The sequence below is a fragment of the Equus asinus genome, chromosome 1 (assembly GCF_041296235.1).
Source record: "Equus asinus isolate D_3611 breed Donkey chromosome 1, EquAss-T2T_v2, whole genome shotgun sequence".
Classification (NCBI taxonomy): Eukaryota; Metazoa; Chordata; class Mammalia; order Perissodactyla; family Equidae; genus Equus; species Equus asinus.
In genome coordinates this window covers 174,722,718-174,866,896 of record NC_091790.1, presented here as the reverse complement: position 1 = coordinate 174,866,896, position 144,179 = coordinate 174,722,718, and the positions used below count along the sequence as shown (strand labels likewise).

The 144,179-nt window shown below is 38.3% G+C and overlaps 2 protein-coding genes and 1 long non-coding RNA gene across 4 annotated transcripts; 1 reads left to right on the top strand and 2 right to left on the bottom strand.

Moving 5' to 3' along the window:
- Positions 1-16,803: 16,803 nt before the first annotated feature.
- Positions 16,804-24,943, bottom strand: ANKRD7 (ankyrin repeat domain 7). Its single transcript, XM_044775039.2, is given in 5 exon segments — positions 16,804-16,920; positions 17,808-17,983; positions 18,139-18,257; positions 24,717-24,863; positions 24,906-24,943. Coding segments are annotated over 5 exon segments (597 nt in total).
- A 30,260-nt stretch (positions 24,944-55,203) lies between these two features.
- On the bottom strand, positions 55,204-62,986 carry LSM8 (LSM8 homolog, U6 small nuclear RNA associated). The gene is made up of 4 exons (XM_014838483.3): positions 62,757-62,986; positions 61,549-61,589; positions 58,412-58,539; positions 55,204-55,458 (listed from the first exon to the last, which is right to left on the bottom strand). Exons 1-4 carry the CDS (start codon positions 62,959-62,961, stop codon positions 55,368-55,370), a joined length of 465 nt encoding a protein of 154 aa, XP_014693969.2. The 5' UTR covers positions 62,962-62,986; the 3' UTR covers positions 55,204-55,367.
- LOC106829405 (uncharacterized) lies at positions 62,983-102,028 on the top strand. 2 transcript variants are annotated; one of them, XR_011504126.1, is made up of 3 exons: positions 62,983-63,082; positions 63,997-64,099; positions 99,933-102,028. It is a non-coding gene; the product is annotated as an uncharacterized lncRNA (long non-coding RNA). The 2 variants fall into 2 exon arrangements; XR_006521652.2 differs by having other exon boundaries at positions 63,031-63,259; positions 99,933-100,588.
- The last annotated feature ends 42,151 nt before the right edge of the window (positions 102,029-144,179 follow it).

The window sequence follows — 144,179 nt, the reverse complement described above, 5'->3', positions numbered from 1 at the left end:
TTTTCCTAAAAGTTTTATAGTTTTACATCTTATATTTAAATCCATGATCCATTTTGAGTTCTTTTTCATATAAGGTGTGATACTTAGATCAAGGTTCATTTTTTTGCCTATGGATATCCAATTGCTCCAGAACTATTTTTTGAAAAGGTTATCTTTCCTCCACTGAATTGCTTTTATACCTTTGTCAAAAGTCAACATTGGGGCTGGCTTGGTGGTGCAGCGATTAAATGCGTACGTTCCACTTCAGTGGTCCGGAGTTCACCAGTTCAGATCCCGGGTGCCGACACGGCACCGCTTGGCAAAAAGCCATGCTGTGGTAGGCGTCCCACATATAAAGTAGAGGAAGATGGGCATGGATGTTAGCTCAGGGCCAGTCTTCCTCAGCAAAAAGAGGAGGATTGGTGACAGTTAGCTCAGGGCTAATCTTCCTCAAAAACAAAAAAATGTCAAGCATACTTGTGAGGGTCTATTTCTGTGTTCTATCTTTTATTCCATTCATCTATATGTCTATTCCTTCAGCAATTCCACAGTCTTGATTTCTGTAGCTCTATAAGTCTTTCAATCAGGTAGAATGATTCTTTCTACATTTTTCTTTTTCAAAATTGTTTTAGCTATTCTAGTTCCTTTGCCTTTCCATGTAAATTTTAGAATCTTGTCTATATCTACAACAAATCTTGCTGGGATGTTGATAAGATTGCATTAAACCTGCATCTACTTCAAGAGAACTGTCATCTTTACTATGTTGAGTCCTCTAATCTACAAACAGGTTATGTCTCTTCATTTATTGAGATTTTCTGCAATTTATCTCATTAGCATTTTGTAGTTTTCAGTATACAATTTGTGTATACCTTTTGTTAAGTATTTCATTTATGAAATAGTACTTTCAATTTTGATGTCCACATGTTCATTGCTAATATATAGAAATACTGTTAATTTTTGTCTGTTTATCTTGCATGTTGTAAACTTACTTATTAGTTCTAGTAGTTTTTTGTAGATTTCTTCAGATTTTATAGGTAGACAATCATGTCATCTGCAAGTAGGGGCAATTTTATTTTTTCCTTTCCAATCTTTATGTCTTTATTTCCTTTTCTTGCCTTTGCTACACTGGCTAGAACTTTCATCACTGTGTTGAATAAGTGAAGCCGTCTGAATCTAGAATTTTCTTTGTGCAAAGGTGTTTAGCTACATATTTTTAATAGATAGACATCTAGTCATGTTATGTATTTCTTCTTGAGTGAGCTTTAATAGTTTACATCTTTTAAGGAGTTTGTACATTTTATCTATACAATTAAATTTATTGCTACAAAGTTGTTGATATTCCCTTATAATCCATTTAATGTCTATATGATCTCTAATGTTGGCTCCTTATTCATTTTTGATATTTGTAATTTGCATCTTCTATTTTCTTGATCATTGTGACTATAGGTTTAGCAATTTTAGTTTCATTGATTTTTGTTGCTATTTCATTGATTTCTGCTCTTCATTTCTTTCTTTCTTCATGCTTTCCTTGTGCTTTATTTCTAGTTTGTTAAGGTGGAATTTTAAATCATTTGAGACAATTCTTTTAATATAAGCATTGATAGCTATAACTTTCCCTCTAAGCCCTATTTTAGCTGAACTGCTAAACCTGCTTGAGAAGTATTTCACAAATTTTGATAGGCTCTCACTTCATTTCCTTTTAATTCAATATATTTTCTAATCTACCATGTGATTGTGTTGTTTCATTTCCAAATATTGAGGGATTTTCCAGATATATTTTTATTGATTTCAAGTTTCATTGTTGTCATTAAACATACTCGTAATATTTTAATCTTTGTAAATCTGTTAAGATTTGCATTTTGGCCCAGAATATGATCTATCTTGGTGAATGCTCTATGTACACTTGATTAAAAAAGTGTATTCTGCTATTGCATATGGAGTGTTCTATAAATGTCAATTATATCAAATTAGGTGATGGTATTTGTGTATCCTTGCTGATATTTTTGTCAACTTGTTCTATAAATTATTAAAGGAAGAGTGTTGAAGTTTGAAACTGTAATTGTAGATTTGTCTCTCTCTCTCCTTTTAGCTGTTTCAGTTTTACTTAAAGTATTTTGAAGCTTTACTACAATATGCATACATGTTTGGGATTGGATGTCTTCTTCAATTCATGAACTGTATGTAATTATGTAATGTCCTTCTTTATCCTTGGTGATATTTCTTGTTCTGAATCTACTTCATGTGATATTAATATAGCTAGTCTAATTTTCTATTGATTAGCATTTATATGATGTATCATTTTCTTGTTTTATTTTTAATCCCTCTTTGTCCTTGTTTTAAAGTTGGTGTTTTATAGATAGTATAGAATAGGATCTTGCTTTTTTATCTGATATTAACAGTCCCTGCCTTTTAATTGGGATGTTTAGATTATTTACATTTAAAGAGTTATTAATATGTTTGAAGTTAAATCTACCATGTGTTATTTGTTTTCTATTTATCCCCATTTTTTGGCCTTTTTTCTCTTTTCTTACCTTCTTTTGGTATAATTGAATATGTATTTTTTTTAAAGATTTATTTTTTCCTTTTTCTCCCCAAAGCCCCCCAGTACATAGTTGTATATTCTTCATTGTGGATCCTTCTAGTTGTGGCATGTGGGACGCTGCCTCAGCGTGGTCTGATGAGCAGTGCCATGTCCGTGCCCAGGATTCGAACCAACGAAACACTGGGCCGCCTGCAGCGGAGCACGCGAACTTAACCACTCGACCACGGGGCCAGCCCCTTGAATATGTATTTTTAATGGTTCCATTTCATCTCCACCATTGACATTGGTTACATCTATTTATTTTTATTTTGTAGTTGCTCTTGGATTTAACACACACATACACACACACACACACCCCTTATCACAATCTATCGTCCAATAATATTATACCCCTTCACATGTAGTGTAAGAACCTTACAACAGTTTATTTCTATATCCTCTCTATTCTGGATCTCAAATGAAGATATCCACAAGCTGCATTACTATCTGGAATCTCTTGTAAGCTCATATAGGTGCTGAAAAAATTCAGTGGTTTGTATCTGCAAGACTAAAGTCTCTTTTTTCTTGCTGGCTCTTGGTTAGGGGATGATCTCAGCTCCTAGAGGTCACTCTCATGTTCTTGCCACAACACTCCCTTCATCTTCAAAGCCAGTAGGAGAATTCCCGTCTCTTCAAATCTCTCTCATACATACACCTCTGACTTCTGTGTCTGACCTCTAAATCTAGATTTAAAGAACTCATGTGATTAGATCAGGCCCAAACAGGATAATCTCCCTTTTGTCATTTAAGGCAATATAATCACAGGAATTATATCTCATCATATTCATAGGTTCCATCCACGCTCAAGGCATGGGTCACTGGGGGTCATCTTATAATTCTGCCTATCACACAAGGCACGGAGACTTGTATAAGCTAAAATATAATTTCATAAAGAAGGATAAGAGATTTTCAATTTGCAACTTCTTTAGTTAACTAAGAAATCTTACTGGACTGTAAGATGTTTTTCATCTTATGCTGCCATGTCTAGTATATGCCTAACATATAATGGGAACTCAAGAAATATTTGTTGAATGGAACACTTGACTTCTCAATGTGAATAACAGACTTCTAAAGTGTGCATTGAGTCACCTTATTCTCCAGCACAAGGCAGTCATCAAGTGTCCTAGACTCTGTTTGTAGGTCTCTGGTTGAATACTCCAATAAAATCCTAAGGGACATAATAGTTTCAAGTAAAAGAAGCACAATTTCACACACTATTTCCCTGCATTATGCAAACTCTAAATTTGAAAAATGAAAAATGAAAAAATCAGTATACCTCTTCGCCCCAAATAGTAGTGGCTATTTTAAACAATTATTTCTTACTTTATATAAATTAGTTTTTCATCGCAGTTCCTGAATACTGTCTGTAATAAGAACAATATGTTTTATTTATGATAAGGATGCACATCTCTAATATCAGCCTATAAGGACAAAACAAAATAAAGATTAAGTATTTTTATCCTATATAATTTGAACTGGCACACACTAATGGAAAACACACATTGCCCCGGAATGTCTCTGATCAGTTTCAATCGCTATGTCTATATAGGCTACAAAGAACTCTGTTTTACAAAGTTGAGCAGTACTTACATTGTCCACTAGATGGCAAAGAATTCCACAAAGAGACTCACAACAGAAAAAAGATTTAATAGAATTACAGATTTTGTGATAAAGAAAAGGCAGATTTTTTTTTAACAAATGAAGGAAGTGCCAAATAAAATATCCTAAAAGCACCTTAAACCTTTATCTAAGACAAAATCCAAAATTTCTGTTACCTTATAGTTACTTATGAATCAGAAATGAAGCAAAAATAAATAAATAGAAGAAAGGTCATGTAGAGGAAATGTTTCTTAACTATAGGGACTAAACAAAAGCCTCACAATTATTCATCATTGAAATAGGTATAAATAGAATGAAAATGTACCATAAGCAGCCCTGTGAGTAAAATGGTCTAGATTTTAAAACTCTGTAATCACTTATAAGTAATAACCATGTCTAGAGGAAAAATATTAATGATCATATAAAAAGGACATATTCAAATAACATAAAAGTTCAGTGAAGATAAATATATTATTGGGGGTGGAGTTAATTACAACAAGGAATCATCTACTAAAAATCTGTTGAACCAAATTAAAATCATGGCTACATATTCTGTCATACGCAATAAAAATGACAAATAATAGGTCAGTAGCCTTGATATTTCAGATATTCATGCAAATCAATAAACAAATGGGACTACATCAAATTAAAAAGCTTCTGTACAGCAAAAGAAACAACCAACAAAATGAAAAGGTAACCTATGGAATGGGACAATATATTTGGAAATCATATACCTGATAGGGGTTAATATCCAAAATATATAAAGAACTCATACAACTCAAGAGCAGAGATGATAACAACCTGATTAAAAAATGGGCAAAGGAACTAAATAGAGAGTTTTCCAAAGAAGACATACAAATGGTCAACAGGTACATGAAAAGGTGCTTGACATCACCAAGCATCAGAAAAATGCAAATCAAACCCATAATGAGATATCACCTGACACCTGTTAGAATGGCTATTACCAAAAAGTACCTCTGCCAGAGATATGTATTATTACAAAGGGAAAAAACTTTGATGAGATCACGGGTCTTGAGATGGGAGGTTATCTTGGTGGACCCAATACAAACGCAAGGGTCCTTATTTGTGAAAAAGAGAGGCAGGAGAGTCAGAGAAAGAGATGCGAGGATAGAACCGGAGGTCAGAGTAGCTCAATTTCTAGGATTCGAAAGTCGAGGAATGTGGGCAGCAAATAGAAACTAGAAAGAGCAAGGAGACAGATTTTCCCCTGGAGACTCCAGAAACAAACGCATTCTGCCAACTTCTTCATTTCCGCCCTGTGAGACCCATGTTGGACTTCTGACCTCCAGAACCGTAGATAATAAATTTGTGTTGTTTTATGCCACTGTGTTTGTGGCAATTTGTTACAACAATAAGAAACTAATTCTACTCCTTAGGAAAGAAATATCTGGTATTAGTTTTAAAGCAAGGAAGTGATTACCTAAACCTGAGTAAGATTCACTTACATCTCAGAAAAGACTACAGGATAAAAACATCCATCTTATGTAACACATCATGAACAACTTTTTCCTTGCAGCTAGTAAAATAATTGTTGTAGAGAAAGGCCTGACTTCTAGAGAACGTACTTGGACAAGCGCATTGCCAGGGAGACACACACTCTGGAGCTGACGACTCCCTTCCAAGTTTCACTGGCAAGAGGAAAACAATTCTGCATAATAAGAGACCAATAAGTGGGTGCAGGACTGAGCTGCTCTGGAATGATTGTAGAGGGAGGGATGTGGAATCCAGAAGTGGGACACAGTATACGTCCTGGGGACTGAGTGCATGAAATGCCGGGAGCTACACACTGTGACCCTCTCCCCATGCTTTATGTATTAGTCAGCTTTTGCTGGGACAATAAACAAGCACAGTGTCTCAGTAGCTTCAATAATAAACAATTATTTCCCATTCATGAGTCTGGGTTCCTGGTATCAGCTAGGCTTGAGTTCAGGTCTGTACTGTATGTGTCTCATCCTGGGACCCAGACTGAAGAAGTAGCTGCTACCTAAGGTTGCTGTTCTCATAGAGGATGGTAAGAGTGCAAGAGGGTGATGGGCGTCTGCCAGAAAATGGGAACCTGTCACCCACCCATGCAAGTCACACAAGCAAGCCAAGTCAGCAGGAAAGGGAAAAGGTCAGGGAAAGAAGACTGAATATTTGCTGAGCAATAATCCAATCTACTATAATCCCGTAACACTTGGTCAAACTAGGAAACAATGATATTCTTGGTGTCATGTGAAATTTGGTGAGAGTCAGAGTGTGTGGGGACTTTTGCCTTAAGGTCAGCACAGACTGAAACAATGAGCCCAAAGGAATAGGAAAACAGCAAAGGAAAAAACCTGGGTTATGGTTTTCTTTCTTCAATGCAAAGTAAAAGGAAAGTAAACTAACATTTTGATAAGCAATATCTCTTTATCAGGTACTGTGCTGAATAATTTCATTCTCATTTACTCTCACAACAAGTTTTTCAGATGAAGAAACAAGTTCAGAAACGTTAAGATTCTTCCCCAAGTTCCTATAGTTTGTGTCCACAATAGCAATTCAGGAATGTATCATTAAGGAAAGTTGAAGAGCTAAGGAGCAGCGGGGCTCTGAATGGAATCAGTGGGCATAGAAAGTGACTCTTTAACAACAGAAGACTAGAAAAACACAAAAAGATGTCAACCCTCAACAAAATTGGGAAGGACTTGTTTTACATGGAAATGAGTAGCCCAGACAAAGGCATGGTCCATGGGTTTCTGGAAAACAGCGATGCAGCACCAGCACCCCAGAGACTGGCTGGTGCCAGCAGAGGCTGCAGTTTCAGAGAGATAACCAAGGGAACAAATTCAGAGGGGTTTGTGTTGGAGCTGAGACAGGGCCAGCACTAGCCCACAGAAGTACCTTTGAAAATTAGAAAAATGTGTTCTCTCTTCTTTTAGCACAGACCTGTGTTAGTCCACATGGTTTGCCCAGTCCCACTTTCTCCCTCCAAGATGTATTTAGGATAATATATACCCTCCTAAAGTTGGATATGTATTAAATAATTGCTTTCTGTTGTTAAACTTCTTAAAGGATGAGTAAGTGTGCTCTATTTTAGACATTACCAGGCAAACTAAAAAGTAATTCACAATTTGACAATATTCTAGGATCTGAAATACTTTGGAGAATTCACAAGAATGAGCTGGCAGTTAAACTCAAGTCCAATATCGTCACACTATACCTGCACTACAACGTACTCTTTCAGAGGATGCATTTTCCCCAAATGGGTAGTCAACACAAGTTCAGTTTTAAAGTATACGAAGTTCTTCCTCTCTCCCACCTAGTTTTGTATTAGGTGTCCCACATCACAATTTCACCCAGCCTTCAGGACCTGATTCAAATGCCTTCTTCCTCATCAAGGTTAACCCTGGTCAAGGTTCCACAAATGATCTGTCCCTCCTCTGATTCTTGGGTGTTTTGCTTGTGCCTCTGTTATGAACGAGCATTTATTATGATAGCTAAGTTTTGATTGGAAGACCCCGAGAAAGCCTACTTGTCCTTCAAGCCCAGTCAAAAGTTCTCTTTTATTTGAAATAGCCCCTGACCTTCCCCAACCTACCCCAGGTAGTTTGTAACTCCCTCCCTCTACGCTAACAGTCAAGATAGAGTACACATAGTCTGACCCTCATTAACTCACACAGTTGAGAAAGATTGAGGTGGGGAGGAAACTAAACATCTGTGAGCTCTCTGAGGGCAGAGGGTGTAAGATAGCTTCATCTTTGCTCCCCAGTACACAATATGAAGTCTAGACCAGCGTTTCTCAGCCTGGGCACTGTTGACATTTGGGGCCAGATAAGTACTTGTTGCAGGGGACTGTCCTGTGTATTGTGGGCTATTGAGCAGTATTCCGCCTCAGTCTTGACAACCAAAAATCTGTCCAGACATTGCCAAATATTCCCTAGGGGACAAAATTGTACCCAGTCAAGAACCACTGATCTAAATCCTAGTGGAGTTTAAGTGTGTGTTGACTTGCTGTCAGGAATTGTCAGGTTTTTTCCTCCACTTTAGCTCTTCCATATCACCTAGCACCAGAGGGGCGTTCAACAAATATATTTAAATGAATGAGTGGTTTAAATAAATTGCAAATAATACTAACATCTTTATTCTGGGCCATTAAAAACAGAGCTTATAGGGGTGATATATATTCATCTATTCATGGGAGAAACAGTATGGTGTATTAGTTAATGGCACAAATTCTGGAGTCAGGCTGGGTAGCTTCAAATCTAGAGCATACAGGTTTATGTCAGGTTCCTAGCTCAGTCACCTTAAGCAAGTCATTAAACCTTGCTGCACCTCAATATTCTCATCAAAAAACGAGGATAAGAACACTTCTTACCTCAACAGGACTATGCGAAGATTACATGAGTTAAAATATGTAAGGTGCTTGGAACAGTGCCTAACAACTGTCAGTTAGTATTATGTATTCGATAAGTTGAATACCTACTATACACCAGGCATCTTACAAGTGATGGGAATTTAATTATGAACAAAAAGTTCAAGCTCTCGTGGAACGTGCAATGCAAAAGACAAGGAGGATAGGAATGGATAATAAAGTACTGTAAGTGACAGGATGGCAGGGCAGCCAAGAAGGCTGTGCTGAGGTCCCATGTGAGGCAAGGAAGTTATCCCAGGAGACAGCTAAAGGAAGAGTCTTCCAAGGAATGAATAGTCCTAAAGTCAGACCACGCTGGATGTGTTTAAGGTATGGCAAGGAGCACAGTGAAAACTGAGTACTCTGTATTATGTTTTTAAAAAGAAAAATGCAAAGTTGTTAATTACCTTTGAGGGGAAAAAAAAGCTAAGCAAATTTTAAAAGACTATAAAACCATGCCAAAAATGTAAGAAATGTTTTGTTTTGATGATGAGACTATGGGCAATACTTTTTTTTCCCATAATACCCAAGTTTTCTGAATATGTCTTACTGTAGTATTTCTAAAAAATCAAAAAGGGGGCCGGCCCAGTAGCATAGAGGTTAAGTTTGTGAGCTCTTCTTCAGTGGCCCAGGGTTCGCAGGTTCAGATCCCAGGTGAGGATTTGGCACTGCTCCTCAAGGCACGCTGTGGTGGCATCCACATAAAATAGAAGAAGATGGGCACAGATGTTAGCTCAGCAACAATCTTCCTCAAGCAAAGAAAAGAGGATTGGTAACAGATGTTAGGTCAGGGCCAATCTTCCTCACACACACAAAAAAAAAATCAAAAAGCTTTTATCAATGAAAGTACTTGTAAATAAAACAGAATTTCTGTTTACACAGGATTATAATTTTTTCCTCTAGTTTGGAGCTGAAATGTTAATATTTTTACTTTATTTAAATGTTCTAATGCATGCCTACACAATACGTTGCAAAGTATTTTTACTAAACAGTTTTTCTCATCACTGAGAGCAATCATAGGGCTGTTCTGGAGCAAGAGATATAAATAAATGACTATTTATGGATCTTAAACATGTCTTATACTTTTTTAAAAAATTAATCTTCTGGAGCTCCGCCCGGGCAGCAGACAAAACTCTCTGTCTGCCGTTAGCAGAGGGGCCACGCTGAGCAGTCACGGCTCCGGGAGAGGCCCGGAGAGAATCCCAGAGAGCGGGGCGACCCCCAGCTGCCCTTGCCCGCCCCGTGGGGCTAGGGATTGCCGGAGATCTCGGAGAGGACCGGGGCAGGGGGAACTTTCAAAGGCCGGTCCTGCGACCCGGAGGGGAAGCACCGGAGCTCCGCCAGGCAGCAGACAAAACTCTCTGTCTGCCATTAGCAGAGGGGCCACGCCCAGCATTCAGGGCTCCCGGCAGAGGCCCGGAGAGAAGCCCTGAGGGCGGGGCGACCCCCAGCTGCCGTTGCCCGCCCCGTGAGGCTAGGGATTGCCGGAGATCTCGGAGAGGACTGGGGCTGGAGAGAGTTCCAGAGACCCAGCTTAGTAGCCTAGGGGGAAACCCTACAGGCTCACAGCAGCCTTAGGGAAAGCCTCTGCACAGCACCAGTAGAAGGCACCCAGCCGCCAGCCACAAGGCTGGAAGACCCCAGGGCAAAAGCAGCATAGCTAGGTGTACTAACTACAGACTGTAGAAGATGCCAATAGCTCTCCTGCGACCCATAGAGGACAAGTGAGTTTTGGTGGGTGCAGAGAGCAACGGAGCAACAAATATAAGTGATCCCACCCCTGGCCGCTGGAAAAGCCCATAACACCGTTGCAGACCCCAAGGAGAGAGCACATCTAGGTGGGCTGCAACAGTAGGCACCTGCAGCCTGAAGCCCCCCTGTGACAGCCCCCACGGCAGAGGAGGGAATACAAAGGGCCACTGTGGCTACGAAGAGGGGCCCAGGCCCAGTTAGCAACTACGGACAGGGTTCCTGGTTGGTGAAGTATAAACAGCGGCTCCCCCCACCACAGCAGCTGAAACAAGTGAAAGGAGCAACTAAACTCTATCTCCATGCGGAGGCACAAATCAACAACATCAAGCAATATGAAAAAATACATTAAATCTCCAGAACAGAAAGAAGGTAACAAATACACAGAAAACAATCCCAAAGAAAATGAGATATATAACCTAAATGATGACGACTTCAAAACAGCCATCATTAAGATTCTCAATGAGTTAAGAGAGAATTCTGACCGACAACTCAACGAGTTCAGGAGCTATGTCACAAAAGAGTTTGATACGATAAAGAAGAACCAGACAGAAATATTGGAAATGAAGAACACAATAGAGGAGATTAAAAAAAATCTAGATGCTCTGAACAGTAGAGCCGATAATATGGAGGAAAGAATTAGCAATTTGGAAGATGGCAATATAGAATTGTTGCAGGCAGAGGAGGAGAGAGAAGCAAGACTTAAAAGAAATGAAGAAACTCTCCGAGAATTATCAGACACAATTAGGAGATGCAACGTAAGGATTATAGGTATACCAGAGGGAGAAGAGAAGGAGAAAGGGGCAGAAAACCTATTCAAAGAAATAATGGCTGAGAACTTCCCAAATCTGGTGAGGGAGATGGATCTTCAGGTGACAGAAGCCAATAGATCTCCAAACTTTATCAATGCAAGAAGACCAACTCCACGGCATATAGTAGTGAAGCTAGCAAAAGTCAACGACAAGGAGAAAATATTAAGGACAGCCAGGCAAAAGAAACTAACCTACAAAGGAACCCCCATTAGGCTATCAGCAGATTTCTCAGCAGAAACTTTACAGGCTAGAAGAGAATGGAATGATATATTCAAAAATCTGAAGGACAAAAATCTACAGCCGAGAATTCTCTACCCAGCGAAAATATCCTTCAAATACGATGGAGAAATAAAAACTTTCCCAGATAAACAAAAATTAAGGGAGTTCATTGCCACAAAACCTCCTCTTCAGGAAATCCTCAGGAAAACCCTCACTCCTGAAAAATCCAAAAAAGGAAAGGGGCTACAAAACCAAGAGCAGAGGAGATAAGTAGAAGGACAACAACAGAGAGTAGCAGCTCTACATCAGAACAGATTAAACCATGGGACGAGAAACAAAGGAAACTGAAGAAAACCGGAAAACAAGACACAAAATGGGAGTGGAAGGCCCCCACGTCTCAATAATCACTCTAAATGTAAATGGATTGAACTCCCCAATCAAAAGACACAGAGTGGCAGGATGGATCAAAGAACAAGATCCAACAATATGCTGCCTCCAGGAAACACACCTCAGCCCCAAAGACAAACACAGACTCAGAGTGAAGGGATGGAGAACAATACTCCAAGCTAATAATGAACAAAAGAAAGCAGGTGTCGCTATACTAATATCAGACAAGGTAGATTTCAAAGCAAAACAGATAAAGAAAGATAAAGAGGGACAGTATATAATGATAAAAGGGACTCTCCACCAAGAAGACATAACACTTATAAATATATACGCACCCAACACAGGAGCACCAAAATTTGTAAAGCAACTCTTAATAGAACTAAAAGAAGACATCAACAACAATACAATAATAGTAGGGGACCTCAACACACCATTAACACCAATGGACAGAACATCCAGACAGAAAATCAACAGGGAAATAATGGAATTAAATGAAAAATTAGACCAGATGGACTTAATAGATATATATAGAACACTTCATCCAAAAACAGCAGGTTACACATTCTTCTCAAGTGCACATGGAACATTCTCAAGGATTGACCATATTTTGGGAACCAAAGCAAACATCAATAAATACAAGAGAGTTGAAATAATATCAAGCATCTTTTCTGATCATAACGCTATTAAACTAGAAATCAACTACAAGAAAAAAGCAGAGAAAGGTGCAAAAATGTGGAGACTAAACAACACGCTTCTCAACAAACAATGGATCATTGAAGAAATTAAAGAAGAAATCAAATATTATCTGGAGACAAATGAAAATGAGAACACGACATACCAAATCATTTGGGATGCAGCAAAAGCAGTCCTAAGAGGGAAATTCATTGCAATACAGGCTCACCTCACTAAACAAGAAAAAGCTCACGTAAGCAACCTCAAACGACACCTAACAGAACTAGAAAAAGAAGAACAAACAAAGCCCAGAGTCAGTAGAAGGAGGGAAATAATAAAAATAAGAGCAGAAATAAACGATATTGAAACAAAAAAGACAATAGAAAGGATCAATGAAACAAAGAGTTGGTTCTTCGAAAAAATTAACAAAATTGACAAACCCCTAGCCAGACTCACCAAGAAAAAAAGAGAGAAATCGCAAATTAATAAAATCAGGAATGACAGAGGAGAAATCACAACAGATACCAATGAAATACAAGAGATCATAAGAGAATACTATGAAAAACTATATGCCAACAAATTGAACAACCTGGAAGAAATGGACAAATTCCTAGACTCCTACAATCTCCCCAAACTGAATCAGGAAGAAATGGAGAATCTGAATAGACCTATCACAAGTAAGGAAATAGAAACGGTAATCAAAAACCTCCCCAAAAACAAGAGTCCAGGACCAGACGGCTTCTCTGGAGAATTCTACCAAACATTCAAAGAAGACTTAATACCCATTCTCCTCAAACTGTTCCAGAAAATTGAGAAAGATGGAGAACTCCCTAACACATTCTATGAAGCCAACATCACTCTGATCCCCAAACCTGACAAGGACAACACAAAGAAGGAGAACTACAGGCCGATATCACTGATGAACATAGATGCAAAAATCCTCAACAAAATTTTGGCAAACCGATTACAGCAATACATCAAACAGATTATACACCATGATCAAGTGGGATTTATACCAGGGACACAGGGATGGTTCAACATCCACAAGTCAATCAATGTGATACACTACATCAACAAAATGAAAAACAAAAACCACATGATCATCTCAATAGATGCAGAGAAAGCATTCGACAAGATCCAACACCCATTTATGATAAAGACCCTCAGTAAAATGGGTATAGAAGGAAAGTACCTCAACATAATAAAGGCCATATATGATAGACCCACAGCCAACATCATACTCAACGGACAAAAGCTGAAAGCCATCCCTCTGAGGACAGGAACAAGACAAGGGTGCCCACTTTCACCACTCCTATTCAACATAGTACTGGAGGTGCTGGCCAGAGCAATTCGGCAGGAAAAAGAAATAAAAGGAATCCAAATAGGTAACGAAGAAGTAAAACTCTCGTTGTTTGCAGACGACATGATCTTATACATAGAAAACCCCAAAGAATCCACAGAAAAACTATTAGAAATAATCAACAACTACAGCAAAGTAGCAGGGTATAAAATTAACGTTCATAAATCAGTAGCATTTCTATACACTAACAATAAACTAACAGAAAAAGAACTCAAGAACTCTATCCCATTCACAATCGAAACGAAAAGAATAAAATACCTTGGGATAAACTTAACCAAGGAAGTGAAGGATCTATACAATGAAAACTACAAGACTTTCTTGAAAGAAATTGACGATGACATAAAGAGATGGAAAGACATTCCTTGCACATGGATTGGAAGAATAAACATAGTTAAAATGTCCATACTACCTAAAACAATATACAGATTCAATGCTATCCCAATCAGAATCCCAAGAGCATTCTTCACAGAAATTGAACAAACAATCCTAAAATTCATATGGGGCAACAAAAGACTGCGAATTGCTAAAGCAATCCTGAGCAAGAAAAACAAAGCCGGCGGAATCACAATCCCAGATTTCAAAACATACTACAAAGCTACAGTGATCAAAACAGCATGGTACTGGTACAAAAACAGGTCCACAGATCAATGGAACATAATTGAAAGCCCAGAGATAAAACCACACATCTATGGACAGCTAATCTTCGACAAAGGAGCAGAGGGCCTACAATGGAGAAAAGAAAGTCTCTTCAACAAATGGTGCTGGGAAAACTGGTCAGCCACATGCAAAAGATTGAAAATCGACGATTCTTTTTCACCACACACCAAAATAAACTCAAAATGGATCAAAGACCTAAAGATTAGGCCTGAGACAATAAGTCTTTTGGAAGAGAATATAGGCAGTACACTCTTTGACATCAGTTTCAAAAGAATCTTTTCGGACACTGTAACTCCTCAGTTGAGGGAAACAATAGAAAGAATAAACAAATGGGACTTCATCAGACTAAAGAGCTTCTTCAAGGCAAGGGAAAACAGAATTGAAACAAAAAAACAGCTCACTAATTGGGAAAAAATATTTACAAGCCACTTATCCGACAAAGGGTTAATCTCCATAATATACAAAGAACTCACACTGCTTAACAACAAAAAAACAAACAACCCGATCAAAAAATGGGCAGAGGACATGAACAGACATTTCTCAAAAGAAGATATGAATATGGCCAATAGACACATGAAAAGATGTTCATCATCGCTAATCATCAGGGAAATGCAAATCAAAACTACACTAAGATATCACCTTACCCCCGTTAGATTGGCAAAAACATCCAAAACCAAGAACGACAAATGTTGGAGAGGTTGTGGAGAAAGAGGAACCCTCATACACTGTTGGTGGGAATGCAAACTGGTACAGCCACTATGGAAAACAGTATGGAGATTTCTCAAAAAGTTAAAAATAGAAATACCCTATGACCCAGCCATCCCATTACTGGGTATCTATCCTAAGAACCTGATATCAGATATCTCAAGAGTCCGTTGCACCCCTATGTTCATCGCAGCATTATTTACAATAGCCAAGACGTGGAACCAGCCTACATGCCCAGAAACTGATGATTGGATAAAGAAGATGTGGTATATATACACAATGGAATACTACTCAGCCATAAAAAAAGACGAAATTGGCCCATTCACAACAACGTGGATGGACCTCGAGGGCATTATGTTAAGCGAAATAAGTCAGTCAGAGAAAGACGAACTCTATATGACTCCACTCATAGGTGGAAATTAGTATATTGAGAAGGAGATCTGATCGGTGGTTACCAGGGAAAAGGGGGGGTGGGGGGAGGGTACGGAGGGGGAAGTGGTGTACCCACAATATGACTAACAAAAATGTACAACTGAAATTTCAAAAGGTTGTAATCTATCATAACATTAATAAAAAAAAAAAAATTTATATGTTGAAGGGCCATGAAAAATTTTATTATCAATTTCTAGTTTTATTGCCTTACGCTTAGAAAGTACTATTTGTATTATTTTTATTCTTTGGACTTTATTGAGATGTGTTTGTCTTGCATAAGATAGGGTCAGTTTTCATGAATGTTCCCTGTGTACCTGAAAATAAGATTTAGTCTCTGCTGGGATACACATATATCTATCTTATTGGCCTGTCTTATTGATTATGTTTTTAGGTCCGTATTTTTACTATATTTTGTGTTCATTTTATCTATCCTGAATTGAGAGAGATGTACTAAAGTTTTCTATTTTTAGTGCATTTCTGCCTATTTCTTCTTGCTTTTCCTATAGTTATCATATTTTAAAAATAAAATGAGGTCATCTTTTCGATGAGAAAAAAAAAATTAATCTTCTAAATTTACTGTTCAAATGTAGGATTTCTATCAGGAAAAGAGTCAGAGCAAGAATGTAAAAAGTGGGGCATCTACTCAAAAAGTTGCGCCAATCACAGATCACATCATGGAGTCCGAAGATAGAGTCCTGAGTGAGCAGCTGGCTCAGGGTTTTCAGTTTCTGTTCCCTGGGACCCTAGTGTTTTCCAGACATCTCAGGAATTCTATGGAGGGTCATGTCTGGGGCTCTAGGTCCCCTACCCTCATTTAACTACAGCATCTGGGATTTAGAGATTGAGTTTCTGTGTAAGACTCTAATCTTATATAATAATTAATAATAATAATAACTGAGCTGGCCCAGTGGCATAGTGGTTAAGTTCACAAGCTCCACTGCAGCCGCCCGGGGTTCACAGAGTCGGATCCCGGGCATGGACCCACACACTGCTCATCAAGCCATGCTGTGGCAGCAGCCTGCACAGAATAGAGGAAGATTGGCACAGATGTTAGCTCAGGGCCAATTTTCCTCACCAAATAATAATAATAATAATAATTATAATAGCCTACCAATCTGGCTCTACTGTTGGATTTTACAGATAGAAAAATAGACCCATAGAATCTAGGTAATTTGTCCAAAATAATATGGCCAAATCTTTTCCCAATATCAAATTAGGTATCTGTTAGGTGTCTGTAATTATATGCTTTTATTTAGCATTAATTATACCTTTGATTCTTAGCTAAAGCATTGACATCTGCCCCTCTCTGTAGAAGAAATTCTACCATTGCTGCCTTATTTTCAGTAATGGCAAGTAAAAGTGGAGTATACACATCCTGAAAAAATTTATTTCAAAATGATTATTTAAAATACTGTACCAACATTACATGCCTTTTAGATTTAAGTTTAATTTAAAACATGTGTAGTTATAAGAAACCTCTGCATATGTACTTGAATTTTTTAAAGGTTGTGATACTTAACAAAATCTGATTTCAAAGATCAAGAAAGTAAATTGTATTTGGGCCAGTCAAAAAATAAAATTAAAGTTTCTACTTTAGGCTGAATTCAAATTGTGGGCAAGAGCAGCCTGGAGTATTTAAGTGATGAGCCCCTAGCATTTAATATAAATATTGCCAACTATCAATTCACATTTCAAAATGTTATTACAGTTGGGTTCCCATAAGGTGTTATTTAAACTCCAAGGCTGGCACTTATTTTGGGCTGTCATGTAGACAAAAATATCAGTGAACTAAAGTGTTAAGAAGCTTAATAAAAAGAATACTTCTCAATTATCAATAATGTCTCAATAGGAGAGTTGTATTACTTTTAGTACAACAGATGACTTTCTAATTCAACCCTGTTCTTACTGTTATTCATGAGTGTACAAATAAAATAGAAAAGATAAAAGATGTTGGCTTTATGATTTTTAATCAATATCCATTTATAGGGAAATCAAATATTTCTCATTTGATATAGACCTTTGAATAGTTATTGTTAAACATGACATTGCTTTGGAGTTCAGGATTATAACCTGCAATGAAATGGAGAAAGACTTTTGAAAAAGGAAAACTTCATCGGGATTTGATAATCTCCTCTCCTCTCCATTTCATTTTGGAAAATTCATGCTTTATATAATGTATATCAACAGATGCAAATTACTGCAATGAATACTTTCTTCCATTGCTTTCTAAAACACATTGTGTTGTTTTTAATAAAAGACTACTTTATTTTGAGCTCCAAGATGAGCTCCGTGTTAAATCAACTTTTTGACTAATGAGACACTTTGACCACAGACAGCATAATGGAGAGCAGTATTGTCATCTGAATCCACCAGATTTGGGTCTGCACCACGGTCTAGAAGAACAGAAGCACAATTCTCCTTTTCACACTGTGCTGCCTGTCGGTACAAGAATAGAGAAGTAAGCAATTTACTACGCAGGATATGATACATTAAACTAATGTTTAATACTATGTTTGAAAAGATGAAATCCAACAAAAGTTATGTAGGAGAAGAACTGCAAAACATTCCAATTGGAAAGGAAAAATTAGCATCTTGGCCAATGGAGATCTGTTTTTACTATCCCAGACATTCATTTTGAATTGTTTCTCAATTAAAAGAGATACAACATTTGACTATCCATTAGCACAGGCCAGGTGCAAAGGTGTTCTATATCAATATAACAAAACACAAAGTTAGAGGCAAGTCTTAGTTTGAGAAGTTACTTTCTATACCCAAGAACATGTCAGATTATATACTGTTAAGACATTTGCTTCAGGGGCTAGCCCTTAACGGACTGGTTAAGTTCCCATGCTCCACTTTCACGGCCCGGGGTTTCGCCAGTTCCGATCCTGGGTGCAGACATCGCACCACTCATCAGGCCATGCTGAGGCAACATCCCACATAGCAGAGCCAGAAGGATCTACAACTAGAATATACAACTGTGTACTGGAGGGCTTTGGGGAGAAGAAAAAAGAAACAAAAAGATTGGCAACAGATGTAGCTCAAGTGCCAATCGTTAAAGAAAAAGGGATGTTTGCTTCAGGTAATTATTTACACCTACACAAACTTTACATTAATTGTCACTGCTTTTTACAAAATTTAAAATGCTGTGCAAATGCCTTGAAAATCAAATATTTAACTAGTTTCACTTCAAGGAAAATTTAACTATAATGAGTTAAAAAAATAGGCTTTTTCAAACATCAAAATGATGTCTGAGCCTTGGAAAGGATGATAAAGTTAGACATCCAACAAAATTTAGAAACAATCTCCCAAACCTGAGATATATGTGACAGTTAACAGGAGGAAGGGAATTTGCCAACATTTGGAACCCCTGTTCCATGGCATGACACCCCTACTTGTGTGTTTCTCTCTTTCCTTGGCTATTAAAGTTGCCATTTGCATATAAAAAATGAACGCAAAAGTGAAAGCCTAAGGACTCTCTAAGTTGTAGATCTCAACTTAATTTTATTAAAATATTTTCTACTTCTCAAAGAACCCTACTCCATGTAGCCTCCCAGAAACCAAGCACACATTCACGCAGTATGACAGGTACTAATTAGCTCCATTTACAATTGGTAGGTTTTAGCCTGAACTGATGCTCAATAAACTTTTATTTATTTATTAAGGTGATATTATATCCTTGCTTTTAGATAATTTTATAATACAGTGTATAGATAGCCCAGGTCCCAAACAAGAGACTTTAGATGCCATTTTCCCACTTCATTTTAGGTCCTCAGAAGTACTTCATGGGTCCTTAAACAGACCTGTTATTGACACAAAGCATAGCAAAATGGTGGCCCACAAGGACTTGAAAATAAGGTAACTTTCAATAGAGCTAGACTAGTAAAATCCATACACAATAATATGACTTACCATTTATGGCAGTAAATCAAGAAAAAATAAAAATAGTTTTGAACAGTTTGGAAATACTAAAATTCCAATCAAGTTTATCTGAACGTAATCTCTGGAAGGCAAGACTATAATACAACTACCATACAAAAGCAGAAACCTAACCAATTATATTGTTCTCTGTCTGAAGAAAGACTATAATCAGAAAGAGGATGAGTGGTTAGCTTGGATGATAGAATGGAACCAGAAGTTAGCCATGGTTAACATCCTCCATCAAAAAGAAAATCTGGATTTAAGGAACCTATACTTCCCAGCCATTGGAAAAGAATACTTCGTTGTAGAACAAAAGTGATTCATCAGGCATCATGGTCTAGATAAAATCTCTCTCAAAATCACCTACCTTACTTTGCTGTGATTCCATCCTCACGGGGCAAACTTCTGGTGACTAACTTGGTTTCTCAGATATGCTAATACAGGAAAACCACTGATGAGCCTTTTGGTTAACATCCATAGTTTGGCATAAGGATAAACTTCCCTATGTAATGGGAAGCATCAGTCCTCAACCAAAACACACAAGGCTGAAGAGCTTTAAGCCTACCTAAAATAACTCCTTACAGTAGCTTAGCAAATCCTAACAAACACTTTGATCCGCCTCCTTCATCCGTTATTATACATCTCTTAAGAATTTAGCCCCAAGGAATTTACGTGGCTTTTACTCAAGCTTTAGATCCACCTCTCCTTTCAATTCCAGTTCTCTTTTTTCATTAATTAAAAAAACAAAAACTGTGCTCTTTCTGAGAGAAAGTAAATGGCATTTGGGTAATTCCCAGTAGATCTTCCAAAAGTGGCTGCTGCACGCCTGCTGGATAATTTCACTCTTCCAATTGAAGCCTAACCCCCACTGTGACAATTAAATCTTTTATGAAAATCACAGAGCCCATCTGCATGCCCCAAGGAACATAGGAAATCAGCTACAAATTCAGTAAAATAAAATAGCTATGAAAGCTTCAGCTTTTTAAGGAAGTATTGAGCAATATAGTCCTGTGGTCTTTTACACAAAATCTGAAAACAAGACTAAACTATCTTGAGCAGGCATGAAACATTACAAAGTTTACAAGATCGCCCAAACCTTCAAGACAGTCTTATAAAGATTTTTAGTCAGAATATTTGGAATCCTTTCAAATGATTTAAAAAGACAAAATGTCTTAAGAACATATAGATTTAACATTTGTCTTCACTTCATTTTAAGTTTTAGATTTAACTGTTCTTGACTTCCAGAACTCACAATTGGAGTGTAAAGCAAATCATGTCTTTGTTATGGCCATTTACCAGACGTTTACCCACATAATGTAAATGCTTCAAGGCCAATATCAATGTTTTTTCACCTAACATCAAAAACAAAAACCATTCTATTTTTTGAAACAGTTGAATGCAAATGTATATTTACAAATATCTTAGAGAAACACTTTAAAACCAATATTATTCCATTACATAACTTTTATTTTATGAATGTAGTATATTCCCAATATAAGACTTTAGTTTATATTGTTACTTTTTAACTCCTAGTACTTATCTTACAAGAAATTTAGTGCTGGTGTCATTTTATTTCATTCAATTTCTGTTTTCCCCCCTCTCTCACTCTCCCATATACCAGTGAAAGAATTGTCAGCATAGATTGTGGACAGGAGAAGAACTGTCAGATCCCAGAAATCTCTAACCGAACTTCAGCAAAAGGCATGACTTGGATGGATGTCAAGAGTGGATCATTACTATGGAAGCAGAGATGAAACGTGTTATCCGCTAGACAGGGGGCAGGACCAGAACACAGCTGCAGTCTTCCATTAGGTCTCATCATGAGAATACCCTTTTCATTAACTGATTTTGTTGGGCTCTTGATAACTCAGACTTCAGGGTTAGTGAACAAGTCACTCAGGAAGCTACCTCATCCTAGATCATGAATTATTTTCAACTCTAGGCTTGGCACTTTAGATCTAATCTGGGTTTGAGTAGTGTGGCTAAAAGTAGTAGTTTGGAATTTAGCTGTCACCTACCAGGCTACATATAGATCTGAAAGACTCTTTGTTAAAAACCATAAAAGTAATTTAATTTCATAGCAGTAAGAGATATTAAACATCTCCTATTCATTTTCAAACTTACTAGGTGCAGTACTCTTGAAATAAAAACAGAAATAGAAGCCAAATAATCAAAGCACACTAACAGGGAGCTACTCTGTTTAATAACAAGTAGCCTGCAACAGGGCTTTGCAGATCTTGGTTTAAAAAAACATCCATCTAGAAATAGCTATGATTTGACAAATGAGGAGAGTTAGGGTCAAGGTCATACAAATGCAGAGCGAACCTCAAATTTGGATCTTTATTCCCCAAAGAACGTTCTTCCTCCTGGTCTGCTGTGGTCTCCAAAACAACTTGCTCATTAACTGACATGGTGCTTCCCCCATTCTCTCCTAACCAGAAATTTCCACTTTCAGTACCATTTTTTGACTGGAAAACATATTTCAAATGTTATTTCCATAAGGCCCTTATTAATATGTACATACATTTACATGAGGTATCAGAGAACTTCAGCACAATGCTTCTAAAATGCGTTTATAGAACATTCTGTAAAACATTATAATTCACCGTTTAAAAAAAAACTCAAACAACACAAAGCAGAAGTCTCCCATGACCATTCTCATCCACCTTCTTCCTCTGCCCAAATCTCATCTCCTCCTCAGAACAGTGATGTTAGGTTTAGGACGTGTCCTTTCACATTTATCCCTCTCATTCTCAATCTCTCTTTCTCTACATACACACAAATATTAAAATATACAGTTTGAGATTTTGGGGGGAGTTTTAACTAATGTGCAGTCACATAACCACTATAATCATGACAAAGAACGTTTCCATCACTCTGAAAAGTTCCCTCATGCCCCTTTGCAATCAATCCCCTTTCCTCCCGCCCCATCTGAACCTCCTGTTAACCTACTACGGCTACGCGGGGTTCTAGGTGATGAGGATACAGCAGCAAACAAAACAGACAAAAATACTTGCTCTTATGGATCACACATGCTAGAGGAAGAGGTAAACAAAAGACTTAAAATGCCAAGTATGCCAGACAGTATTAAGTGCTAAGAGAAAAATCAGGCAGGGAAGAAGGATAGGAAATATCAGCGAGGAGAGGGGGTACAGCTGTAGGTAGAGTAGCCAGGGAAGCTCTCACACATAAGGTGACAATTAAATAAACACCTAAAGGAAGTGAGAGAGCAAGCCATGAGGATATCTGGGGGAAAAGCATTCTAGGCACAGAGAATAGCAAGTCCAAAGGCCCTGAATACATTTCTGGCATTTCTGTAGAACACTAAGGAGCCCAAGGTAGCTGGAGATGAATGAAAGGGAGAGTGTCAGGAGGTAAGATCAGAGAGACAACAACAGGGTGGGGGTGAAGGCCGTGTAGGGCTGTGTGAGCCATTAGAAGAACTTTTGCCTTTACCCCTAAAGAGATGAAAAGCAAGTGAAAGTTGTTAAGGCAAGGAACAACATCATTTGACACCCATTTTACAGGATCATTCTGGCTACTGTGTTGAGGGTAAACTGAAAAGGCTAAAAGGTAGAAGACTAGAGAGGCCACTACAGTAATTCTGGTTAAGACATGATGGTGGCTTTGACCAGGGTGGTCACTGTGAAGGTGTCAAGAAATGGTTGGATTTTAGATATACTTTGAAGGTGGAGCCAATAAGATTTACTGCTGAGTCAGATGAAGGATGTGAAAGAATTAGAGGAGTCAAGAATGACTTTAGAGTTTCTGGCCTAAACAATTAAAAGCAAGGATTTGGTATTTATAGAAAGAGCAGAGCAAGATGGGAAGACTAACAGGAGCACAGTCTGGGGATGTTTGAAATGCCTAAGCAGTGACGGGATGGAGCCAGTGGCTCTCACAAGCCATTTGCTAAGTTTTCAGGAATTATTGGAGCCCATTGACATCTCACTGGTAGCTTGAAATCAGGGCTTCTCCTTTCTTTGCCCCCCATCCCCCACCCCCAAGAGCCTGTTATTAAACATTTGCCAGCACACCGCAGCCTAATAGACATCTAAGTGGAAGTGTAAGGCATTTACATATATATGGGTCTAGAGTTCAGAGGAGAGGTCTAGCTGGAGATAAACAGTTGGAAGGCATTGGAATATAGATATTTAAAGCCAATCTCTCTTCACCAGGTGAGTGAAGATTAAAAGAGAGAGAGAATCATTCAATGTCTGAACCCTCAAATATTTACCACTCAGGAAGAAGAGGAGAAATCAGCGAAAGAGTCTGAAAAGAAGCATCCACAGAAACAGAAGAAATGCCAGGTGAACCAAATGTCTTGAAAGACAAGATAATATTTTAAATAATACTGTTAGGGCAAGAAAGATACTTGACTAAGATGCCAGGCAGTTAAGACTGAGAGTTGACCACTGAATGAAGTCAGGTTGAGGTTATCCATGACCTTGTAAGGTAATTCAACGGTGTGATGTAGGCTAAAAGTCAGATAAGTTAGATAACTCTGTTATTCTTAAAAGAGGAGATAAAATATCAGCAAGCTGACACAAATACTCTTTCTAACCACAGTTTCCAGTTACTCAATCATGATGAAAGACGACGCTTTTCATACTTGACTTGAAAATGCTCCCAAGGATTTTAAGGTAAGCATAGATAGTACATATCTTCTGTCATTAATGCCAAACACGTAAGTTCTTTATTGCTTAACATACAAAATTAATGTTGTTTTTGCAGTAAGTGGTTGTTGATGGGCTTTTTGAATATATGCTGCAATTGAAAAACAAAATTCGTGAGACCCACATTAAAAAGTTAATTGTTTTGCTATTTCAAAGTTTTAAAATCTTAATAACCACTGCTCTTGGAGCTCACTTTTACTTTTTTCCTGTTAGTACATTAGTAATATGGTATATCTTAGGCAGCTGGGAACAATATGCACCAAAATAAAAAACAGCAGGCTGGGGAAAGGGTAGAGTGCCCATTGAAGGTTAAGGCAGTGGGAGGAGTGGAGGGGATCAGGGAGGGTAAAAATGCCCTCAAATATCCCTGTGCGCATTTTTAAAACTAAGAAGCTGAAAGTTGGGAGTGTGACCCTCTGCCAATGGTTACCAGACCTCTCTGCTATGGGAAACCCGGAGTGACAACCAGTGGGGTAGCCTAGACTAGTCCTGTTTCTGGTAAGAGGACCCAGTGGCCCCAGCTTCCCCTCCACACTGCCCTTCATCACTGTGGTCATTTCTATTCTCTGTCCCGTCCCGCTTGTCCACATTCATGTTTCATGAGCTGAAGGTATGAAGATACTCCTTCACCTTCTCCAAATCCCTTACTGAGGCAGCCTTGGGAAATTTCTTGAAATCCTTATCTCGAAGGTCATAGCCCAGCTCAGTGGGCAGCCTGGTACTGGCCCGGCTTACAGGCAGGTGTGAGAAGGAGCCAGGAGACTCATGCTTCCTTCTCCAGAAGATGAAAAGCTTTTTCATGATGGTGCAGGAGGCAGTCCTTCTATTGGACCAGGATGTCCCTGGGGCTCCTAACCGCCCCACCTGGCCCTGAAGCCCACCACTGGGCTTGCAGCCCCTGCTCACTCCAGTCCCAGAGTAGAAGTCAGCCAGATACGGGGAGCGGATCAGAGAGAGGAAGCGGGCCAGAGACCAGAAACGGCGGGGGCCGCTTGCATGGGGTGACACCAGATTCTATTTCCTAGCCTCTTGCAGCTACGTTGGGACCCAGTCCTAGGGGCGCCCAGACCCAGATTCTCACTGAAGATCTTAGACTGACTGCTACACTCTGTCTTCCTATTAGATAGAGAGCTTTTGGGTATAAACCTACCAACTTTGTTACAAATAATCCCTCTCCTTCAGAGGTAGACCTAGTGGCTTGAACTCTTGTGCACTGAGATTTACCTTCCTCGAGATAGGGATGGATCTCCTTGAGTGATCCATCCTCCAGCCTCTCACTAACCTTGTTCACATGATACAGTCCATCTTTAACAATAATTGAGATCACTCTATAATCTCAGTTTCAAACACAGTTTTGAACATTACTTCTCATATCTCAGCTCACTTCTCTCATCACAAAACTCCAGAAATCCTTCCAACTCATTGCACCTATACTCCATTAATTCCGCCACATTTCACTGACCTTGACCGCCCCACTCTGTCCTCACTTCTCTACTTGACTAAATTCCATGGTTAATCATTATCATCACTCCCACACATATACCTTCAATACATTTGCCCCCATTCCTTTTACTTGTCTGCCCAAACCATAGTGCTAGTTAAATCTGAAACTCCCATCTAAACTTGTCTGCCCTGAGCCACTGAGTGTGACTAAAGGCAAAAACAAAATCACACTGTCCTGTCTCAGCTTCAGTTTATGAAAATCACCTGAAATGGATTGGTATGCTCCCCAGCAGTCCTTAGATATTTCCCTCATCCCTTCACACTCACTCTTTCCTTGATCATTTCATATCTTCTCTCTCTTCAAACTCATTTTTTGGCCAATGACCTGGTTTCCTGATCAACTGAGAAAAGAGAATCAGAAGAGAAATTCTACAAGCTCCCAGGACATCTACCCACCTACCTACATCTTGACGGGAAATATTTTACCTTCTCTCCTGTTCGTATCACTATGTCCATGTTGTGGCAAAGGCCAGCACTTCTCTTGTGTACTAGAACTCGTCCTCTGTAGCCTACCCATTCACATTGCTTCAGCAACACCCCTCCCCTGCTTTCTCATGTGTCTTTAAAATTTCCCTCTCTGTTGATCAATTCTTATTAGCATAAATACATACCAGTATTTGCCCATCCTAAAAACAAACACCAAAAACCATTGACCACATTTCCCCCTGCAACTATTGCCTCATTTCTCTCCTTTACAGCAAAATTCCTTAGAATTATCTATAATCTTATAATCTGTCTCTACAATTTTTATTCCTTCATTCTCACTGAAAGCAATTCTCATCATTACCCTTTTGTTCCCAGCTCTTTCTCAATCATCGCAACAGTAATCGCAATTGACCATGATCTCCATCGTGTGAAATCCAATTATCATTTCTCAGTTTTCATATCAGTCTAGTAGCATTTGACACAGGTTTCAAGGACCATTGCTTACTCCTTGAAACATTGTCTTCACTTGGCTTCTAAGACATTCCACTTCCCTGGTTTGATTCCTTTCTTTCTAACCATTGCTTCTCAGTCTGCTTTTCTGATTCCTGTTTATCTCCAAGATTGGAGAACCCCAGGAGTGGTCCATCAATAACTTCATTTTTCCCCCCAAATCCTTGTAGTCATCCTTCACTCTTATCTTTTACGCCTACATCCAAACAGCCAGCAACTCCTGTCAACTTTAATTACAAAATATATCCGAAATCCATTTTATTTCTTCCCTATCCATATTCCCTTCTGGGTGATCTCATTCAGTCCCATGGCTTTAAATACCATCTATCTTCTAAAAACTCCAAAATTAGGAGTTCCAGTCTGGTCCCTTCTGCTTAACTCCAGACTCTATAGGCATCTCACACTTAACATGTCTAAACTGACCATCTGATAGTCCACTCTGTCTTCATCTTTCTTACCTAAGAACAAGTAACTCCATTCTTCATGTTGCTCAGGTCAAAAGTCTTAGCATCATCCTTGATTTCCCTTTCTCAAAGGCCACATCTAATCAGTTAACAAAACCTGGGTGCACTACTTCCAAAATACATACAAAATTTGACTACTGCTATCAATGTAATCCAGGCCAACATCATCTCTCTCATTTGCATTATTTTACTTCAATATGTTATGGCAGAATCCTGACTGGTCTCCATGCTTCTGCTCTTGTACACCATCCTTGCCCCAGTCTATTCTGAACCCAGCAGCCTGAATGATCCAGTTAAAGTGCCTTCAGATGATGTCACTTGTCTGCTAAAAATTCTCCAGTGATTTCCTAAGTTTCTCACAGTAAAAGCTATATTTCTTATAATGACCACATGGCCCTAGACAATCTGTGACACTATTCCTCCATACCCCCACCCTTTACTTCTCTGACCTCAAGTCCTTCCTCTTACTTAAGCTCACTTTGCTCCAGCCACAGTGGTTTCTTTGTTGTTCCCCAACACAGTAAGCACATTCCTGTCTCATAGCCTCTAACTTTACTGCTTCCCTTTCCTGAAGTGCTCTTCCTGCCACCATATGTAAGCTCCGAGAAGACAGCCATTTTTGAATGCTTTGTTCCAGGCTAATTCTCAACTCCCAGAACAGGACTTGGCACATTAAGTGCTCAGTAAATGTTTGACAAGTGAATGGATAAATATATGAATAGTAATCTCTGCTTCTATCTACATTGTGGATTCTTGAATGCAATTTTGGACACAGAACTTCTCCTTAATTCCATGGAGCAAAAGTAAAAACAAGGCTGTATTTTTTAATGAGAAACTTTAGGGTGGCAGATGGGAATGAGAATACAGAATTTAGTGGGAAAATAGCCTACCAAATGTGACTGTTTTCCAAAACCACAGACTCTGGTTCATTTCTATAGGAGTCTTCAGTAGGCACCTTCCTGTCCATGAAAGCGTCACTATGTGGCAGGGCCAATACCTTAGGGTGCTCCTGAGAGTATGGACCTCCAAAGAAGAGTGCATAACACTCAAGGTATACAAAAAATAGCCCACTGGGTGGGGAAAGAAAGTATCAGAACTTCTTTGCAGCTACTAAATCTTCCTTTGAAAATGATTGTATATGTCCATATGTTCTATAATAGATGTTAAATATTAGTATACTAACACACACACACATATATTTAGTATGTCAATCAATAAAATACACACGTAGAGATGCTTTGTTTTATTTTGTTTTGCCAATCTCATCAACTCAATTTATAAAATATTGCCCTAGCGTGTGTCTAAAAGTTCTTGAGTCCAGGCCCAAGAGACCACTGAATTGCCTCTACCTCTTAATAAAGACGCGCAACTCAATCCTTCACTTCCTATTCCAAGCTGTATCCTTCATTTGGATGATTGGTAAAGGAAATATCCACGCTGTTTAGGGCAATATCCCCTCTACTCAACAGAACAATCCATCAGAACACAGCGGCCCAACATCCATATGAGGGATACAAAGACATGTGAAAGGGTTATTTCCTCATGAGCTCCCTTTCATCTCTTCTGTTTGGAACCTGTCTCTCTTCTTTCTACTACCTTAATTCAGTCTATTTATCTTTTGCCTAGATTACTACTATGGCCTTCTAAATAGTCTCTGCCTTCACTTTAAACACTGTTCAAACAGTAGTAAGCTGGAGTTGACTCATGCGATCCCTAGGGGCGCATTAGTAAATATGCTGAAATTGTTGGAGGCTTGAAATCAGAAATGGGAGTATTTACATGATGAAAATTGGTAAGAACTATAAATCAGGGCTTGTTTTCAATACTATTTGTAATATTCCTATTCTCAGAAATAAAGAAAACAGAAAATAGAAATTTAGAAAGAATAATAATTAACATCAACTGTTACAGAATATAAACTTTATGAAGGCAAAAACCTCTAAATGAATGTGACAGGGAAATTTCTGTATTTCGAGTTATAAGTAGTTATCTTTCACATTTGTTTATGATTAATATTTTCCTTTCCTCTTTCTTCATCAGTTTCCTCATTTCTACAATTAAAATTAATATTTGTATACAAAATTCTCAAAAAAGTTTAGTATAAGGAAACTATCCTTGGGAAATAGAGGAATAGAAATCTCACAAACCTAAAGATTGTATCTCTCTTCTTAGAATAGTTTCTTTGAATTAATTGAAAATAGATCATTCCTTTTCCAAGTTAAGGAATATATTTTTATTATGTCCTATAAATTTTACAAATACTAGAATTAGGTCCTAATTGTGAACATTGAAAATTAATGATATCAAATGATTACAAGATGACAGTTCAACATCAAAATTATTACTTTTCTTTATAAGTTACCTTCTAAAATAGCGAGTTCTCCAAGTACATTTACCTATTAATTCTTTCATTCATCCATCCATAAAAAGTGAATTGAGCTCTATTAGGATATGTACTCTCATCTTTCAGGACCCTTTCAGCTATAAACAAATTTTGGCTACTTCTGGTCTGTGTAGGTTGAGAAAAGTAAAATTACAGTATTAGTACTAAGTCCTAAGGTTTCCTTCTTTCTCTTTAAAGTAAAATTTTTGAATAATAGCAATTGTACTAGATGATCTTTCAAAGTTTCACTTACAATAATAATTATTAAGTGCTAGTTTAGTCATTGGAAATGCCTGATATGTATACATTTCATGAAAAATTTCTTCTACTAAGCTTAAATGATACTTGGCTATAATGATAGTTTACTGGTCCATTTATAACCCCACCCTTGTAGATCACTATTTCAAACTTTCTCTATTTACCTGTCTCCTACTCTGATGACCTTGTTTTGTAGTTTACTGAAGAGAAGAGCAACCAGGAGGGAATTTGCATAAACTTGCAGGACCACCCTGACCCACTTGCTTGCACCATGCCCATTGTTGATCCTTCTTTCCTGTTATTGTGGGTGAAATGTTGCTGCACCTAAGTAGGCCATTCTCTTCACTTGGGAAATAGATCATCACCTCTTAACTTCTTAAGGATCTTTCTCCATCAATTCTCCCCTCACTGTATCCAACACAATCTTTTTTTTCCCTCTACTCAATATACACTGTAATTTTCCAATGTTAAAAAAAAAACAAAAAACAAAAGCTGCAGCTACTGCCCACATCTTCCTTTCTCTTAGCACAAAATTCCTTGAAAGAGCTGTGCAGAATGATTTCTCACAATTTCTCATTTCTTCTCACAGTCACTTCCATTAGGCTTCCATTGCTTCCTCTTCAGAGAGATTACCTCTGTCCTATGAGACCACCCATCAGAGTCCAGGAGTTCTACATTTGTATGAGAGGTAAAAAGACATTTTGAAAGGTTATCTCCACTGAGTTGGAGCTGGAGGACTTGAGGAATACTTCAAAAGAGGAGGTAGGGAAGGTAGAGTGATATCAGCATGATTGTGGAGTGAGTTCCCTTTCTCTCCCCTTTAAGTTACAACTAAACAGACATTCATTAACCAGCAGAGGAGTCCCTGCACAGCACAACAGGATGACTGAGAGATCCACGCAGCCATGCATCTGAAGGTGGGGGGACTGGATCCCTGGGAGGTAGTGGAACTAGGTGAGCACACCACTCCCTCTCCCCAGCAGCAGTGATCTAGATTGTGAGTTCTCACTCAGTAGCAAGTGTGACCATAAGGGGAGGGGGGCAGGGAGTCTGGCCCATGAGAATGTTTTCAGAGTTGTAGCCTAGCCCATGGCAGCCCTACAAGTGGGAACACTCCCCACTGAGTGGCATGGCTCAGCCCCCATGAAGGAATCCCTACCAAGCACAGCAGCTCAGTTGAGCTGCCTGCAAGTGCAGAGCTGGCACACACACAAAAAAGCAAACTTCCCGTCCCACCCAGCAAACCAGCTTGGCTGGTCCCTTGCTAAGTGCAGTGGTCCTGCACCAGAGTGACCAGCTGGCAGAGCACAGAGGCTTCACTTCTGTGTGTGTACATGACCTGCCAAGTGGCTGCAGCCAAGGTGCAAATGCAGAGAAGCTCTACTGGCACAACTTCCAGCAGATGGGGCAGGATCAGAAAACACAACTCCTGCCCACCACCTCAGTGGTGGCGTGTGGAATCTGCAACCTGATACTACCACAGATCCACAGGCAAAGGATAACTTCATCAAACACCATGAAGAACCACAGTAACACTTGAGAGCAGAAGGAAAATGACAAGTCTCCAGAAACCAATTCTGAACTCAGAGAAATTTACAATCTAAATGATAGAGAATTCAAAATAGTTATCATAAAGAAACTCAACAAGTTACAAGAAGACTCAGAAAGACAGCTCAATGAGCTCAGGAATCAAATTAATAAGCAGAAAAAATACTTCACCAAAGATATTGAAACTCTAAAACAAAAAAACAACCAAACAAACTCTGGATATGAAGAACACAATTAATGAGGTAAAAAATAATTTAAAATCCATAAAAAATAGAGCTGATATTATGGGGGACAGAATTAGTGATTTAGAGGATAGATATATAGAAATCCTTCAGGTGGAGGAGGAGAGAGAACTAAGATTTTTTAAAAATGAAGAAATTCTTCAAGGAATATCCAACTCAATTAGAAAAAGGAACATAAGGATTACAGGTATTCCAGAGGGAGAAGAGAAGGGAAAAGGAACAGAAAACTTATTCAAAGAAATAATAGCTGAGAACTTCCCACACCTGCAGAAAGATCAGGACTTACAAGTGCATGAAGCCAGCAGAATTCCTAATCAGAACAATGCAAAAAGACCTTCTCAAAGGCATATACTACCAAAACTGGTGAAAGGCAATGACAAAGAAAAAATATTAAGGGCAGCAAGGCAGAAGAAAATAACCTACAAAGGAACCCCTATCAGGCTTTCAGCAGATTTCTCAGCAGAAAACTTACAGGCTAGGAGAGAATGGAATGATATATTCAACATACTGAGAGACAAAAACTTTTAGCCAAGAATACTCTCTCCAGCAAAACTATCTTTCAGATACAATAGAGACATAAAACCTTCCCAAGATAAACAAAAGTGAAGGAGCTCATTGCCACTAGATCTCCCTTATAAGAAATGAAAAATGAAGGCCTCATACCTGAAACAAAAACACAAAGGTTTACAAAACCTTGAGCAAGGAGATAAATAGATAGAATCACAAAATTGCAGCTGTATACAGAAAGGGTCAGAAAACATTTCATGTTAACATACAAGATAAAGGGAAGGAAAGCATAAAAAATAATTATAAACACTTCCATTTAGTCACAAACTCACAATGCAGAAAAGAACAATTTGTGAGTTTAACTCAGAAGGGGACGAGGAAAAGGATGGAAGTTGCTTAGGCTAATGGAGATAAGAGGCTATCAGAAAATAGATTACCTCATCTATGAGATCTTTTATACAATGTCATGGTAACCACTAAACAAAAAATCAGAGCAGAGCCACAAATCATAAACAAAGAGAAAACTGAGAAAAACATCACAGAAAACCACCAAACTGAAGTGGCAGTCAGAAATATAAGGAAAAACAAACTAGGGAAATATAGAACAACCAGAAAACAAGAGATAAAATGGCAGTATTAAACCCTCATATATCAATAATCACTCCAAATGCAAATGTATTGAATTCTCCAATCAAAGGATACAGAGTGACTGGATGTATTAAAAAATAAGACCCAACAACATGCTGCCTCCAGGGAACACATCTCAGCTCTAAAGACAAACACAGGCTCAGAGTGAAAGGATGGAAGAAAATGGCAGATATTGCCATACTTATATCAGACAAAGCAGACTTCAAGATAAAAAAGACAATGAGAGACAAAAGGAGCAGTAAACAATGATAAAAGGGACACTCTGCTGAGAGGACATAAGACTTATGAATATATATGCACCTAACATAGGAGCACTAAAGTATATAAAGCACCTATTAACAGACCCAAAGGGAGAAACTGACAGGAACATAATAATAGTAGGGAACTTTCACACTCCACTTACATCAATGATGTTGACAGAAAGTCAACAAGGAAACAGTGGCCTTAAATGAAATACTAGACCAGCACAATGAGAGGCATTCACAACTAGAATATACAACTATGTACTGGAGGGCTTTAGGGAGAAGAAGAAAAAGAAGAAGATTGTCAACAGTTGTTAGCTCAGGTGCCAACATTTAAAAAAAAAAAGAAAGAAATACTAGAGTAGATGGACTTAATATATATATATATATATATATAAATGGAACGTTCCCTCCAAAAACAGCAGAATACACATTCTTCTCAAGTGCACATGAGACATTCTCAAAAATAGACCATAAGTTTGGAAACCAGGCAAGCCTCAATAAATTTAAGAATATTGAAATCATAGCAAGCATATTTTCTGACCACAATGCTATGAAACTAGAAATCAACTACAAGGAAAAGGCTGGGAAATTCACAAATATCTGGAGAGAAAACAACATGCTACTGAACAACCATTGAATCAATGAAGAAATCATAGGAGGAATCAAAAAATACCTGGAGACAAATGAAAATGAAAATACATCATACCAACTCTTATGGGATACAGCAAAAGCTGTGCTAAGAGGGAAATTTGTGGCAATACAAGTCTATCTCAACAAACAAGAAAAATGTCAAATAAGTAATCATAATTATACCTAACAGAACTAAAAAAAAGAAGAACAAACAAAGCCCAAAGTCGGCAGAAGGAGAGAAATAATAAAAATTAGAGCAGAAATAAGTGAAATAGAGACTAAAAAAACAATAGAGAGCAACAATGAAACTAAGAGCTGATTCTTTGTGAAGATAAACAAAATTGACAAACACTTAGCCAGATTCACCAGGAGAAAAAGAGAGAAGTCTCAAATAAATAAAATTACAAGTGAAAGAGAAGAAATTACAACAGATACCACAGAAATATAAAGGATTATAAGAGAATACAATGAAAAACTATAAGCCAACAAATTGGACAACATAGAAGAAATGGATAAATTCTTAGACTGAAACAAACTTCCAAAACTGAATCAAGAAGAAAGAGAGACTAAATAAACTAATCACAAGAGATTGAAACAGTGATCAAAAACCTGCCAAAAAACAAAAGTCCAGGGCTAGATGGCTTCTCTGGAGAATTCTACAACACATTCAAAGAAGATTTAATACATACCCTTCTCAAACTAGTCCAAAAAATTGAAGAAGATGGAATGCTTCCTAACTCATTCTATGAGGCCAACATTACCCTGATAACAAAACCAGACAAGGAAAACACAAAGAAGGAAAATTACAGGCCAAAATTGCTGATGGACATAGATGCAAAATCCTCAAGAAAGTATTGGCAAATCAAATACAGCAATACATTAAAAGGACCATACACCATGAACAAGTGGGATTTATACCAAGGAGGCAGGGATAGTTCAACACCCACAAATCAACCAATGTGACACACCACATTAACAAAATGAGGAATAAAAACCACATGATCATCTCAATAGATGCAGAGAAAGCATTTGACAAGATCCAACATCCATTTATGATAAAATCTCTCAACAAAATGGGTATAGAAGGAAAGTACCTCAACTTAATAAAGGCCGTATATGACAAACCCATAGCCAACATCATACTCAGTGGTGAAAAACTCAAAGTCATCCCTTTAAGAACAGGAACAAGAACAAGACAAGTGAGCCCACTCTTGCCACTCCTATTCAATATAGTACTGGAGGTTTTGGCCAGAGGAATTAGGCAAGAAAAAGAATTAAAAGGTATCCAAATTGGAAAGGAAGAAGTGAAACTCTTGCTTTTTGTGGATGACATGATTCTATACATAGAAAACCCTAAAGAATCCACCAGAAAACTATTAGAAATAATCCACAACTATAGCAAAGTTTCAGGATACAAAATCAACTTACAAAAGTCTGTTGCATTTCTATGCTCCAATAACAAGCTAGCAGAAAGAGAAGTCAAGAATACAATCCCATTTACAATCACAACTAAAGAATAAAATATATAGGAATAAACTTAACCAAGGAGGTGAAAGACCTATACACTGAAAACTATAAGACATTATTGAAAGAAATTGATGATGACATAAATAAATGGAAAGATATTTCATGCACATAGATTGGAAGAATTAACATAGTTAAAATGTCCGTACTACCCAAAGCAATCTACAGATTCAACGCAATCCCAATCAGAATCCCAATGACAGTCTTCATAGAAATAGAACAAAGAATCCTAAAATTTATATGGAACAACGAACGACTCTGAATAGCCAAAGCAATCTTGAGAAAAAAGAACAAAGCTGGAGGCATCACAATCCCTGACTTCAAAATGTACTATAAAGGTATAGCAATCAAAATAGCATGGTGCTGGCACAAAAATAGACACAGAGATCAATGGAACAGAAGTGAAAGCCAAGAAATAAAACCAAACATCTATGTAAACTAATCTTCAACAAAAGAGTCACGGACATACAATGGAGAAAGAAAAGTCTCTTCAATAAATGGGGCCAGGAAAAGTGGACAGCCACATGCAAAAGAATGAAAATAGATCATTGTCTTATACCATACACAAAAATTAACTCAAAATGGATTAAAGTCTTGAATGTAAGCCTGAAACCATAAAACACCTGGAAGAAAACATAGGCAGTACACTCTTTGACATCAGTCTCAGTAGCATCTTTTCGAATACCATGTCTACTCAGGCAAAGGAAACAAAAGAAAAAATAAACAAATAGGACTACATCAAACTAAAAAGCTTCAGCCAGGCAAAGCGAATCATGAACAAAATGAAAAGACAACACACCAACTCAGAGGAAATATTTACAAATTGCATATCCAACAGAGTGTTAATCTACAAAATATATAAAGAACTCATAAAACTAGACAACAAAAAGACAAACAACTTGATCAAAAAATGGGCAGAGAATTTGAACAGACATTTTTTCAAAGAATATATACAGATGGCCAATAGGCACATGAAAAGATGCTCAGTGTCACTAATCATTAGGGAAATGCAAATCAAAACTACAATGAGATATCATCTCATACACATCAGAATGGCTATAATTAACAAGATGAAAAATAATAAGTGTTGGAGGGGATATGGAGAAAAGGGAACCCTTGTACACTGTTGGTGGCAATGCAAAACTGGCACAGCCACTATGGAAAACAGTATGGAGACTTCTCAAAAACTTAAAAATAGAAATACCATATGACCCAGCTATCCCACTAATAATTTGGGTAAATACTCTGTATTTACTCAAAGAACATGAAATCAACAATACAAAGAGATCTATGCATCATTGCAACATTATTCACACTAGCCAGGATGTGGAAGCAACCCATGTGCCTATCAACTGATGAATGGATAAAGAAGATGTGATATATATACACAATGGAATACTACTCAGCCATAAAAAAGACAAAATCAGGCCAGCCTAGTGGCACAGTGGTTAAGTTTGCACCTTCTTCTTCAGTGGCCTGGGGTTTGCCAGTTTTGATCCTGGGTGCAGACCTATGCACCGTTTATCAAGCCATGCTGTGCCAGGCGTCCCACATATAAAAGAAAATAGAAGAAGATGGGCATAGATGTTAGCTCAGGGCCAGTCTTCCTCAGCAAAAAGAGGAGGATTGGGGGCAGATGTTAGCTCAGGGCTAATCTTCCTAAAAAACAAAAAAAAAGGAAAATCATCTCCCACTTGCAACGACATGGATGGACCTTGAGGATATTATGTTAAGCAAAATAAGCTAGACAGAGAAAGACAAACACTGTTTGATTTCACTCATATGTGAAAGATAAACAAACACATGGATAAAGAGAACAGATTAGTGGTTACCAGAGGTGAAGCGGGGCGGGGGGGTGCGGTGAGCATAAGGGATAAACGAGCACGTATGTATGCTGGCGGATAAAAACTAGAGTATTGTTGGTGAGCACGATGCAATCTATACAGCAACTGATACATAATAATGTACACCTGAAACTACACAGTTATAAACCAATATGACCTTGATAAAATAAAAGAGAAAAAAATTAAAAATTAAAAAAAAAAAAGAAAGATGGTTACCTTCCACCTCTAATGAGCTGCTGCCATCTCCTCTATCTGTACCCTTGTCTCCCACTTCTATTGCCTTAGTTCATGCTCTTATTTCTTCCTTAAACTGTTACACAGGCTTCTAAATGATCACTGAGCCTCAACTTTCACCACTCTTTCTCATCCATCTTCCACACTGCTGCCAGCATTAATTTCGTAAAAACTGATGAAAACTCTCCAAGATCTACAATGCCTACAAGTCAAAGTCTAAACATTTAGCCTGTTGTGACATGGACCACTTACCCCAAGCCACGTAACACATGTCTAAGAGAACACAGAGGAGATAGAGCCGGCTTGGAGTGGTTTTCAGATAAGTCACTGAGCTCTTGATGTCTGCCCATCTTATAGGATCAGGCTGTGCCTAACTGAAAGGAAAAAACCTTTTGAACAATTCCTACATAGATATTTCTTTCAAAACATAAATCAAACTGTGTCACTCTCCTTGCTTAAAACTCCACATTGTTTCTTCAGGGAACAAAACTGAAAATTCTTAGCAAGTCTTTTAAGCTTCTCCATGATCAATGTTCCAAGTCTATCACTAAACCATTCTGCCCCTGCTCACCTTCACTTCTGTCACACTAAATTGCTTTTGGTTTCTCAAAAGAGCCAAACCATTTGTAACCTCAGGGCTTTCACACATGCTTTTCTCTCTGCCTAGAATGCATTTTAGCTTCATTTTTCGCAAAAACATGAGTGTTATTTTTATTAGTGTATAAAAGAGTACACATAAAAAGCAGTAGTTTTTCCTGGAGGAGGAGAGGATCTGGGCTTGGAAGACCACGTGAGTCCTGGCAACGGTGAGCTGAAAGTGATGCTCGGGCAGTTTGTGTCTTGGGCCCCCCACCTGCTGGTTGACTACCTCCAAATACAGATCCTACAATTTGCACCCTTCCCTCAGCTCCCTGCCAGGGTGAAACCCAGAGAGAACACTCAAAGCCAGGCTTTCAGGACAAAAAATTGAGACCTCAATCAGTTTTATTGGTGACCCACAGCAAAGTTTGTCCAAATGGATACCAGTCTGACGAATTCACCAGTGTGTGCTGCCAGCTTGAACAACAGGTGTTTCTCCTTTGGTGACAAAGCTTTTAGACAGCACAACATAAAATGAAGGCATAAAACAGAGGAAGAATGGATGAAAAAGAATGGCCTGATTCCACCAAGGATGCTAAACAAATGGGAGTCAGTAACAAAACCTAGATTCCAAACTGAGAATCACTAGCCTGGGAATTCAACACAAAGAGAGCAGAGTTCAGACCCAGTGATGACTCACCGTGTCAGCAAGGGCTCAACAAACCCCTAAAGGCAACGCACAAGAAGTCTCTGTGGGAACCACGCCTGGGTGAAACTGGATCTGCAGTGATAGGCAAGGTAAATCGAATGTTGGTGGTGGTCTAAGAAAACCACGGAAATGAAGATAACCCAATGAGAATAGACAGAGGCTATTCATTCAGAGATGCTATAGCAAGGGAGTCAGCCACCATCATTTACATTTGACAGAGACTCAAAGGCAAGCAGGAAAGTGGGAAAGCTTTAACTGTGAAAAAAAAAAAAAGGAAAGACTTCAGGTACACTCGGGAAGTTGTCGACACCGGGAAGCTGGAGTTTGCCTAATTGGAAGTGGAGCGACTTGCGTGATTAGTTTGAAGAACATATTTGGCTTTCTCTGGTTGGTGCTGAGTTGGAAACAGTAAGAGAGAGGGGTAAAATATTGGGAAATTGGCAATCAGTGACCAGATTTCGACTCTTCTGTGCTGATTGCTGCAGAGATTGTGGGTCAGAGTTCTCTTTTCATACATGCTCTGGCCATCGTCCACTTGTATATTCATCTCTCCCACATATTTTAATATTCATGTCTTTACCTCCTGACTTCTGAGTTTTAAATCTTGAGAAAATGTGAGCACTTAATGAGCGTTATTATTAAGGTTTTTAAACTATTTTTCTGCCCTCTACAAACATTAAAGAGAAAAATTTGCCAACTCCTGCACTTCCTAAATATATTTACCGTTTCTATTGATGTCTTGGTAGCAGAGTGGAAAAGATGTAGCAGATTCAATTCCTACCTAGCCACTTAGCAGAAGAAGAATGTTCAAGCTTCGTTACTATAGCCCCAGTTCCTTCAACATGATGTAAAGATGATACACTAATCACTCCTAGGATTGTCCTCATGAGACAGACCCTCTTCTCCTTTAGTCTGCGTATATTACTTCCGCATCTTTGGAATCATGTATCTTTGACATAAACTGTATTGATTTGTTCTAATTCACTCCTGATATTCTAATTCACTCAGACTTTCTCCAATTTGGGGTATTATGTTGTTTTCATTGTTTCACTATGAAAGACTGAAAAGCTTATCTTCCTATCCATGTTCCCTTCTTTGGAATTATTTCTGTTGGAGATACTGCTAGGACTGCGGTTAGTAGTTTACAATATATGGAAATATTTATGTTTCTTTTTAAAATTTTTTTAAAGATTGGCTCTGCGCTAACATCTCATTCCAATCTTCGTGGGTTTTTATTTTCTTTTTCTTCTCCCCAAAGCATCCCAATACATAGTTGTGTATTCTAGTTGCAGGTCCTTCTAGTTCTGCTATGTGGGATGCTGCCTCAGCATAGCTCAACAAACGGTACTAGGCTCCCACCCATGATCCAAACCGGGGAAACTCTGGGCTGCCCAAGCTGAGCATACAAATTTAACGGCTTGGCCACAAGCCAGACCCTATGTTGCTTAAAATACACTACTAAATATTTTTCCAAAGTCTTTCATGCTTTAAGATCCTCTTGAATCAGAATTAGGCTGCAAAATAAGAAGAAAAAAAGGCGACTGCATTGAAAAAAATGAAAGACCAGAAATCATAAGTAACTGAAGCTATTTTCTTTGAGCATCTCAATATATATATTTTTTAATGGGGGCAGGGGGGAGGGAGGGACACATGAAATAGATTTATTTTGAATAATAAATTTTAAAATGAAACCCTTAACACAAAACCGTTTTGCACGTAATAAAGCTATTGACAAAAGTAGAAGGTTGATAATGTTAACAATTCTCTAAAGTTGTATGAGGAGCAATTTCTTCCAATCTTGTCAGCATTAGCTCTGTGATTGAATTCATTAAACTCGGCAGTAGGGACAAAGTTTAAAAGTAAGGTTTTATTACATAAGACAGTCAGAGGACGAGAGGAGGACAGACTCTGTGACATGCCTTTTTTTCTTTTCATCTGTACAGGGTACTTCCCTTCCTCCTCATAGGTTTCCCCTTGGGGACACGTGATGGACCCCCGAATTATAATTTCCACTAGCTTCCAGATGTGGGAGGGGAGTAAATTCCAGGAATGACGTTTCTGCCACTAACGTCGGATAACGGGATTAAAAAAAAAAAAAAAAAAAAAAAGCAAAGTGCAAGGTGTCTGGGGAAATCTTCTGGGGGACGAGGCTCTCACGGTCCTGGAGCCACAGGGTGCACACCCTTGGTATTGTGCAAGGCAGCTTGTCCACAGGCGCAGCCTCCCCTCGAACACCTCCCCATCAGTGTCCCCAGCTGCCTCTGCACCTCGCAAAAGGCGCAGCGCTCCCGGATTTCTCCAGACCGGAGAAGAGGCGACCGTACGCAGGAGCACTGGGTCCCTGCGGGTAATGGATGTGTGCGCATGCCCAGAGCTGCCGCCTGGGAGCTTGGTTTCACATCACAGGGGTTAACTTTGTTGCCTTCCCCGAAGATGCAAGTTTAGAAGCAGCGGAGCTTTGGTGCGGGGTCGGCTCTGTGAGACCTGCTCCTGAGACCTAGCGCTCGTAGGGATCGGATGGCGGCGAAAAACAGGGAGGAAAGTTGGCGAGCATCTGGACTCGTCTAGGCCCTTCTCAACTTCCTCCCCAGGGCATGAAACAGGTTGTGTTCTTCCGTGGAAGGAAAGGCGAGTGGCGCTGTGGCACCTTCTGCGGCCAGAGGCGAACTCGCGGGGTGCGCAGGCGTGGGAGACTTGCCGGCCTTGCGTGGGCCGACAGCTCGCGAAGTCCCGGGGGGCCGCGTGGGGACCGTGGCGGAAAGGTAGTACAGCCTTTGATGGGGCTCATAGCCTCAACCGAAGAGCCAATCAGAACAGGTAATAGGGACCGCGTGGCAGGAGGCCGGGCCGAGGATGGCGGCAGGAAAGAGGTGGGGGCGGATTCTGGGAGAGGAGTGTGCTCCTGCCTTGACTCCACCCTGCCCCTGGAGCTGGACTTCGTCTGCCTACCCTGGGAGGCAGTTTTTTCCCTTGTAAGGCTCCTTAGTATCTGAGACATTGTAGCACTTAAAATAGTGACTTCACGCAGGATCCAGTGCCAGTGTGTCTGTCAGTCTTTCATAAATCAAATAAACAGCAAAAATAAAAAAAAAACTATTTTAGCTGGATCCTGATCCTTTCATAATTCTGTGTTTTAGGGCACTTTTTTGACAAATTTAAAGTGGTTTAACTAAATTTAAATACAAATAGAAAGTCCACCATTATTTCGTTTTTTAGCATACACATTTTTAATTATCAAATATTAGCATATTAAAGTTTGTAATGAGAGAAAAAGCTCCCATAATATATCAGCTTCTGAACTAAAGATACTTTTGATGAAAAATCATACTTTTTTTTTTAACAGACTTTATATTTTAGAGCAGTTTTGGGTGCACAGCAAAATTGAGCAGAAAGTACAGAGATTTCCTATATACACCTGTCCCGACACACGGATAGCCTCCCTCATAATCAACATGACTCACCAAAATGGTACATTTGTTACCTAGGATGAACCTGTGTTGACACAGCATAACCACCCAAAGTACATAGTTTACCTTAGGGTTCACTCTTGGTCTTGCACATTCTATGGGTTTGGACAAATGTATAATGACATGTATCCACCATTACAGTATCATATAGAATCATTTTACAGCCCTAAAAATCCTCTGTGTTCTACCTATTCATTGTACCCTCCCCTCAACTCCTGATCTTTTTACCATCTTCATAGTTCTGCCTTTTCTAGAATGTCATATAGTTGGAATCATACAGTATGTAGCCTATTTAGGTTGGCTTCTTTCACTTAGTAATATGCATTTAAGTTTCCTCTGTGTCCTGTCATGGCTTGACACTGCATTTCTTTTCAATGCTGACTACTATTCCATTGTCTGGATGTACCATAGTTGATCCCTTCACCTACTGAAGGACATCTTGGTTGCTTCCAAGTTTTGGCAATCATGAACAAAGCTGCTGTAAACATCTACATGCAAGTTTTCATGTGGACATAAATTTTCAACTCTTTTGGTAAATACCAAGCAGCATGATTGCTGGCTTGTATAGTAAGAGTATGACTAGTTTTCTAAGAAGCTGCCAAACTGTCTTCCAAAGCGTCTGTACCATTTTGCATTCCCAATGAATGAGGGTTCTGTTGCTCCACATCCTCACCAGTATGTAGTGTTATCAGTGTTCTGGATTTTGCCTGTTCTAATAGGTGTGTAGATGTCATTGTTTTAATCAACATACTTTAAATAGGTAGGTAGGTAGGTAGATAGATAGGTAGATAGGTATATATGTGCTTCACTAAGGAATCTTAGAAAAACCTTTGGAGTGGAGAGGTGATCCATGTTCTTGAACAAGGAAGACTCATTGTCCTTGTTCAAGGAGACTCATTTAGCTAAAATACGTGAACTTTTCTGTTATTATTCCAACAATTCCCTATAAGCCACATCAAAATATCAAGATTTTAAAAATTAGGATTATTTGTGTTGCTAGTCTGGTATACTGTTATGATGAGATTAAGAAAAGTTTTGAAAAAAGATTGAGATTTATAAATTTCCACTAATTAAATGTTGTTTTACTGACAGAAAAACAGAGAGACAAATGAATAGAATAAAATATGAAGTCTAGAAACATACCCAAATATATATGAGAATTAGTACTTGATCATTGTGACAATTCAAATCAGTAGGGAAAGACTAAATTATTCCTAAGTGCCTGATCTTTAGTAGTGAACCACACTTGGACGCTAAGAGTATAGCTCTTTTAGTTCACATTGAAGTGCTCAGCCATTGTTTCCAAAGCATTCTCCCAAGTCAGTCAGAACTTTGTGTGGAGCCCGAATCATCACCCAGACCATTATGCTAGATTCCCTTTTGAGACCTTTGTTGTTCTTGCCGGGAAATCAGGGCTAGGACTAGGGTGGGACACTTACGGTGCAAATCTAAGAAGTGCTAATAGGAACAGCTTAAGCCATCAGATTGAAATAGTATTTCAAGAAGGGACCAGTCTCCTTTCCTTGTTCCCGGATGGTTTCCCAAGACCTGTGTCCTACCAAGCTGCCTGTGTCAGGATATGGAAGGTCCTATGCCATCTTTTCCCAGAGCAGTGAGGGACTCTTCACCTTAGATTCCCACTACTACCAGCTGCTCGAGTCATGAGTTTGACATCATAATGAAGATCTCCAACGTGACTTGGGTCTCCACTTCAGTTTTCGGAGAGGCTGCCATAATTTTCATGGTTCAACAGGATTCTCTGAATCTAAAGGACCTACGTCTCCCAGGGAAGGTTCATTCAAATCTGTCCAGATATCAATATCCAAGTGCAGACATTAGTTTCCATTTTCCAAGACGACTGGGGATCAACATGGAGATTGAGCATTATTCTCATAAAGATCCTCTAGTTTAGAATGTGCATGGATCGAGAAGGAATAGTTCCAAATCAGACTTGACCTCTGTTAGCTCTCTCCTATTAATATGATTGGCCACTCTTAAGAGAGACCCTAAGATGTTTTATATGCAATCACAAATATGTTTTCTAATGATTTATAATACATATAACTTTAGTTGCAAATGATGTAGTAGCTGAGCAAGTCATGAAATTACCAGCCACACACAATAGACCACCAAATACGCAATATTAAGATTTAAAACACTTTGTGAAAACTGTAAAACTTTGAAACCTTAGAAACTGTGTAAAAACAGACAATGCGTTTTATTTAGGGATCCAGAAGAGGACATTAATAAACTTGAAGAGCAAATTCTTCTGTTGCCCCACTCTCTCACAAAATACCTGGATATGTTATCTCATTAAATCTTCACAACAACCCTTGCAAGTGAGGAGGGGAGACGAGACCCGCATCTGACAGAAGCCAACACTGAGCCTAAGAGAAAGGACTTGACCAAGAAAAAAAAGCTATGCGTCTCAGAACTGGGACAAGAACTAACCTGTTTCAGGACTTCAGGCCTCTCCCCATCGTATCATGCTACCTCCGGTTAATTTAATGAGCCATACTGCCCTAAATTCAGGACCACTTGATGATAATTTTACACTTAAATGCTAGTAGAAAGCTAGTACAGCTCAGATATTTGAAGTATATAAATAATTATATATTAATTTTATATAATTATTAATAGAGGTATGAGCTGCTGTCTCTTCTATTATCAGAAATATGAGTACTATGTAATACGGTTAGTACTTTCTATCAGTATTAAAATAGCAATGTTATTCATCACATTTTTTCTGCATAACAATCCCCATGTAGTTTCTCAGGAAAAATAATAAAAGAGATCCACACATTCTTCATCTCAAACATAGCTATCCAGTTAAAACTTCTGGGAGTGGATTTTCTCTTGGTGGTCCTGCCAAAGATACAGAAAGTAGGATTATGAAAATTTGATAATGAAAGGGCTATTTAAAAATCAACATGTAAATTTCACTGTTAGTTTTTCTTAAAGTTCTACAATTTATTATTAAGAAGTTAATTGTGAAATTCTGAAATGATGTCTGAAGAGAAATGTATTTAGTTTCAAAACTTCACTAAGTTCATTATACCCCACATGGTGCCTTTGCATACATTAGGAAATAAAGTATGTTATTTGTTTCTCTATAATTACAGACAAATTGGATTTGTTAGAGAATGGGTCTATTATTTTTACAACAAATTATTTCGAATAAATGATTATTAAGTGGCAGTTGTTTATAATAAATGATAGATATAGCAATTTTTTTAATAATGAAATAACCTATTTAAACTGGGACTGTAAACAAACAAAAACAATATGAACTGCAGTAAGAAATGCCGGGTTCAAACGGTGCACGCTCATACCGATGGGATGTTATATTCTGCATTTACTGTGCACATCAGTATAGTAGTCAGAACAGCAATTCCTTATTGAGGATCACAAGTTACTTTACATGTGGTTGCATTAACAATCTATTATCAATCTGTCTCTTTCATAAGTTAAAGAAAATGTTTTGTTCCCATTGGAACAAAATACTTTTCTTCCATTTGTTGGCTAATTGTCATGATTTACTGTCTTAATCAGTTCAGCTGCTATAACAAATTGTCATAGACTAAGTGGCTTAAAGGACTAACATTTATTTCTCACAATGCTGGAGGCTGGAAGTCTGAGAGCTGCCAGCATGGTCAGGTTCTCGGGGAGGGCCCTTTTCCTCGTTTGCTTGCTGTGTCTCCTCGTACGGCTGAAAGAGCTAGCTATCTCTGGCCTCTTTGTATAAGGGCACTAATCCCATTCACGAGGGCTCCCATGACTTAATTACCTCCCAAAGGCCCCACCTCCAAATACTATCATATTGGAATTGGGGTTTCAACATATGGATGTTGGGGGGACACAAACATTAAGTCCATAAAACTACTAATATTTTTGGAACAAGATACTTTATTACCATGAGCCAGAAGTTGTATTTACATAATAAATATACAAATGGCCCATCTTGGATTTAAAATTTTAATGGAAGTACAAAAATATGTCACAAAAACAAAAATGCTGCAGTGAAAATTGTGCTCCCTTAGATGTGGTAAGTTGTGCAGTGCATGACCTGAACAACTGTATGAGGCCACCTTTAGATTCATCTAAATTTAGTAGACCTTTTATAAATCAGGCATTTTGCTAGATGTCAGAAATACAAACATAAAATCGATGTAGTTCTGATCCTCAAGGTACTAAGTGTACAGCAGAGTTAATTTCTATGGTTTTTCAAAAATCTTTTCCAAGGAAAACATTGTTCTCATTCATTCATTTTCTTCTCTCAACAAATAATTGTTAAGTGTCTTTTAGGTGTACTAGTATTGCTCTAATATTGGGGAATAAAAAGTATTTTTCTTACCCCAGTATACATTTAAAATGATTTGCGTTGTGTATTTACATATGCTTCTACTTTCAGGGTAACATCTCACTTTGATCTTTATATTTGATTTTCAAGGCAGCTCAGTCATGCTACAACATACTGTAGTAGGAGGATCAGTGGATGACTTTTAAGATGGTTCAAAAAATAAAATGCCAAGTTAACAGCAAAGGTTTATTGTCCTTTGGCACAGGGCTTGTCATATGCCTTACAAGTTGACGAAGCATGATTATGGAAAGGGCTTAGAAAAGGACATCACACAAAACTTACTCTTGGGACCATCCTGCTATACAATAGAACAGTTTCTCTAGCACCAGAAAGAGAATCGCAAGAGATCACCGCTTAAAACTGGAATCGCAGACTCTTTCATAGTCATCTCCATATTGGAAAGAGAGTCAATATGGAATATAAACGCTGTTTCAGGTGCTCCTCACTGATTCTCTTCTCTTGAGGAATGATCTGAAAACAGTCTATACCACACAACGTGGCTTACTTTCTACAACTAGTTTCTCTGTCATGAAAAGTACTTTTGAAAATGGCACTGTTTTGGCTTATGTGCTGTGAACAAGAATTTCTCCCACTAGAGAGAGGGACAACGGATGTCACACTCTGGGAGCTTGAATATGTTGATATAAATTGTTATTCGCATCTGGCAGGTTCCACTCTGGCAAATTGCCACCACCTCCTCAATGGTTTGCTTTAAACATATCTCATTAACCTCCAAGCAGTTCAGAGTAGATAAGTTCTTAATGTTTTTCCAAGAGAGAGAAAATAGCCCTGTGCCTCAATTCACGGGCTAGATAAGATGACTAGGACTTCCGAGAAGAAGAGTAGGAAGTAAACACATTGGTCTCTTTGGTACTTCTCTCCCTTGGCAGCTGGAAAGTTTTTGCAAGGATCATTGTCTCTTACCTGTTTCCTGCTGTGCTGAGAAGTGCACTACCTCTAGACCTTCTGATGGGCGCTTCACGCTATACTGAACAGTCTACCCACATTCCTTCCTTGGACTGAATGAGAGAGCAAAATAAGTATAGTCTCCTTACTGCCCTCGTGGAAGAAATCCAGAAAAATCATGCTATTTAAATTTATTATTCTCCAATTGAGATACCAATTCTGTGCATGATGCCATTTTTTGTTGATTTGGGGGTTAAGTTTGAATTATGATAATGTAATTCACTTGTACATATCAAATTTTGATAACTCATGTTTTCCTTTGTATATAATGATTACGTGAGTAGGGAAGTGAGAGATTTTAAAGCATCAATTGCCTACCACTCTGGAATATTCTCCAGGTGTGTTCCAAAGAGATACTTTGTGGCAAAACATCAGAGTATTATACTCTTAATATTATCATATATTTTTCTATTGTATTGCTGATTCAAATTGATTTTACTTTTGAATAATGAATGAGAGTTCTGAGGAAGACTCATTAAGCGATAGGATTTTATGGTTCATTCATCACCTTTTAAATAAGGGAATGAAGAGAAATGGAACTAACTTTATTCAGTGTTTTACTCTGGGCTAGACACCATATTATGTACTTAACGTATGTTCTCTGTATTATCATCATAATAGCTCTGCAAGGTTGCCATGCTGTCACTTTCTTCTTTTTATTAATTACAAAATTAAGGCTCAGAGAGATTGATTAATTGGCCCACAATCTCACAGTTAAGTGGCTGAACCATAATTTAACTCCAAGCCTGCCAGGCCCCCAAATACATTCCTCTCCCCATAGTGCCTTTGCAGCAATAGTATCAAGACACAGGACCCAGTTAAGCTCTACTTCAAGAAGTCAGCTTTAGCTACATGTTTGCTCTGGTTTAAATCTTTTTCTAAGAAGCCTGATTGAGCCTAGAGTTTATTTGTTTTAATATGTTTGACAGGTTAAAGTAGTAATTGATACCTTGTTTTCACTATACAAGGTTTGAGGGCAGGTCTCAGTTAGCTGTGGCCTCAAGACTATAGATCAGTTGATGCATTCTCTTTCCTCAGATCAAAATCAACAGAAGAAAAAGGTACTTGGGGTGAAGTCCAGGAAAAACAAGGTACAATCTTCCAGTAGTCCTCTCCCAGTGGAGCTGCACAGACGGCACCTAATTTTCCCAGCAATGATCTCTGACAACACATGAAAAGTGTCACCAACTACAGCAGCTCACCAGTGTTGGTAATCAACATAGATGCACAGCTCCCACATGACTGACCTAGCTACTGCATCTCCAAGCCCTTGAAGGTTAAACTGAAACAAGCATGGCTCAGGACTCCGGCATACAAAAGCACTCTTATCAGGCAGGATATTCCAAGGGCTCAGAGGTTATCTCCCTGGAGCTGGTCAAGGCCCAGTCCTTTCTTTGGAGTATGCAAGATTTGAGCCTTTACTGCACAGATAGATCAGTCTATTCCTTATTATGCAGGGAATTATTAGACACCTTGCTCATTCCTGTCTTTTTGTGTCCACCAGCTTGGAAAGCTTTCCTAGCCATTTATGCAAATCCTTACTATCCTTAAGGGCCCAGCACAAGTCTATCCGTTTCCATGAACTCTCCTCAAAGCTCTCCCACATCTCTAGACATAGAAGCATTTGCAATCTCTGCCATACATCGGGCACATTTATATATTGCCTTCAAATATCACTTTACTGGGCATGTCATGTCTCTGTTTAGGTTCCCATGCAGTAAATACTCAAGAAATGAAGCGTTATTGATGAATCGTGTAGGTTTATTATTCACTCTTTAATGTAGAATTTCATTTGCTCTAAACTATCCTTCCAATCTTCATAGAATACTTAGTTTTAATATACTAAATAAGCTAGTTCTTATTCATTCATTTCAGACTTCTAACATATTCCCATTTATCTTTTTACACTGAAGAGATGTTTTTTCGGACTTCTAATCATTTTTATTTTAATCGCTTTTCTCTGCACTTTCTCTATTCTGGTATTTCTTTAAAAATGTAGTGACGCAAACTTCACATCCCCTTTTGCACAGAGAAAGATACTTTCATTTCCAATAAACTTAGAGGTCTGTACAGAATTTTATGAGTTTTTTTTTTCCATCAAAGAACTTTATCAAAAAATGCTCTCAATTACTTTTGAGTACTTTTCCTAGGTCACAATGGATAACTTGGAGGCCATCATTCAATATTAGGATATATGTTAGCTAAATTTAACGTTGACAAATTACTATGTTCCAGGCAGTGTTCTAAGTGCTTCTTATCTTAATCTTCACAACAACTCAAGGAGGGCTATCCCATTTTTATTGGAGCAACCAAGACATGGAAAGATTAATTTGCTAAAACTCCAAGCTAAGTCTGACTCCCTTCACGGTCACGCTACACTGGCCTCACCTGATTCTAATTTAAAAATTCCTAAAAATTATACCTTCTGTTTATCTGAAGTGTTTCTGGCCTTTTTCTGCATAATTACAATGAAGTTTACCCAAGTCAGGTTGACATCTAAACACTTTTCTAAATAAAATTATAACTTTTAAGATTAAATAAAGTTAAAAAAAATTTTAGGTATCATTATGACCTCTTTCATGCTGTTTATTTTAAAATATCCTATAAGCCATATTGCAGCACTCTCTGGTAACTTATATGTTTATGAGTTTTCCTCTTTGCAGAGTGCAATTTATAATCTATGATTTCCCTCATACGATGCAAATTAGATGAAACATAGGATATTTTGCCCATTTTCAGACATCAAACAGAAACACATTACTTTCCTGCCTGCTACCCGCAACACACACGTTTTTCATACGTGACACAATGTGCTGTATCCCCCAGAGCTATCTCCCACCCACAGGTCCCACTCCTGGATTCTTTTCCTTTCAACATATTTCAAATGTAATAACAATTTGGTACCATTTTCATTATATGCTATTTGTAAAGCCAGTATATGGGGAAAAGAAAACTAAAAACAAAATGTTTACAGTCGAACTGAAAATTATTCTAAGGAGAAGAGAGAAGAAGCCATATCATACAGTTGAAAGAACACTGGTGTGGAAATAACAGGATGGGATTATCATCGTTTTAGCAATACTTGACCTGTGTCGCTTCTGGCAAGTAATTGATCTGTGAAATAAAAGGATATTTAAAAAGAAGCATGTAAAAAAAGATGGAAGTAAAAGAGTATAGCAAAAAAAAAATCAATACAAAAACTGGATTTTTTAAAATTTTTAATGCTAAACCTAAGAAAAGATCTGCAAGACGTCTTGAAGAATGGATCTCAACTCCTCCCTCCCCAATGATGACGGTAGGCAGCAGATGGTATACTCTCAACTAATGAGAGAAAACTGCTGCTGAAGTCCCGTTTTGCCTTTCTCCTTAGTGTTACACAACTTACAGGCTCTGCAGTCTTAAAACAGAAAAAAGGTTGTGAAAATGATTAATATGAATTATATCCACTTAAACAGACAGTTTCTAGTTGCTTTAAATGAATTCAAGCTCCATAAGTTATATCCTAGAATTCTGAAAGAATTTGATGAAACAACTCATGACCTTGGACAGTAAATCTTTGAGTCAAGATGATTTGGTTGAGGTGCCATAGATAGATACAAGCTTCACAAGGACAAGGACTTGTTAATATCATTCCCTGGTATATTCGCAGCTTTGAGCACAGTACCTAGCATGCATCAATGGCTTGACAAATGCCCCTGACAAAATTCCAAAATCTACTTTTAAAGTTTGTGGACACACAGAAAAGGAAGCAGCAATCACTAGGAGGCAGCATCGATTCATGAAGACCAACTCTGCCCATGCCACAGGCTCCCGGCTACAGAGAGGAACGAAGATCACATCAAAGCATTTGACCAAAATTTCACATGAATAATCCCTGGAAACAAGATGGAAAATGACGACTAAATTTACAATTACGTGAATTTGTAGCTGGTTGAGCAAGAGCACCATGCTGTTTAACAGGTTAGTATCAACCTGCATGGAGAACTCGACCTTGTCAACAATTTTTTTGCTTTACATGTGATACAAAATAATTTTTATCAATTTGCTCATGACTTTAAAACAAGTTTGAAAAAAGCCTAAAATTAGTACAGTAAAATTTTAAGTGAGTAAATTTATAAGATGAGGCATGTAACTGCGCAAGTTCAGAAGGGAGAGCTCCCAGTTTACACACGAGACTTTTGAGTTTTCATTTTCAAACTCCATGAGTCATGACGGCATTAAACAAATTTATCCTACTGTCTATTTGTTAAAATAATATAAGTCTATTATACATACCTTCCACTTAACCTGAATTCCTCATAATTTATATACTCCAGTCGCTTGTAAAGAGCTATGGTAAGCAAAGGGATTCTGAAAACCTAAGGTGACAAGACCCACGTCTGTAACTTTTCCACATTGGCCTTTGAATACCTAGAACAGCTGTTGACTGCTATAGCCCACAAATCATACCAAGAGTTTTAAATGCAGTCGAACTTCATTTTTCACAACCCCGGAATATAGGTATTATTATCCCTGCCTTTAAGGTAAGGATTCTGAGGGATAATTAGAGACTTAGCCAGGCACGTGACAAGTACTAGGTCTTTTAATAATTCCACCACACTTTCCTTACTTTGCTAGTCAGCAAATACTCTTTCCTGCCCCATTTCAGATCTACTGAGCCAGTCAGTGAGAATAGGGCCTAAGAATAAAGCATCTCAGGTAATTATAATGAAAACGGCCCACAACCAGCTTTGGTAATTGCCTTAGATCATCTGACTATTTCTTTCCATCAGGCTTCTGATCAATACTTGACAGCAGAGATTTTGAGATTATACTATCTGCCGATAGGCAGTGTTAGATAGAGTACAAAGAGCTGGTGGAATGGGAGCCGTTACTCACAAGTGTGACCTCTTGTAAGGCACCTAACCCTGCTGAGCATCAATTCCCCATACGTAAAACGGCCACTGTTGTAAGCACCTTGCATCATGCTTGCCACATGACATGCACTCAGTAAATGCTAACTGCTAATTTTGAAGGTGAAGACCCAGAATACGCTATATTGCCAGTTAAGGATTGCTCTATAACTCTGGCTACTACATACATAGGTTGGCATGCCCTTATGAAGAGAGTCTATAACTTTCTCATCCACATGGTGCATCTTTTTTGTAACACGTATGAGGAAACTGTTGACATGGACAGCCTATATTTGTATTAAATACTACTTAAAAGTTTTTACCATACTTATATCTCCTTAGGTTAAAAATTAAGAATGATTTTATAAAGGTATTAAACAGGATTTTTAGTTAAAGCAAATAGTAATAAAAGTTTATCTTTAATATCTCGTATACTTCTGGCATCAAGATTTATATTTATGCCAAAACCGTCTGCATGTAAAGCCATTTAACTTATCAAAGTGCTTCAACCTAAAAGTAATGTTTTAAACTATTATTTTGGGTAGTATCTTTTCAGTTAAAAAGAAACAAATTAGGTCCTTTTTGCAGTTACTTGCCCTTTAAAAAAATTTTAGTGAAAATATCTTGCCAAGTTTATTTCTCATTCATTATTAAGCTGGGCTTTCTTAGTCCCTGAGTTACAGAGCACAGAGATAATTACAGGTTAAAATTGATTTGAATCTCTTTGTAACTAGGAAACTGATTACGGAATAAAAGTCTCATTAGAGAATATAAAAAACTTGACACTGCCGGTTAACTATGTTACCACTCATAATTGTGGTTCCCTTACAATGGTCACCCAAAAAGAAATCCAATTTGAATTGGGTATGAACATAAAAGCCTACCATGTGCGCCCAGGAATAAAGAATTGCATATACCATTTGGTGTGTTTTCATTCATTCCCCCTACAAACCATTGATAAAAACATCCAATTCACATTTTGGGAACAATTTTTCTGACATCAACCAGGAAAATACATATGTGTTTCAGAAGATTTCAAAAGGATAATTTCATTAGAACCTCATTACTATGAGGGAGGGGAATTATGGCTTGTTTATTGGTTTATGTGTAATTTCTGTTGATATGTCAAGTATGTTGGGAAAACATCCGACTCTGGACTTCATTTGTACCGTCAAAATACATTTCACTTAGCAACTGAATGATCTGTATTCCTTACTGATTTTTGGAATTAGTTTACCAATTTAAAATATGATTATTTATCAAAATAGAACATTTGGTTTACAGACCCTAATTAAACCTGCCTCTTTGCTTTACTCACCCTGTATTACTTGCATTTTATTACTAAATTGATCATAAAACCTTATACAACAAAAGCCAAATCTTTAAGAATAGCCAATACTAGCTAACCTTCCTCTAATCCTCCAGAGACAGCCCTGAACATCAGAACATCAACCAGGTTATTCGGGGTGATGGTGCTTGATGACCAAGGAAGAAAACTATCTCAACAGTTCTCTCCTTAACAAGTCTTGTTTCTGAGAAGGAGGGAAGATATTTTCCTCTGGAAAATATTTTATTTGTGAACCCCAAAACTACCATGTCTAATAAGTAAAGAGTTTTAAATATTAAAAAAAAAATACGAAAGAAATCCACTTCTAACCTCTGCAAGGATCCATTCCAGAAGCCCTTTTCAGAATTTATACCCATTAGCCATCATCTCTTCTTACTGAGCTTGTATTCCTTACTTTAAGCCAGGGGTCAGCACACTAGGGCCTGCAGGCCAAATCCAGCCCGCTGCCTGTTAATGTAAATGAAGTTTTATTGGAACAGACACGATTATTCATTTATGTATTATCTATGACCATTTTTATGCTATGACAGTAGCTGTAACAGAGACCATATGGCCCTCAAAGCTTAAAATATTTACTATCTGCATCCTTACCAAAAAATCTGGCCAAGCCCCACTGTAAGCACTTTCATTCAAAATAAGAAAAAACCTATTTAAATTTTGTTTGAATTACAAGAATGTAAATACTTTTCGATTTTCACTTTGGTCTACACGTGAGTTGACAATTGTTGTGGACCAGCCTGGATATCTGAACACTACTTATAACAGTGTCTTATGGATTCTTTAAAAAGTGTAATCAACCAATTGTACAAAGGAGTTTTAGAAAACAGCCTATTTGTGGATGGAGGGACATTATCTACTTAAGTGATTTACTCAAATAATCAACCAAAGGACAGGCCTGAAATGCCATGAGAAACCATGTTTACTTCTTCTAAAATCCTGTTTAAGCAATCAGTGGGTCATGGAAAGTTGTTGACAATAACAAGCACTGCCTCAATATAAACTTAAGATTTACTTACTCACATTTATAAACAACAACAAAACTCCTTTAATACTAGAAATTCCCCAATTCTTAAAATTAAAAGCAAAGATGGCTTTTAAGTCTATATGGAATCAATGTTTTTTTTACTTTTTTTTTTTTGAGGAAGATTAGTCCTAAGCTAACATCTGCCACCAATCCTATTCTTTTTGCTGAGGAAGACTGGCCCTAAGCTAACATCGGTGCCCATCTTCCTCTATATGTGGGACATATGTCTATATGTGGGACACCTGCCACAGCATGGCTTGCCAAGAGCTGCGTAGGTCCACACCTGGGATCCAAACCGGCGAACCCCGGGCTGCCAAAGCAGAATGTGTGCACTTAATTTCTGCACCACCGGGCTGGCCCCTGGAATAATTTTTTTAGATAATATACAACTTTGTTAGCATTTTTCTTTTTCTCTACCAAACACATTTTTACCCACACTTCTAAAGTGCCAGGGAGCAACCACCAGGGCAGAATAATAAATGGATATGGCTCAGATATCTGCAAAGGACAAGACTTACCTTCCTGTGACTTCCTTAAAAAGCAGGGAGAGAAATACATGTATCCTGCCCTACTGATGATATTTGTAGGCCTGATTTATATAGCACATGAATTTCTCCTTTAACCAGTTTTCCATAAATAGCAAAATATCAGAAAATTTTTTCTACAAGTTCTCAATCATTAGATTTTCACACTATTTAATAGAAAAATAAAATCGAGCTACCAAACCTATGATTTAGGCAAAAAAAAAAGTTTTTTCAAGAAAATGTAGAAATAGTTTAATTTACACATCATATTACAAGGAGTCAGTAGGGAGGCAAAATCCACAATAACATTGATAAAAATTCACACACCCGCCCCGAAACAATCAGTTTCTGTACAAAGATTTACAGATATCCAATGTAGGTAGTTTTTCCTCAGTGTGCTACAGAGTTTAGAGGTTCTGCTCGAATATTCCCCAAATCAAGCGCAGAGTCTGTCTCTTCATCAATTTCTCCAATGACTGCACTGTAATTATTTGAGGAGAAAAACGTCAGTTAAAACAATCTCATTTCTGAACAACACTGAGAGAACATAGTAAAAAGAACTACTTAAGGTGAATAACAAACAGCATTTTCATGTGGTAGTGATTTACACATTTAAGTCACAAAACTCAAGAAGAAATAATCTGAAGGCAAAATTATTACAGGAACCAATACTAAAGACAGATTGCATATAGTGTGATTGGATCATGAGCCTTTAAAGGAAACAGACACATATAGGATGGATATGGTACAAAAACCCAAAACTTCCAATCCTATGATTTCAACTCAATCGAGGGACTGTATTGTGGGAGGGAGGGAAAAATCACAAAATCACTACTAAATAAACAAACAAGTGTCCATTACTTGACTAAGGTCAAAGAACTTAATCCATCAATGATATTATATAGAATATCCATTAGCTTCCTTTTCATGATTTCTCAGTTTACTCAATTTAAATCCAAAACCGAAAAGCACAGTTCTTTCTTTTTTTGCTTGAGGAAGATTGTCCCTGAGCTAACATCTGTGCCAGTCTTCCTTTATTTTTTGGATGTGGGACACTGTCACAGCCCGGCTTGATGAGCAGCGCATAGGTGCACACCCAGGATTTGAACCTGCGAACCCCAGGTCCCCAGAGGGGAGCACACGCACTTAACCTCTATGCCACTAGGCTGACCCCAAAAAGCATAGTTCTTCATATACAAAGATAATAGTAGCAACAGGTACTTAGGTATCTAACAAATGACTTTTTGATGTGATTGGTTGGGTTAAAACGAGCAAATTTTTCCTCGATTCTACACTAACATAAAAGTCTGTAACATGACAGTCATGAGTCACTTAACAACAGGGATATGTTCTGAAAAATGTGTCAAGTGATTTCCTCATTGCATGAACATCACAGTGTACTTACACAAACCTAGATGGTAGAGCCCACTACACACCTAGGCTATATGGTACTAATTTTATGGGACCACCATCATATATGTGGTCTGTCGTTGACCAAAATGTTGTTATGTGGTGCATGACTATAATTTCATTAATACCACGCTAAGTAACCAAGTCATGGCTCTGTAGCTGGATATAATCACTGTTACATCTACACCACGGGACACGTATGAAACATTATTCCACAAAGAACTGGTTGCTTAAATTTGTTTGGGTTTAATCAGAGTAAATTTTACAAATACTTGTAATACGAATTTGCCCAATTTTGCTTTAAATTGTATAAAGGCTTCAGTTCTCTAATAAATGGAAAGTACCCAACTCTAGGAGAATATACTAAGTTTTCTCAATATAAAACAAATCAAAGATCTCAATTCCACCCTTAAAAATTTAGTATCCTTTAAAATCCTTATGGAAGACAGTAGAGTACTGGTAAATGTTTTAAACCCAGCTCTCCAATTAAGAAAGGGTACCTGATTTGCCGTGTTTACTGATAACCATACGCAAATACTCCCACTATAGCCAATTTCAAGCTACTAAGAAGATATCCATCACTTTGCAAAATTCCTAAAAATACAACAATCTATTTTCATGAGCCAGCACAAGCTGACCTCTAGCACACCACTGGGTCTACAGCAAAGTTTTAAATTTTTTTAAATTTAAGTTTAAAACAATGTATGTTTGTTTGTTTTCTAAATTAAAGCAGAAGAAAATTTATTAAAATCAATTCTTCTGCAGAGCCCCAATATAAATAGCCCATGTTGTTCTGGTCAGGGGACCTGGGCCCACCTGCTTTGTCTTCCTCTTGTTCTTTACAGCTCATTTTATAACTTCACACCTAAAAGTCATCTCTATAGAATATTTTATAAACTCCTGATTTTGATTAAAGATCAAATAATGTACCTATCTAAAGGCAATCTTAAGATAAACAATTCAAATGAATAAACTATTCCTTCATCTTCTATATCCTACTTGTCCCCCTAAATAATCTGAGATGATAATATATCTTTTGCTGCCTTCCAGCTATGTTTTAATCATATATGGTACTCACCAGAAGTTTGATTCAATAATCTCCTAGCCCCTATAACTGCACAAATGTAGTAGCTACCTGTCACATGTGGCTATCAAAACTAACTACAATGAAATAAAGTTTAAAATTCAGTTCCATGGGATCAGCCCCGTGGCTGAGGGGTTAAGTTCGCACGCTCTGCTTCGGTGGCCCAGGGTTTTGCCAGTTCAGATCCTGGGCATGGACACGGCACCGCTCATCAAGCCATGCTGAGGTGGCATCTCACATGCCACAACTAGAAGGACTCACAACTAAAAATATACAACTATGTACCAGGGGGCTTTGGGGAGAAAACGGAAAAATAAAATCTTAAGAAAAAAAAAGAGAATTAAAATTCAGTTCTTCAGTCACACCAGCCACTTTTCAAGTACTCAAAAGCCACACACCTGTCTAGTACCTAACATAGCGGACCATGCAGATATACAACATTTCCATCATCCCCCAAAGTTATATTGGGCAGTGTTGCTCTAACTGTTGCAGACTTTTCTTAAATTGCTACCACTAAAATACATCTTCTCAAACTGCCCTATCAGTGTGTCAGTATAAACATGGGACATCTTAAGTTGGCCAATTATACTAAAAATTTAAAAGACAAAAATAAGTAATGGATAAGTACTTGTTTATAAATTCAGCTATGTCATAGAGCATGAATTGTTTAAAACTGTTCACACAAAAGTTTTCAAAGGTATTTTCAAATCTAGCCTTGGACCCCAGGAGTATATTTATGTTCCTCTAAAATTAGGGGTATTTTGGAAGAACATTTTACGAAGCCTCTGTAATGAAGAATTCAGTGTAAGGCAGGGCCTTTTCTGAACCCTACCCAGGACACTGGACAAATCTCAGCAGATAGAAACCTCTTCTTCATATAGCAAGGCAGTACACCTATAGAGTAATTATCTTGTCTTAAAAAAAGACATGTTTTACTTACACGTTGTCACCTCTTACAATGTATAACCCTAGTACCACTTGCTCTACTCCTTGCGAAGAGCTGAATACTCGTTCGTGGCTTTCATCCAAAATTAAATTAATGGTCTGGTCAAAACCTTTCAGTGTTCCCTGTAAAGAAAATATTCAAGAGAAAAACACAAATATTCTGATTTACCTGAATACGTAAATTCAACCACACAATAATTTTAGTTGCCAGGTATCCAATAGAAGTACCTATTTTAAATATAAGTCTACTATAACAGAATTAACTCTTTATAACCAAGAGTATTCTTGGGCACAAAACTTACCTCTTGATTTTTTTAAGAGAGGGGAAAAGAACTACACCACACATCTGACTAATGTGCAGAGCTGTTGAGAGTTACCAAGGCTATCTATGTACCAGTGTATGTATTTCCAAGGAAAGCAGCATAAAAGCCTGTGTAGTCCAGAAGCTAACATTCTAAAGGCACAAACTAAAACAAGTAAAATTTAAGGGAAAACTATACGACTATATATATAAAGGGGAACCATAAATACCAGCTACAGCAATGTAACAGTATCTCTTCATGCTACATCCTAGGACTAGGCCCTGTGCTAAACACATTGCACACATTATCTCAACTAATCTGTACCCTTTGAGGTATATATAATTATATGCACTTCAGAGAAAAAAAATTGAGGCACAGAGAGGTTAAGTAATCTCTCCAGGTCTCATGGGTACAAAGTAACAGAGCTAGGATCTGAACCACGAAAGGCTAGCTTCAGAGCCAGGCCACTGAACTGCTATATGATACAACTATGAACAAGCAAATATAATTTGCCATTTTTCAGAGAATCAAATCAGCACACAAACTTCAAATGGTAGTAAGAGCTAACACTTAATGAGTACTTCTATTTGCCAGACAGTGTTTCTGTGAGCCTCACATTTATTTACTTATTTAATCCTCCCAATAACCCAGTTAGGCAGATACAAATATGACTGTAATTAGAAGCAGAACTTGCAGGAAATATTCAGATAAAGTTTTATGGAAGAACCCTGGTTTTGAATAAAGAAAGACACAGGCCTAGCACAACACAGAAACTCAGATGCTATTCAAGTTTCTGAAGAAACGTCAACTTATTTTGGCTTTGGCTGGTTAAATCTCTCAAGCTCACTATTAAATGGTTTGTTTTGAAAATCAAAATATATAAAATCAGAATGAAATAAAGAGAAAATGATAACCTATAATTTGGAAGAGAAACAAAATGTGGAGTACTTACTATACTAAACTGTTCATAAATAGTTGTTATCACACTTACAGCCTCTTGGCTTCATTTTACACGTAACTATTCTATCAAGTGAACTATGTGTCAAAGAAATACAGGGCTACTGAACTTTAGTACTCAAAATGCCCATTTTAAATATCTTTCCTTCTATAAAATTAAAATAATTTTCCAATTTCTTATCTATCCCATTAACAAAAATAGGAAAACTTAAACTTGAGGTTTTCACAAAATAAAAAACTATTTGCAAATATTTGTAAATAGCAAGAGGCTTCTTCAAGTGTTGAGACTAAAATATTTCAAACTGTTCTTATTAGACAAAATACAATGTGAGGTACCTGAAAAAACCATGATTGTTCTCTTGAGTAAGAAAAAAGCAAGGCCAGGGGCTGGCCCTGTGGCCAAGTGGTTAAGTTCATGTGCTCCACTTCAGCGGCCCAGGGCTTCACCAGTTCGGATCCTGAGCACGGACCTAGCACCACTCATCAGGCCATGTAAGGCGGCGTCCCACATAGCACAACCAGAAGGACCTAGAACTAGAATATACAACTATGTACTGTGGGGGACTTTGGGGAGAAGAAAGAAAAAAAAAAAGAGGAAGATTGGCAACAGATGTTAGCCCAGGGCCAATCTTTAAAAACAAAGAAAAAAAGCAACGCCAACTGGCCTTAGCTTTGGAATCAAAATCCAATTTAAATCCTAGTTTGGTTCTGCCACTTATTATCCACGTGACTCTGGGAAAGCAAATTTTTCTGAGTTTGGTTCTTCACCTGGAATACAGGGGTAATCCTTCTTCACAGGGTTGTACTGAAGATTAAGGGATACAACAGACGTAAAGTGCCTGGTACATGACATACACTTAATAAACGGCAAAGACTAACACTTTGATAATAGTCAAATCACAAGGATTAAAAAGAAACAAAAGCAAAACTGCAGAATGGGAAAATAAGAAATTAAACTAAATACAGTTAGAAAATAGGGAAAGTTTAGTAGCCTTAAAACTTTTTGAAAGAAAACAACTATGTGAATTATAAATGAAGAAATAATTAAGTTGCCCAAAATCATGGAATAAATTCCTCAGATCAAGGAAGAGGTCAAGGAGAGAAACCAAAATTTTTCTGGAATGAAAAGGACAAATGAGGTGAAATAAATTTAGAATTAATCATCATAATTTGTCCTCAGGTTGTCTTACAATCTAAGAATATTCAGAGAATATTAACATCATTCAAACCTTAAATGTTCGTTATTCTACATATGCAGTATCTAAACCATAAAAAAGTCTCTAACATGTATACGCAAAATTTCAAAAAAAATTATATGATTCATATAGTGAATGTCAGAGCACTGATGGAGAAGGAAATAAAAAATGGAAGAGGGGGGCTGGCTCCATGGCCGAGTGGTTAAGTTCGCGCACTCCGCTGCTGCGGCCCAGGGTTCAGATCCTGGGCGCGGACATGGCACTGCTCATCAGGCCACGCTGAGGAGGCGTCCCACGTCCCACAACTAGAAGGACCTGCAACTAAGATATACAACTATGTACAAGGGGGATTTGGGGAGATAAAGCAGAAAAAAAAAAAAGGAAGAGGAAGATAAATATAAATACAGGAAGGTATTTGCAGACTAGACACTTTCTGAGGCCGGAATCTATTACTCCTCCCAGATCCTAGAAGCCTTGTATGCAACTTATATTCAATGTATTTTAATGAAGAAAATATGGATCGGCAGGTATTTATCAGACAGATAGAGTTGAATCATAAGAAAACTGCAAGGCAGGTATACTGGGGTACTAGGCATTAGAGTTCAGAGGTTCTACATAAAAATTTACAACCAGTAAGACTACAAAAAAAGCAGAGAATGAATGTGCCAAATACTTACCACTATCATTCTCCCATCAGAAGTAATAACAGCAACAGTTCCTGATAACTGAATCAAGGAAAGCATTTTGCAGGGAATGCAAACTGAAAACTTGGAATATGGTAGGGAAATCATATGACTTACCAGGAAAAAGGTGACAGAATTAAGATACAACTATTCAACACAGCCACTACATTCACAACATAAAAACCTAAAGAGTTTCTTTCTTCAATTCTTTATGATAACTACACAATTGATAAAAGAAAAAAACAGAGAAAGAAAATCCCTTACTGTATGTGATCAGTGTATCCTGTCTCAAACAGCTGGGAAGTTTAATACTCTTTTTTACTGGGAATATTGCCAATCTGACTTTGAGCAAGACATTTCCCCCTTTCTTAGATCTGTCTCTTCATCTCTAAAACGAAAACTGGATTAGTGCAAAACTAATCAATGTTGAATGATTTCAGGCGCGTTAACACACTGCCTTCTAGGACCTGCCTTCTGAAATTCAAAAGAAAAGAAGCTATAATCAATGTCACAAGGTACCAATATGGTTGCATCATTAAAGGCCTTCATATTTCACTTTTGTCCCAAATTTGCACGAGAGCACAATGCAGTACTCCTGTTCTGAGACTTCAAAATTGCAACACTTGTGTAGGGTACTTTTAAGACTTCACACTGGCTTTTTAAAGTTATTTGCCCCTCATGACGATCCATTACAACAGCGAGCATTATTTTCATTCTATCAACAAAGCAGCTCAGACTTCAAGTGGTAAAGGGGCAGAAATTCAATTTGTACACCATCTTTAAAGTTTGTGCTATCCTCGAAGTGAGCAAGTCTATGAATAAAACAAGTACATAGATTTACAAGACCATCGTCGCCGCTAGGACGACAGCTCATCTAACTCCCAAACTTGAATACACAGGCCCTAGGGAGAGCCAATAGCTGATTTCTATAGAGACAGGGAAAAGCTCGGAATAATTACACTGGGTTTTTTTTTTTGTTTAGGTTAAATTAAAAGGAGCCCTGGGCCCGTAGGAGCGGCGGGCTCCAGCCCCGGGCGCAGGATTGGCCGGTCCCGGGTCCTCACTCCCTGCACCCGCACCCCGCGCCCCGCAGTGGCCCGGCGTCCCAACCGCCCGCCGATCCTGACCCCTGGCCTCTCCAGCGCGGACGCCGGCCTCGCCACGGCCCCGGCTAGCGCCTGTGGCGGCAGGCCCAAGGATACGGTTGATATAGTTTTCCAGGGCAGACGTCATGATGCTCGGGCCGGACGCTCCGGGCGACACAGCAGCGCCGGCAGTAACTGGAGGTAAAAAGCCTCGCGGGTAACCGGCAGCAGCTCCCGCCGACTGGCGGCAGCAAATATCGCGAGAGTTACCGCATCTTAGCTTCCGCCAGTCAGAGGCTAAATGAAACCTGCCAAACCGCATCCCAGAGGCAAAGCGCTGACGACTTAGTGCGCGTGCGCAATGTGTTTCCCGCTGGTGATCCCGGAAGCCGCGAGAGACAAAAGCGAGCGGGAGGCGGAAGGAAGCAAGCAGCTTCCTGAAGGTGCGGTGGGAGGGAGAACGGAGAACAGCAGCTGTCCCAGCGGATGGGAAGGCAATGTGGTAGAAATTATTAGAAGAAAATGTTGAAAAAAGACAGGAAAGGCGGGAGAAAACGGAATAAGGTGTTTACATCACAAGTGAAGTAGAGAGATAAGTGCTGTTTTCCTATGAAATACAGGTGCGGGGAAGTGGAATCCCTAGTTTTCTGCTGCAGGGGTCGAAGATTCATCTTTTAGAAACCAAATGGCCCAGGGCAAAGTTGAGCACGTTATGACCATATGATATACATCTCAAAAGAGCACAAAATAAAAAGCATGTTCGCATATCCTGCATTTGCCTCTAAAAGTGCTTCGGTATGGAAGCGTTGTTATTCACTTATTTAAAAAACTTAATACAAACTGGGAAAGATGTGTGAGCCTCCCTTAGAAAACTCTCCCTTGTACCACGCCACAGGTCTCCTGTCCTTGGGGTGAGGTTAGCAAATAGAAGGCAGGTCTGCTGCACTGTCCAGGAAAGGACTGATGAAGGAAGAATCTTCTAAATAAGCACTGGACTAGGTTCCAGTCCTGGCTCTGCTAATGGATCGTGTGGCTCTCCTTGCACAAGGAACATCAATTCATTTGGGCCTGAGTTGCCTTAGATCCTGCGACAGCTATCATTTTGGATATTAACAAATGTTATTGGAAACGTCACTCTTTCCCTTTTATTTTACTGTGGTGCCCTAAATTCAAAGGGCTTGAAGTGAGAAGAGGATCTATACTACACAAAATACCAGCGAGAGTGGTTTCCCTTTTTTACGAAATCTGTATTTCAGTTAGGCTTGAGATTTCTTAACCGAAGAATTGCGGGTTTGAAATAACTCGTGCAATTTCAGCAGTTTTCTTCTGTAAAGTGAAGCATCTGTTTTCATTACAGGATACCCACAAAATTACCTACAGATCGCTCCCAAATGTTTAATATTTTATACACTGAAAGAACTCTGACCTGTTTGAAACCACATACAATCAGGAATTAGTTGGTGAGTATGCTAGTATTTTCTGGGGGGAAAATTAAAGTATCTACCGTAAGTGAAAAAATGAAGATATTGTGTGATTTGCAAATGTTAGACATTGAACTAAAAGAAAACCAAAGTACTAATTAGTGATAAATGAGGTAGCATTAATAAGGAGTTTTAAAGAAACTAATATGCCACATTTTTAAAATGAATAATATGTGTTTTTCATCTCTTAGAGTGTGCTTATCTTTGAAAATGTTTATTGACATTATATAGTAACCTCTGGGACTAATTTCATCATAAATGCATTACAAGTTTATGACTTTGTGTCCTTTCCATTAAAGTAATATGCCAGACTACTATTTAGTAGATGTGCAGTGTTTATGAGCATCACAAATTCTTTTACACATGTCTTAAAACTGCTATCTTTTCTGTAGTTCCTAAGGATCACACATGCAGAGAGAAAGTCTATGGATAAAGAAAAGTTCATTTAGTAAGACAAAAATAAGTTATATCTGGATGCAAACGTTACCTATGTGATTTATATAAATTAGACTTGTGACTTTGGGAGTATATAGACATAGTTCAACACTTCATAAAGGAAAACTAAGTTAAAATTCCAACAGAGGAAAATGATTTATGTGAACATCTGAGAACTAAAAACTTAAGAAGGTATAGAGAGACCTTCAGCTTAAATCAAAATCTCTCAAAGTGCCACTCATTTAAATGATACTCTATCGCCCTTAAAGAGTCAACCAAACTATGCTGGAATGGACACTCATTGTATTCTGTTAGTTCTGAATCTAAACCTTGAGTAGAAGGTGAAATTTTCATATTTAGTTCATTTAAGACTAGACTGTTAGTTTATATATCTCCCAATGCAGTCAGGAGCCTCCCCTTCAGTACTAATCCAATTGCATGTATCTAGAACAACAATCAAGACTTACTAAGAATAGGGCAAAAAAGAGATAGGAAAGGGTAGGAAGGAGTTCCCTAGATATCTGACATGCCTGGAGTTACTTTCTGTTAGTAGAAACCAATGTATATAAATAAAGTGGGTCTCTGGAAGCACTGTTGTAGAGGATCTTAATGCTCCCCCTCCGAATTAGGGCATAGCTCATCTCTCTTTGTGTCCTGTATTCTTTGTTAACCTCAAGACTCAGACTCACACTAGCATCTGGGGGAACTGAATTTGCACTTTCCTGTGAGTGGTTCATGGGAAACAATGACAATAATAATTGGAAAATTAAAGTTAAAATTACTTTTAACCAGTATGATATGAGCTTTTACTTACTTTGATTTTTTATTGTTTTTTATTTCTACAAGTACCAAAAGTGTCAACCAATTAACAATAAATATTGTATTGATCTTTCTAGGGTTCTCCAAGGTGAAAAGGACATAAATAAGTCATAGTCTCTCCTTAAACAAGGAAATTGCTGAATAAGTACAGAGCATTAATTATAAACTTGAAATAATTAGTGCATGGAAAAATAATAAATATCCCAAATTATAAAGAAAAATAACTGATGTGGCAATATCAGTTTATTTAACACTAAATTACAAAGTGTTTTTCATATGTTTTTTTTCTTTTGAGTAATGAAGACAGGCATTTTTTTTTTTTTTTAAAGATTTTATTTTTTCCTTTTTCTCCCCACAGCCCCCCGGTACATAGTTGTGTATTCTTCGTTGTGGGTTCTTCTAGTTGTGGCATGTGGGACGCTGCCTCAGCGTGGTCTGATGAGCAGTGCCATGTCCGCGCCCAGGATTCGAACTAACGAAACACTGGGCCGCCTGCAGGGGAGCGCGCGAACTTAACCACTCGGCCACGGGGCCAGCCCCAAAGACAGGCATTTTTAACTCCGTTTTTTAAGAGATGTAGAGAAATCAAATATATCTGACTTGTTAACTGAGAAGCAGTATAGAATCCTGATTAAGAACAGACTCAGGAACTAGCCTATCTGTCTTCAGATCTTGTTGACTTTGAGTGGATTACTTAACCTTCTTGCCTCAGTTTCCCCATCTGTAAAATGGAGGAAATGATAGTACTTATCTAATCAAATTGTTGATGGGGGACTAAAAGTAATTCTTATAAAGGCTGGCATGTGATACGCACTCCGTAATGTTGGTTATTATTGCTTAAAGACATGAACTACATCACAGGTAACCTTTTTTCAGTCCCAAAGCTTGTTCCACAATATTTTGTTCACTGTTTTTTTTCCCCCTGATTGGACAGATTGAGTGGTACATATTTTAAGTGCTTAAGGAAGAGGAAGATGGATATGTGTTAAAATCTTGGAAGGTTTTATGAAAAATTGGGGCTTGAGAAAAAGCATAAATGCACTTTAGGAAAATTAATCTGACATGAATTATTTAGTGGAAGTAGGAACTGAGGATAAGAAGGCTAGCAAGAATCCAGGTGTGAGTTTCTAATTTCTAGCAGTAGGACTGGAAGGGAAAAGGATACATGATTCAAAGATAGTGGTTAAAAAAGGCAGTGGGGCAGACAGCCAATCTATGGGCAGCACTGTGGGCAACATAGTGATAGTGTTGGCGAATTGGAAGGATGGCAAGAGTAGGGAGACGCAGGAAAAGACAGGACTGCTTGTTAACAAAGTAGATGGGGACAATCTGTAGAAATGTGTAAATGTGACACATGTTGCTCGCCAGCCAGTGGTGAGGCCACATAACACACTGGTTGTACTTACAATGGCATACACTTTACCTTGAATGTCTGGAGGACCAGTCTGCCTTAGGAAGCCCACTGTTTCAGTATATATAGGTTGACACGTTAGTAAAATACTTATAAATACTTTTATGCATTCTTTACATTTTTGTTTTGGAAACCCAAAACGGTAATATAAACATTTTGGCTACAATGTGATCTGTACATTCCTGAAAACCCTCACATTCAAAAAAAATAGCTCATTTAAAATAAGAGAGCTTAAGGAAAAAATAGGCCTGGGAAAGACTACTCAAAACCTGAACAACTGAACTAGAGCAGTAGTTCCAAACTTTGCTGCTCATTAAATCACCTGGGAATCTTTGAAAACTGCTGATGTCCTGGCTCCCATCCCTGGACACTCTGAATTAAATGGTATGAGGGTAGAGGTTGGGCATCAGGGTTCTAAAAGCTCCCTGGGTGACAGTAACATGATGCAAAGTATGGGAACCACTGAACTGCAGCATTAACAGAGATAGTAAAAATCCAAATGAAAACTGCACATTTGAAAGGACTTGTAAAATTCCTAACGAATAAATACATGCTATAGTAACTTATAGAGCTTTACCTTTTAAAAAAATAGTTAAAGATAGCTAGAAAAATGACAGTTTATGGAAGAGTTGACACTGCTGAGTGATGGAAACAAGGGCAGAAGAACATCGTCAGGAGTTGCAGGTGGAGAAGCAGTTGCAAACTTTGCCCAAAATCTAGAGATGCCAGAGATGGATGGCTCTGACTCATTGTCTGGTGTTGCTCTTGCACAAAGATCTAAGAGAACTGCAAAATAAGCACTATCAAAATGGGGTGCATGGCTGAACTAAGTGAAAAGAAGAACAGGGTGCCACACAGTGAAAGGTTGTCGTTTGTGTACTGTATTCCACCAGGCCTAGTGTGTTCATGCAATCAACTGTGTTGCTTGTACTTGACATTCAGCTATTGTTTTTTGGTAGCAGAAGACATTAAAGTTCTAGGAAAAACTCAGTATAAACCAACCCGACGTCCATGTTATTCTAACATTACTCCCACATTTAACAATCATATCTGAGCTGATTCATATTACACAAAACAGTGCTATAGCACAACAGACTTAATATTCCACTGAGAATCTGGACTTTAAATGTGGTTAACCTGCCCTTATTTTACTTTTCTCCTCCTGTGCTTCATACTCTCTTTTATGAATTGTTGTTAGTGTCGTCAAGTCGATTCTGACTCCTAGTGACCCTATGTACAGCAAAGCTGAACCCTGCCTGGTCTTTTTTGCTCCATCCTCTCACCTTCCCTCGCTGTATCGACAATGCTCTGCTGCTATTCATAGGGTTTTCATGGCTAATTTTTTCGGAAGTTGGTGGCCAGGTCCTTCTTCCTACTCTATCCAGTGTGGAAGCTCCACTGAAACTGTCCACCATGGGTGACCCTGCGGGTATTTGAAATACTGTGGCATAGCTTCTAGCATCACAGCAACATGCAGCCGCCACAATATGGTGTGGTTCCCTGACTGGGAAACGAACCTGGGCCATGGCCGTGAGTGCGCAGAATGTTAACCACTAGATCACTGGTCTCATACCTCTGACTTTGCCCTAAGAAGGTATTTGAATTCATACAACTTGGAGCAGCTTAATTTAAATAGCAAGTAAAGAGTACAACTAATCCAAATGGAGCATGTAGGCCTGAGCATTTTCAACATATTTTTTTAGAATAAATTACCATGTATGTGTTAGCATTATTGTAAAGCAGGCTAAAGAACGCTTTTTAAAACTGAGTGCATTTGCTTGCTTTTTTGTAGTTTTTGCTTGGCCTATAAAGATTAGAGTCTTCAGAGGCTTGGACTGCAATAAAATTATACGTCCCTTTTATTGTGATTTGGGCATACCATAATTGGGAAATAATATTGATGGCAGAAATTAACATAGCTGTTGAGGAGCTTCAATATGAGCTCATTCCTGAATGGTGTAAGCCGTAAGCCGCACTGAAGGAATAGATTGACTTAGACTTGTTGCAGACATTATATTGCAAGAGAGATTGAAACTAATTTATTGAGATCTGTGGAGAAAAATACTGAGTTTAGGCTGTGAAGGATGAATAATGTGAGGAGGTACAGAAAGGTAAATGGAGTGTTAAAGTGAAGTGTAAGAATTATATTGACAAAACTAAGCATAAGGACCTTGAGTCACTAATGGAAAGCAAATGCCTGAAATTACGTTAAAATGCATAGGGAGTAGGAAAAAATGAAAAAGCAAACCAAAACTTTTCCTTACTATTTCTGAAAAGTTCTCATTATGTAAGTTTTGCTGTTGTTTTGTTTTTATACCTGAAATATAATTACTCTCTCTCCTCTACCCATTTTTTAGACCATGGATCTAGATATTTAGAGGTGGAAGGAAATCTAGAATTTTCTAAGCCCTTGTTTCTCATCTTGTGGATAAGGAAAGTGAGTTTCCAAAGCACCTCAGTGATTTTCTCAGGGTCACATAACAGAGCCTACAATGAAGGCCTCCTAGATTCTAGTTCAGTGCTCTTTACAATAATTGATAATAAAGTGTTTTACTCACAACACAAAATTTGAGTCTATATCTACAGATAATCAGCACAGGGCCAGCCCCAGTGGCCTACTGGTTAGTTCCGTGCATTCCACTTCAGCAGCCCAGGTTCGGTTCCTGGGCGCTGACCCACACCACTTGTCAGTGGCCATGCTGTGCAGTGGCTCACATACAAAACATGGACGATTGGCAACAGATGTTAGCTCAGGGTGAATCATCCTCAGCCAAAAGAAAAAGAAAAAGCACATATCCATTGATATGTCGTTGTCTGCCTTTCTTGGTGGACTTTTTCAAAGATTAGAAGGAATTGATATCCAAGTACTCAAAGGCAGCTGGACATCTTTCAGATATCAGTACCTGGGAAGAATAAGAAAAGCAAAGGGGGTATTATGGTAGGCAGAATAATGGTCCCCTAAGGATGTCTACATCCTAACTCCTGGAAAATGTGATTGTGTTACTTTATATAGAGAAAGGGACTTTTTCAGATGGGATTAAGGCTAAGGAGTTGAGATGGGGAGAATATCCTGGATTATCCGGATGGGCCCACTCTAATCACTTGAGCCCTTAAAGGTGGAAGAGGGAGGCAGGAGAATGTTCTGAGAGGCACACATGAGAAGGAATTATTCCACTGTTGATGGCTTTGAAGTTGGAGAAAGGGGATCATGAGCCAAGGAGTGTAGTTGTCTTTAGCTGGGAACAGCCCTCAGTTTACAGCCAGCAAGAAAACAGGGACGTTGATCCCACAACAACGAGGAACTGAATTCTGCCAATGAGCTAAGTGAGCAGGAGACGGATTGGTGCCTCAGAAAGCAACATATTCTGCCAACACCTCGATTTTAGGCCAGTCAAGACCCATACCAGACTTCTAACCTATAAAATTATAAGATAATAAAGTTTTGTTGTTTAAGCCACTAAGTTTTTGGTAATTTGTTATGGCAGCAATAGAAAACTAATGGAGATAGGTAGCCTCTTAATTTATTATCTTCCTGGATTTTGACTAAAGAAAGTCATTGAGAAAAACAACTGTACCGTTTGTAGGAGATTTAGAGTGTATTTGACTCTTTATAAACAACTTTAATACTATTGCTTATGACCATCTTTGTCTGTGGCACAAAGTCTTTCTAAATTCTAAACTTCTCCCCGGAATGTCCTCCGTGATGGAATTAAGTAAAAGATGGATTTCTTCCACCCAAATTACTGTTTACTTCATGTGTGTGTTTCTTATGCGTTATACTGTCATGTCATAAGGTGGAGGCTCCACTGTCAAGGAAAGAGGAGTGGTGCCTGTTCAGCCTTTACCGAAATCTTAAGTCTTCTTGATCAAGCGCTCACTGTGTTCCCAGCCTCCATCTCTCTTGTGAACTTGTTCCATGGTTCTGCTGGTTTCTTCTCTGGGTTTTGTCTTGCCAGAAGTCATTTTGTTAGTAAATGAGAGAGCCAGTCTTTGAACCTAGGCAGTCAAGCTCCACTGCACTACACTGCGATATTAACATTGTTGTCCAAGGGACGCGCCCAATAGAGTGAAGAAATATAGAAAGGTCATTTATGGTTAATGGCCCAGTTGTGGGCACTTGTACTCTTCCTTCAGATTGCTGGTTACAACAGTTACAAAGATTCAACACTTTCCAAAATTTTATTCAATAGTAAATGTCTCTGGTGCATTTATTCCATTTTTTCCTTCAATACTAGGTATCGGTGTTGTTAATATTAAACTTCTCTAACAAGGATTGGCAAACTGTAGCCGTCGGACCAAATTTTTTGTAAATAAAGTTTTATTGGCACACAGCCACACCTATTAATTTATGTATTGCCTGTAGCTGCTATTGGGTGACAATGGCAGAGTTGAGTAGTTATGACAGAGACTATATGGCCTACAAAGCCCTAAAATAGTCACTGTCTGCCTCTTTACAGAAAGTTTGCAGACCTCTGTTTTCTGATGTTAACAAATGAGATTTCTAAAGCTTTTATATCCACATTACCAAATCACCCTCTACAAAGGGCACAACTCACTCTTCCACCAAGAAAGTGAGGTGATTTGTCATTGTGATCAGCCCCAGGTATTATCATCCTGCCCATGTAGACCAACTTTGAGACATAATCCCTGCCTTTCTCTGAATTTATCAATTTGTACCATGAAAAACAAAAACAAACAAAAACTCAGACTTCAGAAGAATGTCTCTGTTGTTTCCTCCCTCTCTCCCTTCCTATTGTTGTTGGAATTTCACTCTAGAACTACAGAAACATTTTCTAAGTCATTACCCCATCTGGTAATAACTCATGTAATGGGATTTTTCATGCGGAGAAATAATAATGATAGAAAATAAAGAATGATCCGCATTTTAACATAGGCATCAGAAACTAAATTAAAAACCACAGATGTGTCATAATGATGCAGTGAATTAAAAGAAGTTCTCAGCAGAGAGTTTTTTTGGAAACAAAAAGTGGTAATTCAAATTAAAGACAACTGTTTGTCAGGGATATTAATCATTGTTTTTTGGCTGTTCAACATCAGAACTCTCTTTTTATTTCTTGAGAATTTGAGTTTGAGTGGGAGATAGAGCTCAGTGTATCAGGTACTTTTTTTCCTGGTCTTTCTTGCAAGAGAGGTCTAGGCTCTGCTCACGCTTTGAGTTGGGACCTACAGAAAATGCACTCTTGTGGTCACACCACTTGCAGCGTGAGCAAGTTCATAAAGGAACCATGCCATTGATGCAACCGATGGCATCCGGGGCCTGATTGCATGCCAGCTTCAGTCTGTATTGTTTGGCAGTGGTGTCCACAGGGTCCCAACTGATCCAGCTTTGCTGTGTGTTTGGGACAGGCCACATGGCTATGTAACTTCTGAATTTTGTTCTCCAGCCTGCCTCACAATTATGTGAGCTACTGAATATCGTTTAGTAACTTCCTTTCCTGCTTGAGTCAGCTGAAGTTTATTTCTGGTTTCAAGCTAGTGACCAAGAATTTTGACTGTAGAAATGTTCTTGAAGTGTAATGTGAGCAGTGAGCTACAGTGCTCTTCAAACATTTTTTTGCCCCTTTAGCTTCTAAATTTTTTTTTTTTTTAAGAAGAGTGTTTTTTTTAAAGATTGGCACCTGGGCTAACAACTCTTGCCAATCTTTCTTTTTTTTTTTCTGCTTTATCTCCCCAAACCCCCCTGTACATAGTTGTATATCCTAGATTCAGGTTCTTCTAGTTGTGGGATGTGGGACACCGCCTCAACGTGACCTGACGAGTGGTGCCATGTCCGCACCCAGGATCCGAACCCTGGGCCGCCGCAGCAGAGCGCGTGAACTTAACCACTTAACCACGGAACCAGCCCCTAGCTTCTAAATTTTTTTAAACTAAAAATAATTTTAACTAAAACCTCTTTATATATGCTTCCTTTAAAATTCAAAAGTTTTGTATCATAAGTTTATTAATTACAAAGAACGTAATTTCTGTCACATAGTATTTTGTTTATGTGCTTTAAATACATATATTTTCATTAAAAACCTAGAGCTGCAGATTTAACTCATAAGTTTATGGCGAAGCCCATACACATGAAACCCATCAGCTGACTTTATGTTTTGATTTAAATAAATATGTTGTCATGCATTCTATGAGATTGTTGGAAAGTCAGTCGACCATGAGTCCTGAACATCCCCACACATCCTTTCTGGGTGTGCTGCGAATGCAAGGCCCTGGTCCCTCTTTACCTGGGCCAATTGTATGTCCCTTCTAGCTCAATTTCTAAGTAAGTAGGTGTATAACAATAACCATTTTCCAATTCTCTCAAAACTATTTCACTGTGCTCTAGTGACTTTCAGTTGTCGATATGTGCATCTCTGTGTTTGAGGGTGTTTTCTGGAACCCTGTGTGAGTGTGGCAGGCTGGAAATGCTGGGGAATTAGCAACCCCAGGAAGCAGTCTTCAGTCTATGACTGACAAGGTGGGTTTATAAATACCTCAGCCCCTTTATCAAGCAGGTGGGTTAATTCAGATGGGACATCTCCAGGCATTCAACATAGTAGCTGGTTTAATAGTGCCCGTTTCATTGCCTGCCTTCCTTTCCTTGTAACATTTCTCCACTCCCTTACTAGTTTTCTCTAAATAAACTACTTGCCCTTGAATTCTTGCCTCAGGGTCTGCTTTTGGGGGAACCCAAACTAAGATAGAGATCATGAATACTTCTTCCTTTCAAAGGAGCGTGTATCTTACTCGAGTTTGAGGATAGCCCTAGCCTAACTGCAGTCCTTGTCATCATCTGATTTCACCTGATCATCTCTTACGTGACACATAGGATGGGATGGCACTTCTGCCCCTCTGCACAGTTCTGTGCAGGCCTCTTTAAATAGCCCTGGGTAAGCAATCACTGCTGCCACCAAAGTTGGTCTAAAGTGGGGTGTTGACTCAAAAACGAAATACCATGGGGTACCTTAGCCAGGCTGCTGCACTGGAACTTCAGTTAGGCTCAATGTTCTAGTATGAGTGAAGTGCAGAAATTACTCAATTTTCTGACTATGGCACAGGTAGAATTTATTTAATGGTGTTAGGGTAGATTCTTCACTTCCGGATGTCCCTTATCAAGCCTAAGCTGTATAAAAGGCAGAGAGAGCACAAAGTTCAGAGCTTCTGTGACCTGCTGATTCCTCCCTCTGAGAGGATGAGATCCCCAAACTTTGGCTGTGCCTCTTGGTTGCCACAGTGACTATTCTAGATCCTATTCTCATGTATATATTTTGCCCCTCTTGCAAAAGCAAGGCAAAGTGAAAGCACCAGTAAGTGAGTCTGAGTTGCTATTCTGACCCATCTCCAAACACTGACCAGCCTGTGGTCTGGCCATAGGTAAGTGCCACCAATAAACCTGTGCGTCCCCCAAAAATTGGGCACTTCAGGTAATTTCAACAAATCTGAGTTCACTTTCCTCCCCAACACCACTGTGATCTAGTTGTGGCATTTAGAACCTGGGCCAAGAACACTTTGGTAATTTTGGTGATGGAGATGAAGGTTCAAGCTACCCATGTCTCTTTCCTGGAATAACTGGGCATGGGGTGATGAACTTGCAAGGGCCCGGAGCTTACAGAATAAGTCACTTATGTTGGCATTTCCAATACTAGTGACAGTCAAATACTTAAGCAAAAGGCTTCTCCTGTCTTCCTCAAATCGTGTTGGGATGCTGATGGTTTATTCCACCTTTTTGGGAGACTATCTCTATCATATTCCCCCTCTGAGTCCTGGGATCTCTTTATAGATCTTTCTATAAGAAGAGTCTTAGGATCATATTCCCCCTCTGAGTCCTGGGATCTCTTTATAGATTTTTCTATAAGAAGAGTCTTAGGACAGAGTCCCCAGAAGCAGGCCCTGAAGCAAGGATTTATGTCAGTGATTTATTAAAGAAGTATTCTCAAGAGAAATCAGGAAGTGAAGGAAGCCGGGGGGGGGGGGGGGGGGGGGGAGTTAAGCACGGGTGCATTTGTTGGCTAGGTCTCACCGAGGGTAGCTTCAGTGTGACCCCCCGGGGAATGGTGCTGTGTGAGTTGACACCACACGGTTTTGTACCCACCTGAGGCAAGGGACCTGGGGTTCTATAGCCCCCACCTGTCAGTCCTTAGGAAGGGCTGACTTGGGTGGAGGAGGCAAACTTGCAGCTCACTGTGAGTGAGGGCAAAGCCCAACCAGCCCAGCTGTAGGCAGTGTTGTGGAACAGAGTGCAGGCCCTGGCCAGGAGAGAGGTGCACAGAAACGTGAAAGCAATCTTAGGGAATCTGGGTAGGGTGCTGACAGTGTCCGCTTCGGTGGGTGATTCAGGTTTCTAGTCCATTTAGGTTTGGGGGATGTTTGAAGTGGGAAAATGTCAGGAGGGTCAGAAGGTAATTCCAATTTGGTAAAAGGGATTTAAAAAATGTGTTTCTAATTCTTGTTAACAAGGTGTTCAGCCCCAAACACGTTCATTACGATCAAGGCAGTTCTTTTGTTACATGGATAGGGATAAGAAAAAGGACTTCTAGAGGAATGTGCACTATATAGAATAAATTTTCTGATAACATTAACAAAGACTTATATTGTCTGAAACATCAGTGGACATACTTTATTGTTGGACTGCTTTTTAATATATTAGTAATCCAAGTTTGCCCAGGAGTTGTCATAGCTTGAGGGCCCGAAGGAAGTCATAGAACAATAATAACTCAGATTTCTCTGGCTCTTGCCTAATCTGCCTCATGCAGGATTTCCGTCCTCCATTCAAAGTCTTCCTGGTTATTCTGAGAGTCGACTTGGGGTGTTTCACAATAACTCACCAGGAGTCTTTTCTTTCCTTCTATTCCAGGTTTCTTTACTGATCATGGAGACTTGAGAATTCCCTTTAGGGTGGCCTTCTCTACCAGCACCATGACTTATCCCTGCCGCAACAAGATGAATGTCTCTGGGGGAGTCGGGGAGTGGGAGAGAAGGAGGGTGTCTCCCCAAACTTCCAGAGTTTCAGGCTGTCAAGCTTGCCAAAATGATCGTCTGTTCTCAGTATCCTTCCTGAGCTAAAGCCATACTGTATTCAGACCTTAAGTCAGGAGGATTCTCTCTCCTTATCTCCGTAGCACAGCTTGTTACTGGGTTCTGAAGGAGAGCTGCAAGTGTACCTGGGTCTCAGAGAATCCTTGTGAAACCAACTTTTCTTGCTTCTGTCTGTAGCTGCCCCCTTGCTCCCAGAGTTTAGATATGACCATGGGGATGACTGAAGAAAAAGATCCTCTTTGTAGTTTCTTTCTACTCCATGCAGATGAACTCATGGAAACAGATGACTGTAAACACATCAAAAATTCCCAGTCTGACCTGAATTCTACCTGTTGATGCAACTTTATCCTAAATTTGTCTTCCACTGAATACCCCTCCAAAGAAACACACACACACACAGAAAATCTCTCTGTAAATATAAATGTTGCAGTCGGGTTTAATTTGTTCTATTCACCCATGCAAAAATCTTTAATGAGGGGGCCAACCCCAGCGGCCTCCTGGTTAAGTTCAAATGTTCCACTTGTGCGGCCCTGGTTCATTTCCCGGGCACAGACCTCTACTGCTCGGTTAGCAGCCATGCTGTGCTGGTGGCTCACTTACAAAATAGAGGAAGATTGGCACAGATGTTAGATAAGGGCAAATCTTCCTCAGAAAAAATTAAAAAACAAACAAAAAACTTTAATGAAAGTTTGACATGCCAAAAAAATAGAAAAATTATCTGATACAGAGTATCAAATGAATAAGACAGTTTCTTATATAGCATACATATGTAGTCTCCACAAGAACAGTAAACTATATATATATATATATATATATATCACTAACCATCATAGGAAAGCAGAAAGAAAAGTATGCAGTGGTATTTGTTGCCACACCTGCTGAGAATAGTATCTCTCTTTGCATAGCTAGGCTTCTTAGTCCCGTTGTGGTTAGTATCTTTTGCTGCTTTAGGTGCCAAGATAACTGGGTATCAGGAGGACACTGCTAGATGAAGAATCTTGTTTTCTGACCATTATCAGTTCTACAAATGTTGGTGGAGCAGAATGCTAACGCTGTGATGATCGTTGATTATGCAAAGCTCCTGTTCTTGAGTTTACAGTGTAATGACATCACTTCTAAAATAAATAGGAGGAGGTGAGGTGGTTTTCCCTGTGGATTTGGGTTGGCAGACACAGGAATGGAGTTATGCACAATTAGCTCAAGTTTTAATGGGAGCAGGATCTTGGATGGAAACAAGGGAATTGGAAGGATCCAATTTTAGTACTAGTGGATTATTCCTTGTATCCAAGAGGTGGACATCTAGCCTGTCTGTGCTATGTTTTAGAAATCCTCTAGAACTAATGCTCTTGTTTTACACGTGGATAAACTGATTAAAGGATTTGGTTGGAGAACCAGCTTAAGATTACACAAATATTCAATGGTAGAACTAAACCGAGCTCAGACCTCCTCAACACAGTACTTCCTCCAGTGTTCCAAATTGCCTCCCTACATTGGCTGGGAGACTTTTGGTTGCAAATAATAGAAAACCTGAACCAACATGGATTAAAAAAAATGGTGAAGGTATATAAAGATTCAAGTGACTAAATTGTCAAAAGACTATTCTAAGTTTAGGCTTTTGGGGAGTCTTGATTCATAGGTTAATGATGCCAACGGGACACCCTGTCCATTTTGATTCTTGCAGCGCTGTCCTCCTCCAGGTGCTGGACTCATTTGCATGCTAGATCCCTTCATGGTAGCGTTAACGGGCCTCACATTCGTCTATACTGTCCAGGTCCAGTCCTTGAAGCTCCCACAGAAGAGCAAGGAAACTTCGCTCATAGGAGCCCTTAGTAAGTCTCTCAAATTTTATTGGTCACAATGTGATAACATGCCCATCCCTGACCCAATCACTGTGATCAGGTGCAAGATGTTCTGCTAGACTTAACCAGCTGGTGGGATCTATTCTCTTAAACCACTTTGCTGCTTTGTACTTGGGATGAGTAAGTTCTATGGAAAATGAGGTCCTTTTGGTTGGAAAAAGGGGGAAATGGATGCTGCGGAAGCAGCCAACAAATATCCACTCTTCACTAAGATGTTTTTGAAACGAATGCAACAAAGCTCCAATATTAAGATGCCTAAGTAGCTCATAAATTCAGTTATATTGAGTTGAATCATATTCCCTACATATAATATCTATAGTATCTAAAATATTATTAAAATATCTATTTTTTCCTTTTGAATTTTGAATTTCCTTGAGGTTTTTTTGTATAACCATGAACCCAAGTTTGAAGATAAAGATTTAAAGATATCTGTCATTTTCAATTGTTATCCTTTAATGAGAAGTCCTAAACATTTTATGGTGCAGAAAATATTTTATTTTTTCTAGGGACTCATGCTCACAAACTTTCTGGACAAATAGCAGCACCCAGGGCCCTGCTAACTCAAAGGGCAAAGAAGTTTTTCATCCTGTGGTGTCTGCACCTGATCGGCTCCCATATACATTTTCAAATAGCCTCTGAAAATATACTCTTTGTATCTTTCCCAACAAACCCCATAGTTCTTTATTCTTCACTTTTCCTTAATAATTACTTTCAGACATTTTACCACATCTTAGGGTGCTATGCACATTGAATAGAATGAGCTGAGCGAAATAAACATTTTGTTGTAGGTCCAAAAGATCTACGCTTTTGTATGTCTGAGAAAATGTTTTAAAACTCACCACCTACACAGCAATAAATGGTTTAATGATAGCCCTTTAAGTGCACCATCAGAGCTCTTTTATAGAATTTCATGAAAGACACACTAGATTATTTCCATGGAGAACTGGTCTCATTTTAAAGATATTATCTTAAGGAACATTCCATATAAACAACTCATGTTTTCTATAGTCTTTTTTTTTAAGTTTCTTTTAAAGGTTGAACCAGCATTCACATCAGGGTGAAACACCCTTGTGATGAATCAAAGCAGTGCTGATGTTATAGCAAAGTAATACTTCTGCAATCTTCAGTGACAGGCCACGATTGCGGGCTACAGTAGACCTTACGTAAGGTACAAACAATATGTCATATTTTGGCAGCTGTGATAATAAATGGTGGCATATATATGTGCAGGTAGTAGTGAAACATATTATTAAAAATTATTTTATTCTTATTATTCTTACTAGTTATTTTTACTTATGTCAAGAGTAGCCTGGGTTGTTTTTGTTGTTGTTGTTCTATTTTTATTTTTTGAGGAAGAATAGCCCTGAGCTAACATCTGTCACCAATTCTCCTCTTTTTGCTGAGGAAGACTGGCCCTGAGCTAACATCTGTGCCCATCTTCCTCTACTTTATATATGGGACACCTGCCACAGCATAACTTGACAGGCGGTGCGTAGGTCAGCACCCAGGATCCAAACCTGCGAATCCCGGGCTGCCAAAGCGGGACGTGTGAACCTAACCACTGCGCCTAGCCTGGGCTGGCCCCTAACCTAGGTTGTTTTAATTAATGGTAGTAATATAAAGTATCCTTTAAAAATAAATTTAAGTAAAGAAGTGTTTATTTGAAGAAAAAATAATGAAATTATAGTTGCCCTCATATATTGTAAAAATCATGAAAATGGCATAGATATGACAGAAATTTGGGGAATATTAACTTTGCACTTCTGCATGTGCTAATGGACTTGTAAATACAAATGAAATGTTATCTTCTATATGGAGGTGATTCTAGATGTCCTCAAAGAACTTTGAAAGTTAAATAATAATAAGAATCCTGCATTCAGTTCAGAGAAAAGCAGAACCATCTTAAAGAGATTATGTGCTCCTAGTCAGAAAGGTATTAACATTTGTAAGGAATGCATATGTACTTTAGAAGAAGGATGTTTAGAAATAAAGGTGCAGAAAAAGGAAATTTGCAAGAGCACTCCTTCACTTGAAGAGAGAATGTTCTGTTAGGCTGATTCAAGAAGCCACTTGAGAAGAAATCGCTATTGTGGCAAGGAAGCCAGATGGCATTACGAATTTCGAATTTGGTCATGTAACTCCTTGTTCTGCTTCTTTGTTTCCCAAACACCCTTGTGATAATTGGGCTCAATGGTCAGGCTGATATATTTAGACCGCTTGGCAATTACACTCCTTATTGTAAATAAGTAAAGTTGCTTTCACAGCAGTCTCTGATGAGCTCTGTTAGTGTGGATCAGCTTCCTCGGACTGCCGATTGTATTCACGCTGATGAGATGAAGTTTCTGAAGTCTGAAAGGGTGAAGGACAGATCCTGGACTGAGTGACTACACCAAGATACGTGATCACTGTGGGCATCTATCTGGGGGAGCAGCACACCTGGAAAATCCCCAGGTCTCATGGCTCAGCTTTTCTCAACTTTTTCACCTCTACTATTCATGTTATTTGTGATTTAATCCAACCTCTTAATGTCGTTTTTTGGTTTTTTTTAAAAGATTGGCAGTGAGCTAACAACTGTTGCCAATCTTCTTTTTTTTTTTTTCCTGCTTTTTCTCCCCAAAAGCCCCAAGTACATAGTTATATATTTCAGTTGTGGGTCCTTCTGGTTGTGGCATGTGGGATGCCGCCTCAATGTGGCCTAATGAGCAGTGCCATGTCCGCGCCCAGGATCCAAACCAGTGAAACCCTGGGCCGCTGAATCAGAGCGCCCAAACTTAACCGCTTGGCCATGGGGCCATCCCTCTTAATGACGTTTTATGCCATATTAATATATGAGATAGTTTGCAGATGTTCCCTTAAGGAAAAAAGATATATATTTCTTTTATTTTTGATAATATAAAGACTCAATGTTTTGCAAAAAATGTTGAATTATTTGAGTATCCACCTTGCCTGAACTTGAAGCATCAGACATATTAAATATTTCTCATTCAACTGCTGTATATTTTTCTCTTCTCTTCTTCATTGCCAACTTTTTTGAATGAGCCATTTGCTCTCACTGCCTCCACTCCCTCAGTGCCAAGTCTCTCCTCTCCACCCCCCACCATCTGGCTCCCACCCCCATTATTCTGCTGAAACTTTCTCTGAGGTTTCTGACTGATAATAGACAGAGCTTCTTAATCCTCTTTCCACTTGACTTGTCTGCAAAATTGGGTGGTATGTTTTATGCTCTTCTTTTGAAAACGTACCTCCTTCCTTTCCTGATGTCCAGGACCTACTGTCTGCTCTTAATTTTCCTCCTGACAACTTATACCCCCCTTTCTATTTTGATGTCCTTTACTGGAAGCATTTTTTGAAAAAGAAATATAATATGGCAGATAAAGCTAATCTACTCTTCCTCTTCTTTCCCTCTCCTCTCTGAAGTTGTATTATCGTTGATATACTTTTCTACATTTGTGTGTCCACATACAATATATGTGATTTTATGTTTTAGAATTTCATATATATGATATCATATTATATAGCATCCTTTGCAGCTTGCTTTTACTGAACATTATGCATTTGAGATTTATCTATTTTGATATATCTAGATTTAGTTAATTCATTTTAGCGTCTCTGTACTTATGTTTATGAATTAATGACAGTCTCAACTACCCTTTAAAGACTTTTTTTAAAATTAAGACTGTTTTTTTGAGCAATTTTAGATTCACAGCAAAATTGAGGGAAAGGTACAGAGATTTCCCATTTACCCTGTACCCTTACACATACATGACTTCCCCTGTTATCAGCATTACCCACCAGAGTATACATTTGTTACAGTTGATGAACCTACATTGACACATCATAGTCACCCAAGGTTCAGAGTTTACGCTAGGGTTCACTCTTGGTCTTGTACATTCTATGGGTTTGGACAAATGTATAATGACATGTATCCACCATTACAATATCATCTAGAATAGTTTCAGTGCCCTAAAAATCCTGTGTTCCACCTATTCATCCCTTCCTCCTTCCCAATCCCTGGCAACCACTGATCTTTTTACTGTCTCCATAGTTTTGTCTTTTCCAGAATGTCACCTAGTTGGAATCACATGGTACATAGCCTTTTCATACTGGCTTCTTTCACTTAGTAATATGCCTTTAAGGTTCCTCCATGTCTTTTCATGGTTTGATAGCTCATTCTGTTTTAGTGCTGAATAATATTCCATTTTCTGGTTATACCAGTTTATTTATCCATTCACTTACTGAAGGACATCTTGGTTGCTTCCAAGTTTTGACAATGATGGATAAAACTGTTATAAACATCTGTGTTCAGATTTTTGTGCGGACATAAGTTTTCAACTCCTAAATACAGACTTTTGAGAGACTTTTGTTTGTTTTACATTTCCTTAAATGATTTCATCTATTCCCATAGTACCAGCTACCAATTGTAGACCAATGACCTCCATAGCTCCATTAACCTTAGCAATTAATTTGGGGATAATTGGAGCGAGCTCCATGCATATTTCCTGTAGGTATTGAACTTATCCAAAATAAAAATCATTATTATTTCTGGAACCTTTTACTTCTCCTACCCCATTTCTCCTACCACAGTTCTGCTAGAACACTACCACTCTCACAGTCAACAAAAATGGAAAACTTGGAGTCATTTTTTTTACCTATTTCTCTTTTTTTCTTATATGTAATCATTTGTCTAATTCTGCTGATTCTATACACAAAATGTTTCTCAATTTTTTCTCTTTTCCATGTCTACTTTCATTGATTTAGACTAGGCCTTCATCATTCTTACCTGGTCTAACACAATTTCCTTCCAAATATTTTCTGTGCATCTAATTTATCCCCATTATTATTTATCCTTTATCATGCTGCCCCAGAGTTATCTTTCTAAAACAGGAGCTAATACATTTTTCTGTAGAGGGATAGATAGTAAATATTTTAGGCTTTGTGGATCGTGTGGTCTCTGTGGCAACTGTTTAACCCTGCCACTGTACCATGCTAGTATCCATAGACAATACATAAATGGATGGATGTGGCTGTGTTTCAATACACCTTTACTTACAAAAAGAGTCAACAGGCTAGATTTGGCCCAAGTGCTGTAGTTTGCTGACCCCTGTCCTACACCATAACTTGCAACATGTATCTCCCCAACAAAGTCTTTCCATTTTCTACAGAACATAATATTCACCATCTTTCTAAATCTGGCATCATCCCTAACTTAGCACTTAAGACCAATTGCCTCAAACTCTCCAGTTCTCATCTATATTCTGACATATTCCTAATATCTTCTGATTTGATGGAGATGAGAAGATGGTTTAGTGGCAGGTAGGCTTGGGGATTTGGTCGTGGGAAGATGGAATGCTTCCATCTGATACTTCCATATTTTTAGTAAAGTATGGGCAAGGACACCAGCCTAGAGATAAAGGTGGAAGAGGTGGGGCAGAAGATCCAAAAGAGAGGATCCAGATCAATATGATCATCCTGGGGAACAGCAAAGTAAATTCATTAGAGAAATGTAGCAAGATTTCTGGGTCATATCAAGATTCAAACTGTGGCCTAACATTATGAATTTAAAGCAAAACTAGCCACCAGATTATGTGATTTCTGTGATTACTAAGACTTTCCTGTTTAGATGCAAACAAGGGAAAAGTCTGAAGGAAGGAGAGTTCACACATGGATTGAGGCTTTGGAAGGTGAGCTCAAGTGAGGGAAAGAAGGAACTGGGAGTTGAAAGTATTTGCAAAAGGGCACTATGCAGATGATAATGGAATCTGTGCTGAACAAGATGGAAAGTGATGACAAGAGAAAACTGATGGATAATAAGAGAATGATGGGATGGAAGGGTCAAATGTCCCCCTCATTGAAGAACTATGTGGTTGTATGGACGTACTTGTATCAATGAACTGAATGCATAGGAAGCTGTAGTGGGAAAGTTAGATGTTTCTTTTTGAAAAGGTTTATATTTTTTAAGAGATGTAAAGGTCCAGGGTGTGACCGTAAAGTGATTGAAGTGGAAAAAAGGAAATGTCAATGGAATATGGAAATCAAGAAACTTGGAAGCTTGGGCTTTTTGATGGGTTGTCCCCTTAGATATTGAAAGTACTAAGGATAAAGAAAGGAAACTGGAAATGGAAGACGCTGCCAGGAACAGAAGACTATTGAATGAGCAGATGTGACTAGGAGGTTGGCGGAAGGGTCTAAGGAGCTGTAGGAAACAGTGGTATATCCAGATGACATTAGCATTAAAAGAACAGTGATTTTTGCAGGAGGGAAAGTGTGAGATAATTTGAAAGTAGCAATGTACCTACCTCAACTCCTGGCCCTGATGTTCACTCAGGGCCCAGGTAGGTTTCAAGTAAGGCAAGGAGGTGAAGGGACTGTTTGAAGGAAAGGGAACTGCTGATCACAGATTAGGGTCACAGAGACACTGAAAGGATTTGTTTGGGAAGGAAGAGAAGTGGAGAAGATAAACAGAGCTGTGGGTTAAGAAGTGGTGAAAAACAATGACTGAGAGGCTGAGACTCCTGCAGATTAGTGAGGTACACAGGGATGTGAAGCGTGGTGGGACTGGTTCTGAGAGGCTCACCTTGTAATACTCTTGGTGGTGTGTTAGCCTCAGGCATTAAGTTATGGCATGCCCTCAGGACTAATAGTTACTCTCTCAGCAGCTGAGAGTTCTAGAATCATCTGCCACAATAACGTCCATTATCTTGGACAAGGAATTTAGTGCCTCTCAAAACCTCTTAAAACCTCATGTTCGCCATCTATGCCATGAGGAGTTGGTCTAAATAATCTCTTGAACTTCTTCAGACATTTTAAATATCTGAGTGTGAAGGAATGGGATCATGACACTGATAAGTTTACAGTATTAGAAATGAATATTCATTTTGCAAATCAGTGATGTATCAAGAGCTAATATTAGGAAGAATGAGAAATATCTGAGAGTTTATACATCTGCTACATTTGGCTTCAAAGCATATTAATGATTTCAACAAAACAGATAAGTGACAGAACAATTCAGCATATCTTAGAGACATTTGGTTTTGCCTTCCTGCTAAAGCAAATACACTTTGTAACTCATAAATATGAATTAGTTGTAGATTTATGATATCTCAAATGCTAAGTAGTAATTAATGTTAAAACTGAATTGCCAACCCTTATCTCTCACCCTCCTTCCATTCTTTTGTCTCCCCAATCCAATCTGTTAATTAGTTAACTGTATTATTGTTATTATAACAGTAGAATAATGCATGAATGAAACACTTGAAAGTATACAATCACAATTGGTGAAGACAATGAGTTAATGAGGAGGTTTATGCAATCAGTAAGGAAAATGCTTCTTCACAATTAATTTTTTAATATTTAGACTAATTTCCTACTAACCTACTTGGTTGAATTGGTAGGTCAATTCAGTCAACCCTGTAACCACATTAATGACCTACTGGTTAAAAATTGCTTATTTCAATCCAAATTGTGGAACAGCTTTGGGTCCAATCAGGCGATGAATCCTACTAGCTGAGGAGCTTGTTCCAAGGTCTTCCTATTTAGGTGAGTTCACCGTCCTGGTATGTGTTTTGTTGAATGGCTTAGACTCTTCAGGAAGAGAAGTCTCTAAGGGAAAAAGCAACAAAGCTTACACTTGGTTGGGAAAGGATATTGTGTAAAGCCAAAGGAAGGTAATGTAGACGTTACATATGTATACATATTCCTTATTAGCAAATAAAAATGCTATACATTGGAGCTAAAAATCTTACACATGTGACTTAATTTCACTCATTTAGGCAAAAAGTTAAAATTGGAGTATTTCAGTTATTGAAAAATAGATTTGTGTACGTATCAAAGTGGTTCATAAGTGTCTTTATCGTGTGATATTGAATGTAACTTTAAATGTTTGTTTTTAAGAAATATGGCGTATTCGCTTATTTCATCCTGGGTATTGCACCTACAATTTAGGTAATTGGCCACTAGATGGCAGGGTTGTGATTTGAGTAACAGTCGTGAGACAATAAACGGCCATTCCCTAGGCATAGACAATTGAAAGAGCTAACACATGGAATTCCTTGCAATACAATTTAAAAGCACAAGGTAAGCACACATGTATTAGGGTTTTTGTAAATACTGGAGGTGCAAAAATGGCTATCACATGATCTCCATCACCAAAGAGATTATATTCTTGTAGCTGGAAATATGTGTGTGGTTTTTGGGTTTTTTAAATTCTATGGTAGAATGTGTTAAGTACTATTACAGGTTTTTTTATTTCAAAGTATAATAGGAACAAAGGGATTATTACAGTTAATTCAGGCTGTGATGATGTTGTATCAGGGAGTTCTTAGAAAGTTGTAAAGGAGGTAAAAGTTTGAGAAGAGCTCATCTTTCTTTAAAAAAAATTCTAAAACCAAAGGTACAATAACTTATCTTTAATTGTTATGGATAAAGTGGCAATATGAATTTAAAGTAAGATTAAAAAAGAGAAAAAACTAATTCCTATCTAATCTTCTAACCCAGTGGTTAGGGACAGTTTTGCCTCCCACAGCCATTTGACCATGTCTGGAGACATTTTCGGTTGTCACAGTTGGAGGGAGGATGCTACTAGCATCCAGTGGGTAGAGGTCAGGGATGCTGCTAAATAGCCTACTACACACAGGACAGGCCTCCACGAGACAAAAAAGTTACCTGGCCTCAAATGACAATAGTGCAAAGGTTTTGTAAATATAGGCAGCAGATGTATCCAGAGGTTTAAAATTGGACAGGAGAACAGTGAAAGTTCAGCATTTAGGAATAAGTTCGGTTTGGAACATGAAAACTAGAATTTTTGTTTCAAGATCAGGAGCAGATGAGGCCTGGCATTTGGAAACAAAGGCTGGAAACAACACCTTGGATTAAAGCTACTTGGGCAAGCCCACTCAACACATTTGAATATGCACAGTTGAAGCTAGGACAACACAAGCTTGATTTTGCAAAGAAAGGCCAGAGGGTGGAGTGGCCAGAGTCAGCACCGTGGAACATGCAGACCAGGGTTTGGATCTCAGCTTTGGCGTTTATTAGCTGGGTGACTCATTTTACTTTCTAAGTTTCCATTCCCCTAAAATGGAGAAACTTGTTGAAAGGATGAGAAATGTGTGTTAAGTGCCCAGGAGATAAAAGGTGCTTAATAAATGATATTTAACATTATTGAGATATTGTTAGTCTCCTAATTATACATCTCCTTCCACAGTTGTCTTTTCACCTTTTGGAAAATTGGTTAGTCAGGATACAACTATATTGCTTAGTATTTAAGATAGAAAAACATATGAATTGTGGGATGAGAAGAGGAAAAGTGAAAGATAAGATGCAAACAAAACTTTTCCAAGACATTGTTGGGAGAGGTATTAAAAACTGAGTCAGAATCCCCAGGACATCTGAACAATATTCCTATGTGTTAGGGAGGAGATAGTCGATATTTCTGTGAGGAGGTGAGGGGGCCTGGGGGGGCGGGGGTGAGATGCTGCTGTGATTAGCCAAACACAGCCTGGTTAAATCCAACTCTGCTGCTCCTGCACCCACGTGGAGGAACCGAAGGAAGCACACGACAATGATAACTGCTCTCACACGCTCTTAGGACCACTGGACCACTGTCCCTAAGTAGGTGACATTGTCCTTCAATGATACTGTATAGCCCTAATCCAGACTTTCCTTCTTCATTACTCCATACTTTCTGATCCTCTCTTCAAACCTCCAACGCTGCATCCGTCCACCATAATCACTCTTAGCTGATGACCTTGGTTCCTGTTTCACTGGCAAAATAGAAGCCTTCAGAGGAGAACTTCCAGAACTCTCCTACCTCATCTACTTAAATCCTACATCTGCGTCCATTCATTCTACCTTCTTTCCTGTTACTAACAATGAATTTGAACTGTCTATCCTCTTAGCTAAGGCTGAGCCCTCCCGATGTACTATATTTCATCCCTTTTTACCTACTGAAGGTATGACTCCAGTAATTCTCACCCCTTCTCTTGGATCATAATTATTCCCTCTCTTTTGGATCATTCCCATCAACATAGCAACTGCTGTTATTTCTGCTTTAAAAAAGTCTTACTGCACCAACTTCGTTTTGCTTCTTCTCTTTAAAACAAAACTCTTTGAAAGAATTCCTATTGACTGGCTCACTTTCTCTATTTCTTTTCTCTCTTGAACTTAATCCATTAGGCTTTCACCACCAGTGCTGGACAAAAACTGCTCTTATTAAGATCACCAATACAGTTTGTATTATTAAATCCAATAACCAACTCTCAGCATCTTATCTTCCTTGAACTGTCGACAGCATTTGACGTGGTCAGTTGCACTCTCTTCCTTAGAACATCTTCACTTAGTTTCCTAGATACCATACTTTGCTGCCTTCTTTCTACTTTGCTTGCTCCTGTTCAATCTCTTTCATTTCCCCTCCACATCCTCACTCTCCCAGCCTGTACACTTTAGAATGCCCTGTACTCAGTCTTTAGGCCTCTTGTCTTTTCTATCTACTCAGCCCCGTAGTGATTTTTATCGTATCTCAGGGTTTTAAATACCATATGCTGATGGCTTCCATATTTATATCTCTGGCTGGAATCTCTATCCTGGATTCCAGGCTTGTGCTAAAACTTCCTCCTCAGCATCTTCAGTTGGAGGTTTAATAACCATCTCAAAAGTAATATGTCTAAGACTAAACTCTTTATATAAAAACCTCCAGGCTTCCTCATCTCAGTTAATGGAAACTCCATTCTTCCAGTTTCTCAGGCTGAAACTTTGGAGTAATGCTTAACACCTCTTATTAATCACATCCCACATCTAAAGTGTGAGCAAATTCTCTTGTCTGACTCTGTTTTCAGTTGTATCTCCAGGCTGTCTAACCTGTCCAGTTCTCACCACCTGGACTGTTACCATTCGGGTACAAGTCATTCTCCTCTTGCCTGGATTGTTGCAATGATGTCTTGGTTGGTTTTCTTTTGTCATCTTTTGTCCTTTGTTCCCAGTCTGTTTTTAACACAAAAGCCAGATAATTCTCTTAAATACTTAGATCATATCACCCCTCTGCTCAAACTCTCCACGACTTCCAATCTCAATCCCGACTACAACTAAAGATCCCTCGTGATCTAGACCCCCGTTAACTCGCAGACCTTATCCTTTACTGCCGTGCCCTTGCTCACCCAGCTCCAGCCACAGTGGCCTCATCTCTGTGTCTTGAATACTGCAGGCACAGTCTTGCCTCAAGTTCTTTGTACTTGCTATTTTTCTGCTTTCGCCTAGAGTCCCTGTGGTTCTCTCCCTCTTTTCCTAAAGCCCTTTACTCAAATGCCATCTTCTCAGTGAAGCCATCTTTGTTCTAAAATTTTAACGTCTATCTTTTAACATTTTCTCTATTCCCTTTCCCTGCTTTAGTTTTTCTCCTTAACACTTACCACTCTCTAGATACTATATATTCTATGTATTTATTCTGCTTACTGTCAGTCTCCCCCCTCCAAGGGGACAGGGATTTTTCTCTATTTTGTTCATTATTATAATAGCAGTGCCTAGAACAGGACCTGCCATATAGTAGGTCTTTGTTGTTAGTGCTGTGGAGTGGATCTCAATTCCTAGCAACACTGTGCAGCAGAGTGGAACCCTGCCTGGTCTTTTTGCACCATCCTCTCACCTTCTCGCGCTACATCAGACAAGGCTCTGCTGCTATTCATAGGGTTTTCATGGCCAATTTTTCAGAAGTGGGTGGCCAGGTCCTTCTTCCTAGTCTGTTTTAGTCCAGAAGCTCCTCTGAAACCTGTCCATCATGAGTGACTCTGCTAGTATTTGAAATACCAGTGGCATGGCTTTCAGCATCACAGTAAGACACAGCCGCCGCTGTATGACAACTGACAGACGGGTGGTGTGGTTCCCTGACCAGGAGAGTAACCAGGGCTGCTGTAGTGAAAGCATCAAATCTTAACCGCTAGACCACTAGAGCTGGGCATATCTTAGGTACTCAATAAATATCTGTTCAGTGAATTTTAAATGAATATTTGTTGACTGAAGATTGAAAGAATCTGGTGACCCTATAATGATCACTGGAGTGGAAGGTTAGAGTATACAGGAAAGGTTCTCACACAATAGTGCTCAGCAACATGATCTGGCAAAAGACATCAAAAGCATTTCCTTTCAGAATCATTCAAATTACTCTAAATCCTCCAGAGCCATAATTGATGGGCAGGGATATGACAAGTGTTGTCGTATGACTTGATGAGGAATAGGCAAAACTAGAAAATTCACTTCTCCTATGGACAGTCGTGGAAGACAAGGCTCTCTCTTAGGGACTTAGATAAATCTATTATTTCAAGGTTTCTTGGCTAATATTTTAGTTATTGATTGCTGAATAAAGTAAATACCTAAAAACTTAAAGGCATAAAATAGTGTTTTGTTATGACTCTTAATTCCATGGCTTGACTGCTCAGTTCTGCTCCATGTGGTATTGCCCAGGGTCATCAGGACAGCTTCAGTCATCTGGAGGCTTGACCAGGATCTCAGCCAGACCCCTCAGCCAGGGATCTCAGTTCTCTCCTACATGGGCTTCTCCATATGAAGTTTAAGTCATGGTGACTGGGTTTCAAAGGAATGCTCCAAGAGCAAGCATTCCAAGAAGTAGGAAGCAGAAGCTGACAGGTCAGTTAAGGACTAGACCCAGAACAAGCACAACATCAGTTCTGTTTATTCTATTAGTCAGAGCAATCACAAGCCCCAACCCAGAGACCATAGAAGGGGGACTACACAGAGGTGTGGTTCATTGCAGGTTGCCACAGTAACCACCGCATTTGGGTACTTCATTAGATACCTTTAGTACACGGAATCTCATTCGTGGGGCTCACCTGTGATTTTAGCTGAAGCTATGGCATATACTTCTGTGCAAGCTCAGGCTGACTTTGAACTTCTCACTTCAAGTCAGAGCTGGATTTCTCAGCTTTCCGTCCTACTTCCTTCTCTGATGCCAGGAAACCTAAATGTACAGTTGAGTTAACTTCGAGGACAACCTTTTACCAATGGAAGATAGAAGCTGGTGGATAGATGCTCCAGCCTCCAGTCCCTCAGGAAGATGACTCTGGGAAACATGATGTATGTTTCTCAGAATTTCCCAGTGAACTGAGCTCCTTTTGCCCAGAGGGAGAATTTTGGTAATGAACCCTTATGTTGGCTTTTTCTACTTTCCAAACTCACTTTTCCTGGTCTCTCATTCCTGTGTCCTAGGATCACCACCCAAATAAACTAGGTGTACCCAAGATCTTCTCTCTGACTCTTCTCTTGGGTGTAAACAAACTTAGAGAGGTATTTTGTCTGATGAGAAAAATCCTTTCATGTTCCAATTAAAGAACAAAGCTCAAAGTTAGGACTTGTGGAAATGGTTGAAATTGTGACTGTAAGTTCCATCCTTCCATTTCAGTACAAGGACTTACAGTCTGAGGGCTGGACCTGTGCTTCAGTGTATAAAGCTCCTGGAAGGGAAGGGGAAGGTTTAGTTCTCTGTCAGTTGGACAACCAACTAGAAAGGATGAATCATTCTGTCTTGGCCATTCCTGCAAAGAATTAGATGTCTCCAGTTTAGAAATAATGCATTTAAATGTGCATGCAGCTTTCCTTTTTCAAGATAAAGTAAGCCTTTTTTAAAGACAATACTATCTCCTTTGGAAAGGTGACTATTGCAAAATTTTCCTGTTTAGGAAAAGAAACTATGCAAATTTTGGAAGAGTTTCCATGTATATTGTTAAAAGATAAACTGAGGCATATTAAAAATTTTGAGTTTATTTGAGCAAAAATCCATTTGAATTGAGCAGCATCCAATCTAGCAGATGGAAAGGAGCTCCAAGGAGCCAAACAGAAGGAACAAGTTTTATAGTCAGAAGGGAGTGGGAACATGGAAGTTATACTAGACAAAAAAACAGGTTGGTTATTGAAAGGTTACTTTCCTTTAGGGGTGACAGGGGTCTATCAGGCTGATTACCTAACTGATTGGGAGATTCCTGATGGACTGCTTTAAGATTCTGTTCCTGGGAAAGCCAAAACTGCAATTGAGTCTCAGTTTGGTGACATGTGACTTAGCATCAGCGACTCCGTTTTGGGCTTGCCTTTTTTTTTTTTAACAGCAAGTGTACATATTTATACTAGGAGTTGCATTTATATACAAGGAAATATAAATATCTTTGAAGCAATATATTTAGAATATATTTAATTTCTTTCACACTTTATTTATACCTCACCTTCTTCAGAAAATGGTTTATAGCTGAGGTCGGCCCCGTGGCCGAGTGGTTAAGTTCATGCTCTGCTGCAGCGGCCCAGGGTTTCACCGGTTCGGATCCTGGGCGTGGACATGGCACCGCTCGTCAGGCCACGTTGAGGCGGCATCTCACATGCCACAACTAGAAGCACCTGCAACTAGGATATACAACTATGTACGGGGGCGATTTGGGGAGATAAAGCAGAAAAAAAAATGGTTTATAGCTACTTACAGTGATACATCAAATGTGACCTGGTAGGATATATTAGAACTGAAATAAAAGAAGAGTAACAAGGTGGGGCTCAGAGCAGATGTGTATCCAAATACTACATGTGCCTCTGTGCTGACCTTTGTCATGTCTACTGTACTAGAAATGAATTAGAAAAATACTGGCAGAGGGCTAAAATTCTCCCAAAATATAATTTTGGATCTCTTCTAGCATACAAATGAACATAAAATAGAATCCAAAAGTTCTGCTCTGTGTAGGATGGCAACGATTGGTTTAGCTTGAAAACAATTTAAAGCAGTTATAACCAGATGCTCACATCAGATAAACAACCATAAAAACAAAATTTTTAAAAACCCTCCTTTTAGCCCCAGTGAATCCCTGACTTTGAAGAGAGCCACTTCCTCACACATCCTCCACGATGCCCTATCTGTTCAATGTTCACCAAGATGTGTTCACTGAGACAACTTGTTGTCTTGGCTTGTTGTTTACAAACTAGTTAAAAGTTCTGGGACATCCTCCAAGAATAACTATTTTTACATTTAAATAGTTGGTCTGGAACTCTCTTTTCTGGCAATAATGAGCTTGCAGAGTCTGTTGTCTGTTCAGGCCACTCATGATTCCAGATAATAATATAACCCCATCATTAGTCTGTAAAACGATGTTCATCTTTCTTTGGGTCTTTCATATGAGTCTGTGTCTAACTCATCTGAAAGTGGCCTCTGATCATTAAGAATCAAGTTTTAAAGAATGGTGGGAGTGGTAATTTTGCTTTACTCTTGTGGAAAAATTTTGGCTCTTCTATCCGAAGTCCATTTTTTATAAATTGAAGAATTGTTCTAGGCTGCTGTTATAGTTGAAAAATAGTTTAAATTCATTTTGTTATGTGATTTTTTTAAAAAATCAGTATGTTTAATCAATTATCTGGGCAAACCCAGGATAACATTTATAAACCCATAGGACTTTTCAAAATTCCAATTTATCTTGATTGATCCTACAATTTCCCTTTGTGAACAACCCAAGAAGTTTGGTATTAACTCTTTTTTTTCCTTTTCTCTATTCACCCTTACCTCCCCTCCCTGCAAACTGTCACTCCAGCTCTAAAACTTGGCTTTTTCTCCAGGCTGTGTGGTTGTACTAACAATGGCCTTAGCTAAAACACAACGTTTTCATGTCTCAGATTCCTAGGCTGAAAGCACCAACCCCATCAAGTTGTGGTGATTAAATGAATTAATTTAATACCTACACACTGCAAGGGAGGAAAACATTCTTTTTTCCTTCTACCTTCCTAGGTTCTCTACCTGGGGCTCTGTAAATTGGACTAACAAAAGACAGATTAACTAGAGGACAAACAAACAGAAGTTTATTAGCAGATGCATTGCACATACACACAGGAGCACTCAGAGATGAGTAACTCAAAGGGCCGGTTGGAATTTGGGGTCTATATACCTAACTTAGTAGGGGAAAAGGAGGAGAAGAAAGGGCGCTAATGGAAAAGCAAATAACCTTTTGGAAAGATAAATGGGCCCTTAGGGGAATATATGGGAGATGGTAGTTTGTGACCAAGTATATCTGGGTGTGGTGCTGACTTCTTGTCTCCCAGAAGAGGAGATTAGAGTTACTTCCCAGAGAGGATTTATGACAATTGAGTTCTTTGGGAGGCTCTGCTTTTCGGCAGATAAGAGATTATAGCAGCTCAAATGCCTTCATCTCAAAATAGTCCTTATGTAAAAATGGCATATTTTGGAATGGCATATCCTGATCCCCTTCGATATATAAGACCATGTAATACTGTTAGAACATTCCTGACAAATGCCAAGCACTCTCAACATGCAAATTGCTATTATCGCGGTGATTGCTATTGTGAGAATCTGAGCATCCATAACTGGAGGTTTGAGTTGAGCTTTGCCTGTACCAGAGCCTGTGTCCACAGAGTTAAAGGTGAGAGAGATCCTAATCCCACTTCTCCTCCCTTCAAGATGCTGAACCAATTGACAACAGACAAAAGTAGCCAATAGTACTGGTAGTACTGGATGGCACAGGGACAATATGGGTAGAAGTGGACCTCTGAGCCCCTGGGGGTGCTTGTAAGGTGAGCACTTGAGGCAGCACAACCTGCCATGAGCCAAGGACCATGCAAAGTCTGGGGTGTCTCTCTCAGAGTCCAGATGTTTGCTTCATACTTTAAAAATTAAAGCTAAAACTACTCCTGCTGCCAGGGTAGAAGCTGAGCTGTTTCTTTCCTGCAGAAGATTATAATTCTTCTACTCTCCTTGGCTAAGGAAAAATTGGGTATGAAACGATTTGACTTCTGTGTTAACCTGAGATCATCCCCTATTTCCTAATTATATATGAGCGAACTCACATTACAGAAATGTATGTAGCAGAACTGTCCTATGAAGGTGGGACTTGTGTTTGCTCTTTCATTTTCAGGTTATATCTGAATGCCAGTTATTTACCCTTGCTGGTACCAGGCGAGTGGAAGCAGGCCTCAGCAACTGCAGGTGGGGTCCTACTGGCCTACCAACAGCAGGAGAATGTAGGCACATGCAGATGATCAGCTCTGCCAGGGGTTCATGGAATTAGTTAAGTTAAAACACACAGTAAACCGTGTTTCCAAAATTTTCACTCTACTGGGGTTTTTTTGGTTTGTTTGTACATGATTAATATTCTCTATGGACTCCTCCAGCTGTGCTGAGCTGCCTGCCTGGGCAAGCCAAGTTTTCCCTTAGATGCTAATTATCTCTTTGTTTTTATTTATTTGTTTATTTGTTTTTTACTGTGCTGGTCACCAAGTTGCATAGATTTTGAATGGTTTGCCCATACCCTATTTTCCCATAAGCTCTGATAATTTTACTGAGCAACTTTTTTTGAGCAAAATATATATTTCATTATATAGTAGACACACATATATGTCTTGTTTCACAAAAATTACAGCATACCAGGAAAATGCAGGGAATGGAGGCTTCCCTGCTTGCTCTGACCTATTTGGTCCACAGGTAGGGCTTGTACCCTTGGTTTGTACTTGGTCTGTTTACCATATGGAAGCCAGAAATAACAAAGAACTCAGACCATTTTTGTGTGTGAGGAAGATTGGTCCTGAGCTAACATCTATGCCAATCCTCCTCTACTTTGTTTATGGGGTGCCACCACAGCATGGCCTGTTGAGCAGTGTGTAGGTCCAGGCCTGGGATCTGAACCTGCAAACCCCAGGCCGCCAAAGCGGATTGCATGAACTCAACCACTAAGCCACTGGGCCAGCCCCAAGAACTCAGACCATTTTTTAATTTATGAGGAAAGAAGAATAAGAAAGAGTGAGAGATCTAGAAGAAAAGCCATGCATGAACTCTGACCTGTGACATCATGGTTAGGAATGTAGTCCAGCTCCCTGGGTTCAAATCCTGGCTCCCCCACTGATCAACTCTATAACCTGGGAAACTATGCCCCATTTCCTCACTGGAAAAATAGAGATGGTATTACTAGTACTCATCTTGTAGACTTATGTTGTGGGAATTTGGAGAAATGATCCATATGTAGCAGGTTGAAGTATGGTCCCCAAAAAGATATGTCCACTTCTCTGAATGTATGAATATTACCTTATTTGGAAAAAGGGTCTTTGCAGATGTAATTAAGGATCTTGAGATGAGGAGATCATCCTGGATTATCTGGATAGGCCCTAAATCCAATGACAAGTATCTTATAAGAGTGAGGCAGAGGAAGATTAGATGACAGAAGAGGAGGAGGCAATGCAGCCATGGAGGCAGAGATTGGAATGATGTGGCCATAAGTAAAGGGATGCTAATAGCCACCAGAAGGGGGAAGAGGCAAAGCATGGATTCTCTACTAGAGCCTCTGGAGGGAGCACAATCCTGCCAATATCTTGATTTCAAACTTCTGGCCTCCAGAACTATAGAGAATAAATTTCTGTTGTTGTAAACCACCAAGTTTGTTGTACTTTGTTATAATAGCCAAGAGAACTAATATACCATAAAAACCATGTAAAGTTCCTGGCATATTGCAAACACTCAATAAATATTAGATATTATTATCGTTATCCCTGACCAATTGAGAAATACGGCCTAATGGATACTGGTTTTTCCCTGGTCTAGCCAATCACTTAAGTTACTCCTCTTTGCATGAGGAGTTGCTGGTAATTGAGAGTTGCTAAGAATGGAAGATTTTTCTTTGGCACTTCTGAGAGGGCAGAAGTGTTTGTCATAGTCTCCAGTACTTTCCTTAGAGAAAGGAAATGTTGATGGAAGTTCCTACATTTTGAGCCAAGGCAGAATCACAGGGCACAGATAATGAAATTTCTATTTATAACATAGACTCGTATAGATTTCCCCACTGGAAGAACACAGGCAGTTGGATTGCTGATCCCACATGTGTCCAAATACATTTTGTGTGACTTAGCCAATCTCAAGGCTTCCTGGAGCTGCAAACACAAGCAGATGGGCCTGGCTGGGGTGACACCACAGCCGGTTTGCTGAAAGCTTCCTCTGGAAGCTTCCTCTTGAAGAAAGAATGTGCACATTAAAGTAGCATGACCGTGACCATTCATCTGGTTTGTCTGGACTGTCTGGTGTTCTCCTGTTGTACTAGCACCCCAAATGGTTTCGCATTTGTCACTCTCAAAAATGTCCCAGTTTAGATGATAAATCATGTGCTTGCTTCAACATGGAGACACATCATATTCAGCTTGCCAAAGAACAAGATCTAAAATCACAGGAAAAGCTTTCTTTCCTAATGAGTTAGGCATTTTGCAACAGCAGCTCTAAGACTGACGGATGTAGGGATGGTAGATCCATCTGTACTCATCTGTCTAAGAGATTTCTTCCCCTGATAGCTAGAGAATGAAAAGACCCAAAAGACTAAATATAGAGAAATGGATAATGAAAGATCTAGAATTCTAGCAAGCAATTAACATGAAAAGCCCTCAACATTTTGGAGACCTTACTGTCAAGGTCCTAACCAGCCAAAATGCTTGAGGGGATTCTTAGAGACTGCAGATCACACTCTAGATCTACCAAGCTTAAAAAGACACACTCATTGGTAGTGCTGTGTGGCTCTTGGCGTGCCAGGGTGCCATTTCCTGTAGAGCAGTGCACTGCACATCCAGCAGGCTGAACCCACCTGGGCCGAGGTGTGGAGTATGTCTGCAGGATTTCTGACTGACCATTATCCCCACTGGATTGAGGCTCACTGCTGAGATTGCTGGAGTCAGGCAATGGGGCAGATTCCTCCATCTGGAGGGAGCTAAGTGAACTCCCACTTTCTGAAACTTTGTGGTGTATTTGAGATGACAAGATGGAGAAGAGGAAGAATGCAGAAAGATTATTTAATGTTGGGGAAGAATTCTTTCAACAGGAAAATGTTTCTCTTAGTGGAGGACACAAAGCCAACAGGAGATTCAGGGCAAAGAGGGAACTGTCTGTTATCAGATTTATCAATGTGGCTTAGATCCAAATTTGATAAACTATCCTTTGAGGGACTCTGGTTTTCTGAGGATAGCATCCTGCACTCTCTAGGGACAAAGGAAAAAGACTGGAAAAGCCCAGCTCAGCCATGTCCCTGTACTTTCAGAATTTGAGGAAGTGAAGGGGTTGGGGAGAGGGTAATAGAGATAAAGGGAGACATAGATCATGATCATCATAAAGTGGGGGGAAAAGATACAAACTAGGTAAATATCATGTGTAATGATGCTATATATTGTTGATAGACACACAGATGATAAAATTATACAAACATGCATGGGAAAAATACCCATCCACTATAGAGAAACAGTTACCCCTTGGGAGGAAGGTAAGGGACAGAGATGGGCCGTGATGGGGGTTTTAGATATCTCTGTCACCATTCTCCCCAAATTATATGGGAAGTGATTATTTTGAAAGCAGTGACAGGAACCTGACTTCTGGGATTCTGCACTCCTGTGGGGTCCTCTGAGAGCTCCCCTGCTCCTGGCTCCTGTAGTGGAGTCCGGAGAAGGATCAGAACAGAACTGCATATTGCTGGGTGTGAGGTTCACCTGGCTCTTCCCCCCAGCATGCAATTTCCAAGGTTTGCCTAAAACCCAATCATCATATATTTTGGATACCATGGATTCAAAGTCACATATTTTCTTATAAGGAGAATGGTGTGAGGTTTTAATAGGTAACCTTTTCAGCCAATCAATGACCCGTATACAGAGGGGGTTAATGGCCCTGGGAAAAGCTCATACTGAGCAGGGAGTGGAATGTGTTGGGGAGAATCCAATACAACGTGGATGCGTGGTAAGTTAGGGCGCGTGGAAAAGGGTTTCCTGGGTTTATAATAAGGACCCTCTCCTCTATTCATGCTCCTCCAGATCAGTGGTTCTCAGAATGCGGTCACCAACTGGCAGCATCAGCACCACCTGGGAACTTGCTAGACGTGCAAATTATTGAACCCCAGCCCAGACCTACTGAATCAGAAACTCTGGGAGTGGTGCCATCAATCTGTGTTTTAACAAGCCCTCCAGGTGATTCTGAGAGACACTAAAATTTGGTAACTGCTTCTTTAGACTCACGTCTTGTTGCCTATAGTGAAGACAAGTCATTAAAAGTCACCACCACCACCCTAACAATCCCCATCCCCACTCCCATCCAGTCCAACCAAAAAGAAAAAATGGGAGAACAAAGAGGGACAACAAAACCCAAGTGAAGGACAGGCTTAAACTGGTAATTGAGGAAAACTGTTAGGGAATGATAACAGTAGAGCAGACCGAGTTAAACCTAATGACGTAGAATGACAGAGACACCTACAACTAAGACAAAGAACGAAAATAGTGCTAAAATTAAAATTCAGTAAAATAAGCTAAAAGTTAAAAATAGAATAAGGGGAAGATAAGTGAAATTTTCCATAAAAATAATCACATCTGCCCGATATAGTGCTTCCTTCGTATCAGGCACTAAGAAAGGTGCCTTTTCTAACCCATTTAATTCTCCCGATAACTCCATGAGGCAGGAGCATTACTATCTCCATTTTATGGCAAGGAAAAGAAGGCCCAGAAAGAATGGGTACTTTGCCCAAAGTCACACAGCTTGGTAGGGAAAGTGAAGAGCAGAAATACAGCTAGGACAGCAATGAAAAACATACTTATTAAGAGAGGGCTTGTTAAAAATAAAATAAAGTCCTTGAGGTGAATGAGCTTAAAAAGAAAGGTTGAGAATTAGAAGAGAAAAAAATATGCGGGTGGGATGGGAAACAGAATAAACAGACAGAAAAACCAAGGTGTCTCATGGAGTCTGGAAGTGAGTGTGCCTTCCCAGCGTCTGAGGCGGGCAGAGGCCTTCTGTTCCTGGTGAAGTGGTGAGGGGTGGGGAGCCTGGCACACGCTCCTCACCTTCCCTTTCACTCGCCACTCCCTCCTACCCCACCCCAGGAGCTTTCAACTCTCCACAGAGCTGGAAGCAGGTCTTAGACCAGCAAATATCCCTGCTATACGAACACCATACCTGTTACAGTGATGGGGCCTCATTTAGTTCTTTTCTACCAAAGGTAGAAAACCTTTCGTTTGTCTGGGTTAATTAGGAGTTAATTTGCTTTGAATCGATTCAACTGTGTTGGTTTGGTTTTGTTTTCTCTGAATCTTGCATATGACGGCTTCAATGTTTTTGAAGACATCAATTTTCTGCTAACGGTCCAGGAGAGATAAGAACCCTAAGCTCATTGAAATAACTACTACTATTCACTGAGTTTAAGAACAATTAAAATGGCTTCTATATTTTAAGTTGTAAGTGCTTTTTTTCTCTCTTCGTCTTATTCTGACTCTTCAGTGAAGAGGCACTATTATGATGTTCCAAGAACATGGACAGAATATCAGAGCAGCTCACAGCCCAGTGATCCAGCAATCTTGGAGGTGAAGAGAGAACAAGGCTTTAGCCTGATGTATCCAGAGGCATCCTGGGTGTGGGCCAAGAACGAACGGCCTGAAGCTGTGGCTAATGAGAAATCCTTGGCTTGAAAGCTGGTGGGAAGTTTATTGTTTTCTCTCCTCCGGGAGAGATCCAAAGGAGAAGCGAATTCCTTCCTGACCGCAGATGATCAAAGCTGGGTGAAATGCTCAGTCAAACTGGAGGTGAAACTGCAATTGTGGACGGCTGTCTCCACTGAGTGAAAAACTGATACTTGTGCTACTTTCGAAAAAGAAAATTTTTAGAATTAGTGTTCTCTTCTAAAAGAGAAAAAGGAAATGTTGGAAATAATGAAACTGAAAGGAAAAGATTAACTGTGCAATATGAACATGATTCAGAGTGAATACATTTTAATTAATAACATTTTGATTAGGTAGTATCTGCCTATATGAAAATTTTAAACTACTGTGGCAGCAAATATGCGATTAAAAAGAATTCTCCCTCTCACTCCTTTCCCTGATTCTCTAGGTTTTCCACTCAGTAGGCAACCAAATATAGTTAAATTTAGTTCAAAGATTTTTAAATGTTTTAAATTGTCAATCATTTTCTATTTCATTTTATTTTCAGGGAGGGGGCACGCTATGGATTACCTTGTAAGTTTGCTGTGCTTTTACTTGGCAAATACCTAAAAACAACCTTTCTTCTACATTCAATACGCACTGACGAACCAATATTTCTGTTGATGCAAAATAATCAATATCCATTCTATAGGTAAGAGAGATAGGTGAGTTTACTTGAGCCAGAGTGAAGACTATAACCCTGGAAGGCCTTTTCCAGAGAGGAAGAAAGCATTCCGGAGAAGCATGGTTTTCAGTACAGTCTTATACATTTTTAAAACAAAGAACATACATTCAACACACCCAGGATACATAGTCATCAAAGTTTCAAAGAGATTTCCAGTTGTGGATTAGCAGGTCAACATGACCCTGATGTCAGGAAAGGGACTAATCCGGGCGTTGCCAGTAGGGTGTAGGAGGGGAAGTATGCATTCTTATCTTAAGAGAGCGCATTCTTTAATGGTTAAAGCAGATGTGCAATGTCTGTTTGATAGACTATAAGTCAGGCTTTTTTAGTTTAAGCTCAATCAGTTTTAAACCTGAATGGTTACCCCATATTCCTCACTATGTGAAAATCTCTTGTCATTTCCATGTTGTTGAGGTACTTTTACAGTGAAATAGGATTTTCTAGATCCTAAGAGAAGCCTGTGGATAGAATGTGTAATGTCTTTTGCTATTACATACAGCTTGATAGACAGGTTCTTTTTCTTTTTCTGCTTTTTCTCCCCAAATCCCCCCAGTACATAGTTGTACATTACAGTTGTGGTCCTAAGTTGTGGCATGTGGGACGCTGCCTCAGCTTGGCCTGATGATCCGTACCCAGGAACCTAACCAGCAAAACCCTGGGCTGGCGAAGTGGAGCGTGCGAACTTAACCGCTCGACCATGGGGCCAGCCCCGACAAACAGATTCTTAATAAAATATGTTGGAGATGCTGTAAGATCAGCTTTAAGAAAAAGAACATGAGAAAGGGAGTAATAATAATGATGACTGTTATTTATTAGACCTACCATCTGCTGAGTCCTTCAATGCGTTACTTCAAAATTTGAAGCTTAAATATTCATGGCAACTCTGAAAGGTAATTAGCATCCCTGTTTAAAGGTTCAGACACTTACCCAAGCTCTACAATTACTGACAGCCAGAATTTAAACCCAGGCATTTCTAGTTTCAAAATCTATGAGCTTTCTCTTTTACTGTATTGTTTCTCACACTGGTCCATGCTACCTCTTAAAAGGGGATGGCATATGGAACTGATGAGATCACAAGAAAGGGGGAATAAAAGCAAGTAGTATAGGAAAACATGTAAGAAGAAACCATAGGGTTCAAACAGAGGTCAGGTTATTAAAAAAATTATGGGCTATGTTAAAAAGAACTATTCCAAGATTTATATAGCATCACAAACATTTCCCTTTTGCTATTGTCATTTCTGTAGTACTTATAAGAATTCTGTTGTCATATTAGATCCTCTCTGGGAGAAGGATGGTTTTTCTTTCTTTCTGGATGTTTGTGCTATTGTGTCTGCAGTTTCCACTATGGTTCACTGGACCTGGATTGTCTGAAACAGACTCCTGGACAATTGGACTGAAGGATAACAATATTAGTAGCAAGATCTCCACACTGACCCTAAACTTTGTGGTTACTGGTGGGGTACCTATAGAATATTTTAACAATTTTCTGAGAAAAAGAATGTAATAATTATCTATTACTGCATAACTGGTTACCTTAAAACTTAACGGCTTAAAACAACAACATTAATTATCTTGCAGTTACTATGGATAAAGAATCCAGGTACCTCTCTGGCTCAGGGCCTCTCACAAGTCTGCAGTTAAGGGCTTGTCTGGGACTGCTGTCATCTCAAGTCTCAAATGATGGAAGATCCACTTCTAAATTCATTCATGTGGCTGTTGGCTGGAGACATCAGTTCCTTTCCACATGAGGCTCTCCATAGAGCAGTTCACAGCATGGCAGCTGGCTTCCCTCAGAGCGAGCAGGCAAGAGAACAAGAAAGGGCGTTCAACACAGCATCTGTAATTTTTTATAACCTAATCTTGGAAGTGACATCTCATCACTTCTATCCTATTCTATTCTAATCTATACTATTCTATTCTATTGTAATTTTTTATAGACAAGTCAATAAATTCAATGCATACTCAAGGGGAGAGGATGGCACAAGAGCATGAATACCAGTATACTGGATCCTTGGGGGCCATATCAGAGGACGCCTACCACAAAGATACTGTTCTATAATTGCCTGCTTACATAGAACCTGCTTACTTCTTTGTTTCTCCCTTTCAGCTGTATGCTCTGTAGAAACAAGGGCTGCCTCTGTTTTGCTCACTATTGTAACAAATGTGGTACCTCATACGTAGTCAGTAAATGTTTGCTTAATAAATGAACAGGTTAAGTGATAGATTTTAAAAGTAGATATTATGAGTCTCATACATGTGAACACCTATCAAATCTTTTATTTAACTCATTAATTAATGAGAGAAGAAGTGAGATATAAACCACTCAAATGAAAACTCAAAATACCAAATATTTATTGTCAGATAAGGAATACTGACATGATTTTTACTAATGGGTGAAAATTGGCAAAACAGGTTCATATTCACAGGGCAATAATCAGTGGATACACTGGACAAAATTTGCATTTCTAAGGAAAAAATTATTCTCATTACTAACGGTTTTCAACAGTTAATGTATACCTCTAAGTGTTGTAAAATAATATAGTCAAAAGCAAAGGCAGAGATAACCTGTATTGATGAACTAGACAGTGTGCTCACTAAATTTCACAATCTTCCAAAATTTTTTCTTGCAAATGAATGGTACAGACTGGGTGAAAATGCACCCCAGGATAAGGCCAAGCAAGAGAACAGTCTTAACTCTTTTCTTTTCAAATTCATATAAACAGTTAGGACACTTAATTGGGAACTTAAGGTTCTTGATTATTAGGGAACAGGACTTTCTAAATATGTTGAAGTATCTCAGATGGATCTCCATACCTTTACCATATGTTACTGCTCCCTTACACATGGTTTTGACCTTGTGTAATAGAGAGTATCTCTGGCAAAAAAGTAAAACCAAACCATCCCAATGCTCCAGGGGGTGATAGAGTCTTGTAGGTAGATTCCAAGATCCCAAGGCTTATGAGATCCGGGGTTCTATCAGCAATTGTCAAACACAGGCAGACCAGCCACATCAACATTTTCCTAGGTGGGGATAACGTCCTGGTCAAATTTTGACTCTTGCTCTCTATCCTAGATATATTGAATCAAAATATGCTGAAGTGAGGCCTGGATAATCTTATTTTTAAAGTACTCCTCAGATAATTCCCTGTGGCCAATTTTATTACCCACTAGTCTAGATCATTTCTCACTGAAGGCATTCATAGTGTTGTGGCTATGAGCAAATTGCATCTGAAGAGTTTATGGAGGCCTCTTTGTCTACCATGAAGAGGTTACAGGTGGCTTTCTCTTTTAGTGTCTCCTGGTGAATCCAGGGATAAAGGTTTCTCCCCTGCTAGGTCATTAATAAAGAAAGCTAAACTTTGAGAAAACACACACATGCTATACCTTAGCTGTAAAATCATTACAGAAAAAAAAAAAAGCAAGAAGCACAAACACAATCTCTTCCTATATCCTCAAACCATAGACCATGGTGTTATAGAATTACCTAATTTCCATAGCCTCAATAAAAAACCTTTTCAGGGACGGTTTCAACAGATATTTGCACAGTGACCTTCTGGGTCCTACTGGAATAAGAGAAATACAATTTGTACATTTTTCCTACCATGCAAATTTTGCTGAATCATTTCGCTACATTTGAAAAGCTACAACTATTTGAAATTCAAATGCACATTTACCATCTGTGGTTTTCATTAACATTATAATAGCATCATGATTTCAGATACTTCTGTTGATGAATATTAGTTTTCTTAAGCCTTATACCCACTAGTTTTAATTTTGTAGTCCATAAAGTGTAACAGGTAATCTGATTTATTATATATAAATCATAGAGTGAGAAGAGATGTTAGAAATGACTAATTCCAATATCCCTATTTGATGAGAGAGGAAAACAAGACTCAGAAAGGAGAACTATTATAGGCTGAATTGTGTCCCCAAAATTCATATGTTGCAATCCTAACTCCCAGTACCTCAGAAGGTGACTGTGTTTGGAGATAAAGTCTTTAAAGAGGTAATTAAATTAAAATGAGGTCATATGGTAATCCCGTATGATTGGTGTCCTTATAAGAGGAAATTTGAACACAGGCATTATTTCTCACACTTCTGGAGGCTGGGAAGTCCGAGGTTACAGTGCCGGCAGATGTGGTGTCTAGTGAGGGCCTGCTTCCCAGATAGCTTTTTACTGCATCCTCAATGGTGGAAGAGGCAAAGGATCTCTCTGGGGTCTCTCTTGTAGGGGCACTAATTCCATTGATGAGGGCTCCACCTTCATGACCTAATCACCTCCCAAAGGCCTTACCTCCTAATACCATCCATCACATTGAGGACTAGCATTTCAACATATGGATTTTGGGGGACACAAACATTCAGTCTATTGCAGGCATGTACAGAGGGAAGATACTGTGAAGACAGAAGAAGATGCCCATCTGCAAACAAAGGAAAGAAGCCTCAGAAGAGACCAACCCTGCTGACACTTTGGTCTTGGATTTCTAGCCTCCAGAACTGTCAAAATAAATTTCTGTTGTTTAAGCTACCTAGCCTGTGTACTTTGTTATGACAGCCTTATCAAACTAACATAGCAACCCAGAGTGCCCAAGATTAAAGAGCTAATTAGCTGTAGAACTGGGACTAAAATCCAAGGCTTCTGCCTCTCAGTTTGGTATATTTTCCTCTATGTCATGATGCTATTAATACATAAAAGGTTAATTCTCAAAAAGGTTTAGTTATGCAAAATTATAGTCCTATAACAGTTTGAGGATTGTTCTTATTCTTCCTTCACCTTGAACATTAGATAGTCTCAACAAATGTTGCATATCAGCGTGGGGTTGACCATTAGGTATAACACATTTATGCCCTGAAATCTAGACTAAGTATTGTACCATTTCAGTATATGGGACCTATAAGACATGAAAGCTCTTGACACTTGTTATTATATATATAATAATATCTTTGGCATCACCTCTGTACCCCAATCTCTCAGCTTACTTTCTCACATACTGTGTGTAGTATCTGCAGTTCCATGACTTTCTCTCTCTATAGTTTGAATCCAGCTTTCATACTACCATGAGGGTTTTTTAGCCCACAATTATAGCTTGAAACCTTAAAATTTGGTGCTCAAAAACTTAAACAAAACAGAAATTTCAGGAGTCTTTGACAGAGTGAGAATTTTTTTCCTCTACCTTGGAATTTTGCTCTTTTCATACTTCATCTGTAATTTGCCTACCAACTTAAAGTAAGGAAGCTAAAGTAATTACTGTATTCAGTTTTGTAAAATGGTTAGGACCTTTCACGAACAAAAATAATAAGTAAATGGAAAATGTTTGCTGTTAAAGTGGAGCCACAAGTCCTGTAGCACAGGTTTTATGTAGAGTTGCCAGATAAAACATGGGACAGCCAATACAATATTTGGGACATACTTGTACTAAAAACTTATTCACTGTTTTTCTGAAATTGGAATTTAACTGGGTGTTCTCTAAGTTTATTTGCTAAATCTGGCAACCTTAATTTTTTGAAATTTAATGATAGATTGAATACTAAGATTTCTTCATGTAATGAAGGATCCCAGAACTTTCTCTTCCTAATGTAAGCGGGAAAGATCATATAAGCACATTTGATGCTTACTTTCTCAAAACAGAGACCCATTCACTAGAGAAGCAGTGACCTAAATAGGGAATAGATTGTCAGTTGACAACATCTTATAATAACTACCAACTAACCTGTTTATAGGGGAAAACCAAGTTTATTGCTTATTGCACTAAAGGAGGTCACTGTGTTGCTAGTAGTGTCTCAGAAAGTGAAGAACAAACACAGGGCATTTGTAAGGATTGGGGAGTCTAGTTTAAGGTGGGTCTTTCAATGTGATAGGAGGTTGATTGGGACTGGGCAGAGATTATGAAATAATTGTTTAGGATTGGTGGACCCAGAAGGCAAGGGTTTTGAAGTTAGCTTTGGAGAATCAACAGCCTTTCATGAGACCCGTGAATGATCTATTACTCTGATGAGGGAAGGATTAGGGTTGATTATTTGGATAATTGGATTTTCAGAAATTTCTTGTAACAAATAACAAATAACAAAAGCAACAATAACAGTAATGAAACTAATAATTAAAGTTATTTGCAACTTCATCTTCTGGAGCAAGAATTTTGTTATATAGGTAAGTCATATAAATGCAGAATTTCCAATAGTAAAATCATCTTAATGTGGGCAGTAAGCTGCATAGCTGTAGATCAGCAGTTCTCTAAGTGTGGTCCAAGAACCACTGGGATCCTGAGATCCTTTTAGGGGGTTGACAAAGTTGTTTCTTTTCCAGTTATATGTCAGTATGAGGCCAGATTTTCTTCATCTATTTTAACCAAAACAATGTATTGCAAGAGACTGAATCAAATGAGAACATCTCTTGTATTAAGTCAGACGTTAGAGATTTGCAAAAATGTTGATGCTGCTCTTCTCATTACATTTTTTGTTGTTCTTGTCAAGAACTGTAAAGGCTCTGAGGTTTTGTCCTACTTGCAAGTTAACAAGCTAGCTTACCGCAGTTTAATGAAGCCTGACAGAAGACATGAGATTCCTGTGTCAGAGTCAAAAGACTTTATTACTCACAGCAAAACCAATAGCCAGAGTGTCAGTAAGTTTACATCACTTTCCCCCAGTGAGCACCAATTCCCCAAGGGCGACGTGGACAGGCCTAGATGGATGCCTGTACACACAGTAGATTGCATGACAAGAAAGTCTGAACTTAAGGAACCTGCCATTTATAGCAGCAGAAAGCAAGGCTGCTCTTTGTCCTGGAGGGAGGCCTTACCTTATCCCACAAGGCTGCTCACTGCTTACACAACCAAGAGAAAACCTGGGTAAAGAGTTGTCAGAGCCTTGCATACTTGGCATACACAGCAAGATGTCTGGAGTGTGAAACATTTATGGAGGCATGTCAGTCAACAGTTATTTTTCATAAAAACATACTGTTTATGTCAACATATATGGGATTATTATTGCTATTTTTAAATGTATTAAATACTATTTAAACTTTTTCTCAGTTTTAATTTATAATTGGTAAATATCAATAGTTATAACCCATCTAAACATACTCTTTGGGGTCCTCAATAATTTGTCTGTGTGTGTGTTTGTGAGGAAGATTGGCCCTGAGCTAACATCTGTTGCCAATCTTCCTCTTTTTTTTTCTCCCCAAAGCCCCAGTGCATAATTATATATCCTAGTTGTAGGTCATTCTAGTTCTTCTATGTGGGTTGCCACCAAAGCATAGCTTGATGAGTGGTATGTAGATTCACGCCCAGGATCCGAACTGGCGAACCCCAGGCCACCAAAATGGAAGACATGAACTTAACCACTTGGCCACAGGGCTGACCCCCTCAATAATTCTTTTAAGAGTATGAAGTTGTCCTGAGACCAATCGTTTGAAGACTATAGTTGTAAATAGCTTCACTTCTTGCCATTATGGCCCTTTTGATTCCTTCCCTTTCCCTTGGTCCTAGAGATAATTTATTTGTTGCTTCCAAGGAATGGCAAAGGATTTATGCACTGAGTGCTCTGGAATAAAGTTTTTTAAATGTTCCCTTGATACATCGCCATTGCTAGTCTTATCGTGCTGTTTGTGCCAAGGAAGGCTGGAACACGAGGTGGCTTCTGACGCAGATGGCTCTGGGAAAATTGAGACATTCCACCCAAGGCCCTGCTGGCCAAATTTTGCAGAGGGTCTTTTGGCTTTTTAGTCTTCACTATTTGATGTTAGGATGGAAAGAGTCAGTTCTGAACCTTTGTTGACTGTGATGTATGCTGTTATTTAATTCCTCTGTTCTCTTTTATTGGAAATCTTCTGTACAGTTTTTGTTTGTTTTTTCCTTTGGGATTTCTTTGTTCTTCTTCATATTTATTCAATAAATATTTCTTTCTTTCAAATTTGTCCAACAGGAATCTTTGGGCTTTCCTTGTTATATATTTTATATATATTTGTATATAGTTGTGTGAGAGAGAGATATATATATATATATCATAGTACTCCTTGACCATGTTTGTATTTTGACAGCATGGGGCCTCTGGGTTGTCTTTGCCCCCTTTCTTACTTGCATTTTCTCAGGACAAGACATTCCAAGGTCTTATTACAAAATAGCTACTTAATGATTCCTCAGCACTGTCTAGAATATGGTCACACTGAAATATCTTACAGTTCCAAACAATAGATGACACTAGTACGGGAGGTTTAGTTTCTAACTTGCACGTTTCTGTGACATTTCTTCAGTAATGAGCAGGTATTACCTTTTTAAAAACAAAAAATTATATTCATAAAAAATAGAGGAAAATACATTTTTTAAATATAGTAGTTAGTTGACAGCACACTCTTTAAAGCTAATGCTTCCATTCAAATTCAAATGGAATACAGACCATTAGATGGCAGGTTCCTTAAGGTCAGGAGTTATGTCTCATTCATCTTTCTATCCTGAACACTAAGAAAGTATCTGAGCATACCATAGGTGCTCAGTAAGTGTTTACAGTATTGAAGAGATGAATAATAACGAAAGGTTATTAAGTGCTAATTTCATGGAAATCACAAGACATCCCTATGGCGTTATCTTCTTACTAGATCATTTGAACTTCCCCAACCAAACTTCTGAATCGTTGAACACAATTTCTCAAAGGACTTCCACCATCACTGAATATACCCACACTATTTGGTCAAACGACATAAAATTGCTGTTTTTTCAGAATGTTCTAATAACGGCTATCCCAAGTGGTTTATCTCAAATAAATCTAGGTCAGTGTTAATTTTTTTGTTATATATAATTCAGTAGGGGTAAAATAAGGCAAAGAAAACAGGCGGATTGTCCCTTAAATGAAACAACCTCACTGTGTTTCTATGTTGCCGCAAAGGGGTTGGATTCAGAGTGTGGGAGGGGGTGCTATAATATGTCAGAGACAGAGGAGCCATTTGTGGTTGGATTAGTAAACTCTAATTAGACATATTTTGTTTCTAAACTACTCATATTAATGTTAGTCTGAAGGGAAGAGAGTGTGCTTGGACTAGAGTTCTGAAACAAATACAGAATACTGTAGAGGTATGCAATCCTCTCTGAAAATTAAAGCGAATAGAGGCAGAATATTTCATTTTGTACTAAGAACTTTAAAAGATATTATTTATCCCCATTTATAATGGGAGATGCAATCCAACAAAAGGAAGACTACCTGAATCAGCAATAACAGTTCTGGCCAATGAGCACTTCAGTAGGGCTGGCCAACCTTTTTGTCTTAATTATTCCACTAAAACTTTCCTTTCTGGAAATAATATACTTTATGGCTGACAGCCTTTTGATTCCTAGAAATGTCTGATTCTCCTCAGCTTCTATCTCCAAATAAACACACGTAGGAATATTTTATTGGTTAAAGCAAACACTGGATACAGGTCGTGTAAGTTTCTGGGTGGCTTGTGGCAGCAGACGTATCTAGAATAGTGTATTCCAAATATTTTTTTAGCTGGGTAGTCCTCACAAAGAAATTCATTGTGCATCATGTCCCAATACACACACACACACACACACAGATATACACACCTGAAACAGAAATTTCATAAAGTATTTACCTTTTATAGTCAGGAATCACACTAATGTTTTCATTTTTTTAATTCTATTTTATCAAAAAATGGCCACAACCCACTAAATTGATTTCCTGCTATACCAATAGATTCCCCATCTACAATTGGGAAACAAGAAAGACTTCACATGTAAATATATAAAATCTTTATTTCAATGAAGACCAATTCAAAAAATGTAAACAGGTACAGTTGTCTACAGAAATGAAAACTTGTGGGAGAACACGCTTAGTGGAACAGAAAGACTCAGCAATATTTTGTGAACAATTGAAGGAAACGCAGGAGGAGTGCCTGAGGGTAGGATTTTATTGCTGATTAATCAGGTTGTTTTGGAAGCAGATCTATATATAGAAGTTCTATAACTTCTATTTACCATGTTTCAAATATCTTTATATAATGTTATTTTGATTGTTCTAAGAATGTATTATCAATTTTCTGAGACCTTGTTATTGCTCACAGTGGTTTTAATAATCATAATATTTTTTCAGGAATGTAGTTCTCACAGTTGGCAAAAGATTACTGAAAATATATAAAGCAATCTTTTGCCAATCGCGTCTATATGTATCTGTATCTATATTTATATTTTTATCTCTGTACATTATCTAGCATATTAAATGATGATAAGTCGAAAGTAAGGCAAAGGAAGGGGATAGGAAATGCTGGAGGGAGACAGCTGCAACTTTAAGTAGGATAGTGAGGGAAGAACTCAATGAGAAGGTGACATTTGTATTAAGATCTAAAGGTGAGGAGAGAAAGACATGTGGATGGGTCTCTTGAGGAAGAGCTTTCCAGGCAGAGAGAACCGTGACAGCAAAGAACCTGATGCTGAACCTTGTCTAGTGTGTTGGAGGACAGCAAGGAAGCCACCTTGGTGAGGCAGAGTGAGTCAAGGAATGAGTAGTAGGAGATGACACCAGAGTGGTCACACTGGGACAATTGTACAGGACCTGGTGAGCCATAGCAATGATTTTGGCCTTTACTTGGAGTAAAATGTGAAGCTACTGGAAAGTTGGGAGCAGAGGAATGATAAAATCTGTCGTATATTTGGAAAGGATCTGTCTGCCTGCTGTGTGATATATAGACTGAATATGGAGTAGGGGGTATGGGGGCCGAGAGACCATTTACACGACCATTGCAATAATCTAGGCAAAATATGATGGCTTGGCCAAGGGGTGCTGGTAGCAGTGGAGTGGGGAGAAGTAGTAGAACTATGGATCTATTTTGAAGGTGCAGCTGGCAGTATTTTCTTATAGATTGGACATAGGCATGAGGAGGAGAGGAGTCAAGGATGACTGAAGATTTTGGCCTGAATTACTGGAGATCAATTAGATCAATTAAAAAATGATGAAAACCTCAATGGAAAAATGGGCCACAATGTAATTGAACTTAAAAAGTGACTTAATTGTTAAGCAGTATTTTTTTAGCAAACCTTTTATGTAAGAAAAATGCACAAATCATAAGTATACAGCTAGAAGAATTTTCACAAAATGAACAAACACACCCATGCAACCAGCAGCTAGATCAAGAAACAGAACATTACCTGCACTCGGAAGGATCCCCACCAGGAAGTAATAATTTTTAAAATTAACTCTGGATTTATGTTCAACCCTTTCTGCACAGTGAATGCTGTAGGTGTAGATCAATGGACCACCGAGTAGGGAATATCTTCAAAAATCAGGAGAGGAAGAGTAAGGAAACTCACTTGCAGTGATGTGATGGGAATTAGTCATCCGCTTGAGCTCATGAAATTCATACTGAAAAGTTCTTTCCTAACAATACAACATGAGACAGACAAAAGGTAAAAATAGATACCTTTTCTACATAGGTCTCAAAATTAGAAAGTTCATGGGAGTTGCTAAAAAAATAAAAGGACCCTGAGGTGATGAAAGCGAAAGTTTTATAAAAAGCAAAGTTGAGTATACTAAGATCTAATGAGCTATACTTTTATTTTTTTATTTATTTATTTTTAGGATTTTATTTTTTTCCTTTTTCTCCCCAAAGCCCCCCAGTACATAGCTGTACATTCTTCGTTGTGGGTCCTTCTAGTTGTGGCGTGTGGGACGCTGCCTCAGCGTGGTTTGATGAGCAGTGCCATGTCCGCACCCAGGATTCAAACCAACGAAACACTGGGCCGCCTGCAGCGGAGCACGAGAACTTAACCACTCGGCCACGGGCCAGCCCCTGAGCTATACTTTTAAAGTAGAATATTCCTTATCTAGAAACCTTGATAAAGGTGAGCATCAAAATAAGAAGATTTAGATGCTGAGACTGAAAACCAGACTTGGAACACAGAAACTATATAGTTTTTCTCAGAAGTTACGTATGAAAAAATATATGAGCCAAAACAAGTATGTGAGGGACTGGGGATAGAAGGGCAGGGGGAAATAAGTGAAATTAAGTTCCTAGATAACTATTTGAGCCCTCGTATCACTCAAAGAAAAAAAAATGGAAATGAAAATCCTACATTTTGAAAGTGAAGATATCTCTTCCTGTAGATGCTGAAAATGCAAACTGATTCTAGAAATTAATTGCATCTAGCATTGAAAATGTTAAGTACATCTAAAAAGTCACTGTTTTTATTTTTGGTTAAAAAAAAGGCTGTCAAAACAACAGAAATTTAATGTTGAGGATAGCAAATGTTGACCCCCTTTATTTAAAAAAATACAAGGAATTAAATGCTGCAGTTACTGTATTGGGTTTTTTATTTTCATTTATTTATTTTTGCCTTGTAGAACTCATTCCCCCTTCTTTGGGTAAGGCACCCCTATTTTGTCCTGAGGAAATTACTTATTCCTCATTGTATACCATAAGAGGGGAAATCAAGCTGCCTTGTCCTCCCCCGGCAGCAAGCGGAACTGTGCCCCAAGGGAAGCCATTCATACCCTCTCTCCTTGGAACAGAAATCTTGAGCTAAGTGGCCAAAGACAGTAGGTAATTAATGCTGATCCATTCAGGAGGTTGCTCCCTGAAGACAGCGTCCTTTGTCCTCTTAAGTTACCCTGGTTCTTGCCCTTTCTTGGATTGATCCTTCAACTTTTCTTTCACCTTTGGAAGCACCTCCACGTCCTATAAACTTCCTTTTTTGCCTAAGTTAATTATAATCGCTTTCTATATCTTGAAACCAAAGAACAGCAACTGATAACATTCTGACACTATTTATCAGGGAAGGACAGCCTTTCCAAAAGTTCACTAGTAATGATAATTTGGTTAAATATTGAGGAATGTTTGGAAGAAGACCAGGAAATATTTCATACTCACAAATAGGAACTTTTTAAGGAAAAATATTCAATAGTTGCATCCTATTCGAGATACATAAATTTTTAAGAATAAATTAAAAAATTGTTCAAGTAAAATATATATGTATACACACATGTGTATTGTGTGTGTATATATATATATAAAGTAAATGCAGCTATCAAGATTTTCATTTTAAGAAAGACTAAAAGCAACAAGAATTATATATAATTCTGTCTTTATATTGTCCCAATTTCTAGAGGACAGAGTCCACCCTGTTCTTCATGTACAAGAACTTGCTATTTATTATTTGATGATGATAAAGAAAGTTAACTAAAACATATGCTGCCAGAAAAAAAATCTCCCTGTTGTATTTTTTTGGATTCCATTTCCCACCATCACTGAAACTTCATGAGCTATAACATGAAACTATTACAAATCACATGTAAATATTCTTTTAAATTTCTGTTCAAAACAAGGCCTTTGTGGCCCACTGCATGAAATTTTGAAGTAAAAGAGACTTGGATTCAGACCTACTCTTCTGAGCTCTGTAGCATTGAGAAAGTTAATTATCTGCTCTGAACCTAAATTTCCTTAGAAGAAAAATGTGACTAATTACATCTACCTTATTGACAAAGTGTTCTTGGAAGATAATAGTTGGTATTATTATTAATAATTATGTTCATAGGTAGAAACTAACATTTCAAGAAGCTACTTGTATCAGAAATCAATTTATAAAACTTGCATGTTTCTGGAATAATCTTAGAAGCAAACAAGTTTTCATATTTAAATTCAAACCATGGCTATATGGTAATTGAAATTACTTTTACGAAAAGGAGAGTTCTTGATTTTGGAAATAATATAGAAAATTACTTCTTTCTGATTGAAAAAAGACATCTGTAAAGACTTTATGCTGACAACACAGGAATGCATCTATGCAAATATAGTTTTCTTCTTCTTCTTAGGCAATGTGGAAGGGAAAAGGAACATTTTAGAACTCCAAGAAATGACTGGACGTGCACAAAAGCCAACCAAGGCCCTTTCAGAGATTGGCAAAAAGCGGCTGAGTGAAGCTGTGAATTACATCCAAAGAAAGAGTCCATCAATATGTATTGATCCTATTCTGCCCAGAAAGACACTATACTAGTTGCTAACACAGTTAAATATTCTTCATATCATCTTTCTTAATTTTACGGGCTGCATTCCATCATTTTGAATCTGAGGTCATGTATTTTGAAGTCAGTTAATAGGCTTGACAATTCAATGGCTAAGACCAAAAGTCAGAAACATCAGATACATTACACCTTGATAAATTAACTAGATATTTTACCTTTAAAAGGCCAACTTAAAATGATTCTCATGCATAGAATCTTCCTGAAGAGATTCTTGAAATCAGGTTTCTATAAAAGGTAAATTCTAAACAAATGGTGATCATCAGGCTTTTTAGAATTACTCAAATAGGAGACTCATTATATAGAAGTTTTATATTCAGAAAATCTTTCAACTGTTCTAATTCTTTTGATTTATTTTACTTACTTACTCTAAGTGATAGTTTTGGCTACATATTTATGTAACGTCTTTTTGCAAAAGCATCATTGGCATCAGATAATTTAGATATCTTCCATTGACGTCTGCTAAATCTTTCAGTTGTGCTCATGGGGTTGTTCAGTCTTCCTTTTTATTAGTGTTCTAATCATCTTGACAAGTACTTACAGACACCTCTTCTTCCTAACACTAGACTGAATGGCCTGCATGTTCTATGATGGCAAGAACAGTATCAGTTTTGTTTACTGCTACATTCCAGCTAGTAACCGTAGAGAGTCTGGCACAAAGTTGGTGCTTAATCAATATTTGTTCAATGAGTGAATATCAAATTTGTGTAGGCTGCCGTGCAATGGGAAGAAACTGTGACAATGCCTAGAGGTTTGTCTTTATTTTTCTTAGCTCTTCTGGTGTCAACACCATCCACCCCCAGCATTCTGTCAGGAGGCCTATCAGATGACAGGGAAACACGGAGGCTTAAGTTACCCAAGGGTGGTTTGCAGTTTATGCCTATGCCAAGCCCAGCAATACACCTGGCTCCACCTCAAATATCCATGTGTTACTGCAGACCCATAATGCTGTTGATGGGATTGTGTGCAAACGTGCTCTTGACATTTTAGAAACATAAAATATTTCAGTGCAATCACATTCATCCATTCTTCATTTAATTTCAAATCTCTGCCTCTGTAAGTGCTGTCTATTTTATAGTCATGTGATTTCTACCAAAAATAAAGTAAACGAAAGGCATGGATGTTACCCCGCCTTCCTTGGAACCATCTTCACAAATTGTCCAATATTATTTTTTAAAAAGGAAAAAAAGCCAAAATTATACAGTGAGTATTTCTAAGGTTTTTTGATTGCTCCCATCCCCCCCCCCTAATTATTCACTGAAAAAGGAAAAAGAGAATGTCAGTATTTTTTAAGTGTCCCCATATGACAGGTGTTTTATGTGTAGGATCTAATTTAACTTTACAACAATCCTATCATGTAGGTATTACTTACCCTAATTTGCATATGAGACTACTAGAAATGAAGTGAACAGCCCAAGGGCACATGGCTAATGACTATCAGAGCTAGGATTTGAATCTACCTGTTTGATTCTAAAACCCGTGCTGTATCACCATCATCTCAATGCAATAAGTGCCCACTGGAATTCACGCAACTCTAACAGAGATCTCAAATCAGGTTAACCATCTTTTTTTCTCACCTGTATTTTAAATACTATGTTGTTGTCAGACTTTTTAAGGGTTAGAGCTGATAGTGTGGGAGACCCTACTAAGGGAACTTTTCAAAAATGGAATTGATAGTCTATAGCTAAAACCAGCAAATATTTAAGTATTTTACTTCTTCAGTTTCACAGCTTATTTAGTTCCAAAAGGCAGAATTATTGAAATAAACTTTTCAATGTGTAGAAATATTCTTGCAAGAAAAAAAGTTCCTTGCTCTTGAAAATATTTTTGTTGGAGCAACGTAGAAAGGTATGACAGGGCCTATTTGAACAAGTTACTTGAGTCAGCAGCTCAGTACAGACACAGTCTGAAAGATCCGGGAATTTGGGTAAACACTTCTGAAGGCGACCTAACATTTCAAGGTTCCAGCTCAATTTGGAGGCATGTTTCAAATAAACATGTAGTTCAGTTTGGAGGCATATTTTAAATAAACATTTATCAGACACTACTCTTTTTTAACTGTGAATATAGTTGCTTAAAATGTTGAAACAACGAACTAACCTTTGCACAAGGTACATACATAATCTTCTCCAGGAGTTATTTGGGCTGGGGATTAGATATAATTTCATTGTCTATTACTTCATAAGACACAGGTTAAAAAACAATAACAATATGTAATAGGATTTTGCTTCTAAATGTTTCCTGGAGGGGTCAGGGGAGGAAGAATACAATAAAGTTGTGGTAGAGAGGGAACATTTTATGAAATATCAATTCTGACACTCATGGAACACAGCTGGTGAAAAATATATGTATGGTATGTGTTTGTACCCTAAACTACAACAATTTGGAGACTTTATAAATACATGGATATTTATATATACACACATATGTACACACGATATATAATTATACATATATGCATTTACTCACATATACATATAAATTTGATGAGATTTTACTTTCAGAAAATAATAGTCCACACAAAGCACTAAAGATGAGCTAAAGCCATCTTAGTTATTTGAAGTATGTTTTAACCCCATAGTCATCCAACATTTACAATTAAATATATTTCAATTGAGTGTTTTCTTCTACATAAGCACAATAAAGACTTTTTATTCCAATATTTGAAACGTGTTGTCAAAAACAATTTATATTTGTATTCCCACCTTGCATTATTTTTAACTTATACTAAGAATTCAATCTGTATTTGTTTAATTGAATTGTAATCTTTTATTTTGTCACAGTTATATGCAAATTCCAATCCTTTGTACTCTAATAAGATCCACTAAATCTAAAGCAGTGTTTAGAATGAACTTGAGTATTACATGAATTATCTTTATCATATATATGGATTTATTTTAAATAAATTAAATTTGAAAATTTCAGACATTCATAGTTTTTGTTTTCTACCTTCTGGAAAAGGAAAGAAAATCACCTTTTATTGAATATCTGTTATGTGCTGTCCCAATCAACTTGCATAAATATTATCACTGAGTCAGCAATGTTCATATACCAGTAGATAGTGCTGATATCACTTGACCTCATTAAAACTAGGACGACTTGCTTCATCTTATTTATTTCAATGGATCTTGGATTATAAAGACTAGAGTTCAAAATAGTTATTAGCTATTTTGTTCATTTGAAACAAAGATCATATTTCAAAATCTCTGATTTTAGAGCAGTGTCTAAACAACTATCCATGGCTTGAATTTTCTTTCTACAACCCCATCAGGTGTTTATTCAGCAGAAGTTTATATTCCTTGCCATAAAGGGGAACTCAGTACCTTCTGAGGTGATCCTCCTACCTATGAACTACTTTGGCTCTAAAAAAGTTTTTCCTAATATAGAGTAAGAATCTTCTCCCTCTAAGCTCCATCTACTGCATCTGAATTTATCCCTAGGGTCATGTAGAAACAATCCATTAGTTATTCAACAATTACTCGCTGAGCATGTTAGTTTCTTACAGCTGCCTTAACAAAGTACCACAAACTAGATTGCTTATAACAATAGATATTTATTCTCTTCCATTTCTGGAGGCTAGTAGTCCAAAATCAAGGGGTTGGCAGGGCCATTCTCTCACTGAAGTCTCTAGGAAAGAATCTCTTCCATGCCTTTCTCTTAGCTTCTGGTGTTGCCAGCAATCCTTGCTGTTCCTTAGCTTGTAGATGCATCACTCCCATCTCTGCCTCCATCATCACACGGTATTTCCTGTGTATCCATGTCTGGGTCTTCACTTCTTATAAGGACACCAGTCATATTGGATTAGGGCTCACCCTAATGATATCATCCTAAATTGGTTACATTTGCAAAGACCCTATTTCCAAGTATTATCACATTCACAGATACCATGGTTTAGGGCTTCCACATTATCTCTTAAGGGACATAATTCAACTCATAATACTGAGCATCTACTCTATTCCAAGGTTTGAATTAGTAACTGAAGAGCAAAATGGGGAAGATGAAGATGAAATAAGTCTATTTTGAAAGATCTCAGTCTAGTTGGAAAAAAGATCTGTAAAGAATCAGTACATGTTTAAAGCGACTGAGAACAAAAACAGTATGAGAATATAGAGGGAGCTGTGACCCACTCTGATGAAGCAGGTGGAGCAAAGCTTAGTGGAGGAGGTTACTTTCTAGCTGGTCTTTTTCTATTCATTTTCTGCTTGATCATAAAACAAATTCGTATTCAGTGTAGATCATTGGAAAATATGAAAAGCATAAAAAACCCAAAATCATATCTTAAACTTTTACCCAAGGGTAACAATACAGTAGGTACTATTTTAGTGAACGATTTTCAGTTTTTTCTTTATGCATATATAAAAACTTTCATATAAAAAGCGCTAGGTTTGGTGTAAAGTTTTGCACACTTTTTTTGATTTACTAGGACCTCATGGATATTTTTCATTTCATGAGATATTTTTCTAAAGTGTTTTTTGAGTTATATAATAGTCCATTTTGCAGCTGGATCACAATTTATTAAACTATGTTTACAGAACTATAAATGTTAAAAAATTATTGAGGTATAATTGACATATAACATTGTATTAGTTTTAGATGTACAACATAATGATTTGCAATATGTATATATTGTGAAATAATTACCACAATAAGTTTATACAATTTTTATTCTTAAAATAACGATGCTATTTTCATCATCATAAGAAAAATTTCCTTTGCACTACTAATTATTTCCTAAGAATAAACTTCTAGGAGTTAAATAATTGGATAACATAATTTTTAAAGTCTTTAAATAAATCTTGCCAAATTGCCCTCCAGAAAAGTGCCTCACTTTGCACTCTTCCCAAGAAAGAACCTATTTCTCTATCTTGTCACCAACACTGTGTATTCTTTTAAAACTTGGACATTTGATTAGTGAAAATTTATGTCTAGATTTAATTTTCAGGTCTTTGGTTTTTACTGAGGAAAAATGTGTTTTTTTTAATATCTATTGATCACTTGTATTTCTGCTTTTGAGAATTTTCCAAAAGATAAGCTCCAAGAAGGTAAATGCTATATCTCTCATGTTACTACTATATCCTAGTTCCTAGGACAGTAGTGGATATATAGTAGTAACTCAATAAATATTTACTAAATGCATTCAAGCATTACTTAATTTCTTTTTTCCACATTTTTATCAGTGTATTTGTATTTTTCTTATTGAACAGTAAGTTCTTTGTATATTTTAAATATGTTTAACTTCCCAACTTATATTTTCTCCACCTTGTTGTTTGCCACTTAATTTGTTTAATATGGCTTTTATTCATTATTTTTTGTTTCTATTTCTGTGTGGCAAATCAGGTAATATTCTCCTTATGTGTTGTGTCTTTGAGGTTTGCTAAAAAAGATTTTCTTTGTCCCAAGATTTTGTAACTATTCATCAGTAGTTATGGGAAGTAATTTGGGAAGTAATGGTCAAACTCAGTTTTCTCTCAAATTCTTAATCCATATTGTTGAGGGATTATTTCTCAAGTAATTTGAAATTACAACTTACAGTATATGAAATTATATAAGAATTATAATGGGAAATTACAATAACAAGAATAAATCCTAAAGCTAGGAATAATTGTGTTAAGTAGTTAGCATGCATTATCTTACTTTTAAAATAACCCTATTGTTATCTTGTATGGTTATTATCATTATTATCTCTGCTTTACAACTGAGGAAACTAGGGCTGAGACATGTTAATAAAACTCATATATATTTGAATTTGTTTCTGAAATAGGGCTTTCTGATTAATCTTGCATCAAAACACACTGCTTTAATTATTATAGCTTTATCATTTCACATCAAGTGGAAGAATGGACAGGTTTTTGAATATATGTTTCTGCTTCACGTATTCTCCATATACAATTTAGCCTAGGCTTCATCCTCATGTTTTTGCTCACTACTGTCTTTCTAGTTGAAACAGTAGTTTAAATCTATGAGAGATCCAATCACAGCTATTTCTGAATATTGCTGAGCCTTCATAACAAAAGAGATGCTTGGGCTGGCCCGGTGGCAGCAGTGGTTAAGTGCTCACGTTCCCCTTCGGTGGCCCGGGGTCTGCTGGTTCAGATCCCGGGTACAGACAGGGCACTGCTTGGCAAGCCATACTGTGGTAGGCGTCCCACATATAAAGTAGAGGAAGATGAGCATGGATGTTAGCTCAGGGCCAGTCTTCTTCAGCAAAAAGAGGAGGATTGGCAGCAGCTAGCTCAGGGCTAATCTTCTGCCCCCCCAAAAAAGAGATCCTTGGAGATCTGTTGCTTGTCTGTCTCATGAGGAACATCTTGGATCTTCTCTACCTTCTTCCTGAGATGCCAACTACCTTAAAGAAGGGAAGTGGCCAGGTGTTTCTGGTGTCTTTTCTCTGTCTAGACCCACTGGCACTGTATTTAGCAAACACCTTGAGATTTTCCAGCTCGTATAGGGTATTCATCCCTATTTTCCAGCACTGAGGTAGATTTTTTCTATTTTTGTATTCTTTGGGTCATTTCAATGAGGATATGGGTATCGAATAGGGAGTTAGATGTTTACCTAGAAATTCATAATGAGCTTTAAAGGATGAGTAAATGTCCTTAGGCAGAAAATGTAAGGCATTCTAGCTAGGAAAATGATACGTGGAAAGTGCAGAAGTAAGAAAGAAGTTGTCTGGAACTGGTGTGGTTACAATTAGAAAGACATAAAGTTGGAAAGGTAATTGGGAATCAGATTGTGCAAGATTTTCTCTGTCAAACTGAGATGTATGAGCTTTGTTCTTTAAGAAACCAGGAGCCATCAGAATCTATTCTCTCTACAAATGATAACCCTTCCAACACATGAAATAGCTAACATTGTACCCTTGAGATTGTCTTCTGCAAACTAACATGCCCAGTTTCTTCCTTCTCTCCTCACAAAATATGGTGTGATTTCTTCATTTTTTGGTATTTCCCTATGAACATACTTTGGTTTGTATGTAACAGTCACTAAATATACTTTATTCAGTTTTCTTTTGCATTTTTAAAATGCTCCTTTCACATATATAATACCTTGGAAATATAGACTTTATCATTTTCCTCTTCTTTTATTTTCTCTCCTCCCACCACACACAAAATACCTCCCAAAATACACAAAATACCAGAGTTATCTTATTAACTGAGCAGGGACTTTGTTAATTACTTTTGGGTGAATCAGGTGATTAATTTCTAGTATCAATAACTAATTTGTATTTGGTAGTGATGCTGCAGACCTCTTGTTCTCTCTTTCTCTCTCTCCAACAAAGTGTTGAGTGGTTGGTTTTTTTCATATATCTGAAATCAGATGATGCCCAAAGATCAAAAGTAGGTGATAGCCAAGCTCTCAATCAGGCCCATCAATTAGATGTTAACTTTTAAAATTATTCTTTTTGTCCTGAATGAAAAGGAATAACTTATTTTGAAACTTTTAATATTTTATTCTACTGTTTTCTTAAAGTTGGTCTTACAATAGAGCTAAACCATTGCCATATTTCCATTAAATCAAAGTGGAAAAAAATCAGAGCAAATGTTTCCTACTTGTGATATCCCCTAAATTTTCTCCAGCCACACAAAGTATCTTTTATGGCATTATTGTTAGCTTGGAAGGCCATGTAACAAACTTGGCAGATGTACCAACTTTAATAGGAAAAAAAACAATGGCTAACTGTGATACAAAAAAAGGTGGAGTAATAGCAAACACACCCCAAACAGCTTAAGCAAATTTCCTGAAAGTTAGCCAATGGAAATTTGGAACATTGTCTAATTGTCTAATTATCTAAGTCTACCATTCTGTTCAAAAGTAAAATGTAACATGTTAGATTCTGTTAAAATAATCTTACACTGAAATATCTGGCTCAAGGAGAATTTGAAAGAAAAAAAATCCCTTTGTGACAAATTAGTGAGGAAAGACATACCATGGGGATATTTAGCAACTCTTCCATAGCAAAAGATGTCTCCTTGATAGTTAAAATCACCTGTGACTGTTTATAAGGGATACCATGTGAGTATATGGGGGAGGGGAGGTGTCTTTTGGCAAACACCTCAACACACTGTCCTATTATGGTCAGTGGTGGCATCATTTTTAATAATGAACCTTGTTAATATAAGAAAATTATTATTTTGGGAATAATAATAACAACAAAAAGACCCAACAAAGTGTATCAAAACTTGATGAAATTAAATTTTATGAAGAACGTAGATGTTTGTGACTATAATCGGATACTAAAATGAAAGTATTTAAGTCTTGGCTTTGGCTGAGGGCTTACGAGTATGTGCAAATCACTCCCATATTTCACAATGAGGTATGAGATTACCATATCGAACTTGCAAAGGAGATGGTCAAAGCTAGTTTAGTGTAGGTCTTCACCTACATTGAAGGTATAAAAGGGCAGAAATGGAGATTAGAAAGGGTTTATGGAAAGAGTTGTCAGAGAACTAGGAGTCCCCAACCTTCTGTTTTGTTATTATGGCCAGGAAAATAAGCATTAAAATAACCACTCAGAGAGCTTGGCGTATGTCCTTGCTACTTGGAAGACACAGTGGACACTCAGTCTCAGGCCAGACAAATTAAAGGGTAGGAGGCTGAGTGCGGCTAGCTGGCAGTCCTGATGGTGGAACTAAGAGAACACGATACATTGGAGCAGCCTGTTCTTCCAGAATTTGTTAGGGGCAAAGCATGAGTGAGAGTTTCCCTAACCAGATGAGGGAAAGGAGTGATAGAGAGAGCTGAGCAGGTGGGTAGCCTTGCTGCTTTCCAAGAAGATTGCCTGGAGAGATGATTTGACTGTAGAAGAGAGAAGCTGGAGGTAGGTGTGTGCTGGATGTCTAGGGGCTGAGGTAGGAATCAATGGGCAATCAATCAGAGGCGATGCATTGCCCTACCCCACAGGAACTTTAGATAAGTGATCCCCAGCAGTGGGCTTCCCTCCAAAGAACCTTGGAAAACATCCTAAAAGAGAAATAGAGCTTTAAACACCCGCCAATCCTGGAGAACATCATCTTCAGTTATCTATGACAGTATATGATGAGTAAACTCTTTCCTGCTCCTTCTTATTCCCCCCCCAACCCCAACAGCTCCACCCTGGGAGAAGTTAAACACCATGGATTAGCAAGCTGGGGGAAGAGAGGTAGAAGCATAAGACACAAATAGAGATGAAGCTGACTCCTTTGAGCAGATTCAAGCCAGCAAGGAGAGATTTGGTGTAAATGTAGTTGGAAGTTTTTACAATTATATGGGATTGGTCATTTTAATATTAGAACTAGATTTAGGAGACTACAGTGATCAGAGTGTACTTTGAGACTGACCAAAAAAGTCAACAGTATCTGCCCTGAAGTGCATCTAAAGCAAGGGAAGAACCATGCCTGCAGAGTGGGTTTGAACGGACAGCTGTTTCCCAGTTGCACCCTTGAGTCCTCGCTCAGTGTAGTGTTAGACGCTTGCCTCTCGCTAAAGCCCACTAGGTTTCGGATACGAGGCCAGTTGGTTCTCATTGTTAACTTCTTTCTGGTCCAAAGAATAAAAGAACCCATGCATCCTGACACATTTTAGTAGCTCAGGATCCCTTTAGCTTGTATCTCGAACCATATTTTAATAGCCAGCCTTTTGCATCCTTCCATGTCACCAAGCTGCCATATTCTTTTCCAACTCTGAGTTCAGTTTTTGATTTGCACCTGACATCCTCCAGCTATTCTTCCTGGAGCCTGAGCTCCCTTCCCCTGGCTGGAGTCCCACTACACATTGCCAATCTGTCTCCTAGCCAGCCCTCCTTACAACTTGTTTCCAGGCTCCCTCAGGCTGCACAGAGCTCCTCTACAGGGACAACCCTCTCGCTTACTCACAGACCTCTCCGATGCAGAACTCTTGCCCAAACTTCTCCCTGTTCCTGCCTAAACTTCTCCATGTTCCTGCCTCTATGTTCCATATCCTCCTGAAACAGACTCCTTTGCCTATGTTGAGCATCTCTGACACTCTTTTCTTGCCACTGAGAAAAGCCCCAGTTACTGTCCCATGCCAGTTGGCCTCCCTCAACTCCTGGCCCAAGAACCCATAACAGTCAGGCCCAGGCCCCTTCAGTCTTCTAGACTTTGGCTAAGGCCATGCAGGACATGTTCCTTGATTTAAGAAATATTTATTTAGTTAATCCTCTTGTCTAGGTGTTTTGGATTAACAAAAAAACATATCCTTGAGTGCCTTATGTGAGAAAGGCCCATTTAGCAAGTGCTTAATTAGCAAAAATAAAATTTATTATATTTTTTAAAGTACAGTTCTTTATCAATTGCTCTTACACTTTTCTATTTCTTCCTCACCCAATCCTTCTGAATGAGGGTTATGGTGGGGAGAGGCCTTTTCTGCAATCCCAAGCCAATTTGCCAGGCCAACAGGAAAGGGAACCTCTTCCACATCCACGGCTCCTTCCAGGCAGCCGTACCTCCTTATAGAACAGGAAACCAAGGTGTCTAGGTTTTACTGGATACTCTGATTTGTGGAAACCCAGATTCATGATGTATTACCTACACCAGCTTGATCAGCAGGAGAAGCAATAGATCTGTAACACTGAAGATGCTGCCAAGAATGCAGGCTTGGCTTTACACATTTTTTTTTGCAGATTTTATTTTTTTCTTTTTCTCCCCAAAGCCCCCCAGTACATAGTTATATATTCTTTGTTGTGGGTCCTTCTAGTTGTGGCATGTGGGACGCTGCCTCAGCGTGGTTTGATGAGCAGTGCCATGTCCGCGCCCAGGATTCGAACCAACGAAACACTGGGCCGCCTGCAGCGGAGCGCGGGAACTTAACCACTCAGCCACAGGGTCAGCCCCTTGGCTTTACACATTCATATAAAGCAAATTCCCTTTGTTTCTTTGTTCCTTCTTTTTGCTCCACCCAGATTCCCATCCCATACCTCCCTTGTGGCAGTTGTATAGTGAAGCCCACCCTGGAACAGTATCCCACACTCCTGGTCCCTTTGGTTATGATGTTACTTTAATATAAAGTACTAGAACAATATAATTCTGAAGATTAGGTTTGGGAAAACCAAACAATAGTAGTTTAAACAAGACAGAATTTTATTATCTCATACCAGCTATCCAGGATTAGTATGGTGACTCCATGGTCATCAGAGACCCTGGTTCTGTCTGGGTTATTGCTTTGCCATCCTCAGTACCTGGCTTCTTCATTTTTTTCAAGATGGCTGCTCGATTTCCAGCCTTGAGGGCCACAGTACAGCTAGCAGTAGGAGGAATAGAGACAGAACACATCTTTTCCCTTTAAGGACATTTTCTAGAAATCATACAGGACACTTTTGCTACATTCCATTGGCCAGAATTTAGTGATGTAACCCAAGCTAGCTGCAAGGGAGGCTGGGAAGTATAACCTTTATTCTGAGTGGCCACATGCCTTGATAAATTCATGGGTTCTATTACTAAGGAAGAAAGGGAGGAAAGATATTAAAGAGACAGCTAACAGTGCCTACCACAACTTTGCATTTTACGTTTTGACAGAGGTCTGTTTTCCTTAGATTATCTTTTTAATATATATACACTTGCTTGTGAAATGCTGTGAGATTTTTAGGTCTCTTCTTATATTTTATTTTAACACCTATAAATGAAGTATGATAATTGTCAGTAATGATAGAATTATTTAAAAATTTTATCTTCACCATAATTAACCTAAATATGACATCTTGCCTGGGTTTTCCATAAGACTGTTATTGTTGTTATGTGTCACCAAGTAAGCTCCAGCTCCTGGTCACCCTATGAATGAGTGATATCCGCAATGTCCCGTCCTCAGCAGCCCTACTCAGCTTCTGTAGACTCATGCCCAGGGCTTCCTTTATGGAGTCAATCCACCTCATATTTGGTTTTCCTCTTTTCCTGCTCTCTTCTACTTTTCCCAGCATGATTGTCTTTTCCAAAGAATCCCACTTTCTCATGATGTGCCCAAAGCGGGACAGCCTCAGTTTTATCATTTTTGCCTCCAGCGATAGTTCACGCTTAATCTGCTCTAGGACCCACTTGCTCATCTTTCTGGCAGTCCAGGGTATCCGTAGAGCTCTCCTCCAACACCATATTTCAAATGAATCCATTTTTTTCCTGTTAGCGTTCTTCACTGTCCAGCTTTTGTACCCAGACATAGTAATTGGGAATACGAGAGTGTGGATAATCTTGTCCTCAGTATCTAAAGACACTTCCTTACAGCCGATGATCTTTCCTAAGTCTGTCATTCCTGTCCGAGTCTCAGTCTTCTCTTGGTTTCTTGGCTGCAGTCTCCATTTAAATTGATGACTGACCAAGGTAAACAAAATCTCTTTTTTTTTTTTTGAGGAAGATTAGCCCTGAGCTAACTACTGCCAATCCTCCTCTTTTTGCTGAGGAAGAGTGGCCCTGAGCTGACATCTGTGCCCATCTTCCTCTACTTTCTATGTGGGACGCCTACCACAGCATGGCTTGTCATGCAGTGCCATGTCCGCACCCAGGATCTGGTCGGCGAACCCCGGGCCACAGAGAAGCGGAACTTGCGCACTTAACCGCTGCACCACTGGGCTGGCCCCTAAACAAAATCTTTAACAATTTCAATGTCTTCATTGTCTATGTTAAAGTTGTGTAGTTCTTCTGTAGTCATGATTTCTGTCTTCTTGATGTTCAAATGTGGTCCTGCTTTGGCGCTTTCTTCTTTCAATTTTTTCAGAAGTCGTTTCAAGTCACAGCTGCTTTCTGCCAGTAAGACGATGTCATCAGCATTTCTTAGATTGTTGATATTTATTCCACCAACTTTTACTCCTCCTTCATCTGAGTCTAGCCCAGTTTTTTGTCTGATGTGTTATGCATACAAATTAAATAGAGAGGGAGATAAAATGTACCCTTGTAGAAAATACTGAATAAATACTTGATTTGATTTGTTTATAATACAAAACATTAAATTAAATACTCAGATATATTGAATCACAAAATAAAGTATATTATGCCACCCTTCTAGATCAATCCTTCATAGCTATTCACTTTGACTCTTAATAATCACCCATCTCAAACTCTTTCTCTTAAATGTATTGAAAATATCACTGATGAAATAATTTCCTTGAAGCTGAAGTACAGCTGTGATAATGTCATTTCTCCACATAAATGCCTTAATGAGTTTCTCATTTCCTATAGAATAAATCCGAATTTCTTAGCCTGGAATTCACTGATCCTCACAATCTGATTGAAACCTTCATCTTTAGGTTTGTCTTTCATTACATCCTTTGTAACGTCCTCCTTAATAGAGGTATTCCTTACTCCCCAGAAGTTCCTGGCACTTTTATCCTTTCTAATTTTGTTTATGAAGTTTTGCCTGCTCGGACAAACCTCCCCCCCGGAAACCTGTCCCTGAGATGCACCCCCCCTCCAACACATTTATTCTTCTACATATTTCATCACTCTTCAGTGACCTCTGAAATGCCACCTTCTCCATGAAGCCCTGGCCTAACACCAATATTTTTCTTAAACTTATTACTGTAGGTCAGAATTTAGGGAGTTTGTACATTTCTTAGTCTCTTAACACATCATACATTTATTAAATAAATTAATTTTATTTAATTTTAATTCACCCCACAGCACTTTGCAAATAAAGCTTATACAGTAAATATTTATCGAATGAATGAATAATGTAATGTATTCACTTTGTCTACAAGTTAGGGCTCCTTGGAAGCAAACTTGTATCAAAAGAGATGAAGAAGCATATTTATGCTCTAATTTTTCACTTCCACTTAAAATTTAGTACCAGACAATAGAAAGTGGATGGCATTACTACTGGATACCAAATGAATAATTCACAAACTAATTCACAATCAGGCGAACATCTTTTGCAAGAACCACAACACCAAACAAAATGCATTACAAATCCCATGTATTTTGTCCTCATAGATAGTGTTTATTAGTCAAGCCATTCCTTCAGCATGATAGTTTAAATTGATAGACAAATATTTTCTCAACAGTCAAAAAATAGAAAAAGATGGGACATGTAAGTTTGGACCAACGTGATTAACATCAAATTTGGGTGATACTCAGAACAGATAATTGAACAGATAACTTGTGAATATTTAGAATAGAATGTGGTAGCCATCACAAGACATAGAATACAAGTTACAACATAGATTTGCTTCCTCTTTTGGTTGAGTTATCATAAAGGAAAATCAGGGAAGCATTGTAGATCAGGTATATTTTGATTTCTTTTTTTAGTTATTTAAAAATGTTCTTTATTTTACTGAGGTATAATTGACACATAACATTGTATCCATTTCACGTGTACAACATAATGATTTGATCCTAATATATACTGCAAAATGATCTCCATAATGTTAACATCCACCATTATATATAGTTAAAAACTTTTTTTTCTCATGATAAGAACTTTTAAGATCTATTCTCCTAGCAACATTCAAATATACAATACAGTATTATTAACTATAGTCACCATGCTGTACATTACATCCCCATGACATTAATTTTATAACTGGAAGTTTGTACCTTTTGACCCTCTTCACCCATTTTGCTCACTCCCCTATCCCCACCTCTGGCAATCACTAATCTGTTCTCTGTTTCTATGAGTTTGTTTTTTTAGATTCCACATATAAGTGAGATCATATGATATTTGTCTTTGTCTGATTTATTTCACTTAGCATAATGCCTTCAAGGTCCATCCATGTTGTTGCAAATGGCAAGATTTCCTTCTTTCTTATGGCTGAATAATATTCCATTGTATATATACACCACAGTTTCTTTGTCCATTCATCCATTGATGAATTAGATTGTTTCCATATCTTGGCTATTGTAAATAATGCTGCAATGAACATAAGAGTGAATATATCTTTTTGAGTTAGTGTTCGTTTCCTTTGGATAAATACCCAGAAGTGGAATTGTTGGCTCATATGATAGTTCTATTTTTAATTTTTTGAGGAACCTCCATACTGTTTTCAGTAGTGGCTGTACAAATGTAAATTCCTCCCCGCCCCCCCCCCCCCCCCCAGTGCACAAGGTTCCCTTTTCTCCTCATCCTCACCAATATTTGTCATTTCTTGTCTTAAAAGTCTTCTTACATATATAGAGAGAACAGATTGGTGGTTACAAGAGGGGAAGGGGGTGGAGGGAGGGCAAAAGGGGTAAAAGGGGACATATGTATGGTAACAGATGGGAACTAAATATTTAGTGGTGAACATGATGCATTCTATACAGAAGCTGAAATATAATGATATACATCTGAAATTTACATAATATTACAAACCAATGTGATCTCAATAAAATTAATAACGTGTTCCTTTTGAGAACCCATACAACTCAACCACAAAAAAATGAAAAACCCAATCAAAAAGTGGTCAGAGGATCTGAACAGACATTTTTCCAAAGAAAATATACAGATGGCCAACAGGCACATGAAAATATATTCAACATCACCGATTATTAGGGAAATGAAGGTCAAAACTACAATGAGATATCATCTCACACCCATCAGAATGGCTATTACTAACAAGACAAGAAATAGCAAGTGTTGGAGAAGACGTAGAGAAAAGGAAACCTTCATACACTGCTGGTGGGAATGCAAACTGGTGAAGCCACTATGGAAAACAGTACGGAGATTTCTCAAAAAAATAAAAATAGAAATACCATATGATCCAACTATTCCACTTCTGTGTATTTATCCAAAGAGTATGAAAACACTAATTGGAAAAGATATATGCACCCCATATTCATTGCAACATTATTCACAATAGCCAAGACTTGGAAGCAACCCCAGTGCCCATTAACAGATGAATGGATAAAGATGTGGTATATAGATACAATGGACTACTACTCAGCCATAAAAAAGACAAAATTGTGCCATTTGGATGGACCTCGAGGTTACTATGCTAAGACACATAAGTAAGATGGAGAAAGACAAGTACCATATGATTTCACTCATATGTGGAAGATAAAAAAAACAAAACAAACACATAGCTAAGGAAAACAGGTTGATGGTTACCCCAGGGGAAAGGGGCGGGGAGAGGGTGAAAGGGATAAAAGGGGACATCTGTATGGTGATGGATGGAAACTAGACTTTTGGTGGTGAACACTATGCAGTCTATACAGAAGCTGCAATACAATGATGTACTCCTGAAATTTACACAATATTATAAACCAATGTGATCTCAATAAAATAATAAAAAGTAAAAAAAAGTTCTTTATGTAATATAGAAATAATATTATAACTGCAATAAAATAAATAAAAGGGAAACAAATATTACTTCCATATCACCATCTAACAATCATTCCTTTTTATTTTTTAAACTCTCTCCAGTTTTTTTATTCATTTATTTATTCAACAAACATTTGTTGAACACCTTTTCTATATTTTCTATAGAATATTTAAATTTTAATAATTAATTTGACTTCCTAGATATCCATGTAGATAAGATGGTGAAATATGTATTTAATGATAATATGGTCAGATTAGTTCCCTGTTTATTAAATCACACCCAAAAGATGTGGATTACTGATTTGGTATCAACCCGAAGAGAGGTTGACATATCTATTCTTGGTCCCAACCATAGTCAAAATGTTTGTCATAGTTTTTAATGCTGAAAGAAGTAATGCTCATCAAATGTGCATTGAAACAAAATTGTACATGATAGGTCATATCACAGATGGTAAAAACTAGGTGATAAAAACTAAGTGATAAAAGGCTTTAATTTGACTCCCATTGTCATGTCACAAGCCTCAGGAATTGTGTCTACATTACCGATAATAATGATAATGATGGAAGCTAATGCTTTTAAAAGAGAACTGATTATGTATCAGCCACTGTGCTAAATATGTTACCAATTTTATTTAATCCTCACCCAAATTTCAAGATGAGGCAATTGTTCAAAGTTGAGGAAAAGGACGTTCAAATTGGTTAGGTAACAAGATTCTCAGCTAGTGAGGAGCGAAACCAGGATTCCAAGTGTGAATTTCTGACCATGGAGCCTGTCTTGCTTTTTCTTCAACTTCTTTGTATCTGAGTATACTTAAAAAGTTCTCTTTAATTTCTAGTGTTTCCCCCAATCCTTAACTCATTCTGAAAGGTTTCTGCTATGTCCACACTATATTTATAGATCTGAGGCTCCTTGACCTTTAAAATGAAAAACAAAAAGGATAGGTTCACCACAGAACTCTCCATGTAAACACATTGATCACTTTAGCCACTTCTCTCTCCCTTCTCTCTCAGGGGATTTTTTTGTAATTTCATTCCTACTCATTCCTACTCTCCCTAATCTATCATGGGTGACAGTAGGTTCAATCTAGTGTCTTTAAAGTTTTTGATTCATTTTTTTTAAGACTTTATTTTTTTAGAGTCACAGCAGAATTGAGCAGAAGGTACAGAGATTTCCCATACACCCCCTGTCCCCACAAATGCATAGATTCCCTCATTATCAACATCCCCCACCAGATGTTACAACTGATTAATCTACACTGACATATCATAATCACCCAAAGTCCACAGTTTACGATATGGTTCGGTCTTGATGTACTTTCTATGGGTTTGGACAAATATATCACGCGTATCCATCATTATGGTACCATACAGAGTATTTTCACTGCCCTAAAAATTCTCTGTGTTCTACCTATTTATCCCTCCCCTCTCTCTAACCTCTGCAACCACTGATCCTTTTACTGTCTCTATAGTTTTACCTTTTCCAGACTGTCATATAGTTGAAATCATACAGTATGTAGCCTTTTCAGACTGGCTTCTTTCACTTAATAATATGCATTTGAGGTTCCTCCGTGTCTTTTCATGGCTCAATGGCTCATTCTGTTTTAGTGCTGACTAATATTCCAGTGTCTGGATGAACCACAGTTTATTTATTCATTCACCTATGGAAGGACCTCTTGGTTGCTTGCACGTTTTAGAAATTATGAATAAAGCTGCACTAAACACCTGTGTGCAGGTTTTTGTGTGGACGTAAGTTTTTAATTCATTTGGGTAAACACCAAGAAGTACAATTGTTGAATCATAAGGTAAGAATCTGCTTGATTTTATAAGAAAGAGCCAAATTGTCTTCCAAAGTAGCTGCACCATTTTGCATCCCCACCAGCAATGAATGAGAATTCCTGTTGCTCCACATCCTCACCAGCATTTGGTAAAGTCAGTGTTCTGGATTTTGGCCACTCTAATAGGTGTGTAGTGAAACTATTTACTTTTTCAAGTAATGTTCAAGTATTTATTGCTGACCTTATTGCTTATGCCCGTTACATACTTCCTTGACTATTATAAATTCTGAGATGGTATGGTCCCAATGTTCCCATCAGTTTCTCTTCATCAACCTTCTGCAGGCTTTGTAATCACATTTAGACTAGCAGTTCCTTTTATTGCTTTCTCTAAAGTCTGAAAAATAAAATTGTCTAGAAGACAAGGCAAATATTTATCAGATGCACTTCTTTTCAGCAGAATATAGCTTTAGAAGATGTCTGGATTAGCAGTTTAGATTTTTCATTGTATCTTTTGTTTCAGAGACAGCTTTGTGATTTGCTTTTGGCAGCACCTTCCACACCTTCCATCTAAATGGACAATCCATAGCTCTAGTACCATAGTATCATCACCCATTTTATCCCCATCAAGATGTGGTCCTTACACCTCCATTCTTAGAGGACATCCAAAGTTTATTCGAGCACCAAGATTCTATAATTTTTGTTTTCTACAACTAACAGGCTATAGATAGGGTAAGATATCCTGCATGGATAGCTTTGATGTTTAGTTATTTGTGATTTTTTTCTTAAACAATAGTAGTCATTTTTAATTTTATAATTATGGTGGGGCAGAGGAGTGGTATCTGCAGTCTTTGCTTGTTAAATATTTTAATCAGAGCACTACTATCTATTAGCATCTACACATGTAAATATTTAATTGAATTTTCCTAAATGACTTTTTCAGAGAATCACAAAGCAACCTCTACCCCATTGATTAAGAAGAGTGAGATTCATAATGCAATAAAGGAATCCAGGACTTAACCCAAAGCTTCCTTCAGTAGACACAAAGACCTAATTTTATATCTTTTCTCCAGTCCTACAGTAGAAAGTGAAAGCGTTATGTTAGTATTGATCAGATGTTTTTCTATGCCATCTGAATAGCCTTAATCCAATCAATAAAGAGAGAAGAAAAAATCCCTGGAAAACTCAGAATTATTTTTGATATTTAAAAAATGATGGCTTAATATCAGTTGAGTCCGTAGATAGATATATACAGAAGAACTAGTTTCTAAAGCAACAGTGACCAAGTCGCCCCTATAAATTCAACCACGTGAATTATTTATCTCTTAGAGATTTTTCAGTAGGGATAATAAAAACAAGTACACAGTAGCTATCCCATATTTACAGCAGCTGCCACTTAAGAGGAACATCATGTGTCATTTAAAAGAAACAAATATTTTGAACCACCACATTTGTGCATTATTCTTCCCATTTACCTCATGTTAATAGTATGGAAAAAAACATGTGCAAGAGGGAAAATAAACAGTAAGCTTTTTGTGTCATGTACAGGTTAAGTAGGCATATTGTTCTTAATAGAGGCACAGAGCTAATGGGTAACATCTAAGTGCCATTCCACCAGCAAGACTCTCTAGCTATTTGAATAGAGAGGCATCCCTCATTCTCTGTGAAACAAGGTCATTTTCTCTATTCTTTCTGCTGATGAGTGGGCAGTGATTCAGTAGGTAATAGATAGGAGAGAGAGAGGTGATTCCAGCAGCTGTGGTCAAAAAGACCCAAGTTTTATGTGCATTTAAGCAACCTGTGATGTGCATCTACCATCACTGATGGATGAGATTTTTCTCTATTGTCCTTCCTTAAGGCCCTGAGAATGATCTCTGGGCATGTCTCTTATTCTCTTTAAGGCTGCACTTACTTCCTTTAAATCTGCTTTCTCCATATGCCAAGCTGAATGGTGGTGTTGAATATTTAGCATTTCCTGTATTAGCACCCCTTAGGCATAGCCTTAAAACATTAGTCTTACACTTCATCCTCTCCTGTCCCTCAAACTCTGTCTCACACAAAATATATAATAGCATAGAGAGTACCTAGCTCAGTTCTCCAAAATGGACACAGAGCATGATGCCATATTTTCCCAGGTTGCTAGGGCTCTCCCTCAGCTCTGTCATTGATTCAATGCTCCCCATAACAATAAATATTAAAGGTTGATTCTTTGGCTTGTCTTTTTTTTTTTTTTTTTGAGGAAGATTAGCCCTGAGCTAACTACTGCCAGTCCTCCTCTTTTTGCTGAGGAAGACTGGCCCTGAGCTAACATCCATGCCCATCTTCCTCTACTTTATATGTGGAATGCCTACCACAGCATGGCTTGCCAAGTGGTGCCATGTCTGCACCCGGGATCCGAACCGGCAAACCCCGGGCCGCCAAGGAGCGAAATGTGCGAACTTAACCACTGCACCACCGGGCTGGCCCCTGGCTTCAGTCTTGAATGTTCTCTTTTGGACAGAAAAAAACAAAGGACAATGGAGACATAACATAGCTGCTCAGTAACATCTCATACAGATCTGTCCTTAAGAATGTGGTTGAATTGAGCAAAATCAAAACTATATCGATTCTGGACCCATGTATTGGAAAGTAGACAAATTATTAAAAGTGATTCTAATATTTTGTAATTGTTTTTTTTAAATTGCATTAAATATATAAAACACTTCATGTGAAATAGGGCATTGACATTTATTTAAGGAAGTTTTAATTACCTAGTTTTTTTCCCCTCAGGTGACACTCAGTTTATAATTAATTTTGAAAACCCTACTTATTGATATTTAGCAATTATTTAATCAGTCTGTGACCATTTGAGTATCAGTCTCCCCAAGTATGATGAGGAATAGTTGCTCTTAAAATAGAGTCCACTGATAGCCACATTCCACCAAAATTATATGACTTTGATATTTAATTAAAAGGTATTAAATGGGCTGCTATCTCACTGATGGACCAGCACTCCAAAAATTAAGAACTTTCTGACTTTCAACAGTCTACAGGTTCTAGTTTTCCTCTAAATTCCAGGGACTGTGTATTACAACCTAAAATAAGTGGATGTCAAATAAATGCTTTCCTCTACTCCTAGACATAGAATCCCAGTATTGATTAGAAGAGAAAGTAAAAAGATCTGAAAACTTGCTGCAAATATTTTCACTAAGTATGCATCAAAATAGAGAGTTTTTAATCTTTATCATAAATACCTTCCTGTACCTGTCTCATTCCAATATGTTTTGAGTGTATTACTTTGCAGTCACTGAAGTGAGGTAGAAGGATGAGTGAATAAATGCTGGTTACAATTATTTACCCACTCCACTACCATTAGGTTGCCACAAATATGAAGTAAACCTCTGTTTTAATTTAGTAATCTGAATTACTTCTGTGCTCAGTTAAGTACAAGATTGAGGCACTGGGTAAGTGCTTAGTGGTGAGAAGAATGTCAAGAAGAGAGAAATGGAGCCAAAGCTAGGGAATATTAGAGGGGTGCCAAAGGCATACTTCACCTGTTGAACAGTTTTGGATTGGGGAGAGAGTAGAGAGTCATAGAATGAAACATATTAATCATGGTTGTTTTAAGTAATTCATGGAAATTAGGTACCCAGATGTAAATGAAAGACATATTTATTCACTTGAACTCTAAGCTTTCTCATTTTTCTGTCCACTCAAACTTCTGTCTGCTCAAATGTGTAGTTAATTTCATCACATTTGAACAGTCTGATTGTGTATCAGGAATTGTATTAGACACATAGACACAGGCAATGGGGAGGCCCAGTTCCCTCAAGATTTGCAATACAGTGAAAATGTTGTGTTAAAGATCAACAAGTGTGGAAAAAAAAAAAAAGAATAAGAAGGAAGTAGAAAAGTTTAGCTTAAGAAAAAACAATTGAGCTGGTGAAGAAAAAAGAGAGAGGAAGGGCATTCCAGCTCAAGAAAAACCATATGGTGAAACCCAGTGATAGACAAAAAGATGATGTGGTTGGGAGCACACCATATGTATGGTTCGTTGGCAGGTTTGGGAGCATAAGAAGAGAGAGATGAAGAAAATGAAGCTAGAGAGGTAGGCTGGAGAGGAAGGACTCTGAAAGCCAGAATTGGCATTCTGGATTTTTCATTAGGGCCCTAGGGAGACCCTGAATTTTTTAATGCTCAGGATTAATGTGATAAGATTTCTATCTTTGAACAAAAGGTAGACTTTCAGAAAAATAAGCAAACGGATGAAGAAAGAGTAGTAGTTGGGTTAGTTATTTTTATTTCTTATTTGGTGCGGTTTATAGACTCAGTGAATGTTTGAGTAAAGAAGAAATATCCATTGGGAAATTAAAAAGAAGAGAAGTGGAGGTATATAGAGGTGGTTACCCATATCAGTTGGGTGAGATGCCCAGGAAGAGGAAGAAAACACCAATATTTAGGGATAGGCAAAAGACAGGAAACCAGCAAAAGTCTAGAGGAATGGGAAAAAGCAAGGAGAATTTAGAGTCCATGATCCTGATGAAAGTAAAGTTTAAGAAGGGAAGAAAAATGAGCAAAATAAAATGATGCAGCAAGATGAATGTTGGTTTTGTCTTTAGACAATGGCCATTGTTGGCTGTAAGGACAGTAGCTTCAGCAGAGTGACAGCAGAAACAGCCAACCTGTGATGAAGAGAATAGGAGGTAAGGGTGGCTGGGAGGGAAGAGAAAGGTGGGGTTGTAGCTGTAGGTGGGAGATAGTAGTAAGCTTCTTTTAGCATGGGAAGAGCTGAACTCATTTATAAACTACAACCAAGGGAGAATTGAAGAAGAGAGGGACAGAGGCAGAGACAGAGAGAGAATAATTGTTGGATCAAATCCCAGAGAAGTCAACAAGCTGTGGGATACTACTAAATTGCTTGAAAGATGTTTTATGAGAAGAACCTCAGAGCTTAAAAAATTCATTTAAAATGGGGGAGGGGTAGGGATTGAGTTGGTAATTTATTCATACATCTACCATCCAAAAGTTAATCTAAATTGAATCCCTAATCCTCATAAGAGGGGGTAAAACATTCCATTTGAAGGCCTACTTTTCTTATTAATAATTTGTAGATTCATAGATTTTCTATTTGAAAGGGACTTACAGGATCTCTTAAAGTTCTTGTCAGGTCAGCAAGGTGCGGAAAATGGAGGAAAATCATGACTTCGGGGCTTCTTTTTCTAGATCCTGCTTCTGGTAGTTGCAGCAGTTAATGGTGGAGGGGGTGGGGGCGGGGAGATGTTTCTTTCTGCTTTCTCCTGCTGCTCCCATCACTGCAGGGAGATCCAGATGGTAGGTGGGAGGGGATGGGGGCTGAGATGGGTCTGGATTCTGCTCGTAAGCCCACTGAGGATTTTGATTGGTGGTCTGTTGAGAAAATGATACAAGAGTCCTTTGGGTCCCATAGCAGCTAATCCAAAGCACTTTTTAAAATATTCAATTGGAATGAGATAATATGAAGTTATAAACCTCTAACGTAGAAGTGTCAGATGCAAGTATAAGCGATGGCACCATAGCAACTCTGCTTGCACACAGGAGGCTGTATTTAATGACAGGAATTTCACAAATGCTCAGTATTTTAAAAAGCTAAGTATTAGAGAGTAATAAAAAATTAATTTCAATGTTACTTCATTTATAAATGAATTTGCATTAAAAAATAGGTACTGTATCTAATATAACTTTCAACTTTAAGAAATAATTGGTGTTTAAAATGTTTCATGAACTTTTCAATCTGAAAATAAAGAATTTTATTTTCCTTGATTATAAAAATAATGAATACTATAATTAAAAATTTAAATATATAAACACATAAAGAACAAAGTTGTAAAAAATTATATAAAATATCACTACCTAGAGATAAACACTATTCATACTTAGGTGACCATCTCCTCAAATGTATTTCTATATAAGTATATATACACTTCCTATAATTTTACTAAATGTTTCTTTAATTTTTAATGCTGTCATAAAACATTTTGGAATATAAATTTCAGTGGAGTTGGAGACCATGGCCTCTAGACATCCTTTATGTTACGGCCTACACTGCAACATGGGTAAACAGATACATTTGGCATATAAGGATATTTTATGTCAGTCTATATTAGTAGCCGTTGTTTTCAGTTGGAAAGAGACTAGTTCAGCAGAAGTTCCTGTGTTTCTAACTGCTTTTCCCCCCGACTCTTTTCATATAAATCTTATGATACCTTGCTTTCCCTACTAGTCATGATTTTCCTCAATAAAAAGAGGAATGTGCACAGTACTCAATAATGATGGTATTTTTTTTTCCACAGAGGGACATAAAAATTATTGAAAAATAATTTTATTCAATTAGACTAAGAAGTCTTAGTTACAACTTGAAGATATACTTTGAGGAGACTTATTCTGAATGCCAAAGGGAATCCTTTATTTTTTCGCGTTGAAGAGGTTGTAGGAGGAAAGGTCATTACCATGTCACCTAGGATCTGTTCTCTGCCTGACAAAAGGAGGAACCAAAAGAAATCTGAGAAACCACTCATAAATTCCCAAAGAGAGATTAGGGTACAAGTGCCAGCATCCTCTGTAGCAGTCTTTCAAGGAGAGCTAACCTATTTTGGTGGGGCAGTTTAAGAGGGGAAAGAAAATAATGAAAAGTGAGAGAGCACAGGGAGAAATAAAAGGAAAGAGTCAGAGAGAGAAAAGCGAAGCAGCCAGTGGATGTGGGTGAGCCGGCGCCTCTGATTCCCAGGACCTCTAGTTCCCTTCTCTGCACAGAGGGGCCGAGCCCTTTGCTCTGGGATCCACCCGTGGGAACAATTGCTCCTTCACACGGGGTCACATGGATTTGTTCCATTTGTTCTTGTGTTTACGCTGTTTTGATTTGCTGACTGGTCTTGGATTCCTATCCTTCCCTTGGCCTTTCATCTGTTTACCAAGCAAAGTAAGATTAAACGCCTTAAAGATGAGTATCTGGATAAAGATACTTGAAGGAGACAGACATCCTGAATGGCCAGGGTAGTGTCATGTGTCCATCCCAAATTTCTTTTCAGATCCAGTCTCCTGGCTTCCACCTTGTGCCCAGCAAGCACGAGGCAGTGACTCCCACCCCTCCTAGAAAGGAAGGTGGCCAGGAACCCAGAGGGAGAAGATAAGTGCGAAATTGAACCTTGGTTGCAAACCTAGGATATAACTTCTATCACTGGTTTTAGCATTTGGTATCACATGTTCTGTCAATATTTACCCATCTGTACTATTTGTTGTTTTTTAAGAGACTCTTGAAAGGTTTCTGCTAGTAGCCAGTCAATTAAATGGCACCTTTGAAGTGACTTTTCTATGTGGATTCCAATCAAATCAAGACAACGAATAAAGTACCTTCTTTTCATTTGCTAATATATGGAAAGAACTGATATTTTTGCTTTTCTATAGAAACTAAAATAAAAATTTAACCCCTTGGGTCTTTTGCAAAATAACTAAATTATGCTCTAAGCTTTAGCTTTACTGCAGGTTTCACAGAATGTAATCTTAATTTCTTAATTTAAGGGATGATTAAACCTACTTTAGTCTACAAGCTTTGCTGTTCTCCTTTTCTGCAATATGCCTTCACACACAATAATGTTTTCCTACATAAAATGTTACGAGGTAATATTTTGCCTCAAAAGTGACTGAAAGTAAGTAGGAAAATATTAACTACTTATTCTAGTTGGATGTGTTTATGTTATTCTTTACACTTTTCTAAAAATTTTAAATATTTCAAAAGAACTTTTTAATGAAATACTTTTTCATTTTGACATAATTTCAGATTTACTGAAGAACTGCAAGAATAGAACGAAGAATTCCTATATACTCTTTGCTCAGATTCTCAAAAATTAACATTTGACCATATTCCTTTATAATTCGCTCTTTCTCAGATATACGTTATTCTTTTTCCTGAACCATTTGAGAGTAAGTTGCATGTATGACATCCTTTTCCCCCAGTAGTTCAGTGTACATTTCCTAAAAATCAAGAACATTTCTTACATAACAGTAGTACAATTACCAAAAATCAGGAAATTAATACATATGAGTATGGTATTGATACAGTACTAGTGGCTAATCAACAGATCATGTTCAAAATTTTCCAACTGTGTCAATAATGTCCTTTGTAGAGAAAGGAAGTCCTGGACCTGAGAGCATTTGGCTGTTGAGTTTCCTCAGTCTTCTTTAATCTGGAAGCTTTCTTCAATCTTTGCTTGCCTGTCATGACCTTGGCATTTTGGTGAGTATAGGTCAGCTGTTTTTGTAGAATGTTCTTATACTTGGGTTCTCAAAAGAACTTTTGGTTCAGAATTTGAGAGACAATGGCTTTCCTGTTTCTCAACTAACTTAAAACTGTATCTAATGTTTCATTCATTTCCTCTCCACCAGAACTAATTCTCCTCCATATCCTATTTCCATAAAAAGGTGTCATCACTTACCAGTTTGTCTATCCAGAACCCTAGAAGTTGCCTTCCTCCTTCTCATCCAGCCCCCTGACTGAGATGATATCTAATAAACACATTTTTCTAGATGATATCTAATAAACACCTTTTCTCCATCCCTACCACCATACCTGAGTTCAGCTGGCCTCCAGCTGGTCTCCAGTCTGCTTCCCTCCCACCGACCCCTCCCCACAATCAATCCTAGAGCTCCTATCCTTAGAGCTAGAGTTCCCCAAATAATTCTTTGAATCTAAGATACAAATCTTTTGTTGTTCTCCTACTACTTAAGATACTTCAAGGATTATGTAGAGTTTGTGGTGTAAATTACCAAAGCCTTTTTAGTGCCTCCAGAGTCTACTTTGTGGCTTTAACTCTCAGCCCACCCTGTATACCTCCTATGCTCTAGTCATATTGAACTACTTGGAAATTCCCCAACAATCTGTTGGGTTTTACCTCTGAGCCTTCACGTATGCTGTTCCCATAGCCTTAAATATTATCCTCCCTACCCACCCACATATTCTTTTTTACTCAACTGATTTCTATTCTTCTATTAAAACTCAGGTCAAGTAGCACCTCCTCAGGAAAGACTTCCCTACCCTCATCCCCCACCTCCAGTGAGACTCCCATGACCTTATGCTCTATTTTTCTAAGATTTCTGAAAAAAAGAGAAGGCTTACAACAATTATAACCACCAGAAAATACTTCCTGGTGGACTAAACCATTCCTGAACCAAACTAACAATCCAGAAGCCAGAACTCAAAGTGCCACCCTAAAGAGCATAAAGTGTTCATTTATTTGCTTCTCCTTGTTTTGTCCTGCAGTAAGTTAGCTTCATCTCTGACTACACTAAGATATTTACCTGTATGACTAGTTATGTGATGTTTCTTATGATTTTGTTATTATATTTATAACTCTCCAACTGAGGCTTTTTTTCATGGGAGTAGACTTCTGGCTATCTTTTAAAAATCACATCAGTACTAATTATGTATATAAATCACAGAAATTGACATTGTAGGAATAGTGATGGTAGCAATGTTACCACTGTAAAGGTCAATAACCGAGGAAAGAAATTCCACATGATTATCATTGTCAATGTCTTTTAGAAAGTACAATGGTTGGTACAGATGGTTTATGGGCCTCTGGCTAGGCTTTCTCTGCTCCAGGTCATTTTGTGCCTAAGAGACTGCCTAGAACTCAATAAATATTTGTGAAATAAACAGAGGCTTTGTCAAGCCTAAGATATAGTCAGGCCTGTAAAGAAGTGGGAAACTATTATTCAAGGTATCTGCTTTCAAAAAAAGCCTTAGAATTTAGTACCGTAGGTATGAGAACTAATTTTGATGTGCTCTCACCCAGGCGTCTGAGACTGCGGTCAGAGCCTTGCACTGAACCATGTTACAGCTGGTTTTTTCTATAATCTGACTCCAGCCTGCATTTAGTTTCTAATTTCCATTCCTGTAACTCAGTGATTTTCAAGTCTGCCTTCGCGGAAGGATCATCTGGGATGCTTTGAAAAAATACTGATACCTGGGACCCACTCCCAGAGGTTCAGATTTAACTATCCCCAACCCTAGTATTTCTGGAAATTGGGTATTTTAATACAAAGTAACAGTTACTGCTGGAAAAGAATCTGCTTTATTTCTGTCTGGTGTCTGAACAAATTGTCTTTTTAATTTCACTTTTGTTTAAGTTCGGTTAATTTTTTTTCAGAGGTTACATGGGGCTACCATAGTTATAGTTATAACTTGCATAATCATAGTAGCTGGAACTACCATAGTAGCTAGTTATAACTTGCATAATCATCTTTATATGGATATAGATATCACTATGTTTAGCATATGGTTTCTTCAGAGAATAGCAACATGGAAACACTGGAGAGATGTGACATTTAATTATTCAAATTTCCACATAGGAAAATATCGATATAACTGATGTCACTGAAGTTATCAATGCTTAAATAAACACATGTCCTAGACTGCTCCACTGTTCTGAGTGATGATGTGAAAACTACTAATGGCATTTTCTGTGAGTTCCAGGAAAAATACAACAGCTAGGAATTCTAGGAGCTAAAAATCTGAATACAGTTTAAAGTGGATGGAAGGTGTTTAATTTATGAATAATTGTTGAGTCATCTAGTTCTTCTTTAAGTTGCCACATGTCCAATCTTTCTAAAATAAATATTGTAAAGCTTTCAACATTACAACAATAAATTAAAAGAGTTAAACTTTATTTTAAGCCATCATATTGCATAGCAATTGCAAGTAAAGATTATGAAGTATTTGGCTATTTCACTAATGTACAGTTTAGATGTCAATTCAAAACTTGAAATCAGAAAACATGTTTTTTTATTAAATGTTGCTGGTTTTCCACATTGTGGTTGCTAATTTGCTTCTAAAATTATAGTCTAAATTCATAGTCTATTTTGGTTGAGCATGTGAAAAGATTAAAGAAAGGCTGATCAAATTACATTATAGTTAGCTAGATTTTAACACCAGATTAATATATTAAAAAGTAAAATTAGGGTTATGGAAATGTTTTCACTATGTTTAAAATGACTCAAACTCTGTACATTGCAGGGAGAAGAGTGGGTCAGAGTGTTAAAAATAATTTATAATGGGCCAAATTCAAGTTCTTCGTTTTAAGACATTAGTACAAAAACTATCTTGGAAATCAACTAACTCTTACAGAATATTATTAACATTTAAGTGTAAATGAGTTAGAAACATGAACACTCTGTTTTCCTTAAAATACAGTTATTAAAAGACCGGCAAAAGTGCAGAAGAGAACAAAAGACTGGCCAGTCTCCAAGTGCCACCTGTGCACACACAATGCTGGCCTGATTCTGCCTTTCACATGGGCCCAAGATCTTAGCATAATGTTCTAGTGGAAGAACTGTTTCTAAATATTCATCTCCAGCAAAAAAAGGAAAGTAC

Coding starts and splice junctions, on each gene's coding strand:
- LSM8 (XM_014838483.3), bottom strand. CDS start 62,961: ATGCGGTTTGGCAGGTTTCATTTAGCCTCTGACTGGCGGAAGCTAAGA. Junction 58,540..61,548: donor CTGATGGGAGAATGATAGTG/GTAAGTATTTGG, acceptor TTTTCTTTACAG/GGAACACTGAAAGGTTTTGA. Junction 55,459..58,411: donor ATTGTAAGAGGTGACAACGT/GTAAGTAAAACA, acceptor AAATAATTACAG/TGCAGTCATTGGAGAAATTG.